Source organism: Siphateles boraxobius, unplaced genomic scaffold, assembly GCF_051911475.1.
Source record: "Siphateles boraxobius isolate OS27281-9 unplaced genomic scaffold, OSU_SipBor_1 130, whole genome shotgun sequence".
Lineage (NCBI taxonomy): Eukaryota > Metazoa > Chordata > Actinopteri > Cypriniformes > Leuciscidae > Siphateles > Siphateles boraxobius.
In genome coordinates, this window is record NW_027508734.1 from 43,334,693 (window position 1) to 43,437,157 (window position 102,465).

Below are 102,465 nucleotides of genomic sequence, written 5' to 3' on the forward strand. Positions count from 1 at the left end.
ATGGAAATCATTTCTGACATTTCCCAATAGCTTTGGCTGGAGAATCGGAATGCGTCCCATTTCTGTTAAAAAACTCTGACAAGTTAGAAAAGTGCAAAAGAGGCTTGAAGTTTGTCTCTTGAGTTCATTTCAGCAGCACAATCTGTGGACAGCTGTACAATAGAGCGCCGCAACAGAGACAGTGACTTATGAAACAGCCATCTGACTCCCTGCTATGAGTGTTTAACTCTTTCACAACAAAACCTGATGAAAACCTCCATTCCTTAAGGAGGATGAAAGCCCGCAAGCACACTTAGAATAAGATTTTCCACGCACAGCCTGATGTGGAGGATTCCGTCGATCTTGTTTAGAGGCCTGTCGGGTAACTTCGAGAATGTGGCTCTGGACTGGTCGCTCTAGCACAGTTTTTTAACATTTCCCCATTGTGGCGGACGTTGCTCACATCTAAGGCCTTGTCGTCGTTTCAGGAATCTGTGAGGAATGAGAGGAATTTTGCGCTTTTCTCAGCCTCCGCTTCTCGTCACTTCGGGTTGTCCGAATGGCCGGAGCCCTTAAGTTTTTCTTTTGTTTTTTTGAATGGCGACCAACAATAACAACATCCCATAAACAATGGAGTTGGTTGAGTTAATGGGGAGTGGGAGTGGGGGTGGGGGTGGGGGGGGGGGGGGGGTGAAGTGTTATTGCGTTTGGCAGCTGCTGCGCTGGCTGGCTCTCAAGTGAGGGTTAGCAATGTGCTCTTTGTGGTAGTGAGGAGATATTATGTCAGTTCTTGGATATGCGGCAGGTCCCGCGGGACAGAGGACTCTGCATCCTTTAGTAAACCCCCTCTGTCTCTTCTCTGTTCCTTTCTCACATGCATTCATTTTAACAGACACAATGCCATTGTGAAAAGCACCTGAAGCAACTGTTCACTCACACATGGTTAAATAGCAAACTAACAATGCAAAGGTTAAACATTTTCCTGGTGTACTTAATATTTAATTTGCAATATGTAAAGTGAATGAGCATAATATCTTCGTTGTGTTGTGTTTAGCCTGTGCAAGATCTCATTCATTGGACCCTCACACACAAAACGCTTCGGTAAAAAGGGGCAGGGCCTTGGGCCTCGTCGATACACAGGTGCTGTCCCGGTCCCGCTGCCATGACAACGGTTCTTGGTTGGCACAGGGTCCTGGCCGAGGTGTGCTGCTCTCAGGTTACAGATTTTGAAACTTTTGAGGGCCAAATGACTCTTCCAACTCTCAGTGCCAAAGTAACACAAGAAATCTACTCAAGAACAATAGCAACAGACAGAACTATTACAAAAGCACAGTTTAGTGGTGAAAATGTCTCTAGTGAAAATTAATGTACCCAAATGTATTTGAAATACATTCATTTTATGCTAAGTATACTACAAATACGTTTACATATTTATGTAATTAATATAAATACCCTGCAATTGTACTTTTGGTATCTTGTAGATCTTGAATTTAAAGACTGATTTTTTACAGAGATCATACTATCCTTACTAATAGTGATATTAAATCACATTTTAGGCTTAATAATAAAGTACTCCACATAAAGTTGAATTATAGTTTTTATTTCAGTAAGTCTCAAGCAACATGTGAGTAAATATGTTAATGGATTCGTAGTATGATAAATAAAATTTTACTAGGGATAGTAACAAAAAAGTCTCCTGTGTGCGAATAGCAATACTAACAGAAAACAAAGGTTTTGTGTCAGATTTTAGGTTTTTAATAGAGGTTTCTCACTTGTGTAATACATTTTCATACAAAGCATGATGAACTATAACCAAAGGTCTGAAAATATTTTTTCCAGAAGATGAAGTATGACCGCCATCTAGTGGTCATATTTTTGTGAAACAAATAGGCAAGTTGAAGAACAGTTCCAAGATATTTTATTCATAATAGATAGAGAACAATCTTATGTCACTCTGTACATACACCAGAATTAATTAACACAACTCATGAAAGTGATTCATGAACATAATATTTTTAAGTGCTGACTAACACAAGTCATTATAGTTTCAATCCTATTCTCACACAAAACTCTCTCTCTCTCTCACACACACACACACACACACACACACACACACACACACACACACACACACACACACACACACACACACACACACACACACACACACACCTAAAGCCTCATTTGATGCATGGTGGCAAAAAGCTATTGTAAGTGCGTCACAAATACGCAATCCTCCTCACTGAGTTACACATCAGTCCTCATGTTTATTCATTCAGTTTTCATCCACACATGTATCACTGGAATCATGATTTTGGCTTGTAGGGATCAGACCAGATCTTCACACCTAATTCAAATAGGACACATAACAGGACAATCATATAAAGAAACTATTTTCCGTTAAATAGCATTCAAATGTGCCTAATGCAAATAAACTGTAGTAAGCTATGTACTAGAATCTACATTCCTGCCACTAAATGATCCTACTTAAAGCTTCAAACTACTAATCACATGTGTGATGTCAGGTATTACATTTATGTTTACAGTCCTACTTGCTAACAGTGTAATAAATCAAACTCACAACACTTAACAGATTTCATAACGAGTGGGCCTGACTTACCAACAGGCTGCACATCTGCTTGATTGACTCCAGATCGATTCGTCTTCTGGACCTGCTCTGTAAACACATGAACAACAATTCAGACTCTAGACTAGAGAAACGCTGACGTTAAACTTTTTATTTGGTGAATCTTACAAAAACAAGACCCTTCCACTTTACGTTTGGGTTTCCTTTTTGTTTGTTTGAGCTTCCATTTTATTATTATTATTTTTTTTAAATGTTTAAAACAATTAAAATAATCTCAGTGTGATATTTTGATGTATTATTTAAACGTTAATATTTTGAATTATATTATATTTTTATAATTTGGTTTTATTTTAATTGTTTAATTGTTTTTGTCATTTTTATTCGCTTTTGTTTTTATATGTCTGTATAGTTTTTATTAAGTTTTACTTTTTAGAGTTAGTTTATTTAGTTTGTTATTTCAGTATTTCAACTTAAGCTAAAGAATGAGAAATGTTGTCTTGGCAGCTTGCAGAAATAAAATACGTTTTAGTACATGTTTATTTTATTTCAAGTAATCAATTTAATCTGTCCATTTAGTTCAGCGTAGATTCTTTACAGCAACACATTCTACAGTCAGTGACGTGTACATTCTTCACAAATAGTCTATTATTTACATTAATGCTTTCACTACCTAAACTGAAACTGATATAATGATTATAAGACTACTGGGTCAGAAAATGAAATATAATAGAACGTGATGTTATTTTATATTAAGTTACATAAATTTACAAACATCAACAACACATGTGCAGTGTCATAATGACTAACGTAAGTGAAAAAGACTTACTGTAGTCTTCAGAGTGAGTGAGAGGGTGGAAAAATATAGGATAAAAAGCCACAGCAACAGCTGCAATAAAGCCTCCAAATATAAGCGTTATCCTCTTATTTGTGGACATTTTGACAGATTCACCTCATCCGAGGGCAAAAATCGACTCAATCTAGCTTTTCCGGGTTGAAGTTCACAAATGAAAAACAAGTTTAAAGTCTTCTATTAATCGACAGTTGTTCTATATTAAAAGTCTATATTCAAAATATTATCATTTTAAATATTATTTACATTCATTTGATATTATACTCGTAAAATGATACATTTATGTGCTAAAAGTATAGCAGCATAATAATTTATTAGCAGGACTTTTATTCTGTCGAATGTTCTCCCGTCATGCAGTGTGTGTAGTGTTGCTGTGTCAGTGCGTGCAGTGATCGCTGTCTTTCATCAGTAATAATGTCCGGTAGTAACTCATACAGACTGCGGTGCTCTCTGCCCGCGCACGAGATGGATGTCAGGGGTCTCGCCGCTGCTGCCTTTCCGGACGGAGCCTTTGTTTCCGTGTCCAGAGACCGAACCGGTCGGCTCTGGGTACCGAACCCCAGGTACATCACCAACAGCTTCCTCCGCTGCTGCTGTGTATAATATCGTTACCCGGTTTACTTTTGTTTCCGTTGGTTACTAAGCTAAGTGGTTTACAGTTTGTAGAGGTAGCTGCTAATGTATTGAGATGGGCTGCCAAATCAAGTGAAATTTGCCAACTCATGAGCATCATATCTGAAACGAAACTGACCGGTGTTGCTTTCCTGACATACAACACTCCACTAATTGTAACGTTAACGTTAAAGGAATAGTTCACCCGAAATGGATAAGAAATTGTTTAACTTTACTCGCCGTCTCATTGTTCCAAACCCGTATGGATTTTCTTTCTTCCTGCATATTTTTTTTCATATAATGGCCGTAAAGGGCGGCTGAGGGTGTCATTTTGCCTTTTGTGATCCACCGAAGAAAGTCATAGGCTACACATTGTTGACAGAATTGTCATTTTTGGGTGAACTATCCCTTTAAACCTCTAAGCGTTCTCTGGATTCGATTCATATGCAATTAGACAAAAATAAAAAACAAGTAAAACAAATAAATAAAATCATATTTATACAATACAGCTCAGAATTTTAGTGTCAGTAGGCCTAATTATTTTATTTTTTTATTTCATAAAAAGAAGAAAATAATAGTTTTATTCTGCAAGGATCCATTAAATTGATCAAAAGTGACCGGAAAAAACTTTTACCTGGTTACTTCAAATAAATGCTGTTCTTTTAAACTTTTTATTCACTTAATAATTCAAAGAAAATATTTCACACACTAAGCAGCACATTAAGCAGAATATCTGTTTTCAATATTACTCACAATTTTTTGAACAGCAAATTAGCATATAAGAAAGTTTTATGAAGGATCATTTGACACTGAAGAATGGATTAATGATGCTGAAATTTCAGATTTGCCATCACAGGAATGATTTCTGTTTTAAATGATATTAATGGTTGTTTTGTAATTCACAATATTACTGCATTTACTCTATATTTGATCAAATAAATGCAGCCTTGCTGAGTAAGATACTTCTTTAAAGAAATCTTACCGACCACAGACTTTTGAATAGTAGTGTATAAAGGATCAATTTTAAATGCATAATAAAACCAGTCCTATTAAAAATGACATAAACACTGTTAACATAGCTAACTCTTCTGTATTTTGTTGCAGTGAAAACCAGTCCTTTACTGAGATGCTCTGCATGAACGGCCACTCAAACTTTGTGTCTTGTGTGTGTATCATTGCTCCCAATGAAACCTATCCCCGAGGGCTCATCGCCACTGGAGGACACGACAACAACATTTGTGTGTTTTCACTAGACCGACCAGACCCTCTGTTCACCCTCAAGGGTCACAAAAACACAGGTACTGTCCACTGCTAATTATGTATCACAGATGTTTAACTGCATGCAGATGTTCTTGAAATGCCCTGGAATGATTTCTGTACCCATTCCTGGGGTTTTTGTGTGTGTTTACAGTCTGTACACTCTCAGCTGGCAAATTTGGCACAATATTGAGTGGCTCATGGGACACTACAGCCAAAGTCTGGCTCGGAGAGAAGTGCATGATGACTTTACAGGTAAAATGCCAGGGTTCTTGTTCTTGGTATCACCACAGTAGGGCTGCACTATTAATCAAAATAAAACCATAATCACAATTTGGTTTAGTGTGATAATCAGGTCGCAATGGATGCGATTTAATTAAATAAATAAATGGCACTGTGTTCTTTTACACGTGAGCAGCTCATGATCTGATGTTTTCAGTGTTTTGGAGCAGCTCAGTTCACAGTAAATGCTGCTTTACATTAACTCATCTATGCATGTTTTGGTCACTTATAATATCCATTTGGGAGCACAACATGTGCCGACTTCCCAAATTGTTTTCACGAGTTCACACTTACTGTACATGCAGTCATATAGGGTTAAAGGGATAGTTGACCCCAAAATGAAAATTATGTCATCAATTTCTCACCTGATGTCATTCCAAACCCATAACGGCCGTTTCACACCGCAAGCATGAGCGGCCCGTGAGCAGCACGTCAGCGCAACTACATCGTCACTGCAGCTGCAGACGCGCGCGAGTATTCACACTGGAAGCGTTTGTACAGCGTCACAACAGCGGCTCCCAGGCTAAATATAAGGCTACATATAAGTAAGCATTTCTTTACAAAGACTTTTGAAAAATTTGTTTTTTGAAGTTGGTGGTTAAAAACATTTGAAGTTTGTTCAAAGCACAAACTGAATAATTAAAAACAAGTTTAATGGGTAGCCTACATTTTCTATAAAATTTTATTTTCTTTATGTTAGTCTTCATTGCAATTCTTGTTAAAACACACTAGACATGCAAATTCTATGCGTTTTGGGCACTTTTTGTGTGAAATCATATTAATTTTGTCCATCAAAAGTGTGGTTTCACTTTAATTGAGCGTGAGCAGCGCAGCAAAAATATACTCGAAGCCGAAAACCCCGCTTCACTGCTGCTCACGCGACGCTCCTGCTTGACGCTCACGCGCTGCTCCTGCTCGCGGTGTGAACGCACTCATTGATTAACATGCACGCCGAAAAAAATACGCGCTGCTCACGCGCCGCTGTCGCTTGCGGTGTGAAACGGCCGTAAGACTTTCCTTCATCTTTGGAACACAAATGAAGATCTTTTTGATGAACTATGAGAGATTTTAGTCCCTCCATTTGCAGCTATGCAACTACCACTTTGATGCTTCAAAATGTTCATAAAGAGATCGTAAAACTAATCCAATTTTACGAAGAGACACAATTGCTTTATATGATGAACAGATTGAATTTAGGCTTTTATTCACATATAAACATTCATCAACTCACAAATCAGTTGTGGTAAATGGAAGCTCAAGCATGTTGTCTTGACATGTGAGAACCACAAGAACCAATTAGGTTCATTCCCGTGTCACGCAGAACATTTTAGCTTCTGCAAGAACCAATGAGGTTCATTCTCGTGTTACACAGCACGTTTGAACTTTAGCAAGAACCAATGAGGTTCATTCTCATGTTAAGCAGCACGTTTAGCTTCAGCAAGAACCAATGAGGTTCATTCTCATGTTACGCAACGCGTTTGAACTTCAGCAAGAACCAATGAGGTTCATTCTCATGTTAAGCAGCACGTTTAGCTTCAGCAAGAACCAATGAGGTTCATTCTCATGTTACGCAACGCGTTTGAACTTCAGCAAGAACCAATGAGGTTCATTCTCGTGTTAAGCAGCACGTTTAGCTTCTGCAAGAACCAATGAGGTTCATTCTCGTTTTACGCAGCACCTTTCAGCTTCCGCAAGAACCAATGAGGTTCATTCTCATGTTACGCAGTGCATTTGACCTTCAGCAAGAACCAATGAGGTTCATTCTCGTGCTACGCAGCACGTTTGACCTTCAGCAAGAACCAATGAGGTTCATTCTCGTGCTACGCAGCACGTTTGACCTTCAGCAAGAACCAATGAGGTTCATTCTCATGTTACGCAGTGCGTTTGACCTTCAGCAAGAACCAATGAGGTTCATTCTCATGTTACGCAGTGCGTTTGACCTTCAGCAATAACCAATGAGGTTCATTCTCATGTTACGCGGTGCGTTTGACCTTCAGCAATAACCAATGAGGTTCATTCTCATGTTACGCAGTGCGTTTGACCTTCAGCAATAACCAATGAGGTTCATTCTTCGTGTTACGCAGTGCGTTTCAGCTTCAGCAAGAACCAATGAGGTTCATTCTTTGTGTTACGCAGTGCGTTTCAGCTTCAGCAATAACCAATGAGGTTCATTCTCGTGTTACGCAGCACGTTTGACCTTCAGCAAGAACCAATGAGGTTCATTCTCGTGCTATGCAACACGTTTGACCTTCAGCAAGAACCAATGAGGTTCATTCTCATGTTACGCAGTGCGTTTGACCTTCAGCAATAACCAATGAGGTTCATTCTTCATGTTACACAGCACGTTTTTGACCTTCAGCAAGAACCAATGAGGTTCATTCTCGTGTTACGCAGCACGTTTGACCTTCAGCAAGAACCAATGAGGTTCATTCTCGTGCTATGCAGCACGTTTGACCTTCAGCAAGAACCAATGAGGTTCATTCTCATGTTACGCAGTGCGTTTGACCTTCAGCAATAACCAATGAGGTTCATTCTTCGTGTTACGCAGTGCGTTTCAGCTTCAGCAAGAACCAATGAGGTTCATTCTCGTGTTACGCAGCACGTTTGACCTTCAGCAAGAACCAATGAGGTTCATTCTCGTGCTATGCAGCACGTTTGACCTTCAGCAAGAACCAATGAGGTTCATTCTCATGTTACGCAGTGCGTTTGACCTTCAGCAATAACCAATGAGGTTCATTCTTCGTGTTACGCAGTGCGTTTCAGCTTCAGCAAGAACCAATGAGGTTCATTCTCATGTTACGCAGCACGTTTGACCTTCAGCAAGAACCAATGAGGTTCATTCTCGTGTTACGCGGCGCGTTTGAGCTTCAGCAAGAGGTTTGTTCTCGCGCATCAAGTAGACTTGTTTGAGCTTCTGTTTATGTTCGGTGATATGAACATGCTCTTTATGAACATTTTGAAGTGTCAAAGTGGTAGTTGCTTACCTTTCAATGGAGGGACAGAAAGCTCTCGGATATCATCAAAAAGATCTTCATCTGTGTTCCGAAGATGAATGAAAGTCTTACTGGTTTGGAACGACACGAGGGTGAGAAATTAATGACAGAATTTTCATTTTTGGGTCAACTATACCTTTACGTATGCATATTTAGTGTGCTGTCCAAAGCGAGTGCTCCGAGTTTGGAATTTGCCCTGAACCCAAAGTACCCCCCCATCCTTGACTAGGATAGGAACAACCTTAAAAGTTAGGCGTGGAAGTGGTGGAGGGATGCTGCAATTCTGTCACTGGACAGAGGTGAGAGATGCCTATAAATACAGGTCTCTTCTTACACTGATTGGTTGGATTACCTGAACGTACTCCTCCATAACTTTGTTAAATAAACTTCAATACATAAACCTCATTATGAGAAATAAAAATTAAATTTTTATTTTGCCAAAATAAAAGCAATATGGTTTAAAATTAGTGCTGTCAAACGATTAAAATATTTAATCACGATTAATCGCATTAATGTCATAGTTAACTCGCGATTAATCGCATTTAATCGCACATTTTTATCTATTCTAAATGTCTCTTGATTTTTTTTTTATCCCATTATTTTTTCTCATTTTAATGCTCTTATCAACATGGAAAAGTGGATCGGCTTGCTTTGTGCAAATGTTTTTTATTGAAAACAACATTGGCATATATTGTGTTCAATTTCACACTAAAACATTCTTACTTGGAGCAAATAATCTCTCACACAATGTAACACTGTCCATCAATAAAAGGGTGAAAGAAATACTGACGAGGTCCTGATATTGACGAGGGGGCGGAGAATTCGCATCAGCTGTGTGTGTGTGTGTGTTTGGCCATCATCAAGTGGTATTTCAGACTGGACGTGCTGCGATGATGATAGCTCAGTTCACAACGACAAAACACACAGATCACTTTGGTCTCTTCAATGGAACCATTTGGCAACTTTTTAAAAGTAAACGTTCCATTCAGAATCTTATTGGCATCCATTTCGGTGTCTCGCGCTCGTCATCCACTCAAAACTGGACGTTTTGAACGTTCCTATAACATTCAGAAATAACGTTTTTATAACTTAATGGGAACGTTATGAAAACGTTCTTATAACCTAAAATTGTTAGCTGGGGAAGAGGAGAGATTCGCGATTGCACTGAACACGTTTTAAGTGCAGGCACATATTGTCTGAGCGAGCCCAGAGAAAATTCTAACAAGAGCAGCGTGTATCTGAGAGCGCGCGACTCGAGCAGAGAGATTCGTGCTCGGCACATTATATTCCACGCGCGAGCAGAGAGATTCGCGCTCGCGCATCCGGCTCGCAAGCCCAAACAAGTGTGTGCGGCGTGCCTGTTGTTTTGTTTCCGGTCTAGCTAGATCCGCTTGCGCTTTCAAAACGTCCATGCCGCGTCCTATTGCAAAAGCATGTGAAAAAAAACTACAAAGTTTGCTAGGCCAAAAAGACCGTTAATCGCGCGATAAAAAAATTAACGCCGTTAAAATGGGTTTGCGTTAACGCCGTTAATAACGCGTTTAACTGACAGCCCTATTTAAAATAAAGAAATTAAGAAAATATAAATAATATATTAGTATATACATTTTAGTTTTTTTATTAATTTTAATATATTAATAAATGTATTAAGCCCTATATTTTACACTATTATTTAACAGTAAAATAAAAATATTACAATTTCATTTAATAATAATAATTATAGTCATATTGACATATAATAACAAAAAAATGTTTTATCCAAATTGGACCAGGAGGGTTTTTTTTATCGCATTTGCAATCACAATTTGTATCAGTAAATTGCAATAAATAAACAAAATTCTCATCATGCAGCCTTACACCACAGCTTTTCTTAAATATGTCCCCCTCCCCACCCTGTCTCTTTGAGAGGGTGATTAGATACGCTCATATTGCTTGCAATCGATTTCAGTACAGTGTGAATATGTGCTGACTGGTTTCTTCTGTTATTGCTACTCCTCAGGGACACACGGCTGCTGTATGGGCCGTGCTCATTTTACCGGATCAGGGCTTAATGCTGTCTGGATCAGCTGACAAGACCATCAAGTTATGGAAAGCTGGTCGCTGTGAGAACACCTACACTGGTACATTGGCGCAACTGATAGCTCTAATGCTTTTTACAAAACAACATTGATGCTGTATATAGAAACTGTGGAGCTTGTGTAGTGTTTACAGCTCTCCAGAAGCGGTCACCATGTGTAAAGATTGTGGCACGGGTGAAATGCAATGTTTGACTGTGATATTTGAAATATGTGTCCTGCAGGTCATGAGGACTGTGTGCGAGGGCTCGCGGTGATAAACGACGTGGAGTTTTTCTCCTGCAGTAATGACGCCAGTATAAGACGGTGGATGGTGACGGGTGAATGCGTGCAGATTTACTACGGACACACTAACTATATCTACAGCCTTGCTGTCTTTCCTAACGGACAAGGTGATTACCTTTAGTTTTGTCGTATGTGTGCTACATTTTTGTGCATAAAATCTCCCATATTGTCCTCTCTTTTTTTCCTGTCATAGACTTCATAAGCACAGGAGAGGACAGGACACTGAGGGTGTGGAGGAAGGGGGAATGTTCCCAGACTATCCGTCTTCCTGCCCAGTCAGTGTGGTGCTGCTGTATTCTGCCTAATGGAGACATTGCTGTGGGAGCCAGGTATACATACTATTTCTGTTATATAATAATTCACTTTATTAGCCTGCATGAGGCTGAGCGTTTCACATTTCTCTGAAGCGATGGCATTATCCGTGTGTTCACTGAGAGCGAAGAGCGTGTAGCAAGTGCTCAGGACGTACAGGCTTTTGAGGATGAGCTCTCCAAAGCCATCATCGATCCCAAGACTGGAGACTTGGGCGACATCAAGATCGAGGACTTACCTGGGAGAGAACACCTCAATGAACCAGGTAAGGCTTGTACACATGCAGTGTTTCCAAGAACATTAAGCAGATGTGTTTGCCTATAATGGATCTTTAGTGTGAATGAATAATAGACTACCATTCAAGATTATGGAGTTTTGAAAGAAATTAATACTTTTATTCATCAAGGCTGCATTGATTATAAGTGACAGTAGAAATGTATTTAAAAAATATTGTTTTATTCAAATAAATGCTGTTATTTTGAACTTTAACCACAGAATCCTGAAAAAAAATCCATTTCCACAAAAATATTAAGCAGCACAACTGTTTTTAAAATTGATAATAATAAGTGTTTCTTGAGCAGTAAATTCTTGAGCATATTAAAAGAATTTCTAAAGACGCGTGACATTGAAGACTGGAGTAATGATGCTGAAAATTCAGCTTTACCATTTGCAGGAATAAACTACACTGTAAATATGTAATTATTTAAATATGTAATAATATTTCACAATATTACTGTTTTTCATTGGTGGTGGTTGAGGAGATTCCCCCTTCTATGTAAAGTGATTTTAATGGCCGCTATATAAATGTAATGAATTATTATTATTATTATTATTTTTACTGTGTACTTATTTAAATAAATGCAGCCTTGAGCATAAGACTTTTTTCAAAACATAAAAAAAAATTCTTACCAACCCCAAACTTTTGAAAGGTAACAGTAAGTTTTATATTACGTTATATTCAATTATAATTAATACGTTTATATAAAATCTAAATGTTTGCTCCCTGTATTATGGTATATTTTTAGGGAATCGTGATGGACAGACGCGGCTCATAAAGGAGGATTCTAATGTTGAAGCATATCAGTGGAGCATGAGTGACGAACGCTGGGTGAAGATTGGAGATGTAGTGGGCGGGTCTTCTCAGCAAAGTTCAAAGCGAGTGATGTATGAAGGCAAGGTGAGACTCTAGTAGATTTTGCTCATGTTGTGGTTTGTATGGTGTGTCAGTGGTTTGAAATAAATCTTTGTTTAATGTCCAACGTTGATACTGTACAGAGGTTAAACCATTGCTAATCAAGTTGGAATCATGTTGTAACCTCTGTGCTTTCTCTGCCTAAAGGAGTACGACTTTGTCTTCTCCATCGATGTGAATGAGGGCGGTCCACCCATGAAGCTGCCTTATAATGTGACTGATGACCCCTGGCTAGTAGCTCACAACTTCTTGGAGAAGAATGACCTGAGCCCCATGTTCTTGGATCAGGTGGCTAATTTCATCATCGAAAACACTAAAGGCCAGACTCTTGGGGCAGCCCCCGCTTCGGTCGCAGACCCTTTCACAGGTAACCGGATCACTAATAAATAGCTGGTGTGGTATATATTCACATACACACTAGGGATGAGTCACGATTTTCGAATATTCAACTAGTTGATTTAATTATAGAATATCGAATAGGTTGTGCGATTATTGTAAAAAAACAAAAAAAAAATCCCCATGTGTTAGGTGCTGATGTAGTGACACGTTCATGTAACCAGAGGGTTACGCTGCCAATAACACACCTAAAAGCTGTCACAAAGAACCGGCAAAAGTAATGATTATGAATGTGTCAAATATAGCAAGGAGACATGTTAATTGTTTATTAATAAACTAGTGTTTTCTGTGTCAGTGTCGGCTGCAAAGATGAAGTTGACGATGCTGACTCGCCATCTTCGCAGTAGTGAACGTGCCTATAGAGAGATTATTACATGTTAGGCCTACATAAGCAGAGAGTAGTATGTTTCTTTTCGTTTTGAATTTTTTTGTTTAAAAGATAGACATTTCAAGCTTTCTATAGATATATTTATCATGTCTGTGAGGCAGGCAAGTAGCTCATACTCTGAGTTTAGGTTCCTTTATGAGACGAGTTCCAGTTCACGTGCAGTGCAAGTGATCGCACCGGCGCCTCCATTTCCTGAATATATTGTCTGCTATATTTGCTTCTTATTTATTAAATCCAGGCAATTGGTTGATGAAACATTGATTAAAATTAAGATACAATTTATACTAAATGAAATTCACTTTAAAGAAAGTCTTTCTACAAAACAAAGCTTAATGAAGTGGTCAAAATCATGCCTGACCCACTCCATGTCTCCCGATATATAGCGCATCTTATGATCCTATCTTACTCATGCAGTTAACTTTTCATATAATCAACATAGATGAAATCAAAAAATACCATTATGTTATTTAAACATAAATATGAAACTAAATGCGTTTTCTTTAATGACTACAACATGGTTATAAGCTCCAGTAGAGAAATTTAATGTTGGAGGTGGAGCGGTATTTGAGCAAATGTCGTTTTACCAGTGAGCAGGTGGGGGACGGAGGGGTGCGATTTTCGAATAATAATTGAATAATTCCCAGCAGTCATCGAATATTATTTTTCCTTGAAATGCCCATCCCTAATACACACACCTTGTTCAGTTGAAGGTAAAGACTGAAGTGTGATTTATGTTCCTCCTGTGTTTTCAGGTGCAGGGCGATACATCCCAGGTTCAGGAGAAGGCAGCCAAGGATTTGGTGTTGATCCTTTCACAGGTATGCTTTTTTGAATAGCACTTGTTATTTTCTAATATGAAACCAAAGGTTTTCTGTAGATTATGAGAGATGTTTGTATTCGTTTGTGCAGGAGCTGGTCGGTATATTCCCGGGTCAGAATCCACAGGCACAAGGCCTTCAGGCGGAGCTGATCCTTTTACTGGTAAAATACATAGATATGCGCAAATACACAGTGCCACACTCACATATGGATCATGTGCACTAATGTACCTCTCAATGCTCTCCAGGTGGCAGTGCCTATTCCTCTTCCTCTCGCCAGAAAGCTACAACTAACATCTTTTTCCCCAATACCGATGGAGTTATGTTTGAACAGGCGAATATCACTCAGATTCTTGGTAAGTGACACTTTTACATCAGAATTTGTCTTAATCAGAGTCTTGGCTTCAGCTTGATGTAAGGTGGGCCACAGGCCTTTCAGGTTGGGCTTTTTAGACACGATACCATGATAATACAGTGTTAATAACATGATATTCTGTTAAGCAGTGTTATATTAGTATTATTGATACCATTAAAGTTTTTTAATTTAGATTTTGTTTTTTAATTTTAAAGTCCCCCTGTAGTCAATCATTTTATCCCTTAAAACTCATCTTTGATCACCAAAATGACATATTTAAAAGTTTTTTTTCTTTCAAAAATAGTTTCTTCATGCCTTAAAATAGCTTGATTGTAACTCTCCACTCACTCGCACCAGCTCAGAGATCCACTCATTGACGTGATTGGTTAAAAGAAGATAGTTTGTGACGTCAGAAACAACAGCGATTTCAAACCACGTTTTTGAGACTGTCTTTGGTTCACTGTAGTTTTAAAGGACAAGTTCGGAAGGTTTCTGTATTAGCCCCCCCCACAGGGTTACATAGGGGCACTGATAGAATCATTCATAAAACGCATTACACTATAGTTTACAAAGACGTGAAACTCACCGAGTGGTCTGGGGTGTTCACTGATATGCTCACACAAAAATCGCTGCAAAAGATGCTTTCCAACAGGTTTTATCGTAGTTTTTGTCCAACTCCATTGACTTGTATTGGATGTTCTGTGAGGTACGGTATTACTCCGCCGCCGGAGATGGAAATGGGGTTGTTTGTATTCTTTCTGTAGTTATGCAGTTGCGGTATCGTAGGCTACACTATCCAAACATTGGCAAAAGTGCATTATCGCCACCAACTGGGCTGGAGTGTCTATTATTCAAGCTCTCAATGGAAGAATGTACTGTTGTGAGGCGTTTGGAAAAATAGGTCCACAGTTTTACAACGAATGGTTAAACACCTGTTGGAAAGCATCTTTTGCAGCGATTTTTGTGAATTTTCAAAATCACCAATGGTGTTGACTTATTATTTTGTACATGGTTTGTCTTAAAGCATATTAAAAACACCACATAGACATATGACAACATTAAAAGCTTGATTTTCACCACAGGGGCACTTTTTTCCTAAATATGTCTATTTATTTTAGTTATTATTTTAGCACTTCAGACTCAACCTAAACAAAAATTACTTTTCCAGGTCATTTTTATTTTATTTCAAGAAATTATTTTCTGGTTTAATTTTTTGTTAAATTAACTATAGAAATCCTGCTATATATGTAGGTGTGTATGCATTTAAAGTGTTTTTGACTTCATCTCCGTGGGCCCCTCGTGATTGGGCGGTCCAGGCCCCTCTGGAGAGCCAGGCTCCTCAATCAATAATGTCATATTTGCTGATAATAATTTCTCCTGTATTCCTACATAACATTTCCCCAATATTACGCATAGGTAAGCTTCGGGAGCTGAACAACGATGCTCCTGCGGACCATAAGCTGAGTGACACAGCATTGGACTGTCTGGAGAAGTTGTTAATGCTAGTTTCAGACCCGAAGAACCAGGAACAGCCCACAGCAGACCAGATCAGTGTTCTCTGGAGGACTAGCCACTGGCCAGAAGGCAAGACATTGAGATTACTTTATTAAAAAAAACAAAAACTATTCACTATACTACCAATGTTTAGCAAAGCATCACTGAGGGCAAGGGTGTTTAATCCTGCTCCTGGAGGGCCAAGGCCCAGCAGAGTTTAGCTACCTTCAACCCTCATGAAACCAATTATCAAGGTCTTCAGAATTACAAACTACTAGTCATGTGTGTTAACTCTGCAGGTAGATGGTCTACCAAAAGCAGGATTGGACACCCCTGACATTTGATTCGGAACCTGGGGCCAGTTGTATATCTAGTTGTATATCGACTTTTTATGTGACTTTGTGACCAGTCTTAAAGAAAAAATTAGATACTAACTAAGGCTAGATAGTAACCAATTACTACATTAATCTGGATACATTTGAAAATGCCGTTTTCGTTTAAAAGCGCTCTCCGTCCACACTAACGTTATCAGGCGTTCTTCAAAAGTTTTTCATCCACACTGAAACCTCATAAAACGCTAAATTCACCTTACTCCGCATGCGTAAAAGCTCACTGAGATGATACAGACAGAAAAATAAATAATAAAGTTATCGCGCACTACTTCTGGTAGGATATTTTATTTGGCAAAATATCTCACCATTCACTGATCGATCCAGGTCGCACTCACTCACCCACCCACCATATGTTTGGTCTTAAACGCAACGGCTCTCATGTTTTGCCGCAGGACAGTAAATGCAAAAAAAATGTCTGTCATCTTTGCAGGACTTTGATATGAAGAGTGTGCAAAGTAACATATTTTAACAACTGTGTGAATGTGAATAGCACATAACAGACACAATACCGGTATAAACATGAATATAGTGTTGGTACAATATGCGTCACATGACTAAAGCTAAAATTCCTTGTGCGCAAACAAATTTTTTTTTTTTTTCAATAATCCATTACACTCTGATCTACGTCTTAATACAGAAGAAAATATCTGTTGTTACTTCTGTTTCATCGTGACTTTAATCCAAAATTGTTTCTCTGTAAATCAAAATAGCCCATTAAACAGATTGTAGTAAGTACTATAATAAAGCTCAATCAATTTAATCAGTCATCATCTCCCTCCTCAGACATTGTCTTCCCTGTGTTGGACATCCTGCGCTTGGCTGTGCGCCATCCTGAAGTCAATGCCCAGCTTTGTGGCGGGACAGAGGGTGCCAGTCTCTGCAACCATCTCCTGGGTCTCATGACCCCCGAAGGAAGGCCTGCAAATCAAATGCTGGCGCTCCGCACTCTCTGCAACTGTTTCTCTGGATCCCATGGCCGCGCTCTACTCTTGGGGCACCGTGACACAGTCCTGTCCCGGGCCGGAGACCTCCGTGCCGTCTGCAACAAGAACATCCACGTGGCATTGGCTACCCTGCTGCTCAACTACGCTGGAAGATTGTACGGTCAACCCGCTGAGATCGAGGCCAAGGCACAGTGCTTGTCAGTGGCTAGCACTGCCTTAGAGGTCGTACAGGACAAAGAGGCCGTCTTCAGGATTCTGGTGGCCCTGGGGACCACAGTGGCCGGGGACAACACTGCAAAGGACCTTGCACGATCTTTGGGTGTCAACTCTCAGATTTCTAAATACGCCAGGGTCTCTGAGCCGGCCAAAGTGGGCGAGTGCTGCCGACTAGTGCTCGATGAACTGCAGTGATGTCGGGAAGGTGTCAAACTGGATGCAACCGTCGTCTCCTTCTATTACTACACCTCCATGATAAAACCACCATCTTTCAGATCTCTTAAACCTCAATCTCTATTTCATTAGTTTGTATTTAAATTTTCACATTTTGATGCTGAATGGATTTGAATGAATGCATGATGTGAATAAACACTGGTGATTAATCTAAATTCTTAAAGCAAGACTCATGTTATTGATGTAGATCGGTGGTTCTCAACCTTTTTGAGTCGAAGGCCCCCTTATTGTCCAACACAATATTTTTAGGCTAAAACCACGTCTACACCAGACTACACGCATGACGTGACAAAGTTAAAGAGAACCCATTATAATCAGTGATACTGTCTATCACTGGATGTGGCGCCATGTTACGACATCGCACAGTAAACTGATGCCCTGTTCCATTTCTGATGTACTCCATTCCATGCATTTGCACTACTTCCAACAACAGGACAAATGGATTTAGAACTTTCTCTTTTGACATGTATAGTAAGGACCCGCTGTAGACAAACTGTAAGATATTTCTGGTGTTTCTGCTTTAATTGACAAAGCTGCTTGTTTTCAAACTTTTTTTATTAACAGAAACTAGGAGTATTGATGTATTAAATCAATGAACCACGATTCATTTTGTGATTCCAGACGTTTCTATAACTGTACAGTATGTTCTTGAATAAAGGCCAATAACTATAAAATAGTTATTGGAGGGAAAAAATAAGAAATGTCAGTTTACATATGATTTTATTTCAATTTAAATTATTTTAATATATTCATATTCATCCTGTGGCTTTAATATTAATTAATAATATTAATAATCATTCCCTGGTTGAGAACCACTTACTGATATCTATCATATCGTTACTTACAGTACTTAACATAAAGTCAAAAATAAACTTAACTGCATTAAGATTTTATTTTCATAATGTGGCATATTTCTGAGTAAGTGGGCCTTTATTTGGACTGTGAAAAGTGATCTCCGTTTATCAGGACGTCACAATAAGAGTATTTGGTGGTGTCGGCTATGGGTGTGCGATATACCGATTTTGGATCGTGACCGATTAGCGGCGAAGAGAGTTCGTAGTATCGTGTATTCTACCAGCTGAAGTTCTGACGCAGCGCCCTCGTCCCAATTACAATGCCTTACATCACGTTTAGCAACACAGTGTGACGTTGCACTTCTGCATCATCACTTCTAGGTAATAAGTGTATTATTTGCAAGCCTTGCCTGTTAAACTTTTTATTCACACTATGTCCCGAGATACGCTTTTCTGAGCGCGTACACTCGACTCGGAGCTAGCGAACACTAAAAGCCTGTGCCTGTCACACAGCGAGTGAGTAACGTTACTGAACTAGGTTCTCTTCCGCGTCTTATTGTGTTTAAACTGTTGAATACAAGGTAAACATAAACAGTCGTTTATTATCTTAAGTAAGTTCGGATGCGTGTCAGTATATAGAATGTATTCGTGTCATCTGTGTCATTCATGTTAATCAAAGAACAAAAGACAACGAGGAAATCACTCACTGCTCTTGACTGAATAACTTTAGCAGCTTTAATAAGAATCATTTAATTCATACAGTGAAGTCTGTAAAAGTAGGCCTACTGTTTATTTCATTTGTATGTCCTGTTATTTGTTGCATATTTATTCTTATTTTTAATAATTAAACAAAAAATAAAATAAAGTTAAATCATATTTTGGCCGTATCGCCCACCCCTTATGGCCTAAATTGTCTGTGATTTTGTTACCTTGTAAGGCTATTTTAAATAGGGAAATTAGTTTGGCTGTACTGTTCAGTAACTTGCAGAACCATCTTAAAACCAACATGAAAAAGAATCGTGATAAGATCGCCATAACAAAAATATATTTATAAATAAATGTATATATATATATATATATATATATATATATATATATATATATATATATATATATATATATATATACACACACACACACACACACACACACACACACATGTATTTTTTGCCATATCGCCCACCCCAAGCTATTTAATTTTGATGAAAGATTGCAAAGATATTTTTTATTTATTCACAATAAGACCAAAAAGGTATATTAATAAAGAAAATTGGTTCAATTTTGATTTCATGTTGACTTTTAAGGTAAAGAAAATCTATTAAATTTAAATATAGGGCTACAACCAGTGATTTTTCCACTTTTAACTGTTAAAGTTAAAAGTGGAAAACACAGTAAAACATAGTTAAAACACAGGTGAAATTCTACATGCCAACAATGGTTTAGCTTTCAAGTCTAACTCATATTCAGGTAATAAAACTATGCCATTACTATTAAAGTACCTTAAATACATTGGATGGTCACATTGCAGCAAACCCCAAACATTCCATGCCTTCACAATACTATTAGTAAGACACAATTAAAATAAAAGCTAAATAAATAATGCTAAAACCAGAGCACAAACACATACGTCTAGGGTGGACGGCTTGTGCCGTTCCTCTTGCATTTTACACTATTATAGACTCCAAAAATCTTCTTCATGTAAACAGTTTTGGAAATGACACTATCAGCCTTGTGCAAGTTTGAGCACTGTGCATTGTTAGTCTCTTTTGGACCATAAAGTAGTAATCTGCAAGCTTTGTAACATGCTATACTTAAAAGCATGAAGCATGCCTCCACATAGCACATCATCTGGACAGTCAAAGTTACATAATGTATTCACACAGTTTTCAAATACATTATGAAAAATGATTGATCGCATCAGGATTGGGTACAGCTGTAGTGATCATGATTTAACTTTAGGTCCCATAGAATATGAAAGCGAATTCACTGACGATGGATCTCCACAGCTATTTTGTGTTAAAGGCAATAGCCTATGGAGTGCATTACCTACTCTCTCACCAGAGTTAACACTGCTAGCGAAGAGCATGAAAAGGTGCTGCTAGCCTGCTAGTTTAACACTCGAGTTGCTATAAATTGCAATACTTCTGTCTAAAAGTTTAACCTTTCAACTCAACTTTGCTTGCGCAGATCTGCGTCCAAGTCACATTTGGAAAAATAAACCTTTAATCTATAGCATACTAATGAACAACCATACAAGAACCTTTCAAGAACACTCTAAAGTTTGACCAGGGTTTCTACGATGCGTTGGTCATTTCATCAGTGAGTTCAGCCATAATGTCATGCAGCCAAATGTCCCGTTCTTCTTGTGAAGTGTCCACCAAGAAGATCACCACCTTACGGTCCCAGGGCTGTGACGCCTCCTGCACCGATTCCAGCTGAGCTACCAGGGGCTTCTTCTCAACGTGGTTCCTGAACACAATAGAGGCTTCCTCGGACCACTGCCTGGGTTTCACACCTGGAAAGATCAGACACACTTTTAGATCTACTGCACTTTGGTTTTGTTACATAACAGAATGCAAAAAGTCATAGTTGAAATAGATGCATGAAAACAAGGAGCAGTTCTGATGTGAGCTCTTTCAAGATTCCTATCATGCATGCAGCTCATATGAGTCAGGGACTTTGACAAGCCTCTTTGGAAACAGGAGTGATAGTCCAAACAGCACACAGTCTGTTAAGTACTTTGGTAAGTGACCTGAATTAGGAAAACACAAACTTATACTCAGTCAACTATCTAGCAATTCCCTTTCTCCTTCTAGTGTTCTCCTTTGGCTCCTTTTATCCTGCCAGGTATCGTATTTCACTCATTCAGTTTAAAAGAAACTAGCTTTATTACACTTTTGAAAACTAACTTTTTATTATTATTTATATACTCTAGTTGAATACTGTAGTTTGGGGTCAGTATGATCTTTTAATGTTTTTGAAGAAGTCTCACCAAGACTGCATTTCTTTTAACTAGAATACTATAAAAATTGATGATGTGATCAATGTGATGTTATCAATGTGATGTGATCGAAAACACATGATTCCTTAGAAAACATAATAATATGCTATGCTGATTTGGTGATTTATTTCAGTTCAAACGACAGCATTTTTTTAAAGATAGAAATGTGCTGTAACATAAATGTCTTTACTGACACTAATGATCAATTTAATGTGTCTTTGCGGAAAAAAAAAAAAAAAATATATATATATATATATATATATATATATATATATATATTAGTGATGCACCGATACTACTTTTCCAGAACGAGTCCGATACAATACTTTCATTTCTGGTACTTGCCAATAACGATACCTGTATTTTCACTGCATTTGCAATTTTTAAATATATTATTGGGTAAAGATGAATAATTTTAGTTGGCTTAACTTGCTTAGTAAATATATATTTCCTTCAGTTGTTTTCATGCTTAATTAAGCCTGCTAAAATGTATTGTATGAGCTTCTGTTACTTTCACTGTTTATCTAACGATCAGCGACCAAGAGCATTAAACAGAAGTGCCCTACCTCCCTCTCTCTCTCTCTCTCTCTCTCTCTCTCTCCCTCTCTCTCTCTCTCTCTCTCTCACTCTCTCTCTCTCTCCCTCTCTCTCTCCCTCTCTCTCTCTCTCTCTCTCTCTCTCTCTCCCTCTCTCTCTCTCTCTCTCTCTCTCTCTCTCTCTCTCTCTCTCCCTCTCTCTCTCTCTCACTCTCTCTCTCTCTCCCTCTCTCTCTCCCTCTCTCTCTCTCTCTCTCTCTCTCTCTCTCCCTCTCTCTCTCTCTCACTCTCTATCTCTCTCTCTCTCTCCCTCTCTCTCTCTCTCTCTCTCTCTCTCTCTCACTCTCTCTCTCTCTCTCTCTCTCTCTCTCTCGTCAATTAACATTAGTAATACATGCATCGTTTGACTTTCTTTGCCATTTACAAATCCAACCGAACTACAAACTTTCCACTGATGTCTGTGAAAAAGGAATTCACTCAACGTCTGTGCCGCTGCACATTCAATCCACCGCAAGTTTTTCGCTTAGCAGCTCCACAGCTATATAGGCGTTACTATATTTTGTTTAATAATTAATATACCACTAATTAGATACATTTACTTCATAGACAGTCTTCTCTTTTATCCCCATTACACTCTGTTGTCTGAGTTTCTTTGTCTGGACACAAACACTATATACACATGCTGCATGGTATCGGTTGTTGTTATTGAAGCATTTTAACGAGTGCGAGTATATAGACACACACACACATAGCCTTTTCTCATCATTAGAGCTTATTGAATATTGTTGAAGGAACACTTAGAAGAACTGCATGGGATAATAGAAAAAAAGTCTCTTCTGAATGGATGATGGGTTTTGAGAGCTGATGAATTAGAAGTCTAAAACAGCCTTTTCAGTAAATGAAAGAGAAATGAAGTGACAGGAAATGAAGTGTACCAGCCAGCTGAGCAGTGATGGCCTGGAAGGGGAGCTGGCAGAACTCCTGGGTGAGGGGCCGGAGCTGGGTGCCGTTCACCAGCTCGTGTTTGCCATAGTCCAGCTGAAACACTGAGACCAGACCATTGGTCAGAACTCCTTTCACCAATACACGGTACCAGCTGCAAAATGAAACAGAGGATGAGTGGTCACATGACCTCACAAAACACTTGAAATACCTTGTGTCTCTCTGCGCAGGGTTTACATCAGACTTTATGCTGGTAGTTAGGGCTGGGCGATATGGAGCAAAAAATATATCTCGATATATTTTGCTATATCTCGATATACGATATATATCTCGATATCTTTACAGGAAAAATAACCCAACAAAAACTAATGCAAAAACAAATATGCCAAATAACACAGTCTTTTTTTTTATTGGAGTGCAAAGAGGTAGGCAGTTCATGTAGTCCAAAGTGCTTCTGCGACATTTAAAAAAAAAATCCCTGTATACAAAAATAATAATTGTATACAAATTAATTGCTGTATACAAAAATAATTGCCACCTGTCCCGTTTTACCGGGATTGTCATCCTTTTTAATAACATGTGCCGGGAAATGTATCGTTTTCGAAAGGCTGTGTGAATGTTCAAACCATGGTTCAAACCGTGTAGCGTGCGCACGGCAGATAGGGAGAGAGCACCGTGTAGCGCGCGCAAGCCAGAGATGGACAGAGAGCGAGAGACCTTGCGTGTGTTTGCTAGTGTGCGTGTGTGCCTTAAGAAGTGCATGTAAGACAGCATTTAAGACGATCTTTTTAGACGAGTTCTGTAGCCTCCGGGCTAGTTGCGGGCGCCGCCATGTTGAATGAGACAACACGCGAGGGGAGGGGGAACAAAAGCAAGGAGGCGGGGGCGAGCACAGCGCAGAGAAGACAAAGCGGCGAAATCAGAATTAAATAAACAATATATCGATATATACGATATGTCAAAATCCATATCGTGTTTAAAAAATATCTCGATATATTTTAAATATCGAGATATCGCCCACCCCTACTGGTAGTCTACCTCAACCAGGGGTTTCCACCCTAGGGCAGTTTAGCTCTAACCCAAATTAAAATCACCATGAAATCAAAACTGACAGTTTTTATGTAATATTGCAGAATTTATTATAAATGATTTATCCATGCACATCTTTCTTTTCTTTTTTATTCATGTGCCCTAGTAATCGTTTAACAAGTTAACTTCGACTCCCTCTTCCTACGATTTCTCTACCCTGATGATGTGTTTTACTACTGCCGTGAGGGCGAAACAAACTGTAACTCACATGACATCACAGCAATAGCAGACCACAATGGTCCAACAATCCAAACAATTCCTGTCAAATCAAATCAAGTTTCGAGAAGCCGTTTAACGCGATAAAAGACTATTGTAGGTTCCGTTTCATGCCAATTTAAATACACTCAAACCAGGATCACTAGAAACTTTCAGGCATATATGTAGGAACTCTGCAGGAAAGTTGCCCTTCAGGAGCAGGACCGGACACCCCTGGCCTAGACGCACACAGAAATGCAGACACTTACTTGTTTTCCACCTTGGCAGCGCAAACCTGGTTCTTCTCCACTTTAAACGGTTTCTCCTCCATCTTATTATAACACAGAATCATCTCCCCCATCAAAACCACCAGTTTGAACATATCCTGCCATGGCTGTAGCACAAAGTGGCCAGGATGGCACGCCACTGAAACAAACACATCCATATTCTGCCCAATCTCAGGCAACTCCAGCAGTGGTGGAAGAGCCAGCTGTTTAGGCGGAGAGCCTGGAGGTGTGCCCTGGCTCCCCAGTGGTGATGAAATCTTCTTGGGTGTGTGTGAGGCTTTATCAGTGCTGAGGCTGGAGGTTTGGATGGCGGCATGGATTGTCAGGGCGTTAAGGGCTTTTGAAGGCCCTCGGCTGCTTAAGAAAACATCCTTCTGGTGGTTCCACAGATCAGAGTCGGCCAACTGTTGGTTTAAACTGCAGCTTGTGTCAATGAAGTTCTTGCTTGTGAAAAGATAAACATGAGCGAGACGTTTGTTCTCATCCACTTTTGTGATCTAGAAAAAAAAGCATGAAGTGTTTTTAGTGCTTCTTTTCTGCTGTTTTTTTGGGTGTCATAGCGTCCGGATATATTATACAGCCTTAAACACAACAAACCATCATCTTCAAATTGCTAATCCTAAATTTAGTCAAGGTTCCTGGTTCATGAGCTGCTTGTCTCCGCCACTGAATAAAAAATAAAAAAGGTAATTGCGACTGTTATTCTCACAAATATCTTTTTTTTTCTCGCAATTGCGAGTCATAAAGTCAGATTAGCAAGATATTTGTGAGATATTCTTCGATTCTTCTCGCAATTTTGACTTTATAAATCCCAAAAAGTTGCAATTATCTTTTCATTTTTTTAATTCTGTGGCGGAAGCTTCCATACGTCATGAATGCAGTAACACACTTACATATCTCTTCATGTCAGTGTTGTTATTGTTAACTAAAACCATTACAAATATTTTTTATGTAATTAGAATAAAGCTGAAATAGAAACAAAATAGAAATATTAGATACTTAAAGTCCCCCTGTAGTCTATAATTGTATCATTTAAAACTAATCTTTGATCATCAATATGACATATTTAAACAAAAATTATTGATGCCTTAAAATAGCTTGAATATACTATACACCCTTGCCTCATTTAGTATACACGGTTCTATGAATATGCAAATTAGCCCCGCCTCTCACACCAGCTCAGAGATCCACTCGTTGACGATCACACGTTGACGTGATTGGTTAAAAGAAGATAGTTTGTGGCGTCAGAAACAACAGCGATTTCAAACCGCGTTTTTGAGAATGTCTTTGGTTCACCGAAGTTTTAAGGAGAAAATACTCAGCAATGGTGCTGACTTATTATTTTGCACATGGTTTGTCTTAAAGCATTTTAAAAACACCTCATAGACATTTAAACAACATTTAAAAGCTGGATTTAGACCACAGGGACATTTTAAAACTTAAAAAATTCAACAAAAATTTGAAATGTTGCCATGGGAACTAACTGAAATAAATATGTTTAAGTTCAAGTACTAAAATGAAATAAAACTAAAATAAATAAAAATATTAAAGCTATATATATATATATATATATAACAAATGAAAAATGAATAAAAATGATAGATAAAATAAATTAGATCAGGGAGATTTTAGAACTTAAAAATTTAAACAAATTAAAACTGAAAATATGAAAAAAGACATTCAAATTAAATGCTATAATAGTATGTATATATATATATATATATATATATATATGTTTTTTCTATAATTTCTATACATCTTGTTTCTTTTGTTTTCTGGGAAAGTACTTTGTAAAAGTAGCTTGAAACCTTTTCCACTTTTTATTTAACACATTTTTTCTTTACTGGAATTTGCCTCAGTTTTATGCTTGTATCTTAAGTGCAAATAAAGTGAGATGAAATGCAAATGTGAAAACAGAGCAGCGTTAGCATTTAACTGGCCTTCAAACTACAGTCACTGCAGTGGAGAACCGTGTCTTTCAGCCACTGCACAGCATCAGGAGTCCATGAGCCTCCACCCACAGGCAGATCTGCCAAACAACACTTCAGTGCCTGAAGAGGGACACACATAGGGAAAGAGGCAGACAAACAAGTTTACATAATAATTCAACTAGAAGTTCACTCAAAATTACAATTCGTATTTATGTAAGATTCTACTTGTGGCTTGCAAAAAAACTATAACTAGGAACTGGCTTAAAGATACTACTTTGATGTGTAAACAATGGTTTTGGAAATTACTGAAGAAATCCTGGTTATGGAAGAACTTACATATATTCTAAAGATGAAAAAGAGTGCTTTTAAAATGGACTGGGAAAAGTGGTTGATATATAAAGAACGTAAAGACATCCTCAACTAAGTAAACAGTAATTGTTATAGGAATGGTACACCTCACCTGTTTGGCTTTGTTGTTCTGTTGTTGTTTTTTCTTGTTTGTATTTATGCATATGTTCACTGATATTTAAGAATATGCGCTGATCTGTATTTACAAGTATACAGCTATATACGCGATGTAGCATATATTTGATATGTATTTTATCTTAAAAAAAAAAAAATCTAAAAAATTACTATTCTGTCATCTTTTACTCACCCTCATTTTGCTCCAAACCAGTTTGGCTTCTTTGTTCTCGTTATATATTTATAGAAAAATGTCTATGCTGCTATTTTTTCATACAATGAAAGTGAATGCTGTTCATGGACAGCCGTGGATAATATGAGAAAAAAGCAGTCTGGACATTCTGTCGAACATAAAGTCATATTTCGGAACGACACGAGTAAATGAGTGTGTAAATGATGAAATTTGAAGGTCAAATATCCTTTTAAAATACAAAATTACTGTTGTATTACAAACAAGCTACTCTCCTTCAGGCACTTAATTCAAATGAAACTAAAAATGACCCAAAACTGCTGGCACAAACCACTACACTTGTTAACTTCTCTTTGACGTCATTAGCTGTTGTCTGACCTGGCTCGGGGTGGATATGAGGTCACGCAGTACAGAAGGGGGGATCTCTCTCAACTCAATGACCTCTACAGACGCTTGGACGCCTACATCCACAAACAAGATGTCCAGCACCCGGCTGCCATGCAGGTTAGTTATCTGGGACAAAACCACAGTGGACACAGTTATAGTATGGACACATCAGGAATGATATTTGTGAGAAGTTTAAAGAGATCAGCTCAGATTATTTCAACAATAATTATAATTTTCAATAAAGGAACCAGACAATGATTTAGTGAATTTAAATTTAAGCTGATCTCACAATCACAATATGTTGGAATTACTATAGTCAGGAGATCACTGACTTTGTCTTTGTCAAACTCATAATTACAGGTAGGAAACTCATAATTTAATGAACTTCTCTCGCTTGACCATTACGCCATCAAGCAACAACTAACAAAATTATTGTGGCTTCAATAATTAAAAGATTAGTAGTTTGCTATTTTTATGTTTGATATGTCATTTTTATTGTGTATAATATATACAGAACTGCCCAAAAGTTTAGGGTCAGTAAGATTTTTTAATGTTTTTAAAAGTCTCCTATGGTCCTCAAGGCTGCATTTATTTGATAAAAACTACAGTAAATAAGTTAACATTGTGAAATCTTATTTCAAATAACTGCTTTCCATTTGAACAGTTTTGTGAAATATGTTTTACAATAAAAAAAACTGTTTTCTATTTTCTTTTCTTTTAAAATGAAATGTATTCCTGTGATCAAAGCTGTATTTTCAGCATCATTACTCCAGTCTTCAGCGTCACATGATCCTTCAGAAATCATTATAATATGCTGATTTGGTGCATGAATAAATTGAGAAACATTTCTTATTATTATCAATGTTGTTTATTATCAATATTTTAGGGATAACCATGATACATACTGTCAGGATTCTTTGATAATAGGAACCATTATTATTGATAATAATTAGTTGAATTATGTATAATTTTCTTTAAAAAAATCTTACTGACCCCAAATATTTGAAAGGTAGTACAAGAGATTAATTCATGCACTAATGCAGCATTTTGATGTCATTACCAACAAAGCCACACACAGAACCATTTTGGCATTATGAGTGGCAACATAAAAATTAAAAGAAATTCTGAGTCAGCTAAATCTCTGAATTGTCATCTCACAATGTCAGTAATTCCGACACAATGTGAAAGCAGCATTCCTGATTCATGAGGGAACAATTCCATTTACAGTGAAATTTACTTACAGAATTGCAGTAGCCATTAACTATTTTAAGTCAATGTTTTATACTCTGGTCCTGTTAAAAGAAAATGTCTTAACTCTTGAATTGACAGACTCACCTCCACCCGGGACCATTTGCCTTTATATTGAGCCAAACAGTTTTTGCCACAGAAAGGCCGTGAAACCAGTGACTCTGATGTGACCTTACAAAGGGAAAAAGATACGCGAGTATGTCTGCCATACAACAGGAGGATACATATCATAAAAATGAACAATTACTATTTAAAACAATTTGATATATACATTGTTAGGCGTTCTATCAAACAATCTGTGCCAGCAGGAAACTATTTACTAGGGATTAGGTACTTGACGCCTGCTAATCCCATAATCCCAATCTGTCTATTTTGGCCTCCTCTGAAGAAGTCCCTAGGAACATATTTGAAGCTACACATATTGAGATTATGCTTTTTGCAATTGTGTTACCTGGGAATGGAAGTAGTTTTCAGTCTTCTCCAGAATTTCGTTGAGTTTAGTCAGGCCTCTGGAGGGCACCTGACAGTAGATCGTCCCATCTGAACAAACGCTGGTCACACTCACATTCATATAGGCACTGTTCACCTACGACAGAATATGAATACCGGTATATGTTATTTATGTCAAAAGCCCAAAAATATAAATTGACTTGGGTACGATTATGAAAGAAACTAATACTAATTAATATAAATGAATACTTAATAATTTATTCAGCAAAGTTGCATTAAATTGCTAAAAAGTGACAGTATAGACATTTGTAATGTTACAAAAGTAGAATGTAAAAGAAAAAAAAATGATCACGGTTTTCATAAAAATATTAAGCAGCACAATGTTTTCAACATAGATAAATAATAAGATGTTTCTTGAGCACCACATCAGAATGTTAGAATGATTTCTGAAGGATCATGTGACAGTGAAGACTGGAGTAAGGATGCTGAAAAGGACACACACACACACACACACACACACACACACACACACACACACACACACACACACACACACACACACACACACACACACACACACACACACACACACACACACACAATTTCCCTTTTCTGCATTCTCTAGTTTCCTTCCCAATCTAGTTGTCTAATAAACCGGACATTGTGTATGTGTAAGGCATTGTGTCTATTATTGTTGGCTTTTTAATGAATTGCTTTGAAATATTTGGAATTTGCTTTGGATAAATTTGTCCGCTAAATGCATAAATGTAAATGTATCATAGGAATACATTTTATTTTAAATGTATAAAATTGTAATAATATTTCAAAATATTACTGTTTTGATCAAATAAATGCAGCCTCGGTGAGCATAAGAGACTTCTTTCAAAAACATCAAAAATCGTACTAATGTCTTTCCAAAAGTGCTGATATAATTGGTATAAGTACTATACAAGTATAAGCACTGTATGACGATATTTTCAAGCTTTTTGCACATGCTACCTTCGCACTACCATGGTACTCTTGAGGTACCTTGACATCTGTCCCATGGTGCCAGGACAGTATATTTTGGATAAGAGGGTTTCATTGATTGTAATATCAAACACTTCTATTTTTGGTTACCTTTAAGGGACTCTCTAAGGATCTGTCTTGCAGAGCTCTCATACAGGCAGCATTGATGTTGATATCATCATCTTGTGATGTGTCATACAACACCACCAGAGGCACTTCCTCGCGCTCTAATATCTCAGCCAATAAGATCTTGCCAGTGGCCATGGACTCAAACCTCTTCAGTACTGCCTGCTCATGACTGAATGACTCCAGGCCTGAAACATTAATATAACGGCAACATTTGACATCAAATGTGAAACTATTTTGTCACAGGGATTTCTGAATGCAAATCTTACCTGCCAGTTTACATTTGGTGGCTTGGAAAGGCAATCTATAAAACTTTTTATGTAACTCAAATAGTTTGCTCTTGCTGATGACTTCGGAAAAGCCATAATCCACGTAGTACACCTGTTTATACATCAACATACAAGTGCAGTAATAATTATTAACAGAGCATTACCTTATTTATGACAAAGATATTACACAAATTTCTCACAGATCAAAACAGCCTCAGTTCTTAACCAGAAAACCATAACAATTCACTGTAAATGGCAGCATTGGTTCTCAACCAGGGGACCGGGGCCCACTAGGGGGGCTCAGCAAACTTTCAAGGGGGCCACTAGATAGCTAAAAATTATTTTTAATAAGACAAAAACAAGATTTTAATAAAAGGTAAAACAAAATCAAGACGAAATACCTCAACAACTGTCTCTCAGAATTTTAAAAGTATGACTTTTAGACCTGGAAGTCATGGAAATTATTTGAAAACAAGCAGCTTTGTCATTACCGCAGAAATACCAATAATGTCTTATGTGGGGGTCCTCTGAATATTGTCTTGGACAGTAGGAAGCCGTGGAGTTAAAAAGGTTGAGAACCACTACACTATACTCCAATACTCATGTATGATCTTCAATAACCCACCTTGACCTTGTCGGCTATGGCCTCACACACTTGTGCCCGGATGATCTCCTCCTCTTCCTCAGCACGTGCAGCAGTCAGCTGACCTGGTAATGGTGAGGTCAGAACCATTTTGGTGTTGTCCTGCCCATAGAACTCTCTCATTTCATCTTCTAACTTCTCTTGCGCTTTGGAGTAACCTTCACCTATGTACCTACATACAAACACACCCACACCCACACACACACACTTTACAACAGCAAGTACAACAGTGGCCGCCAACTTTTACAGTTCTCTAACATATTTTTGTCTCCCAGGTTTTCCAAAAATTCTAAGCTCTGATCCAATCCAACCTCTTCTGAGATTAATCGAAACTTTATTACCAATTTGATTTGAAGCAGAGAAATTTATTTTTTTTTTTTTTTGAGGTACCAAACTGTGGCACTCTGTTTACTGGCAAAATGCAAAATTTGTAACAATGGCATCTCTTTTCTAGTTCTATATAAGGTTTATCAAGGCATGACAAGGGTCACAGCTCTCATTAGCTGCTTGAGGATTGTGACCTTAAAACGCACCTAAGAATGACGCTGTTTGTGTCACTTGCTTCAACCACCAGGACAGAAGGGTTCTCCTCTCTAGGGATGACAAGAGGGGGAACAGTCTGGCTGCTCATACAGAGCTCTGTTGTCTCTTTCGTCTCTGAGCCAGACAATCCCGACTGGTTACGGTTCTCATCCTCCAATACTTTTGCATACAGAATTGCCCTTTTGGGGTTGTCTGGCATGGGGTAGTCAATCGTGCATATGTCTGAAAGCAGAGTGAGGTGGTCCAGCACAAACTCTGGTAGCTTACATTTATATGTGTCCTGATATAGTTTAGGCAGAGCGTGGGCCCACAGACCACTGCTGTATTTCAAGATCAGCTCTCCAAGCTTCTGCTTGAGGTCCGCGGATAGAGCCTTGGGGGACGCCGGAGAGCTTGATTTGGAGGTGGAAGATGGTCTTTGAATCTGAGGTTTTTTGTGATGGGATGGGGATTTGTCATGTGTGGAGGGTGTAGCAGCACTATGTGGGGTAATCTGGCCAGTTTCTTTAGCAGGGTACAGAAGCAACTCTTGAGGTTTGCTGCTGCATGGTTTCTCAACCTATAAACCAAACAAAAAGACAGCATCATTATTCCGAGGACTAACTAAGCGGAGCTAATTTATTATAATTAATGTATCCTTTATTTTGTGTTAGTTTTTCTTATAATGTTAGTTGAGCTTTTTGAGCCGAAATAGTCAATTTATTTTTCCTGACCTTTTTCCATTCTCTCTCCGACCCAAAATGTGTAGAGCTGTAAGTGCTAAACACAGCCAGCAGGGCTCCAGACTGCGACCAAATGGTCGCATTTTGCCACCAAAATTTGAGAGTGTGCGACTGAACTTTACATCCAGACGCACATGTGCGACCAGTAAATTTGCCCCCCCCCCCCTTTTTTTTTTTACACGTTAAACTCGGAAGGGGCACGTCAATGAATCCAGAATGTGTGGCAGGCCAATGAGTGTGAGAAGAATAGGGAAAGGCCACTGTAAGAGGATAATGTGTGGAGGGGGAGGGTCCTTCAGATAATCGAGCGCGCGTAAATGTCTGTGGGAAGGAGACGGAGAAAAATATCACAACCATCTATGTGCCTCTGATCAATGAGCAAGCGAACTATTGACTCGTTCTTCCGACCTGCGGCTAGTGTGCCAGTGCCAGAGTCTACAGTGTCACAGTCGGATGGTGATTCAGACGTTTGTGTGGCGAAAAAGGCCCAAACTCACCATTTTAGGGAAGACTGGCTGCGAGAATTCAGCTTGTTGAGGTAACGTTACTGTAAGGAGACGAACTCCATGAACTGCAAATGTTGCAGTCGCTACCCCAAAACTGCGGGGAACACGAAGTTTGCTGACAGTGCAGGCAGTATTGTTTGTAACTATGAAATGACCGAAAGGTTACTAAGTACTTTGTTACTTAGCACTTTTTTTATTCTGAATGTATGGTATATTTTTTTCCTATTTGTACCGACATGACAGCGATGGTGCTGTCGGTTTACCTTGTTGTTGCATCTTCGAAAGTGCACAATAAAATGTGACACTGAATTTGAAACAGCACATTGTAATTTCTGCATCTATTATCAAAGATTTTTATTAGTAATACAGTGGAAATTAGTAGAAATGTGAATATTTGGACAGCATGTTGATTTACGGTGTGTGCCCCTAAAATTTTCAGTTGCGGGCAACTGTGCTACTAATGAAAAAAGTTAGTCTGGAGCCCTGGCCGGGATCAACAACAGAACAAAGAAACGCTGGGTTTGGATGTGTTTGAGTCTCAGGACGTTTTCAGACCTGTAGATAGTTTGCTGTGCACTGTCTCCTTTATTCGGTTTACATGTTATGTTTAAAGCAACATTTCAGAGTGTCTCAAAATGTGTTTATGCATGTCACATGTAAGCAAAACTATTCTAGACTGTCCAAGATGGACTGACATATTAGCTCAGACTAGCTGTCATTACATATTCACATATACAGTATAAATGTAAATAAGCCTTGATTCCCACACTAATATTCATATCATATATAATTTATCAGTTAAAGCAGAAATTAGGGCTTTGTCAGGACAACATTCTTGCATTCTTCACCCGTATTGGACATTTTAAGATGAAGCAGTAATGTGCTCAGTAATGAGCTCACCCACAGAATTAGACACTGCCGTTTTTATTACATAATGCATAAAGCTTGTTTGGTTAGTCTGTTGAGTTGGATTGCTTTGTCACTACAAGAGAACTGCACCAAACTTGTTTTAAATCAGAACGAGACTATCTTGTTCGGGTGATCTTTAACTGATTATTTTAGTGTGGATCGAAGTGTGATTGCCGCGTTAAATATTCCTAAACAAACGAAGGGAAGGGCGAAAACATGCCAAGTTCTGAAACGAGCACTCCAAACAACTCAGGAGTGAAAACGCCTTTAGTTAATACATAGTGTTTTTGAACTGGCGAAGACATTTTACGCTTTGAAAGTTACAATTTTTTACAATTTCATAAACAGATTCTCATGACTTGATCCCTTTAATTCCACAATTAATACATAATGCTAACTAATGTGCCCTAAAGGCATCAGACAGACTTGGGCTAATCAGGATATATCTATAAACTTACAGTACAAATGTGAGTCCAATTTTCCAGATCTTTAAGGGCTTCGCTGGGTAGATCTTGTTTATAATGTTCTCGATAAAGCTGAGGCAGCTTGGATACCCAGAGGCCATTGCTGTGCTTGTTAAGAACCTCTTTAAGACGGGACTGCACCAACTTGGGACTGTAAGGCGCAGAATGAGGCAGTCTGGGTTTTGCTGGAGTTGTGTTTTCATTCAGGTTAGAAGGAGCTAGAAATATCAATAACATAAATGTTGCAGCTTAGTAACAATTCTGAATTGACAAACTATAAACTAAAACTATAATCAGATGCTTTACATTTTTATTGCTGAATGAATGTGCAGTGAATTCCCCCCAATAAAGTCTATTTATCAAGTCGTATTCCTGCACATAAAATGGTATTTTTTCTGGGTGAACCATCGCTTTAAGATATAACTAAGAGCAACTTCAGATTTCAGAACTGAATGTATGTTGACCTGCGATGTCCCTCTGTGTAACAGCAGCCACTTTTTCATGCTTGAGACAGAAAATGACTGTTTTCTTTTCATCCTTAATGAACATCACATGCCTGGAATGTTTTCTGGGAGAGGAAGTTGCTATGGACTCCAGTATAATTGTAACCTTTAAAGGAGCTTCTTGTAGATAAGAATGTTTAGGTGGTCTGCGTATTTAACACTTTTCCACCCAACGTATACTCACCATTGCTCTGCTGTGGATTTCGGGAGAGATGGGAATGGACTTCTTTCTGAAATCTGGAAGGAAGGGTCATCCTTTTGTCTGATCTAGAAAAAAAACCAAGAGATTATAGAACAGTAATATATGTAAAATATACATTTGTTGATAAAAGATGCCCTTTTGGAATGATTATATACGATAACGGTTATATACTTGTATACTGCAAGATTATAACTTAAGGCCCGTTCACACCAATGACGATAACTATAACGATAAAGATATAGTTCTAAAAATCTTTCAAAATATAAAAGAATAGCAGAGTCCACACCACAATATAACGGCAGAGAGGAACGATATCACTGGCATTACCATGATATCAAAATCGTTTTCGATTTTTTCCAGTTGATGAACAATAAAAATATTGACAGCCAATGTAATGCCAATGATAAATGCCAATGTAATGTAATGCCAATGATATCGTCAATAAAAATATTGACAGCCAATCAAAATCCATCATGCTTTAAAGAGCTAAACTGCAGACCACGCTTAGAATAAACATAAGGATAGCGTCCTCTGGTGTGGACACTTATATAGTTATCCTTATCGTTCTTTGTGTAAGCGGTCTTTTAGTATCTTACCCCCAAGATTTCATTTGTTGAGGGAGTGTATCCAATATTATAAAACAGCCAAGAACCCGATTCAGACCCAATTACGTGGACAAAAATAACCCAGCTCTCCCTCTCTCTCTCACTCTCTCTCTATCTATACAATTTTTCAAATGTCAACACAATCTTTTTCTGTCTAAGTTTAGCGTATAAATTCTATGTAGATACTTCAAATGTCACAAAAAACTAGTTTGTAAACACTTTTTTTGTTGAAAAAAAGGGCTTTAACGCAAATAAATATGGTGTCACATGACATAATTAGCCTATACAGCGTCTGTGTTCCTGGCGTTGCTCCCGTTGAAGCACCGTAAGGTGCATTAAATCTATTATATTCATATAATTAAATTGTATATTAAATTATTTAATTACTATTGGTAAGATTAAGACATGTTACCTCTCAAACATCATTCTTCCTTTTTTTGTAATTTTGTCTGTTTTTATAATCTAAAAAAAGTTAATCAGAAAAATAATAGCTAACTACATCCGTTTCTGAATATTGCTTGATCAAGTATTGATATAAATAGTCGTTATAACAAAGTATGAAAACATGACAATTGTTAATAAAAATAATTGTATGTATAAAATTGAATAATATATAATAAAGTTTTGTTTCAAAATGGATGAGGAAAATATAGTGCCTTGTAAATCTGCATCACGATTTCATGGGCAAGATCTGGCTACTTGACAAATGAAAATCACAAACATAACACTTGTTAATAAAATAATTGTATTTATTAATTTCATTTAATAATATGTAATATAATTTTAGCATTTTAATTTTATCTCAAATAAATGTAAAGAAAAATAAAGTAGGTTGAATCCAAAAAGCTCTAAATAATTTTTAGAATTGTTAAGACGGCAGCTCTAGGCTATACCATTTAAAAAAGTTAAATATAATGTAGGCCTACACAAATAAAAAGTTAGGTTACAGCTGCATCTGTCTCTGACGGAAAAAAAAATTGATGTTTTTGATCGATTTGATGTTATTATAGTCTGAAACCAGAACGAATAACTTTTTTTGGCTTGAATGATTTGAATACATGCGTTTTCAGACACGTGAAAATGTGACTGGCTTGACTGCATGTTCAAGGCTTACGTTCAATCTTCGGTAAACTGGCGAATTTCAATTGTCTCATCACTCTTTGCATTTTGCAAAATATTTGCGGTGCGAAAGACACAATATAATGCGATATACGCTTAATTATGTATGATAATGACTCAAGGGCAGATTTTTTTTCGCGATACAAACAAAACTTATGCAACAATTCTATTTCTTTAGGGATGACTTCATTGTGCACACCATTTTATTGGTAAAGGGCCAATTGGATGGAAACAGGCTGAAGACAGCAGATTTAACAAAAATATTTTTTAACTTTGGCGATAACAAAACAGTGGATGCAAAAGTGGATGGAAATTGGCTATTGTGAATGACTCATCCTTTGTGTGTTTAATTTAAAAAAAAATAATTACCTCTTAATGTTAAATGGAAATATCTTAACTCAATCTTCCTATTAAATGACAGATTTCTCTCTGGTGATGTATACAAGACTTTATATCTTAAAGATATATCAAGAATATCTTAAATGCCACCCCTCAATACATATATTACATACAACTTTAGTCGCTAAGCTTTGGAATGACATGAACATTTTTTTGTTGTTTTTTTGTGAACTATCCCTTTAAAAGCTATGAGAGGAAAATAATGCAAAATATATTTATGTTACAGAAATAATACTATTATAGCAAATATTACTTAGTGAATACAAAATTTGCTTCTTAATACTTCATTATTGCTTGGTTATCCTCCTAATAGTTAATTAATTGGTCGGCCGAATACAGTACAATAGCCTAGAACAGTTTTCATAAACTCAACGGACAGCAGCAAATACAATGGTGAAAAGCAGACATTTTGGCAAAGTGCTGCAGCGTGATAAAGCAGGAGTGTGGAGGTCTTATTGCATATGATTCTAGGTGTCAGATGAACCAAAATACCCCTCACTCTGTACCAAAAGGAAAGTGCTGATTCATTGTGGACTGGTTTAGAATGGCTAATCTGTGAGAGAATGGAGGGAGGATTAACAAACTCCAGTACACACGCTTAACTCTGCCACCCTCGTCTGTACCCTCACAGCCATTGTGTGTGTGCCACAGTAAGCGATACAGAACACAATTCTAAAGAGTGAGGTCAGTTGTTTGCTCTCAATGATTTTTGGCTGAAGTGATCTCACACACACACACACACAGACACACACAACACCCTCCATTCGATTGCTGAACAAGCACTGGGTTCAGACAACATTGAAATGCTGAAATGCTCTGTTATTGCCAATTAAATCAGACAGCATCAACGGCTAGAGACATCCAGTTGCTTAACTGGAAATATTAAGAGTCTGTGAAGAAATAAAGAGCTTGGCATTTCTGTTTACTCATTAGGACTTGATTTGTATTCTCAGCTTCCTGCTCAGCAAAATGCTGCTCATGTTTTGGGGGGGGGGGTTTGTAAGAAAGTATCAGCTGTACATGAATCTTTCAATATATGAATTTTCATTTTTATTTCTAATTCCTTACACATGAATGTATCTCTTAATCTTGCTAAAATATACCCAAGTTTCACCTATCAACACCAATTGACAGGCTTTTTTTTCTTTTGAGTTTTTTACCTTTCTGAAGGAAGGGAGGGTTTTCTTGTGGGTGTGTTTGGGGGTGTATTGTGGGGTCTGCCGCCTTTCCCATCAGGCTGGGCGTCCCTCATGCTTCCTGTGCGAGTGTCTCCATGACCCCCTCCATGACTTCCACCTCGTCCCCCACGTCCTCGATGATCGGGCTGTCTCAGAGATGTCCTTGGCTTTGCTATGAAAGAGATGAAACAATATATATCTAAATCAAAAAAGTATTATACAAAATATAATCATAGCTCAAATGAATACACATAGTTTTGGGTCTATTAGGCAGCATCCACAATACAGAATTATGAAAAAATTTGAGTGTCCTGTGACCCATTTACAGTGTATGATAGAAACTGTCTCCTTAGTGTCTTTTCCTGCTTGTAATAACAATTTCTGTCAACATACTGAACCACCATTAAAGCATCCTTTCTCACGTGGACAGTATTATTACAGGATATCATCACACTGTTTACATTGGATGCAAAATCTTCTCCTCCAATGGGTGATAGAAGTGTAACCTGAAACTATCAGTCCAATTCATGCTGGTTTAGTGAACCAGTTCAATGGATTCACTGAAAAAAATCCAAAGAACTAAAAAGAAAAAACTGTTCACGAATCAGATATTACTGCTTCTCTCATAAAGGAGAGATATGTCAGGTGAATGTCAAGATTTTCAGTGAATTATGGCTTAGATATCTGTCTGTTTGTTACAAAAACTGTAATATAGCTTCAAAAGACTTGGAACATTGTGCATGAATTATATGAACCACTTTTATGGTGCTTTTGCTCCTTTTGTGCTCCATTTCTCATTTGTGTTTCGTGGAAGAAAATCATACATTACATATTGGGAACAATATGAGATTAAACTATAACAGATTTTTCAATTTTGGGGTGAAATATCCCTTTAAAAATCATTAGCCTACGCCAACTATAAAAACATCAGCTATGTCACTTGAGCTTAAATCTAACTGATACCTTTAAATCAAACAGCATTTTAAGCAAGAGCAAACATATGTCAGTGTGCTTTACAAACAATCAGTGCACTTTATCAGATAATCTAAGGTATTACTCTGCACATTCTACAACAAAAGAACCATGAAGTTTCTGGAAACTAGAAATTAGGACATGAAACAAAAATATTACTCTCCTCTATATACATTCTTGAAAACAAAGCATATGGAATGCAACAACAGTACATTTACATAATATCAGTCAACCGGAGACTATGACTTAAAACCCATATTGTCTCATATACACATTCAGCATGACATCATACCACTAACCTGACTGTAACAGAATGACATCATACCTTCCAGCTGACTGCTTTCTAAAAGTGCGAGACGTCCAACTGGCCTAGCATGGAGAGGTGGCAGCAATTTAACACCTTTATCACTGTCTACAGCCCTCCTGAGATTCCACAGGCTGATAGTTTCTACAAGACAGCGGACAATGAGCTAAGAAGAGAGAACCAGGCAGAGCATCACCACAGCAGTGGCAGTTGAGTCATTAAATAACAGATCAAAAAAACAAAAAAGAAACCGTTTCAGGCAATCCTCCCCTGAACAGCCACGCAGGCTCTGTTGTACCTCTCCACAACACCGCAGTCTCCAGACCTCCCTCTATCTCTCTCCTTCTCTCTAGGTCAATACAGATGCCGGCTTTCTGCTGTATCATGGCAAGCAACTGATCAAGGGACAGCGTGAGTTTGAAAATGCCAGAGCTGACTGTGAGTTTGCAGTTCCCAGAACAGTTGCAAACTGTTAGATCTGAATGATCTAATGCAGCGCTTTATTCTTAGTACACCCAGAACCGTGCTCACATCCTCAGAGGAGTTTAAATAGGCCATATGCACAACCAAAAAAGACACAAGATGCACAGGACATTAGATGATGTCCTCTATATGTCTTCTGGTTAACACATTAAAAGAAGTGATGCGTCTACAGCCGCAATTGTGCAACAAACTGTAAACTCAAATATAAACAAAAAAAAACTTAATATACTTTATGTCATGTATTTTAAATACATTTGTAATCACACATTTGTAATGATTGAGTTGCAATTTAGTACATTTAAAATATGTTAACTTAATTGAATAACACACTACAGTTATAATCAAGTACTTTAGTATGACAGTCAAAATAAGTGTACTGAAATATAAATGTATAAATATAAATGTACCGTAAATAAGCATGACAAAAGATTATTCTAACGTAATGATTTATAATGTACTTTAAAGTAAAACAAATACAAGAAGTGTTGCGTCGGTCCACCGTTGGAATAAACTAAACTGATGCGAGTCTCACCGTTCAGTACAAGAGGAGCTGCAAGTTTGACTCTCATCTGACAGTTCACCATCTGAGGTCGGCCGGTCTTCTTTGCCGTGCGCTGGCGGGCCGCAAACTTAGTACTGTGGGTCATCTCCTTCCCAGTGGTAGCATGGCACACCACCTATGGGTTTTTAACCATTTAACATTTTAGTATTCACAATTACCTGCTGAATTAGTGAATTTGAAAAGGTAAGTGAGAGTCTTACCTCTCCAGACTGCCCTTTATCCAGTTTCACGACCAAAGGCATGCTGTGCAGGAGGGCATCCAGTGTGGGATATCCCATCTGTTTATATGGTATGAGCTCACCCGTCAGGTCTTTATACTCAACCTGCAGGTCGGACAGTGACACCCCACTCTTACTGGACTGGAGCACCGCCCGTACCATCTTCTTCACCAGTTCTTCATCCGCCATCTTAAAAACAATAAAAAGTCAGTGTTGGATTTGGTCTTGATAGACCTCCATTCAAAGATTTGGGGTCTGTAAGACTTCCTAATGTTTTTTTTTTGTTTTGTTTTTTAAAGAAGCCTCTTTTGCTCACCAATGCTGCATTTATTTGATAAATAAAATATAGTAAAAACAGCAATATTGTGAAATTGTTAGGGTTTTATTTTGCTCTGTGGACTGTTTATTTGCTGTTCTCCTTCCATTTACTTCCTGTGATTCCTTTCTGTTTCCTAAGTTACTGATTATGCCTTAGTTTGAGTTACTAGCTGTACCCTCGTTCACTATTCCCTACATTTCCCGAATAATATAGTCCACTTGAAGGAGTGAATGAAAACGAGTGAATGAATTCAGACACTGAGTGAGTCCGAAGGGCTGCGGCTTTTTGACTTCACGTGTTTTCCTGAGTTTTGTGTAGTCTAATAAATATTGTTGTTTACATCCTCTTCGTTTTCTTCGTGCAGTGCTACCATCACACACATGTCATACATATTATGCCAATTTAAAACTGTTTTCTATTTTACTATATTTTAAAATGTAATTTATTCCTGTAATGGCAAAGCTGAATTTTCAGCTTCATTTCTCCAGTCTTCAGTCACATGATCCTGCAGGAATCATTCTAGTACGCTGATTTGCTGCTCAAGCAACATTTCTTATTACATCAATCTTGCAAACAGTTGTGCTGCTTATTTTCATGGAAACCGTAATCATTTTTTTTTCAAGATTCTTTGATGAATAGGATGCTCAAAAGAACAGCATTTATACACAATAGAAATTGTTTGTACCAATAGAAAATTATTTGCAGTCACTTTTGATCAATGTAATGCATCCTTTCTTAATTAAAGTATTAAATTATTTCAAAAAAATATATTGTACTGAAATGACCCCAAACTTTTGAATGGTTGTGTACTGCACATTTACATTTGATACCAATAAAACAATCACACCAACAGATCATTGAAAAGCCACATTAGAAGAACATACGAGGCTAGCCGGTCAGAGGTCATACTTGACTGTTAATGGATTTATGAGTTTTAGGAGCTTTAAGTCCTGCATTGATCTCCTCTATGCTGAAGAGTGTTATTGACTCCAACACATAGAAAGCTACTAGACAACAATGACATTATCTGATCGCTGACAAACAGATAAACTCTTTTGAGTAAACCGCATCAAGTCTTTTTTGTCCAAACTAACCAATGGCTATTGACTATTACGATCATGCAATTGCCATTCTATTGTAATTTCATGTCATTTTATTCTTACATGGATATGGAGGTATTGCTGATGTGACTAATGAATTGAGCATTGCACATTGTATTCAGGACAAGCCGGCCACAACCAGACAGTTACTCAGCATGAATGGATCATCACATTCACATTGTTTATTCTCTCGTTCAAGAAAGCAAGAGTCAGAGCCGACCCCGGCAGTTTAAATCAGCAAGTATACATAGAGACCAGATTTAAACCCTTGTGAAAAAAATAATAATTTACCATACTTCCAAAAGGAGTACTTTTTACATAAATAATACACTTTAAAAGAATATACTTAAGTGTGATCTGAATATGACGTTTTCAGACACTTAATAGCATATTGCAATTAATTGAAAATGTATTATATTTTACACATATTAAATGTAACTAGTTGAACAAATTGTGTTTTTTTAACCACTTAAGTAGAACTTAGATATTTATATGTAATTTCATAATTACTTATATGGTCTGTGAAATATGGTTTAAAGTGTACAGTTGAATGTTCTGACAAGCATTTATGTAAACTAAAACATACTTTAACGTAATTTCTATTGAGACTTGTATGTAACGTATTTGAATATATTTGTAATTACACATTTGTAATGATTAAGTTGCAGTTTAGTGCATTTATATATTATAAAATACATATATTATAAACATATGAATTATAAATAACACACTACAGTTATAGATGATCATGTCTGTAATAAATGCCATACTCTACTACAACATACTAAACCATGAAGCTCCAGGTAATTGACATGACAGTGATAGCAATGTCATGTTGTATGATAATTAGCCTAATATAATTTTTCTAAAGAGCATTTAACAACTAGACAGTAAAACTTAATTAGCTATTTTGTTGTGACCGATCCTTTCCTTTACATATCCATTTTAATCTAAATCTAAGTGTTATATCCGTGTTAAAAATGTCCGTATTATTTGCCAACACACCTGTAGCACAACGAGATAATCAATCGCATAAACTGAAAGTAAAAGTAAAGAGAGAGTCGACAGGTCAGAGCTCGTGTGAACGACACGTTAGGAGAACGTTAACGTACGGCTGTTTTCAGGACAGATAGATAGACACACCCTTTATCGTTGACAGCAGTCGCCGTCAAATATTATTTTATATATTCTATTTTACACCGATCTTTTATACTTAGATAGCTTGATTTATTTAACGTTCTATGTAAGTTAGTGTATTTACAGCAGGATAGCAGACATAAAGTGAATGCATGATCTGTACAGTGAACGTGTTAAAGAATTTGGCAAACTATTGTCGCGAGGGTTGTCCGCTCCCTAAGGACAATAAAAAACCGAATATCTCTCTATAAACTTGTTTTAAATGAGTTTCAGTTTTATTCCACTGATTTGAAACGGGTTATTATTCGCAGACTAGCTCACTGTCAATCAAAATTACAATAGTAGAAATAAACTGACACTCGCACGCGCCTATTTCTTCCACCAAAGCTGGTTAAATATAAAGCGGCGACTCCAGAAATTCCCACAATGTCTTGAGTCTTACCGCTCTAAATGTATGTGGCTCGGTCGTCCGGTTAAGATGACAGCGACTGGCTCTTTGACACTGATCGTGACCGGTGTCCTCCTCGCGGTCTGTCCCGCAGGCAGTCCCGCTGTCTGAAAGCTACTCACAGTCACACCACATCCCATCTGTAATCACACACAGCGCGCATGCGCACTACACACAGCAGGAGCAGGTACAAAACTGCCAGCTTTACATGTACTTTCGCATCACTTTTATTTTTTTCTGCCGTACTGTACACTACTGTTGTTGTACGGTTCCTTTACTGTGGTAAAAAAAAAAAAACAGCATTCAAATGTTTTGGATATCTTTGTTATCGTTTTTATCGCGTTTTTATCTTTGTTATCGTTGTTATCGCGCTTGAACTTCTGTTGCTCGAAAAAAACGATTTTGTTTACGAAAATAACGTTTGCCTGCAATTAACTGCGATTAATGTAGAAAAATAGCGAATCGATGTGGCGTTTTCAGTATTTGAAAGCGTTTTTGGAAGCATATTCTAATAATCATAATTCAACGTTCAATAGTTGGCATATCAAAAAACAGCAAGCAGGATGTAAATGTTGCGATTAACCAATGATACGCAGCTTCCACCAGAGGGCGCATCAGAAACGCAAATACCCCATTCAAACCTCAGGAATCGAGACTGTTAAATATTTTAATTACAAAGAAAGGCTTCTGGTAAACTATAGTAAAATTTGATATCTTTATAAACTAATTTAAGTCTCTTAAACGAATGCAATTGGGTCTATACGACCAGCGCAGAGAAAAGTAACAACACCACTTATAGTTGATAACGTTTGTTTTTTCTTTGTCAATAGAATAGACCTATACTCTCCTCGTTTAAAGGCAGATGCACATACCAAAAACATTTTTACAGTTATTTGGCAGACTCTTTAGAAACTGACACTGCACTGAAGGTGTACATTTTATCAGTTCATGCATGTTCAGTTCTGCATCAAACCCATCTTGGACTTTGTTAGCACCATTCTTCTGTTTGAGCTTGGAAAACACAGAAAAAGTGCTTTTCCACACTTCTTCTGTTTAAAGTGCTTGTTAATGTTTAAATACCTTGCAACAGCCCTAATTTTTACAGCTAAATTCAACATGAAACAGAAGTTGCCATAATATTTTCTTCTGTATTGTGACACTAATATTGTGTATTCTGTATTGTGACACTCATATTGTGCATATGACCACTAAAGTTACATCTGATTAACTGCTGGTTAACACAAGTATCTAATCACCCAATCACATGGCAGCAACTGAATACTTTTAGATATGTAGACATGATTAAGACGACCTGCTGAAGTTCAAACTGAGCATCAGAACGGGGAGGAAAGGTGATTTATGTGACTTTGAACGTGGCATGGTTGTTGGTGTCAGACGGGTGTGAGTATTTCAGAAACTGCTGATCTGGGATTTTCATGCACAGCAATCTGGGCTTACAGAGAATAGTATGAATAAGAGAAAATATCCAGTGAGCAGCAGTTCTGTGATGACCATGTGATGAAAATACCTTGTTGATGCCAGACGTCAGAGGAGAATGGCCAGACTGGTTTGAGCGGATTCAAAGGCACAATAACTCAAAAATCCGCTTGTTACAACTGAGGTATACAGAAGAGCATCTCTGAACTCACAACACGTCACACTTTGAAGCAGAAGGGCTACAGCAGCAGAAGAACACACCGGGTGCCACTCCTGTCACCTAAGAACAAGAAATTGAGGCTACAATTCACATGGCTCACCAAAATTGGACATTAGAAGATTGGAAAAACATTGCCTGGTCTGATGAATCTCGATCTCTGCTGCAACATTCTGATGGTATAGGGTTAGAATTTGGCATAAACAACATGAAAGCATGGACAAAACCAACACAGAGAAGAGAACCAGGGAGCAGAATGAGTCCACCAAACATAACATCCATGTAGGACAAGACGCGACAAGGAACACAATGAACACTGGGGTTTAAGTACACAAGGGGTAATTGGCAAACAAGACACTTGGGAACAATCAAAGAACTAATCAACAAGTAAAACTATAGGACTACAAAACATGGCACAAAACAGGACATAACATAAAAGTCCACAAAGACCAGGGGAGGACAGGCTGGGATCATGACAATGCCCCTGCCCCCCTTTAAGAAGCGGATTAGAGACGTTCCACAACGGAGACACAAGAGTCCAGGAGGAAGGAGGAGCGGAGGTGGAACGGGGAAGGGACGGAGGGCCAGGTCCATGGAATAGAGGAAGGACTGGAGACAGAGGTAGTGTAGGGCGGAGCAGGCAGTGCAAGTGGTCAGGGTGGCACTGATGGGACTTAAGATCCTCACAGCAGAGCAGAAGACCACCACACCAGAGTAGACAGGGCTGAAGTTCCCCATTGTGGAGCAGAAGACCACCACAGCACAGCTGAGGACCACCACGGTGGAGCAGGCATCACTGGTGACCACTTGAGAGTGTGTGGCCCAAACACACAAAATGGCCATCGCCGTAAAAGGGAGTGCAACTGACAGTAGGACCTCTGAGACCCCCAGACTTGGTACCACCGCAGAGATGTCAGCTGCTCGTACCAATGTAGCGGTATGTCCTCCAAACTGGAAGCCAATCTCAAAAGCCTAGGAATCGCCTCAAAAGCTTCCGATGCGATGTTCATGATGACCGGAAACATTGATGTGGTGTTCCACTTCTGCGACTCTAACAATAAAAGCAGTGCTGCTCAGCTGTAATGCTAAGTTGATATAAAACTCTAATGTCCAACTAGGATCGTGCAACGGCATAATTGAACTGAGTGACTTGGCGTGAACATAAATATACGAAATGTTGTGAACGTATTCCACCCTCCACTGAGACATAGGCCTATGTCATGAAGACAGCAGTTGTCGTTTGGATGGGGAGGGTAGGTTAATGCTTTTGATTAAAGATGAGCATGTGCACAAGAATTAAAAAAATTATGTGCATTGATAAATCATTTATAATTGACACTGCAACAGCGTGTAAAAACATATATTCAATAAGAATTGTCCATTTTGATTGTGACTAAAGTCGGCATGAAATGGAAGTTGCGATTGTCTTTTCTTCTCTATTGTGACGTATCCGAGTGAAACGGTTCTCGAAGAAGAAAAAACGTATGACTTAATTGTATCCATTGGGAATTGATTGGATCATTGTCGGTTGCTACTGATCTCATATGAGTGCCAGGTTTCCCGCCCTCAGGCCAGTAAACGCATCATCAGAGAAGAGATGTTGCAGCAAGATGAAGGGGAGGTTATTTTGATTGTAGATTGTGAGCACTTTTTTTATGTGGATATAAATGCACGGATAAAGCATTTACAGTAAACACTTCAATATTCCGTGAACAATATATTGAACAAGTATACTTGTCCATTTTGATTTATTGGTGTTTTTAATGAAATGTAAAAAAAACAAAAAACATTTCTTAAATACGGTGTGTGTGTGTGTGTGTGTGTGTGTGTGTGTGTGTGTGTGTGTGTGTGTGTGTGTGTGTGTGTGTGTGTGTGTTGTAACGGCCACCTAGTGTTAAATAGTGTTCATGATATTAATGTTTATATGCCTTTAAGATGACTTCTTCTATGGCGTACGTTATTGTATGCGTGCTGTTCTTATGTGAGCGCGCACGCAGAGTGAGAAGGTGAATGCGCGCGCAAAGATGAAGATGACCGCTCTATCGCTGACTGCTGTTTTATTATAATCTGTTTACTTCCACTTTGATTTGTAGCGTTTTACGGAGTGTTTTCTTTTCCCTGTTAACATCCGCTCTTTCGGCATGTATGTGAAGAGTGTGCTTAACTGAAAGAAAGCAACTATAAAAGGCCCGTGGAACTACCAGTTCGTTTGCACTGTCTTTCCTATTTTTCATCTGGGCAGACATCAAACTCTGACAGACGTTAAGGTGTGTGTGTGTGTGTTCATTTTAGGTTTGTCAAGGTTTGCTCTTTTTTCATCTCAGGATTTTTGGAGAATTGTATATCCATTTAGGGTTAGGGCTTGACCTCACCATAAAAAAGTACAATAAAGGTGTTTTAAAACTCTCCTTTCCCTCAGTCTAGGCAACCAGAGAGGAAAGGGAAATGCTGACACTCTTCCTCTGAAGTCTTGAGTTCATCCACATACACACAGAGACACATCTACAAGTTTACACTCAGGACCCCAGTCCCCACTCCCAGCGATACTTTGCTTCTTTGAACGTATTGTTTACTCAGTTTGTGATTATTAACTTTTGCTAAAACGTTTGCGTGTCAAGGTCACATTTATTTAAAAAAAACGTACTAATGCCAAAATCACTTAGGCTAACACCTCCGACAGGCGTGAGATGGACCGGTTGCCTCTGTTTTCAAGACGTTTTCCGGGACGTTCACTGTCTCTACACCTTCATCGTTAAGAAGGACAACAGGAGTCACTCACAGCAGTCTTGTAATGATGTAACACGCTCTTAAAATCAGTTCTGTCACCTGTGCGCTTTTATTAGGTGTCAGTGTGTTAAGCGCGTGACCGAGAGCAGAGCGCGCAGTCATTCGGAACTCTGGCGGGATGTCAGCCGCTGCTCGTAGAAACTCGTCCAAAACCGGGAACGACGTGGGGTCCGATCCGGACAGAATTCGGACGATACGTAGAGAGCTGTCGAATGAGTACACAGACAATGAACGGGATAGTATTATGGAGTCTACATTTAAAGGTAGGGCTTGAGCACGACCACCATAGAAGTAAACGAGAAAAAAAATTCTTAACAAATATTACATTCTTATATTGTATCATACATCCCCTGGACCTGGTTACGGCCTTGCTTGTATGTGTTCATTCTGAAAACATATGAACTTAATCCTGATAATAAACTTGGTCGCACTGAGACTGATAATAAAATATTAATTCTAAATATGGAAATCTAGGCCAATTTAATTTTCTTTTAGGACGATTTCTTGAACATATATATATATATATATATATATATATATATATATATATATATATATATATATATGTGTGTGTGTTATATACACACATATATATGTATAGATTTCTTGAACTATATATATATATATATATATATATATATATATATTTTTTTTTTTTTTTTTTTTTTACTGTTTCTGCTTTAGTTTGGTTTAAAGAAGATGTTGCTTGGAAAGTGCTAAATGACTTCTGGAAAACTAAGATGTTTCTTGACTTTCAGGAAGTGACATCAACATTTTTGGTGGAAAAGCCACCACACAAAATTACCAAATTACTTTATAGATTCTGTGATGTTTTGTGGTAATAAAACATCAAATATCATAATTAGTTGTCATGCATGTTACCTCCTTATTCCTAAATAAGCTATGGCTAACATTATAAAAAAAATCCTTAAGACGCTTATAGTGAATAAGGAACAGAAATGATCCACATCATTGTAAGGGTCAAGATTAAGGGAGTGTGAAAATTCCTTTTCAGATTATAAGACCTCAAGAGGAAGTGTCAAAGGAACTTCAGGAGCTTCTGATGATAATATACCAACAGGTAAGTCCAGCTCTCCATTTACAACATTGGGGTTCCTTTTTAAAACTCATTTAATACACTATGGCTGATGGGAATAAACCCTGTTTATTGTGTAAATGATCTCCATTTACCTTATATTATAATAACAACACAATAATATCATTTAAGATACTAGTTTAGTTTATTTTATTTGTGTAGCACATTTAAAAACAACGTGAGTTGGCCAAAGTGCTTTCCATTAAAACAATATTCCAACAGCATACATAGCCAAAAATACAAAAAACATTAAACACCACACCAAACCAAATACAATTAAAATGCAAGACAACAGGAAAACAAGATACACTCAACTACTAGCTCAACCATAAGCCTGGGCAAGTAAATGCACCCTCGACCGTGATTTAAAAACACTTTAGTACAACATCTAATATTCGAAGGCAGGTTATTCCAGAGGCGGTGTGCAGTAAAGGCACGATCCCATTTGAACTTTAGACGAGATTTAGGGATCTTTAAAAATCTTTACTATGTGGATAAACTGCAGAGTTAGCAGTAATCTGTCAGTGTACTCTGATACACGTTACATTTACTCACCCTCATGTCGTCCCAAACCTGTATGACTTACTGGAATACAAAGGAAGATATTATTCGGAAGAATTGGTAACCAAACCATTATGCTGACCTTTGACCTCCATTGTACAGACATTGAGGCTGCGTGCGAAATCGCATACTCCCCAAATAGGTGGTATACTTTTGAATAGTGGGAGACTGGGGAGTGTTGTAACACTGTCAGTTTGTCATGTCAGAAAAGAGCTATGGTGATATCATTACATTGAACTACATTGTACATTTTATGACCAAAAAATGATTTGCAGGAAGAAAGTGTTTCAAGGAAGAATTTATATCAAGATAAAAGATATCAAGATTTTCGCCTGCTATAGGGAAATTTGCGATTTCGCATGCAGCCTGAGACATTCCTCAAAATGACTTTGTTTATGTTTCACAGAAGAAACGTAATTGATGACAGAATTTGAATTGTTTGGTGATCCATCCATTTAATTGAACTCTGACCTGCTCTGGTGTCACTCCAAAAAAAAAGTAACTTTTAGAGATCATTGGACTTTACGAAGCCCATTGACTGTCACTTATTAACCCTCTCTGTTAAACACAGCAGTGAAACATCACATGACTACGGTAAAATTCAAAATCTAAACTGTGGATTGAACCATGAATATTGCTCTAGAAATGAATGTTTTTTTTTTTTATTATAACTGACTATAGTAGAACTACACCTGGAATTTACAGCAGTATAAAGGCCAGATTGGTTTATGTCACCTTATATTACCAGACTATTCTCCTTACATCACCAGCTAAAATCATTTTTCCATACACATTTACTAGAGCTGACTGAAATGTTTTCCACGTGGAGGCTGATCTGTTAGTGTTGGATGCAGTGTTAGATATAATGTTGCATGTTTCCTGTTGCAGTGTTGGCTATGCAGCTGGCTTTGGTGGAGGGGCCAGATGGACTTCCTGCCGATGAGGGCACACAGGAAGTGCTCTGCAGGAAACTTTGTGTGCTGGAAGCTGACCTCTCAGGGGTCATGACCTTAATCTCTGTATGGGCATCCCTATTTTGAATTCATTAAATATTCAAAACCTTAAATACACACATTTAACATACCGGTTTCCCTGTCTTGTAGGAACTGTCCGCTCACTTTGTATCCATCAACAGTGGGGAAAGGACTATATTTATAACTTTTAAAACCCTTGAAGAAATATGGAAGTTCAGCACATACCACAGAATGGGTCTGTTCTTGTTTCAGTGTCTCAAATATGTTGTATCATACTTTTTTTTATTAATAATGGCAGTTATTGGTTTTTTGTAAATAGCTGAGTCCGGCACACTATATCAGGCCAAAGTTTGGAATTGAGATTTTTTAATGTTCTTGAAAAATCTTGTTTACCCAAGGCTGAATTTATTTGATCAAAAATACATTGAAAACGTAATATTTTGAAATATTATTTCAAAATCTATTTTAAAAGGTAATTTATTCCTGTGATACTCCATTACTCCAGTCTTCAGTGTTACGCGATACTTCCGAAATCATTTCAAAAACATCTTGGTGATTCTGAACTTTTGACCAGTAGTGTATATTAAAGCTAAATATCTCATATGACGTACCAAATTTGTAATTTCCACAAGGTTTCTTGGGTCAGTGCATGGAAAATCTTCTCATGGACCAGGAGTTCTGGTTAATCTCCCTTGATCAGCATTCAGGAATTGAGATCTCAATTAAAGAGGAGACACTAAATCTGATGTATAAAGGCTTTCTAATGCAAGAAGGTAATACATATTGCTTATGAACACCATACACTTAATATGAATGAGATTAAAGCTATCTTAGCATTTGATTACAGAAATGGATTGCCACATGGATGTATGAGTGAATTTCACTGTTATTCATAGTACAAATGTATTGTTTACTTTTGAGGGTCCTTCTTTGGATGCTGCACAGCAAATCAGATGTTTGATAGCTCGACGTCAGGTAGCGACCTTTATTTGGAGAAGGGGGATATCGCCCTGTTTGAGCCTCCATTCCTAGGCTCAGGCTGGACAGTGCTTTCACTAGCAGATGGGTCTAGAGGAACCAAGCCAAAACCAGCTCTGGAGCCAGTCATACCCTTTCATGAGTACGCGTCACCTTCTGAATTTCATTTGAACTTATCGTCATAAAATCAACAGAGCACCCAGAACTAAGAACAATGAATTTTCTTTACTTCCCAAGGTGGTTTCTAAAGTCCTGCCCAGAGACTGTATTAGTGGGTGGTGGAAAGGACACTAGTGACCTTCCATTACAGATTGGTGAGAAAACGTTTAAATAATTGTACTTTATTTCGTTTATACATTACCGTTCAAAATATTGGGGTCGGTATGCTTTTGAAAGAAGTCTTTTATGTGCTATCAAAGCTGCATTTATTTGATAAAAAAAAAAAAAAACGGCAAAAACACTTATATTGTGAAATAATGCAATGTGGACTGTTATTTATTTCAGTGACGGCAACGCTGAATTTTCAGCATCATTACTCCAGTCTTCAATGTCACATGATCCTTCAGAAATCATTCTGATAAAATGATTTGGTGCTTAAGAAACATTATCTATTGTTGAAAACAGTTGTACTGCATAATATTTTTGTGGAAACTATGATATGTTTTTCAAGATTCTTTAATGAAGTTAAAAAGAACAGCGTTCATTTTGAGACATGCTTTTAACAATGTAAAAGTCTTTACTGTCACTTCTGATCAATTTAACGCATCTTTCAGGATAATAGTATGAATTTCAACAACCATCACAGAACACTAAAGATAACTAAAAACTAAATTGCATATGATGTACAAAATTGGCAAATGAACGTATTGAGTATTGAAATTATAAAAAAATCCAACCTTATTTCTTACACATATGCACGTTACATTTGTCACTTGCAATCCTTGATGATTACGGATAGCATAATTGTGTAAGAATAGAAAAGTAGAGCAAAAAGCTTTAAAACTAGTAAAAATAATAACGATTCGAAAATGATAGAGGATTAAAAAATCTTAAGGTTCTTCTCAGAGATTTATGTATGTAGAAGGTCGAGATTTTACAGTATACAACTCAATGGGATTTCTTGAGACTTAAAGCTGTAGATATTTTCTTTTAGTAATTATATTTTTGCATAACAGTGCAGCATTGTCATCTTCCCAGTCCACTTATCTAACTCTACCCCAACTGTAACAATATCTCTCACAGCAGTAGGGGTCTGTGAGACCACAGAGGAGTACGAAGCGGACGGGCCAGATGAACTGAGTTTCCAGGCTGGTGAACGCATCATCATCCTGGGCCTGCTGGTGGCCTGTTTTGAATGGTTTATGGGAAAATCTGAGAAAACTGGGGATATTGGACTTGTCAAAACCAACCTGGTCAAAGCAACCAGTTCATTTTGTGAGTAAGTGCTTTTGTGATTTTATGAATATTTTAAGAAGTTTGTTTTCTGTCTGACTTCACAATTTGGTAACACTTTATTTTGCAGCTACAATGTCAACTAACTCTCATTATAGCTGCATTATATATGCTAACACTGTTGATGCTCACCAACAGACATTCTTCTAAGTTACTTTGCAACTAGGTCAACTTATTCTACTAACCTGAACCCTAACAGTCTAATAATACTCTAATGGGAGTTAGTTGACATGAAGTTGCAGTTACTTATAGTAGAATATCTAAAATGTAAGTTTAACTCATGATAACGTCATCTTGTGCTTACATCATAGATCATCTGACATATTCTTGAAAGACGAGGACAGACAAATTATTACCTTGGATCAGGACAAAATTACAGAGGAGACTATTTCTTTATTGAAGAAAATATGCCAGTGTGATGTTGGCACAAACTACAAACTTGGTGAGGCTCATAGGTTTTTGAATCTTAACATTTTTAGCACTAATAAATTAAGTTTTATTTGCTTTTACCACAGTATATTGCTCAATGATAAGCATTTGTCAAGGAAAAAAAGGATGGAATTCCTAAGAGACCATAGAGGTAGAATTACAGGCACAAAGCAACTATGACAACACAAAACACGTCAACTAAAGCCTTGTAAATATCCTGGTCGTAAGCTTTTCTTTTGTGTGGTGTAAACAGAACCTGAACCACCTCTATTGTTCCACCTTTGGGAAACTCAACTAAAGGTTAGGAAACTAATTTATCACTCCAAGAACTAGTGACCTATACAATAAAATGCCAAAACAAGCAACCAACACTATCAGTATTCATTGTAAATGAAAAATAGTAGTCTTGACATGGTGGATGTATTAAAAAGCTCAAAAATCAGTACAGCTGCTCGCCCATGGAAGAATTCGTGGCGCCCTGAGACCAGTAGTTGCATTTCTGGAAATGCAGTTGTTCTCCCTAATATAAAAAGAAATGAGCAGTTCATGATTGTGTTGTTTTGCAGTAATATTCAACCAATCTGATCAAAATGATGGTCTATTACCAACTACATTAACCAGAAGTCTAAATGCTATAGTATATTACAGTGGTTCCAACCCTGGTCCTGCAGTAACCCCAACACTTTACAATTGTAATGTCTCTCTTATCTGACAAACTCTTTTATTTGACCAGGGTTGGGAACCACTGGCATATGATTCAAGCTGCTCACTGGAGGTTGCATTTGTCGGCCACATATGTCTTTGAGGCTGACTCATTTCAGGAAAGAAACCATTACATACAAAGTCATTAAGAAATTAGAACTATTTATGCTTCACAAGGAACAACGGTCCTACGACAAATGCGACTGCCGGAGGTCGCAGCCTTCAAAAGGAGACACATCCTCAGTAACGTTGTTAGCTCTACATCAGGGGTTCTCATCTCTGGACCTCGAGTTCCACTTTCCTGCAGAGTTTTGCTCCAACCCTCCAAACACACCTGAAAAAGCTAATCAAGAGCCTTGTCCAAAATCGCCCCCATTCCCTTAAATAGGGCACTATTTGAGGGGACAGCCATTTGTAGTGATGTCAGAAACCATAGTGGACGTTATCAAGCGCACTCATTCAATCCCACAATGCACCAAAATAACGAGTGTACAACCGATGTATGCTCAACGGCTAGAGAATACCAATAATGCACTGTGACGGTCACGTCAAATGAATTCTCATGTCTCGCCAGAAGATGGTGCTCGCATCTGAATCATCCATCCATCCATCCATCCATTTTCCAAACCGCTGGTCTAATGTGGCTATAGCGAATATTATACAGGTATAAAATCCTTTTTAATTGATTGTTAAATTGTTTAATTAAGGTTTATACATGCAAGTTTCCATGACAGATCTTACTACTGGAGCTGCCAGTTTGCTAAGTTTGAAATAATCATTAAACAGCAAGCACAAACTATGCAAAAGTAGGCATGTGACGGTATAAAATGTTCATGTTGCGATAATTGCTGAAGCTTCTATCATGGTATAGGGCATTATCACAATATTGAAAAGTGTTGTCATACTTTAACAAGGTTTAATAACTTTTTTTTCTTAGAACAAAAAGAACTCTGAACATTTAAATACAATAAAGCAATACACAAAAATAATAAAGCAAATGTTTTTAACAGATTTAAGTTAGTTGCTGCTTTAACTAACATTAACAATGAGAAATAGCTAAATTTGTTACAGAAGCTATTATTCTTTGTTAACGTTAGTTAATAAAAAATAAAAACATTGTTAGTTCAGACATGTTACAGTAGCTCATATCCGTTAAAAAAAGTTACTTTGATTTTAATAATGTGTTATTAAATGTTGAAATTAAGATTAATAAATGCTTTAGAAGGATTTTTCATTGTCAGTTTATGTTAACTAATTAATTAACTGATGTTAACAAATGGAGCCTTATTGTAAAGTGTTACCGAAGAATAATAAAGAATCAGAACATTTTCGATCAATATCTAGAGCATATTGTAGTAGCCTAATCCAGATTAAAATGTAAAAATGTTTAAGTTTAAAAATAAATGGCCTATTAAGTATTTGGTGCTGCGATGAACACCATTGCGAATACAAAGATCTGAATGGCTGTTTGAAACATTGCTTCTCATCCATGTTGGGCTTTTTTGCACACATGCCTCTTCGATGGAGCATGTGGTGCATTTTACCCAGTTGATAAGAAAAGTATTCTTAAAATGCAGTAATTAGTAATAAATAAGTATTCACGGTATTTTGAAGAGCCCACAATTACATTATTGTACATGTTCATTATAGTGATATGCGTCTTTGCAAAAGCAGCAGCCCTTCTGGCACACACAGCGTCCGAATTTGCTGAATTTTCATTCACTCCCTCAAGTGAACTACATTAGTGGATCAAGGTTGGAGCTAAACTCTGCAGGAAAGCGGATCGCGAGAGCCAGATAATGATTTGAGAACCCCTGCTCTACACTGACCTGTCCTGAGGAAGTGATTTGGACACATCCCTGACAAAAGATGACGCTGCGGTTGCATGCTTGTCCACTTCTGTAAAACGCAGACATGATCAGATGTTAAAGTTTTTACACCATACAAACAAATCTTTGCACATTTTGTACTATCAAAGAGCTTGGATCGTTGTGGTTTGTTATTGCTGTGATGTAATGTGAGAGACAGATTGTCCTGCCATCCTGCCCGAAAAACACGTCAATAGAGATGTTGTTGCAAGAGGGAGGCGATGTTGTTTTGATTAAAGATTATGAGGGCATGTGAAGAAAAAAAAAAAAAGGATGTGCACTGATAAATCAATTCTAATAAATACTGCAATATTACATTAAAAAATAAGTAGTGTAAATTTGGATTTCATGGTGACTTTAACTCAGGGTATGGGTCAGAGACTTACCTTCATCCCAGTCCTCATCACACACGGGTGCAGTCCAGGTGCTCACTGGGATTTGAAACTTGCTATCAGTCTTCACACTGGCCACTTTTAACATTGCAAAGGAGACTGAGATCAGTTCAATGTACAACTGAATGTCAGATTCATTATGCATGGGGTGTGTCTGCAGTAGTCCAATATTATGAAGGTGAAATGGTAAAACAGATCTTACTGTAGGTCTCCCTAACAGAGCATCGGTCCACACAGGTTAGGATGTGATCGGACAGCTCATCTTTTCTCATCAAGTGGCGTGCATTGAATGGACATGTCCACAATTCACTGATTAATTCAGGGTGATTCTACAAATAAAATTTTGATCACAGACATCTACTGTATCAGCACTCAATCATGATGAAACCGAGGAAGTGACAGATCTTTTTCTTCCATATTGTGATGTGCATTTGACTAAAACAGATTATCGAAAAAGAAATATAGGACAGAAAATTGGTTCTTTCCATCAGTTATTGATTAGATGTAGGCAGATCTGAATGCAAGCTTGGAGTCGATTGTAAAAAGTCTGTGTTCACTGGAAGCTTAAGTTTTGAGATTTTGATTTTACTTTTTTTCTTTTATGAAACATTAGAAGAGGTTAATTGTTCACAAGACTGATAATTGAATTTATAAAATAGATTTCATGCCAAATTTAAACATAATCAGTTATTGATTTCACGTCAGCAACTAGATTAATACAGTTAAATACATCAATATTAAAACTCAGAACTTTTTTGGTTCTAATCTATCATCTGTCTAATGTCATTGAGTGCAACAGATTCTCTAATTACCTTTCATACAAGCAGACCATTTACATTTTGTGGGCCTACATCTTCTGAACTATTAGCGTTTTTTTTTTTTTAGCACTTTAAGTTAAAAAATAAACTTTAAATTTAAAGGGATAGTTCACCCAAAAATTTAAATGACCCCATTTACTCACCCTCAAGCCATCCTAGGTGTATGACATTCTTCTTTCAGACGAATACAATTGGAGGAGTTATATTAAAAAAATGTCCTGGTTCTTCCAAGCTTTATAATGGCAGTGAATGGCCCTTTCTGTTTTAAAGTCCATCTAAAGTGCATCTGTCCATGATAAAAGTGCACAGCTCTGGCAGGTTAATAAAGGCCTTCTGAAGCGAATCAATGAGTTAGTGTAAGAAAAATATCCATATTTAAAACTTTATTGACTAAAATAACTAGGTTCCGGCAGATGGCCGTACGCATCGATTTACGGCGAAAGAATAAACCTTGACCTGACACATGATGCAATGATGAACGCGGAAGCGCAGAGGATAGAGCAAAGGAAAACACCGGTCACGAATTAGAAGTCTAAAATGACAATTTTTAAAGAGAAATGTCGGAGGATCTTGGGTTTGTTGCCCAGCCCTGTTTGAACCGCGAGAGGCATCAAAGCTTATGCTACTCCTACATCATACATCGTCATGTGATACTCTTTTGGCGTAGGTCACTTGCATGGTCCGTCTGCCGGAAGCTAGTTATTTTAGTCGATAAAATTTTAAATATGGATATTTTTCTTACACAAACTTCGCTTCAGAAGGCCTTTATTAACCCCCCAGAGCTGTGCACTTTTATCATGAACAGATGCACTTTCTTTGATGGACTTCAAAATAGAAACGGCCATTCACTGCCATTATAAAGCTTGGAAGAGACAGGACATTTTTTTAATATAACTCCAATTGTATTTGTCTGAAAGAAGAATGTCATATACAACCAGGATGGCTTGAGAGTGAGTCAATCATGGGCTATCCCTTTAAAGTCATCTTGTGATCCCCTTGGGAAGTTTGCTAGTTGAGTTAGCGAGTTAAACAGATGGAATAAACCATAACAGGTTAGTTTATTAGGCTACATTGACATCATGTTGTTAGATTTTAAATAGTTTTTTATTAATTTATTAAATTAACTTAATTTGCCTTAAATTGTTAAAAAAATAAAATTAAAATTACAAAAATACACAGCAAACCTACGCCTAAACGGTCTAATAATATCTTATTCTTATTGCAGAACATTGTGGAGATGCATAAATAAGAGTTTGGCTGTACTGTAATGATTGCGAAGGTTTCTGCACACAAGTTACCTTCCTGCATTTGATGAGGTGGTAAGGGAACCGGCAGGCCCGGATAAGATGATGTGGGTCATAGGGGCACAACAGCAGTTTGTCAGGGTTACAGAAATCTATGAAACAGGTAAAAATGAAGGCGAATTGTAAACGAATGCAAACAGATGTGCCATTGTGTGTTCGTGCGCATGTTATCGGCGCTACATCTGCCGCGTGTCGTGTCTGCTTTGCGGTTTAGCAGCTACCTTGAGGTTCTTCCCATCGTGGAGCTGACACAATCATCCCAGACTGGCTGCCTGCCTTCTTGTGTGCCTTCGACATCTCTGCCACACTGTCCAGCAGTTGTCAATGCTAAAACACAACGTCATTATCACCAAAAGCAGACGCATAAGTTACATGATGTCGCGTCCCACGGGGCTCATTGAAAAAAAACTTCTGTGCCCGTAGTGAGAACATAATACTTTAGATTTTTTTCTTTTAAATCTTGTTGGTGGTTCATATTCACATATAAATTACACACAGAATCCATACAGCCAGGTTCACAACAGATTTGAACTTACAAAGATGTGTCGTTTTCTGTAGCCGTGCAATCAGTTCTAGAAACAAAGTACCTGAAGTAACATAAATTCAGCCACTTGAGGCGCTGAAGAGTAACGAAATGAAGTACTGTGACAGGAACAATGAATTGACTTTAAATACCATTTAAATGTCCATTTCTCTCTTCTTAATCTGTTCCTTTTAACAGATGTTTGTTTTACATACCACAGATCTGGCGAAAGAAATTCCAGGCCCAGTTCAAAGTAAGTATTTTTAATTAAAGGGATAGTTCATCATTTTTTTTACTATTTACTCACCCTCATGTTGTTCCAAATCTGTAAGAGTTTCTTTCTTCTGTTGAATACAAAAGACGATATTTTGAAAAATGTTGTTAACCAGAGGTAACTTCCATAGAATGTTTTCCCTACTATGGAAGTCAATGGGTGCCGTCAACTCTCGGTTACCAAAATTCTTTAAAATATCTTAATTTGTGTTTAACAGAAGAAAGAATCTCATACCGGTTTAGAACAACTTGAGGGTGAGTAAATGACAACATTTTCATTTTTGTGTGAACTATCCCTCAAATATGGGCTAAATAAGATAATGATCTGTTTGTTTAATTTGAATTAAAACATATATTTATTGTTTTATTATTTGTCTTCAGACAAGACTCAAGAAGTGAACAATCTAAAACAGAAAGTCAAACATATTTTGAGTGAGGTCAATGAGACTCAAAGAAAGGACGATTCATCAGTCAGCATCAAGCACCAGATAGAGATAGAAACTAATGATACAGAGGAATCCCAGGAAACCCCCCGTTTTTCTGTCTGTGAGCAGGACAGCACCAGTCCAGATGGACATCATGCTCTCCTCTCATTCTTAAGCAGTCGTGACCATCAGCCTGAGTTCATGCTCCTGTACAGCGCTTACCCAGAATTCCTCATCTCACATTTCGAGGGTCACTCTGACGAGGAGGATATAGTGGCGTATTTAGGCGCAGCCCGAGAATTGGCACGAAAGAAGCACGTCTCGTGGGCGCAGAGCCGAATCTGTTTTCTTCTTGGACAGCTTTGTGCAGGGAGGTCAAAGTTCTCTCAAGCTCGGGTTTATTATGAGGAAGCCTTGAACGTACCCAGGGATAGTTTCACGGACATGTTTCTGCTTTCTGCCATTTACTCCAACCTGGCACTCATCTACCTAACACAGAAGAACCATGACAAATTTTTCACTTTGTCAGAGCGCTTGTCTGCTTTGTTGATGGCTGTCCCTGATTGTTTGTTTGGATGTGAGGACCCTGAGGTATTGAAGTATGTACTAAAAAAGGCCATCCTGGCCAAGAATCAGCCTGCCGAGGCCCGAGCCTGCTTCATCCTGGCAAAGCTCCACCTGAAGCTTAAAGACAGCCTGAGTGCAATCCCGTTCATCGAAAGGCTTTTGATCCTTGCTGATGAGGTTCCTGAAGCATGTGATGAGACAGTGAGCCATGTTTTCCTAGTGTTAGCACGACTCTACAGTGAACAGAGTCTGCCACGTTTGGCTGAAAGCTGCGCACGGCGAGCATCACTTCAGGTCAGTGCTACTTGATAGTGTTTTCAGAGAGAACTCTAAATATATATTATTGAATGTGTGTGTGTGTGTGTATATATATATTTAAATTAATTAAATGAAATGTTATATATATATAAATATAAAACATTTGATTTGAAAAAAAAAATATATATATATAATTGAATTTAATTAAATTAAATCCAAAGCTAATTAATACAATTAAATAAAAGTTTATTCAATTGAAAAATGAATTTAAATGAAAAAAGTAAATAAATCTAATTAAAGTAAATACATTAATTTGTGCATGTATCCTATAACAGGTAGGAGACATCGTGTCACAGAGAAAATTTTATTTAAATTTAAAAATGAATAAAAATATATTTTAATAAAAAAAGAACAAATTATTACATTTGATTTAATTAAATTAAATAACTAAACATATGTTGATCAATACAATTATTAAAGTTTATTTAATAAATTAACATTTAATTTGAAAATGAATAATTTTTAAAAAGTAAATAATAAATTATTAATAAAATTCATTGATTTGTGCATTAATCCATTCTCTCTCACAGGTAGAAGGCACTTTCACGGTGTAAATTAAAATTGAATAAAATATAATTTAATATAACTAAAAAAACAATGTAATACATTTTATTAAACTGAATTAAATCTAATTAAATTAAATAGTTAATTAATTAATACAAAAAGTGCATTAAAATAAATGAACTAAAATTGAATGAATAAAAAAATTTAATCAATTAATCAAATTAAGTAAATTGATTTGTGCATTTATCCATTCTCTTTCACAGGTAGGAGCCACCGCTTCACACTGTCTTTGTGGTGTCTCTCTGTTGATGGAAAACACATCAGAGCTGTATGGAGTGGACATCCCAACACAAGTGGCTCCATACCTGACCCGTGCCGCTGCTTTAGTGTCCCCCGGCGAGGAGCCTGCGCTGGGTCATGTCCACGCTCTGTGTTTGTCCTGGCTCTTCCACAGACACAGCATGCCCGAGAGAGCTGTTCGCTACATGCTAACCGTCCTGGACCACAGCAGCATGTCCAGCGTTGGCCAGTCAGACACTACTGCTGCTCTCATTTGGATGGCGTGGCTGTACATCTGCAACCAGCAACCCGGCACCGCTCTGGAAGTGCTGGATGCTGTCCTTTCATCACTCCCAGAGCACTGTACAACACAATTGGAAGGTGTGGTTTACAACATGCGGGCCATTTCATACAGACATTCAGCCGACATCCGACAGGCAGCTGAGAGTTACCGGGCGGCAATCGAGATATGCGAGGAGTTTGAGGACAGACATAACTGGGCCATAGCGTTGGCCAACTGTGGATTTATGTGTTTGCAAATCAAGGCAAAAAGATTGGCAGGAGAATACCTCACTCAGTCAGTGGAGCTGTTCTCTGAGCTTGAGGATGAAGGGCATGAACTCAGTTTTATTTCAGTGCTTCTTGAGTTAGGGAGACACTTTATTTCTCTGGGAAAACATGAGAATGGGAAGATCTACTACGAATGGGCCCTACTGACATCCATGTACATCGATCACATGGATAGTAAGTGTTTATTATTGCTGTATTAGTGGAAGTGAAATCTAAGGACATCTAGATCAACGTGACGCAAGAATTTCTCTATAGTGAGATATTAGACTTGGATTTTTGTTTCTGATTGTATTTAAAGTCAACATGAAGTCACAACCTACTCTATTTACTTTCTTAAAGCAATAGGCTAGATCACCCTGAAAATTCTATAATCATTCACACACCCTCATTTCATTCCAAACCAATCAAACGTTCATTAATCTGCAAAGCACAAATGAAGATGTTTTTAATGAAATCTAAAAGACTTGAGAGAGAAAGTCCATTCCATCTAAACTTTGATGCTTCAAAAAGTTCATAAATATTTTGTAAATGTAATCCATGTGATTCAAATGTATTAATCCAAGTCTTCTGAAAAGACACAATGAGTTCATGATGAACAGATGTAATATAAACATTGATCAACACACATACATAGAGCACATCAAATATGGTCAACAGAAGCTCAATTGTACTTGCTTGATATGCGAGAATAAACCTTATTGGTTCTTACCGTAGTTCCAAAATGCTTGCGTCTCACACCTCATTGGTTCTTGCACGTCAAGCAAGCACGTTTGAGATGCTGTTTGCCATATATGATGTGATTAATGTAGTATGTCCGGTGATCAGTAGTTATACAGTATGTGAGTAAAAACCTAAATTAAATCTGTTAATCATATAAAGTCATTGTGTCTCTTGGATTAAAGTCTTGGATTGATTCATATGGATTATATTTTTCATACATTTATTTTACCAACTTTTTGAAGAGTCAGAGTTTTGATGTTATGGACTCACAATGGAAGGACATAAATCTCTCAGGTTTAATTAAAAGTATCTTCATTTGTTTTTTTTAAAGTGACATGTGCAGGCTGAGTATGCTAACCAATATTTGTAATTTGTCCTCTGCGTTTAATCCACCCAAGTTATTGCACACACATTAGTGCTGCATCCCAATTCGCCTACTTATACTACGCCCTAAAAGTATGTACTCTTTTTGTGAAGAAAAAGTACATACTTTTGAGTGTGTAGCAAAAGAGTAGGCAAGCTTTGGGACATACTACTTCGTCATCTTTAAGGGACAGCTCTGTCACGTGTGCATCACCGTAAACTGCCCTGTCAATCATCTCGTCACAGTTAAAATCCATTCAATCTAATATAATTTCTTACCATTTCGGAGAGAAATGTAGTAGCTCGTTCATCTGCCAGTCGTGGGTCTTTCATGCAGAGACTCTCACTCTCCTCATGTGTTTGCAATTTGAATGTAATGATGCATTTAAAATTTAATGGCTAAACGTATCTTTACAAAAGTTCACAATGCTGCTGCAGATGCAATATAACGTAGCCAACATTGAATAAATAAATTTTCGTCAGGTTAGACACTGAATATTAATCACTTAAACCCCTTTATCTAAACCTCTCTACAGAACCACCGGACTCGCGCGTCCTCCATTTCTGTAGTTTTTTAACACTTTTCACTTGTGTTTGTAGTTCCGAATCCTCGTCCAACGCGCGATGGGTTGTGGGCAATATCAGCCGTTAGAGTGCGCATCGATCTGCACTTCGGATTCTGTCTGGATATAGTAGACCATCCGGGTCTCTTTGGAAAACTCATTTCAACACACTACGATTTGGGACGTACTAGTTCTATTTTCGAGGACGGATAGTATGCGAATTGGGACTTAGCATTGGAGTAGTGAGAGGTACACACACACACCTGAACCAATGGGTGGCCATTTTGCTGTGGTGCCCAGGGAGCGATTGGGGATTAGGCGCCTTGCTCAAGGGCACCTCAGTCATTTCCTGCCGTTATTGAGAATAACGCAACCTTCGGGTTACTAGTCTGACTCTCTAACCATTAGGCCACAACGTGGCCCGATTAAGCCAAGAATGCCCCCATTAGGCCAAGAATGCCGATCAATGAAAGTCTTAAACTATGGTCACACTAGACATTGAGCATGAAAAATTTCTTATTATATTATAATATTCTTATTTGCTTGACAACAGGCCAGCTGCAAGCCACACGTCACCTGTGTCAGCTATACGAAGAGGTGTGTCCAGACGAAGCCCAGTGCATCATCTACAACAAGCACCAGCTGGACCTTCTCCGGCGGATAGGAGACAAGAGCTCAGAGGGAGAGATACTGGAGAAGATCAGCCAGCTGTACCTGAACCTGGCCACCGAGAAGTGAGGCCTGCCCATGACAACATTTAAGAAAGATTGACAGTAATTGCAATACGAGAAAGGGATAGTTCATGTAAAATTGAAAATTCAATCTTAATTTATTTAACTTCATTCCATTTATTTCAATCCATTGGCTTTCTTTCTTCTGTGGAACATAAATTTTTTTTCAATGACATCACAATGAAAGTCAATGGTCACCAAATTTCTTTTGTGTTCTGCAGAAGAAGAAAAAAGGTTTGGAATGACATGAGGGTGTGTAAATGATGAAATTATTTTCATTTTTGGGTAAACTCTCATTTTAATGTTTAAAAATTTCCAAAAATAATAAAGTGGTGGTTTAGCCCTAATTTCTTTCAGTAATAATGAGTTGCCTGCAGTAAGACATCACATATTATTAAAAAGACTGCAGACAGGCTTGCTACAATCCTTGGTCATGTTGTCTCACAGATCCAACAGAGCTGCTTTAGATTACACCAAGCAGAGCCTGGGCATCTTCATTGACTTGGGCAGGAAACGTAAGGAGGCTCATGCCTGGCTACAGTCAGGGAAAATTTACCACATCCTTCAACAGACGGAGCTAGTGGACCTCTACGTGCAGGTGACTGACAAGTGCCTTCATTCAGCACTCCTTCCCTGCATTCTTTGGAGTTACTGTGATCAGAACTACTGTATATGTGGGGGCGAACGCATATTGAACATAAACTCAAATTCAGAATCTAAATCAATTTAAATAGGATTAAGTGTATATATCATTGTATACATCTAATTTGTCTGTATGCATTGACTGACAGTCTTACAAAAAGGTTAAGAGATATAATGGTGACGGCACAACTTACTACCAAGCGCCCAGAATATACATCAGAGTGTGCAGACACAACAGTGTCATTTTAATATTATTTATGATTGTGGTATTATTCATATTTTGAACTTTCATTTTTTTATTTTTTCAGATTTAATTTGTTTTTTGTTTCCATTTTGTCAAATTAGTTTTTGTTGGATATTTCTATTCTATATATATTCTATATTCTAACAACATTTATATTTTATTTACTTTTATGTTAAGTTAGCAGTAACAACACTTGTGCAGAGCTGTGGCTACTTGAAGAAGCTAAAATATTTTGATTTGTTTAGCATTTTTGGTCTCTGCATAATTTCCATTAAATGTGGAAATTAGTAATAATATGGTGTGTGTGTGTGTGTGTGTGTGTGGTGTGTGTGGTGTGTGTGTGTGTGTGTGTGTGTGTGTGTGTGTGTGTGTGTGTGTGTGTGTGTGTGTGTGTGTGTGTGTGTGTGTGTGTGTGTGTGTGTGTGTGTGTGTGTGTGTGTGTGTGTGTGTGTGCGTGTGCGTGTTTGTGAGCAATAGGGACGGAAGCAATTTGACTGCATGCCATCTTAAAGTTCCATTTCCTATGATAATGGTAACTGGAAAATAGCTTACACTTCCTCAATGTAACAGGTAGCCCAGGACATGGCCTTGAGCACAGGAGACACACTCTTCGCCCTGGAGATGTTGGAGGCAGCAGGGGATGTTTTCTTCAACAGTTCACAGGACAGAGAGAAAGCCATCTGTTTTTACAGGGTAGGTCACACATTGTTGAGGAAGAGGGAGGTCTCTTGCACTGTGTTGTTATTGCACTCTGTGAATGTCGGGTCTCTGTAATTTCCTTTTTCTTTATTGCATTTTTTTTTTTTTTGAAAACATTCATCACCATCCTAATTGTGCACAAACCATCCTGTGTTTGTGCTAAGAATGTGTGTATCTGTTTTTAAGGACCGAGCCCTTCCCATCGCAGTGAAGACGAGCAGTGTGCGCTCTCAGCTTCGGCTGTGTAACAAGCTCTCAGAACTTCTTCTGCAGCTGGGACAGTGTTCAGAGGCCATTGAGTTCACTCAAACCGCATTAGACATTAGCGTGAGTCTGGGTAGGTGAACACGTCTGCACAACTTTTTTTTTTTAAATAATCAATACTTTTATTCAGAATGATTGTGGCTTCCTGCCTGTCTGTTTTTGAGAATACAGTATACACATGGTAACCCAGCAACAGCAACATAGTGTCGGCCCAGATCCGGCCCAGATCTGAGCCGTGTGGAATCCATGTGTACCAGATGTGGCCCGGATCTGGGCCGACTTATGTTGCTGTCTAGCCGAAAATCTTTAGGAGAGACAAATAACTATTTTCGTTCATCTGTGTATTTTCTTACAGCTGACCATTTAAATGAACGGGTGGCATTCCATCGCCTCGCCACGTTGTTCCATTGTGTGGGTCAGTTTGAAATGGCAGAGCACCACTTTCTGAAAGCCCTGTCCCTGTGTCCCTCACCCCTGCAGTATGACGAGGAAGCCCTGTACTATGTCAGGGTTTACCAAACACTTGGTGACATCATCTTCTATGATGTAAAGGTAAGCTATGGACATCTGCCATTGGTTTGATAAACAGCTGGCCTGTTGTCCAAAACTCGTGACATTTCCTGAAGAACGACACAACTCGCTACCTGACTGCAATCGTACGATGAATCGTTGGAGAAGCTAACTAGCTAGTCACGACTGTTTCCTAAAAGCGTGGGAACTTTGTCGCACAGCCGTCGTTTGAGCCACTTTGGTTAGAAGTGTTTTTAGTCATGTCACGCAGGTGGTGAATGCTGACTACGGCTGATTCATCAGTACAAGATCAAATTAATGTCAGATTGTTTCTGTAAATAATGAGTGCAGTATATGAGGAATACTTTTTCTGTTGTTTTGCTTTATTTACAGATGTTGAATTGTTCCCTCTTATGTCATACTATGAAGTACTATGATGTCCCCAGCATACGGCACTTATTTTTTGCACAAATTAAAAGGAGTATAGTGAAATTTGCTTCTAAACTATGCTATGCTTCTAACCACAGGTCCAGAGCTGTAGTTCCAACCACTCAAGTTTGCAATGTTCGTTGGAACTATGGTTTCAGGAAACACCGAATTGTTGAACTATGTTTGTAACAACCAAACTCGCGATCATAGTTGGTTAATAATGCTTTTGGGAAAAACACACCCCTGCTTCAAACAAGCAGTGAAATATTTTGAAACCACAATAGAGTAACAGTATTTACACTTTTCTGGGAAATCAGTGTAGCCTACTTAGTTACTTATTTAGTAGCTTACTTAGATGTCTCTACATATTAAGCTGGAACAAGGGATAGTATTTTAAAAAATACACCTTACTTTTAATTGCAGATTTGCAGTAAATCCGATATAAACCAGAAGATGGCAGTCTAAGTACATACTGAATAAATATATTTTTATTCCTACCTTATTCACATCCACTCAAAGTAGAAAATACAGTATAAGTGTCTTCATAATCAGAATGCAAATATATTTTTTAAATATATAAAGCACATCGTATATCCAGGCATTTTATCAGCTGAGGACAAAAAAGAAGGGAACCCTGTTTTTTCTCATTCAGTATGACAATAATCATAAAAACAATCAATAATAATAATAATAATAGTAATAATAATAATTAGTAGTATTATTATATTGATTATTTTTATTCAAAATAATGTTTTTTATTCTATTATTTCAATTAAAATAAATAAATATATTACCCTTGCATTAATACGATATGTACTGTAAAATAAAAAATAAAATAATGAACAGTATATTTACAGAACAACAGTTCAATTAAAAACTACTTAAATACTAATATTTATTTGCTTTCAAATGTTTAACAATTTTGGTGGAAAGCCTTTTGACATTCGCTTTAGTTGACAACAGATTTATAAATAATTCTCATTACAAAGTAGGTGAGATGGTTGTCGTAATTTGCGTTTTCAAATGCACATTATAAGCACTCAAAAAAACATTTACTGCAGACTGAGCTGCTCTGAGACACTGAAAACACCAGATCATGAGCTGCTCACAAATGAACACGGTGCTGCACTTCAATCCGAACTGTTCTATATATACTCGCCAACGCTTCTGGCACTTTGTAAGTTTTCATTTTGACACAGCTGCTAGATGCTGAGATGCATGAAATCTAAATGTTTTTGAACATTCAAAAAATATGGAAATCTGAATAAAACACAAAATCAGATATCTGTATATCAAACTGTAGAACCTTCTCTCCCTCTGAATCACAGGACCCGTTTGACGCCGCTGGCTACTATCACTTGGCCTTGGCTGCTGCTATGGATCTGGGCAACAAGAGATCTCAGCTAGAGCTGTGCACTCGATTGGCCACTATCTACCACAACTTTCTCATGGACCGTGAACTCTCGCTGTTCTTCTACCAGCGAGCCCGAGCTTTCGCTAATGACCTCCACATTCGCCGTATCAACCTGGCCCCAGACTACAGTTTCAGGACCACAGCCCAGTACAAAAACACAATAACTGGGGCAACAAGATAGAACTGGCTTCTGACGGGATCTGACACTTCACTGCATGTTTTGATTTGACTTGTGTGTGAATTTTCTCTGTTTATTTTTATTCCCCGGATGTTATGTGTATTAGTTGATATATTTACGGTATGTCTGACTCATATAACATGTTGATTTGTCCAGCAAGTGTTTACTGGAGTGTAAGCAATGCAACCTTCAGGCACTGTTTGCTTTGCATTGATTCTTAAATGTTTTGGGACTAAAAAGACTTTTACGTTGTCTACTTGGCACAAAATCCCATGATGGATACACTTTTTTTTCTTCTTCTCTAAAATGTATAATGATGATAATCTGAAGATTTTATTGTGCCTGATTTTCCACTCTTTAAAAATGGTATTACGTTTGGTGGACATGATGTCAGTGAACACATTTTTACCTCAACAAGAGCTGTTCTGTTAGTACTAAGTGCAGAAAAGAACAGGCGTTGTAGTTTTAAATAAACATGTTCATGCCTGGTGAAATACATGAGTTGGTTCAAACCCTCCCAGTTTAGTGAAAACAAACACGCTGGCACTATAGGGTCTAGTGCCATGGCGGCATTCAAATGTATGTGCCAAAAAGAGACCATGTTGGCAATTGGATTTAATACTGAATTTAATTGCTTAAAAATATTAAGTTACAAGTTTTCTTTGAATGGCCGAAACAAACCATGAGTACAAGTGAGCCCTTTTGTTTTTTTATCCTAAAAATATATCTGTTGTTCGTATCCAAGCAGTTTATAGCTACCCATTCCAGATCAATTAAGATTGACAATCAGGGGACTACATTGACAGATTTGGCAAGAGTAAGCTGAGATGATGATGTTTTTAATTCATGATCTTACAGATGTCGGATCTTTACAGTCCTTTGTGGGAAAATAATTACACTTTACTTTTACAAAGAGCTACTTAGGAAACATACACTCACCAAAAGGATTATTAGGAACACCTGTTCAATTTCTCATTAATGCAATTATCTAATCAACCAATCACATGGCAGTTGCTTCAATGCATTTAGGGGTGTGGTCCTGGTCAAGACAATCTCCTGAACTCCAAACTGAATGTCAGAATGGGAAAAAAAGGTTATTTAAGCAATTTTGAGCGTGGCATGGTTGTTCGTGCCAGAAGGTCGGTCTGAGTATTTCACAATCTGCTCAGTTACTGGGATTTTCACGCACAACCATTTCTAGGGTTTACAAAGAATGGTGTGAAAAGGGAAAAACATCCAGTATGCGGCAGGCCTGTGGGCGAAAATGCCTTGTTGATGCTAGAGGTCAGAGGAGAATGGGCCGAATGATTTAAGCTGATAGAAGAGCATCTTTGACTGAAATAACCACTCGTTACAACCGAGGTATGCAGCAAAGCATTTGTGAAGCCACAACACGCACAACCTTGAGGTGGATGGGCTACAACAGAAGAAGACCCCACCGGGTACCACTCATCTCCACTACAAATAGGAAAAGGAGGCTACAATTTGCAAGAGCTCTCCAAAATTGGACAGTTGAAGACTGGAAAAATGTTGCCTGGTCTGATGAGTCTCGATTTCTGTTGAGACATTGAGATGGTAGAGTCAGAATTTGGCGTAAACAGAATGAGAACATGGATCCATCATGCCTTGTTACCACTGTGTAGGCTGGTGGTGGTGGTGTAATGGTGTAGGGGATGTTTTCTTGGCACACTTTAGGCCCCTTAGTGCGAATTGGGCCTCGTTTAAATGCCACGGCCTACCTGAGCATTGTTTCTGACCATGTCCATCCCTTTATGGCCACCATGTACCCATCCTACTTCCAGCAGGATAATGCACCATGTCACAAAGCTTGAATCACTTCAAATTGGTTTCTTGAACATGACAATGAGTTCACTGTACTAAAATGGCCCCCACAGTCACCAGATCTCAACCCAATAGAGCATCTTTGGGATGTGGTGGAACGGGAGCTTCATGCCCTGGATGTGCATTCCACAAATCTCCATCAACTGCAAGATGCTATACTATCAATATGGGCCAACATTTATAAAGAATGCTTTCAGCACCTTGTTGAATCAATGCCACGTTGAATTAAGGCAGTTCTGAAGGCGAAAGGGGGTCAAACACAGTATTAGTATGCGTTTCTAATAATCCTTTAGGTGAGTGTATATTTTAAAAGATGTACTAAGTGTGAACTGAATGTAATGTTTTCAGACACCGAATGAATAATAAATGAATTGTTAATGAATGAATAAAAAAAAAAATGTATTATAACTTATATGTTAAATGCACTTAGAATGCACTTAGTGGGACTTAAGTACATTTTTCTTTGTAATTGCATAATTACTAACAATGTTATGTTTAAATTGCACTGCCGAATGTTCTGACAAGTATTTATGGTAAACTAAAATATGCTTTAATGTCAATTCTATTTGTAATTGCACATTTGTAATTATTCGTTGCAATTTAGTAGGCTACATTAAAAATACATTAACGTTAAAAACCTGCAAGTACATTTTTTTATTTACTTTAAAATCTTTAACAAGTGTAGGCTACATTCAATACATTGAAGTGTAGCCTACATTAAGTTATTTTTCACAGGGGATGATTCGGACAATTCACTGTCTGATAGAACCGAGATAGCAGAAATTAAACGTAGCTGGAAATATGTTTACGATCGTATGACACTTTTTTCACATAAACACGTTTAACTTTAAATTAGTAATAGCATTAAATAAGCATAACCCTTTTCAGTCGAGAGTAAATTCATTTTAGTAGGCTACCGTTTATTGTTTGCTTTGTTTTTGAGCTGCAAAAAGAATAGATGAATCGGTTCTCTGAAACGAAATATTCGAAAGGAAATGAGTCGGACTTCCTACATGTGATTTGGGGTAAACGAAATTCCCCGCCTCCTCTAGGGAGAAGAGAAAAGCAGACTCCAGTCGAGTATGTTGAGATGGTCGGCAGATGCAGAAGTAACAGCACCACACATCAAGAGGCTTCACACACTGTTTTAATCATTTGCACGGGGAATATCAGATACAGGAACCACCAAGAGATCAGATTGGGCTTGGATAAGAAATATTCATCTTTCTGGGACAACCTTTTCACACTGGTCTTTCAGCTGAGCCTACAGATACGCACACATCTCATCGGAAATTCGCTTTTTCCTTTGGAAATCGGATGCGTAATGGTGATCTCCAGAGGGCTGTCTGAGAATTAATACGTTTTCATTTAAAATGCAGGTCATTCTGTTCGTTTCGGTAGTTTTTCTTTACATTTTAAATGCTGTTGCTGATACTAAACTCAAGTGTCCGGAGCGCTGTGATGTGAGTAAGTGTCCGAGTCCGAGCTGTCCGAGCGGGTACGTGCCGGACCGCTGTAACTGCTGTCTGGTTTGCGCGCCCGGAGAGGGCGAGCCGTGCGGCCGCAAGGACGATCTGCCCTGCGGGGACGGTCTGGAGTGCAAGCACCCGTCTGGAAAGAGACTGTCCAAAGGGGTATGTCAGTGTAGGTACAGCAGTAAAGTGTGTGGCAGTGACGGGAACACGTACGGTAACATCTGCCGGCTGAAGGCCGTGAGCAGGAAAGCGCTGCAGCAGAGTCTGCCCGCGGTCACCAATGCGCACAAAGGACCCTGCGAAAACAATCAAGGTAAGTGATTTGTGTATAGCAAGATATTTAACATCAAAACATGTATTTATGCTGAAAATGTAATCATTAATTAAATAGGATTTAACCCCAAAAGTACCACAATGAAATATTCCTAAGTTTTTTTCTATAAAATATTAATAAAGGAATACGGGCCTTCTTTAAACTATGTAAGAATATTTTTTATGATTTATGTTTTTGTTTATTTATTTAATGATAGTGGTAGCAAACGTTATCACATGTACAGTAATTGTAAAAATGGTACTGTGGTACATTTTTGGTGAGAGAAATATGGGATGACATTATGTTAAAACCTCTTCGTCAGCTTCTAGAATGCCACACTTACATCATGTAGCAAATACAACCCTATACCACAACCACACACAGACACAGACACAGACACACAGACACAGACACAGACACAGACACACAGACACACACACACACACAGTTCAGTTCAATGTGTCAATGTTGCAAAGTTAATCAATTCTGAAATGACTTCATAGCAGCTCTACATAGTTTAATTATTCAGATCAATTTAGCTCAAATTTTATTCTCATCCAAAAATATCAGTGTAGTTTGCCTCAATTCTGGGGACAATTTGGTTAACACACACACACTTTAAGGATTTCACAGAAGAGCAGCTACTATCTCCTTCATCAACACCATGACTGAGTCCACTGTGTTTTGGAGTCTCATAATTCCAGCATTCAGAAGATACTCCATTGAGCTCCTCTAGCGACCATCACATAGCATAACTTGACGTGCAAATGGCAGAGTACAAATAGAACTGCTTTGTGTTCTGTAGACCAGGCATTATTTCCTCTGCGCTTCTCAGTGGTGGTTTGCCCTTTTGCTCTGATTTTGGATAAAACCTTAATAAAACACCCTTTACTTTATCATTAAAAGGAAATATTAAACTGCTTCCAGATCAGCAGTAAAACGTTATCTCTATCCTGACAGGAAGAGGAGGCACCTATTGGAAATGGTATCACCTCTCTGGAGACACATTGAATTAAAAGGCTACTGATGGAGTGAAATTATGTGTACGAAGACAGATGACCTGGTCAGCTTTTTAGGTCTGTTAACTCCATAAACACAACAATAATTGAGCAAAACCAGGTTTAAAGGAGCGAAGCTGGTAACAATTATTCACCCATTAGTTACTGTTGGCCCCTGCAATGCCACTAGCCAGTTTATATATTTGGGGCAAGCGACAAAACTGTAAGCAAAAGAGCCCGCAGAAATGCCTATTTGAAGAGAAGCAAATAATTACAGCATTAAAAGTCACATAAATTATAGTCTATCATTCTATACAATTTAGGCTACTAAGTCTAAAACCTCAGAATAAAACTATTCCCCTTGCAATCATTGCATTAAGAAACCCAGTTGCTCAGAAACAGATGCTGCCCAGATTGTGTGATCAGCTGCTCTTCTGATGTCTCGTCTCTTCACCATTTCAGACTGGAAAAAATGAATGAGGAAACCATTGAGACATTCATCATTGGTTTATGCCTGGCTGACTTTGGGTTGAGTGGCATTTTTCAATATTATATGTAATCGTCTAAATGAATTTGCACACTTGCCAGTGGAGGTTGACTTACTTGGCAGTTGTGAAATCTTAGAGGTCACGGCTCCGTGATGCAGCCATACTGGAATGTGCTTTTGGATCTTGCATTTGATTAATGATAAGCAGTTGAGTGTAATTTTATTGAATGCTTCTTTTGGTTTATCACTGCTTCAAAATGATAAAGCTTAAATACTTTCATCCAGAAAACCAGGAATAAAGCTTTAATATATATATATGTTACAAAATAATTAAATAGTAAGTAGTACAACCTTTTTCTGAGGAAGCTTAGAAACAAGCAAGAAACAACAGCAAGGAAAACTTGCTAAGGAATAAAAAACAATTAAAAGATAAATATGACTCTTTATATCACAATTCTGACTTTCTTTCCTCACAATTACGAATTTACATCAATTCAGATTTTTATTCTAGCAATAGCAAGTTGACCTTTTTCTCAGAATTAAGACTCTATATCTCGGAATTTTGACTTTTTTCTCAGAATTGTGAGATATTGTTACAAATATTCAGTTGTGTTTGTTCTTAGTTTCGTTTTCATGGACTTTTAGTTTATATTCATTAGTTTCCTGTGTCCCTTTGTTCTTTTCCCACTTTTCTTGTGTTGTCATGGTTACTATGTCATTAGTTCGTTTAGTTCAGCGCCCACAGATACACACACACACACAACAGCACACGAGACTAGAGAGAGACAGTGAATTCATGCACCGTGACAGTACCCCCTCCCCTAGGCGTTCCCCGACGAACTTACCTGTCGATTGTAATCATCAATAAGGGAGTGATCCAGAATGTCTCTAGCAGGAACCCAACTTCTCTCCTCCGGACCGTAACCTTCCCAGTCTACCAGGTACTGAAATCCGTGTCCCCTCCCACTCGAGTCCAGAATACGGTTAACCGAATACGTTGGCTCCCCATCTACGAGACGCGGCGGGGGAGGAACCGGGACTGGTGGATTAATGCATGCATGAAACACAGGTTTAATCTTTGACACATGGAAGGCGGGATTAATTCTCCTGTACGCAGGAGGAAGTTTGAGTCGGACTGCCACCAGACTAATGATCTTGGTGACAGGAAACGGGCCGATAAATTTGGGAGCAAGTTTATTAGATACGGACCGGAGAGGAATGTTCTTAGTAGAAAGCAACACTTTTTGACCAACGACGTATACGGGAGGCTTCGCCCGGAGGCGATCGGCCTTAGCCTTGGTGCGTGCTCCCACTTGGAGAAGAGTCTCACGGGCTCTAATCCAAGTGTGGCGGCACCTCTGGACGAAGGCGTGAGCGGAGGGGACCGCAACCTCGGATTCCGTACTGGCAAAAACTGGTGGCTGGTAACCTAAACTACATTCAAACGGAGTGAGGCCCGTGGATGACACTGGTAACGAATTGTGGGCGTACTCCACTATAGACAGTTGTTGACACCAGGAGGAAGGATTCTTAGAAACCAAACATCGCAACACTCTCTCCAAATCCTGATTGGCTCTCTCGGTTTGACCATTGCTTTGAGGATGGAACCCCGAAGAAAGACTGACAGTCGCCCCCAGTAATTTAAAAAATTCTTGCCAAAATTTGGACACAAATTGGGGACCCCTGTCAGAAACTAGGGATGCACCGATACCACTTTTTTCAGAATCGCTCCGATCCGATACCAAAAATTTTGGGTATCGACCGATACCGATGCCGATCCGATACCAACACAGTTTTTTTTTTAAGTAGAATTTATATAACTCTCTGTATGTTGAACTGATAATCACTCTTTTGTGTGTTAAACACAATCTACTTAATACAGACAACTTCATTATAAAGAAAAACAAATCCAAAAAATATATGATCATAATCTATGACAAAAATGCTTTTATAAACTAGATTAGTGGATAATTCAGCAGTAAAATTTAGTCTAGAAAAATCCTTAGTCCACAATAATTGTATAAAATCTGAACATCTAGTGAAAAAACAAAGAGACAATAAGTGTAACACTAAATTTGGGAAAAGGTTACACGTTGCTCTTCGTATTGTAAAATAAATTCATGAAAAACAAGTTAACAAAAATCTAAAAGATAGATTATTTTATATATAGCTATAGGCTACTATACAATTGAGACATATTTTAAATGTATAGCACACCTGTTTAATGAGGCTGCAACAAATGATAAATAGGCCATTAATAATATTTCATTGCGTCAGTATTATGAAATGAAAGGATGCAATACAGTGCGGCTCAAAACGCTTAAAAGCGTTTACAGAATGATGTGCTTGAAGCAATATGGAGTCACAGCGCGCAGAGTCCGCATTGAAAAGTTCAAAGCACAAACGAAAGACATTGATGCGTAATGTATTATACAGTATCTAACTATGCAATAGTTTATTGAGCCTTTTCTTGAACATGATTAAGTTACAGCAATAAAGTCCAGCAAGATAAAGTTGTTTTATGCGAAACCATAGAGCTTTATCTACAGATCAAGTATAATAATAGTAACATAGAATCATCTTGGAGAGAGTTTCATCGTGTTGACTGTCGTAACCGAACGTGACGCTGAATACTGAATGAAGAATGATTGACAGCCGCAGCGGAGGGAAAAGTTTATGTGATTTTGAATTAATGACTTAAATGTTAATTTCTGTCTCACATTATACTATAATGGCTTCAGAACACTTGTAATATAGTGCACGAAAACTTTATGGTGCTTTATAATGTTTTTGGTGCTTTTGTGGGGCTTAACAACAACACAGAATAGTATACGCACAATATCGGATTTGGATCGGCCTCGTCTAATCGATACCCGATCCGGCAAAAATGGCTGTATCGGAGCCGTTACAGATGCTGAGTATCGGATCGGTGCATCCCTATCAGAAACCATGTCCATCGGGAGGCCATCTAAGCGAAAGACGTGATCTACAACAGTTACCGCTGTCTCCTTGGCGGAGGGTAATTTAGGCAAGGGAATAAAATGAGCCGGCTTCGAGAACCGGTCCACGACAGTCAAAACGACCGTCTTGCCCACGGAGTGCGGGAGGGCGGTGATAAAATCTAGTGCGATGTGGGACCAGGGTCTCAGAGGGACAGACAGCGGTTGGAGTAACCCATCTGGGGGTCGATTGGAGGATTTACCAGTGGCACAAACCGAGCAAGCCAAGACAAAACTGCGGATGTCACGAGCCATAAGTGGCCACCAGAATCGTTGCCTGACCAAATAACTGGTGCGATTAACTCCTGGACGACAAGCCACGCTGGAACAAAGCCCCCACTGAATAACGTCGGACCGATACTCTTCTGGAACAAACAACCGATTCGGTGGGCAATCGGGCGGAGGCGTTACCTCTTCTAAGGCCTTCATGACCTTTGATCCGACCTCCCATCGGAGAGTGGAGACAACTAACGTCTCAGGTAAAATACACTCGGGAGTAGACGGGCGTTCGGATTGGTCAAAAATTCGAGATAAAGAATCGGGTTTGATGTTTTTGGAACCCGGGCGGTACGAAAGAGAAAAGTCAAAACGTCCGAAAAAAAGTGCCCACCGAGCCTGCCTAGAGTTGAGTCTTTTGGCGGTTCTAATATACTCTAGATTCTTGTGATCGGTCCATACGATAAAAGGTACCCCTGAGCCTTCTAACCAGTGACGCCATTCTTCCAGCGCTAACTTGACTGCCAACAACTCTCTGTTACCAATGTCATAATTAGGCTCGGCAGGTGATAAACGATGGGACAAAAACGCGCAAGGATGCATCCTGTCATCTGTGGAAGAACGTTGGGAAAGAACTGCTCCTACCCCCACCTCTGACGCCTCGACTTCCACCACGAACTGACGTGATGGATCAGGGGTAACGAGGATGGGAGCCGAAACAAAGCATTTTTTAAGTTTGGCGAACACAGCCTCGTCTGTGTCGGACCACCTGAACGTCATTCTGGGGGAGGTCAAGGCAGTCAGAGGCGCGGCTAGTTGGCTGAAGTTGCGAATAAAACGCCGATAGAAATTGGCAAACCCCAGAAACCTCTGTAGGGCCTTAAGGGAATCTGGACTTGGCCAATCAATCACAGCCTTAACCTTGTCTGGATCCATACGCATTCCCTCAGACGAGACGATGAATCCTAGGAAAGGAACAGACTGTGCATGAAAAACCCATTTCTCCGCCTTGGCAAATAGCCCATTCTCTAGCAACCTCTGAAGCACTCGTCTGACGTGCTGAATGTGTTCCTGGAGAGAAGATGAAAAAATCAATATGTCATCCAGGTAAACATATATGAATTGGCCAACCATATCTCTCAGCACGTCATTGATGAGTGCTTGGAAGACCGCTGGGGAGTTGGACAGCCCGAACGGCATGACCAAGTATTCAAAGTGCCCCCTGGGGGTATTGAACGCGGTCTTCCATTTTATCACCCTTCCTTATTCGGACCAAATGATAAGCATTACGTAAATCCAATTTTGTGAAGACGGATGCTCCCTGTAGTCGGCTGAAGGCTGAAGACATCAACGGCAAAGGATAAGTATTCTTTACCGTTATGTTGTTCAACCCCCGGTAATCAATACACGGTCGCAGAGACCCATCCTTCTTCCCCACAAAAAAGAACCCCGCCCCCGCTGGAGATGAGAAAGGGCGAATGAACTTGGATGCTAGAGAATCAGAAATATATTTATCCATAGCCTCCCTCTCTGGAACAGAAAGTGAATATAACTTGCCCTTAGGCGGAGACTTACCTGGCACTAAGTCTATAGCACAGTCATAGGGACGATGAGGAGGGAGAGAAGCAGAACACTTCTCTCAGGTCCTGGTACTCCTCGGGCACGTTAGACAAATTCACTGCCTCCTCCTGAAACACAGAAAAAGGTACAGACGAACACGCAGAAACAAGACAAGACTGATGACACTTATTACTCCAAGTAGACATTGAATTGTGGCCCCAATCGACTCTGGGATTGTGTAAAGTGATCCAGGGATGACCAAGTACAACTGGTGTGAGTGGTGAGTCCATGAGGAGGAATTCTATAGTCTCAATGTGATTGCCGGATGTGATGAGAGTGATGGATTCAGTCGTGTGAGAGATGTTGGGGAGAAGTTGGCCATTTAGAGCATTAACGAAGATCTGGTGCTTGAGGGGTGAAATGGGAATAGATAGTTTCTTAGCCAGTCCAAAGTCCATAAAATGTCCTTCTGTCCCAGAATCCAGTAATGCCTTGGTGTCGTGAGTGCAGGTTGCCCACCTTAGTCATACCGGGAGGAGGGTAGATGATGATGGTGATGAGGTCTTCTCGGCGGAGATCCCACCCGTTAGTAGCCTCATAATTACTACCGGGCTTGATCTTTTACTGGACAGGCATGAATGAAGTGGCCTGCCTTCCCACAGAACAGACATAGTCGAAAATGCTCTGCAAAACTCGGGTTCACCTGAGTATCCGTCAGGGGTGGGTAGGCGTGGCTCGCGTTGATGGCGCGGCTCTGGTGGTACGGGTTGAACGGGCGGTGTGGGTGGCGCAGTGGGAACTCTCAGATGTTGTGGTTGTTGGGTGAGCTCGGACACCTGCGTCACAAGCGCTTGGACCGCCCGACCTGTGTTGGCGATGCTCTCTTCTTGTTGGTCCATGCGCGTGATGCTTCTCGAAGCGAACTCATCCCAACCTCTTGCGCCTGCTGCAGACTGGAGAAGGATGCAATAGCAAAACGCTTTACTAGAGTAGGTAAGTGTTTGAACAACACGGTCAGGCACACAACACAGGGGAAACAACACAGCTGGTAAGATGGTTGGTCGGACGGACACCAGCGCAGATGGTGGGTGACGCAGGGACCTCGGTGGACAACCAGTGATGAATCTCCAGTGAGGTGCTCCCAGTCCAGTGATGAATCTCCAGTGAGGTGCTCGGTGAATCCGTGGAAGTGCGAGGGAACTCGATGAAAACACGACGACGAAACAAGGGTAATCCACAGGATGACGAACAGCTCAGGAACAGGAACACACCGGGAAGAACAAATGATCTGACAACATGAGACACCAGTTACTGAACATATAAAGGGACAAACGGATTGAAACCACCTGGCGCTGCTGATCACCAATGATCAGTGACCACGCCCACAGATACACACACACACACAACAGCACGCAAGACTAGAGAGAGACAGTGAATTCATGCACCGTGACACGACCTGTTTGGAATTGGAATTACCGTCATTGATCCCATCAGGCTTACCTCTGTCATGCCCCATACCAAAGCTCAGCCAGTCCTCCAGCCCCACCTCAGCTGGATACCTGCAGCCCTTTGCCTTCCTGAAAAAATACTGACTTTGTGGGTAAAAAATTAACCTCAGAATTGTGAGATAAAGTCACAATTCTGAGAAATAAAGTTAGAATTGCAAGATATAAACTCACAATTCTGACTTTTTTTCAGAATTATGAGATATAAATTCACAATGCGAGGGAAAAAAATAATTGTCTGATAAAAAGATGCAATTACCTTTTTTTCATTTTGTATTCAGTGGCAGAAACAAGCTTCCATAGATTTCAACAGAATATTAAAGTCCCCTGTAGTCATTTCCCCCCTTAAAAATCACTTTTGATTACCACAATTTTAAAAAATGTATTACTGTTTTTTACTGTATTTTTGATCAAATAAATGCAGCCTTGGAGCATTTTGGGTAATTTTCCGTTATTGTTTATGTATTAAACACATTTCCGGGGCTTGCACAACTCTTACTTACAGCCTAAACAAAACTTTAAGTAACAAAACATTAACTATTAATTAACAGAGACAGTGCTCAAAGCTAAGTACAATTTAAGCGATAGCCATTAGGTGTAGTATTTAAAGTACTGAAGTACTAAACAAGGTTTTAAATAGTCTTGAGTCATTAATGACTTCAAATTTTAGGTTAGTAGGACAATAAGGGTGTGCACGCAAAGGAATGATGGTGGTGCCAACAAGGCCAAGAGGAAACAGCAGTCAAGCGAAAAACCACCCTGATGTTTGCAGAAAATAACATGCTCTAATTACTATATCTTTATACACTGAACACACTTCACTGCACACCCAACACAACTCAAGCATGCATGAGGATAAAACCCACCTAGTGATTTTAGACCCAATTATAGAGGAACATTTCCTGTGTTTGAAAAGACTTTCTCTAACTATCATCACAGTACAACTATCATCAGCATACCATCTGAATCTACAGGAAAGAATTTAAACACTCACGCCTGATAATCATGCCCTCTTGAGCCAGAACAGGCTATTTGGGACTATAAAAAGACAGTAGCTGCATTTTAAAAGAAAACATGGTGCTGCTTTTTGACCATTGTGGGATTATTAACATGAGTAATTCTTTCTGCTAGTATAGGTCCCACACACCCCAACAGCCCGAGGTACAAATTCAACTTCATTGCTGACGTGGTGGAGAAGATCGCCCCTGCTGTGGTGCACATTGAGCTGTTCCTAAAGTAAGCCCGAACACTTGCAAACACTTTCATGGTGTGGCAGCCATCTGTATGTGCTTTAAAACTGCGGGGAAGTGAGGAAGGTTTTTGGCAAACACAGCTGTGTGAGAGTCATTGCTGTCTGTAGTTAAGCTCAACATATGCACTACTGCTTCTGCCAAGGTTATTCTTTTTTGAATGACGACAAAGAGTGTGGCGTAGAGAAATTGGATAAACAAATGTTTTATATAGACCCATATTTTTCTATTATCTTACCCATTCATTTGTAGAAAATGTTGTGGGGATTAATGTTTTAAAATGCAATAATCCCTTGTGGAAAAGAAGTGTGCCCTTGTGGATGTGCACCTGTAGTGTACTTCAAAGATTAAAAGCATATTTTTTTCAAAATTTTTACTTTCAGATAAAATATTAACTCTTTCCCTGCCATTGACAGAAATTTCTGCCATTTCATGACATGCTTGATGCTTCCATGGCATTGATCCATGGCTTTCACTGTTATACGGTAGATACTGCAGATAAAAGCATTACGTTAAATAACACGATCATCAACATTAAACAGCATATAAATCAAAACTGCCTTATGTTATTGAATGAAATGTCGACCGAGGAAGAGGTATAGGACTGTGCAAGCTTTGTGTTGATGGACGCGATCTACTGCATATGTGTTTTGATCTTCGTTCTGAATTTCATCCTGACTTGACAAAAGCACAATTTTCTCAGCTTTTTGTTCAGAATGCTTAATGAAACTTATCCACATTCAAGTGTTGAAAAAAAAAGCATGAAGACAGAATAAAATGTAAAAAAAAAAAGAGAAAAAAAAGGTGTTTTTCTTTTATTTTGATTTATTGCATGTTCATCTATACAAAATATTCTAGGTGCTATGAAAGTTTTGTGAAAATGGTTTAAAATGCTGGCGGTTGCTGCCAACTTTTTTTTTTTTTTTTTACGGTGGCGGAGAAAGATTTTATGAAATAAAAGTCCACTTAAGTATACTTCACTTCCATGACAATGTTTCACACTTAAAGCAATAAGTACAAGTTTAAAAAGAGCACTTTGTAACAATGTAATAGTTCTAAAAGTACATTTTAAAGCATAATGTTTTAATCTTTTGTAATGTTTTGAACAATTACACTAATTTCAACATGTAAAGTACTCGATTACCAATGTGATGTACATGATGTAGTGTGTATTTCAATATTACATTTAAAGTTAATATATTTTAAATGTTATAAATTACAACTTCATCATTACAATTGTAATTACAAATACATGTAAAAATATGTCACAAGTTACAATAGAAATGACATTAAAGTATATTTTAGTAGATGTTTGTCAGTAAAGTACATTTTGCAGTACACTTTAACCATATTTCAAAAAGTAATTATGAAATTACATATAAAGATGTACTTAAGTCATACTTACAGTAAGTGGGTTGAAAAAGCACTCTTAAGTTCAGCTAACTGCATTTATTATAAATTGAATTTATAATAAATTTTCATATAACTGCCATTAACATGCAAATACGTTTCTAAAAATGAATATTTATAAATTATTTCTGTAATGAGTAGTACTCTTTTTTTCTAGAAATATGCGAAAGTGTAATTCTTTTTTACAAAGGAACAAATCAAAACCAAATTTAATACCAAAGACCAAAAAAACTTAATTGGAGTTTTGCATATGTTTTTGAATCACTCTGAATGTTCAATGCAAGTGTTTGGAACTGTGAATTTTGTCCGATGCCTTTATATGTTCACTTTTGCTCCCTAGCCACCCCCTCTTTGGTCGGACGGTTCCTCTATCCAGTGGTTCAGGTTTTGTAATGTCAGAGACTGGGCTGATTGTGACTAATGCTCATGTGGTGTCCAGCACCACAGCTGTTTCGGGTCATCAGCGACTCAAAGTACAGATGCGTGGTGGAGATGTGCATGAGGCCACTATCAAGGACATCGACAAGAAGTCTGACATTGCCACTATCAAAATCCACACACAGGTAAGATACAACTACAAACTGTTTTTATTGCACTCAAAGAGCCATCAAACAGAAGTCAAAGTGTGTTTAATCACCTCTTCCTACAACCCCTTTGGCAGAAAAAGTTGCCTGTTTTATTGCTGGGTCACTCTGCAGACCTGCGCCCGGGTGAGTTTGTGGTTGCTATCGGCAGCCCATTTGCCCTGCAGAACACAGTGACCACAGGAATTGTCAGCACCGCACAGAGAGATGGGAAAGAACTGGGTCTCCATGACTCAGACATGGACTACATCCAGACTGATGCCATCATCAACGTAAGACACAGAATAACCAGAATAATGCATGTCAAGAGTCTTACTGGGTGTTGCATAAGAAGTCTAGACAACTTCTGAAATTCATTTCTGAAATCAATTGGTCCATATTATGGAAATGGAAATATTTTGAACATAACTTCAAGTATTGAACAAAAATATAAATTGTGAAAAAAACCTTTAAAACAGAAAAATATTATTCTATATCTTCTATCTATTAAAGTCACTTTTTAATGGTCATACTGCTTCCTTTTTGATAATCAGCATTTTATGATTAAATTACCAGAGTGTTCATAATTGCTGTCTGTTTTATTCGTCTTTAGTTTTTACTTGCAGTTCTAGCAGTTGAAAGGAATAGTTCACTTCAAAATGAAAATTCTGTCATCATTTACTCACGCTCAAGTTGTTTTAAACCTGTATGCATTTCTTTCTTCTGCTGAACACAAAGGAAGGTATTTTGAAGAATGTTGGCAACCAAACGGTTCCATTAACTTTCATAGTCAAAAAAAAAATACTAATGAAGTCAATGGGGTCCATCAACTGTCTGGTTTTTTGGATTTACGTTTTGGATTTTATTTTTGTCCAATGCTTGAGTATTTATATATTCAGTACTTTTGGCATATATCTAACACCATAGATAAGGTATGTAAAATAGTTTGAGCACCAATAATTAACATAAATTATTATTTCATTTGAACTTCTGAAAGTAGGTTCTTATCGAATTTCGGAGTGATTTTAAAGTAGAAGTCAGATTTTTACTTTATTTTATGTTTTGGATATATATTTTTGTTCAATACCTGAACATTTATGATCAGTAATTTTGGCACAAACCTAATCCCAAATAGATACGGTATGTGTAAAACACTTTTTCTTTTTTCTGTTTTCAGTATGGGAACTCAGGTGGACCACTCGTTAATTTGGTAATTATTTCATACTGTGATATTCTGTCAATGTTTAATCTCCCCCATGTTTTATTTTCTCTTATCTTGTGGAGCACAAAAGATGATTTTTAAAAAAAGAATATCCACTCTTTTCAATATAATTTGAATATTTCAGTCTGTACCTCAATAATTCACATTTTGTGTTCCACAGAAGCAAAGACATGGCATGGAGTTTGAGGAAATTATGACATGTAGCATTTTCATTTTTAGGTCTCCTTTTAATACTCAAACACACTGATCTAGTATTTCATTTTTCTTCTTGATTTGTCTTCTCTAAGGATGGAGAGGTGATAGGAATCAACACCCTCAAGGTAGCTGCAGGAATCTCATTTGCGATTCCCTCAGACAGGATTACACGATTCTTAAATGATTCATTGGGAAAGCAGAACAAAGGTACATGGCAGCTTTTGAACAATGGGATTGGAAGGGGAGGTCAGAGTATGATCTGATATTAAACATGTTTTATTTTTGAGAACAATTCTTGCTGGACTAAATGTGTTAAAACCTTTACATACTGTTTCAGAGACAAGATCAGTGAAGAAGCGTTTCATTGGAATCCGAATGCTCACCATCACAGAAGCGTGAGTGAACGCATGTATATGAACACAGCTTTGCTGTTTAGTCGTGTGTTTGTTTGTGTGTGTGTGTGTGTGTGTGTGTGAGGCATTCTGTCTGTCTCCTCCAGTCTCGTGGAAGAGCTGAGGCAGCAGAATCCAGATTTCCCTGATGTCAGCAGTGGGATCTACGTCCATGAGGTGGTTCCTCACTCCCCTGCTCAGAAGTAAGCATCAGCCAAACCAGATGATCTGTGGTCTTTCAGTTGTGGTTGTGCTTCGGAACTCCCAGCCAAGAAGTCGGTGCTCGGTGGATGACAACATTTTGACGACTAAAATCAAAAAGAAATGTCAGATTTGTATTATACGTGTTTATGCAATAAATCTGCAGAAGCGATTATCGTTAGCATTTCTATACATATTCTAAAATTATGATAAGCTTTGAAGAAGACATAAGATTGTTGAATAAATTCCTCCAAACATGACACTTTTATTCAATCTATTACACGACCCTCTGAGATATTTCGACACTCGATATGGCGACACTGTAGCCTATTTCAGAAATCTGGGGCTACATAAATGGAGTATTTTTTTTTCTGTATCACAATGCATACTTCCTCGCTCTCCTTTCATAAAAAAGCATCTGGCTCCATCTTGCATCTCAGTTAAAGATTGTAGTCAAAATGATTTAAAGCTGCCAACAAATGACAGACTGGAAGTCATTCATTACTAAAGGAGAGTTGTAAGGGAGCTTTGAGTAGTTTCAACCATTTGTGTATGCAGGATTTTTTTGGTGCTTTGAAATATTTAAACTTTGGTGGCAATACTGTATGCAGTGGCCCGACCCGATGTGATGTATTCAGACCCAGTTTATATTTAGTGTATTTAACTGCTATGTAATCACATTTAAATTAATAATTGATACAAGGCACTTATTGAGTATATATATGTTTTTATTTTGTTGCTTATATTTGAAAAGATGGTTACACTTTATTTGAAGGTGTCTGTGCTACAGTGTAATTATACATTTAAGTACAGAGTAATGTTAATTGACAACATGTAATTACTATGGGTTAGAGTTACGATAAGGGTTTGAACCTAATGGGCCCTATACACCCGGCGCAATGTGGCACCAGGCGCGACGCAAGTGTTTTTTTTTTACTAGTTTCAGCCCGACAAAGTTTTTATTTTCACGTCCTGCCTGTTTCATGTTGTCTATATAGCAAATGCATTTGCACGCCCATGTGCGTGCTGGTCTGAAAACAAGGTGTATTCAGGCGCATTGTTGGCGTGTATTTTGAGACAACTGAAATAGACTGCGCCATTGGCCAACTGAAACCTGGTCTAAGGTCAATGGCGCAATATTTTTTATTTGTCCCGCTTGCCCCAGCTTGTCCCGTAGATGGTTTGCCTGCGCCATTTAAACTTGTGCAAGAACAGATCCATTTTCTCTCTGGAGAAGCGTTCAGTCTTTCCGCTTGCAGATTCCGCCATTGTAAATAGCGAATCCGCCATGGCTCGAACGCAACTGGCTTTTAAAAGGAATGGGAGTTAGAGACTCTGATTGGTTTATTGCATGTTATGCCCAAAACACACCCATTAGGCCATTACTCATTCAGAGAATAGGGACAAGTTAAACCCTTTTAAACCATGCGCCGGGCGCGCAGATAATTTTTCCCGTCTTTAAAGCAAAAATGGATTAGGACACGTTATTAGTTATTAGCACATTTGCACCGTGTGCTTTAAACCATGCGCATAGATTGTTAAATAGGGTCCAATAAGTACATAGTACTTTACAAAAAAAATTTTTTGAACGTAAGTGCATAGTAGTTAATGACACCTTAAATAAAATGTGACCTCTATTTTGTAAAATGCCTGAATTAATTATTTTAAAATTATTACATAATTAGTTACTTTGATTAGCCCTATAAAACACACTATGCATTTTTTTAAATATTTTGAGCAGGCATTTGTGTTGCTTGTGTATATACATTCATTATTTGTTTGATTTTCTAACATATAAATAAGCTGCTTTACAACCAATCTAAAAGTTATATGTGAATGCCAATTGATAGAGGAAACTTTGGCCAGTTGTTTTGTACATTATACAATTCAAGACTTGGGTTGAACATCCAAAACTGTATTGGGACAATCCAGAATCGTAATCCATATAACAAGCAAAGGGTCAAAATCAAGGCAAACAATCCACATAAGCAACGTGGCAGAAAACACAGGCAAAAAGGGTAATCCAGAATACAGGCAGAGAATCAAAAAACCAAGACAAAGGAAACCAGGATAATGCTCATAAATGCGGTGTAACAACACACATGACTTCACAAAGAATGAGTAAAAACATAGTGCTTAAATAGGCGGGCTTTAACAAGATAATAACTTGAGACACAGGTAGAAGTAAACAAACATAATGAGTCCAGGCAATGGGTTATGTGAATTGAAGTTCATGATGGGAAAGCAAGGGAGTCAGGAGGATGTAACAGTGTGTAACAGTGGATGTAACAGTAATGGACTTTTTAAAACTCGGAATCTAAGATAAAATACAGGTCAATATATTAAAGTACCCCTGTAGTCAACAATTGTATCCCTTAAAACGTACTCGGTTACTAACGTAACCTCGGTTCTCTCTAGAGAGGGAACGAGTACTGCGTAATATCTTACGCTATGGGGAAAACCTCTTTTCCACGAGATATTGAAGCCAAAAATTATCCTTAATTTTGAATTAATGTAAAACGCTGTGCGGGAGCGTGCAGACATAGGCAAGATGGCTCGCGCGCCTATTGGCTGCCCTGCGGCAACAGCAGCAGCCTATCGAAGGAGGCCCTGCGCAACGTGATACCCAATGGGGGCGCTTCGCGCCCATTTCGTCACGTCCCGCCAGAATAGGCGTGGCCTTGGCCTATAAATACGCGTGACGGGCAGATACAAACTGGTTTTCATCGCTGAAGCGAACCAGCGCTGTTGTATGCACGGCAAGATACGCAGTACTCGTTCCCTCTCTAGAGAGAACCGAGGTTACGGTAGTAACCGAGTACATTCTCTTACAAGAGTATCTCTCGTATGGGGAACACAATGCAACACGCCGTGCGTACTGGGATCCGACACCAAAGTCCCAAGGGCAGTAGCCCGGGGCTCATATAGTGCATAATCACCGTAGACTCACAGAGAGTCGGAGAAGAGAGGCTACAAGCATCATTCTCCATGAAATAGCATCCCACAGGAGCTAGTTATGTTAACAGCGTTTCACGCAGACGGGGTGAACGTGTTCAGCCTGAACTGGGTATAAGTACAGGTTATTCAACAACCATGGAGCTGTTCTATCGATCAGTGAGCTATGCACATGCAAAACTCAGCATTCTGCGCCGGCGCAGCAGGGCAGATAGTACTGAATTCTAGACCGACAGCAGCTTGGCCTGTAAGGCGGAAACCTCTAGGTTATAAAACCTTATAAATGTAGACGGCGAGGCCCAGCCTGCCGCCATACAGATATCCTGCAAGGAAATCCCGCTAGACCACGCCCACGACGAGGCCGCTTCTCTCGAGGAGTGCGCTCTGACACCCAAAGGACACTGCAGGCCCTTAGAAGTGTAAGCCAGCGCTATGGCATCGACTATCCATCTGGATAGGCTCTGTTTTGATGCGGCCAGTCCCTTGGAGCGTCTGCCGAACAAAACAAAGAGCTGCTCGGTCTGTCTGAAGACAGATGAGCGGGATACATAAGCTCTCAGTGCCCTGACAGGGCAAAGGAGACTCGCATCCTCCTCCTCATCATGAACCAGGAGGGCGCACAGGGAAATAACCTGGGCCCTGAATGGTATGTTGAGGGATTTGGGCACGTACCCGTGCCTTGGTTTGAGTATGACTTTTGAGTCATTAGGCCCAAACTACATACATGACGTGCTTACTGAGAGCGCTTGTAAGTCCCCTATGCGCTTCACTGACGCGAGAGCCATAAGAAACACTGTTTTGAAAGACAGATGTTTCATGTCTGACAAATGGATTGGCTCGAATGGAGCACCTTTCATGGCTTCCAAAACCGTAGAAAGGTCCCACACAGGGACTGAGGGGGGTCTGGGAGGATTCAGCCTCCGAGCTCCCCTGAGGAATCGCACGACCAGGTCGTTTTTCCCCAGTGACTGGCCAGACGTCGCTTTTGCAAACGCCGCTATGGCCGCCACGTATACTTTGAGCGTGGATGGGGTTCTACCCTTATCCAGCAGCTCCTGAAGGAAGGAGAGCACTTCCGTAACCCCGCAGTCTACGGATGAAAAGCCCTGAGCTTGACACCAGGCAGAGAACACTGACCATTTCGAGGAATAGAGCCGCCTAATAGACGGGGCTCTAGCCTGTGTGATCGTGTTTAGCACTCCCTCCGGGAGATTAGCGGGTACCCATTGATGGCCCATGCATGTAGGGACCACAGATCCAGGCGAGGATGCCAAATCGAGCCCTTTGCCTGAGAGAGGAGGTCTCTCCTCACCGGTATAGGCCACGGGGCAGTGCTGGTCAGCCGCATCAGGACTGGGAACCAAGTCTGGTTTGTCCAAAGCGGAGCCACAAGCAGCACTGGACATCCGTTTTCCCTGATCCGTTCCAGCACTTGCGGCAGGAGCGAGACGTGGGGAAAATCATAGAGGGGGTCATACGTGGGCCAGCGCATCGCTGCTCTTGGAGAAAAAGTTCGGATAGTGAGCGTTTTCTTGGGACGCGAACGGGTCCACCTGCGCTCTGCCAAATGTCTCCCAGAGCAGTTGGATCGTCTGCGGGTGCAGCGACCATTCTCCTGCTGGGACATTGTTTCTGGACAGTCTGTCTGGTCCCAGATTCAGGTGACCAGGCACATGCGCTGCCATCAGTGAAAGCAGGTTGTGCAGAGCCCAGACCAGGAGGCATTCCGTCAGCCTGTAAAGGTTTCGGGACCTGATGCTGCCCTGGTGATTTATGTATGCCACCACTGACATGTTGTCCGACCGGACCAAAACATGGTGGCCTTTTATCTGGGGACAAAAGCGTCGTAGCGCGTTGTCGACTGCCAGCATTTCTAGACATTTTATGTGTAGAAGCCTTTCCCGTTCTGACCACTGGCCAAAGAACGGTCTGCCCTCGAGCAGCGCTCCCCATCCCGAGGTGGAGGCATCCGTGGACACCACCTTCACACTCGAGGGAGTCACCAGACTCACGGCTGACTGATACCAGTCGGCATTTTTCCAACGTTCCAGAGCCGAAACGCATTCCATGTTGACCTTGAGGCGAAACAGACCAGAGGTCCATGCCCGGGGCGGGACTCGCGCTTTCAGCCACAACTGCAGTGGGCGCATGCGAAGCAGGCCCAGCTGAAGTACTGAAGATGCTGATGCCATCAGGCCCAGCATTTTCTGAAACCTTTTGAGCGGGACTATAGAGCCGCGGCGGAAGGATTTCGCGGCGCGCTGAATGTCCAGTCCGCGCTCCGGCGACAGACGTGCTGTCATAGACAGTGAGTCCAGCACTGTTCCCAGAAAAGAAATTTTCTGGCTGGGAAACAGCGAACTCTTCGCCCAATTGACTGTGAGACCCAGATTCTCGAGATGCTCGAGTAATGTGGTTCTGTGTTCTATGAGCTCTGAGTGGGATCGAGCTAGAATCAGCCAATCGTCCAAATAGTTTAAAACTCGCATTCCCTGAAGTTTCAGGGTTGCGAGAGCCGCGTCCATGCACTTCGTAAATATACGGGGCACTAGGGACAGGCCGAATGGTAGGACTGTGTATTGATATGCCTGGCCCTCGAAGGCGAATCTCAAAAATCGCCTGTGACGTGACGCTATTTGTATTTGGAAGTATCTGTCTTTCAGATCTATTGACATAAACCAGTCTCCCTGGCGAACTTGCGCAAGGATTTTCCTGGTGGTCAGCATCCTGAACTGGCGCTTCACAAGCACTCTGTTCAGCTGTCGCAGATCTAGAATGGGCCTGAGACCCCGTCTTTTTTCGGTACCAGAAAATATCTGCTGTATAGCCCCCCTTCGCTCTGAACCTGAGATAAAGGTTCTATGGCCCAGTAGTTTCGCAATTTTGGCTCGAAGTAAATGAGATACTTCGTTGTTTACCGTGGTTTCGACACGCGCCGTGTAACGGCGGGGACGTCGAGCGAACTGTAGCGAATAGCCTCTTTTTATTGTGTTCAACACCCATTCTGATACCCCGGGAAGCTTTGCCCACACATCTGCGTGAATAGCTAGAGGTAGAATGAAATCTGGGCTCTGGCCGCGGCATAGCGGCGGCCGCAGAGTTTCTGTGTGCTGAGACATAAACACTGTGTTTACAGCGTGCGAGGCGGGGGGGGGGCGCGCCGATCACGGCGGGCAGCCTGGTCGCGCCCGGTTTCTCTCTCTCTATTGTGGAGAGAGAGCGAGCGGGACAAACCCCGTAGGGTTGAGCGTGTTTGTGAGGGAATGTGGGCGCGGGACAGCGGGCACACTCACTGCACTGAGAACACTGTCGGCTTGTGCTGACTGAATGTGTGCTGGTTTCATTTTTACAGAAACCGTGGGACACGCATCGTGTAGTGTTTGTGGGCACTGTGACGTGGGCACATTTACTACATTTTTCGCACAATCGACATGAGTCGATTTTATTCGTGCTAGCCCTGAACTGAGGCGGGCTGTGTCTGTATGTGGGAATGGGCACTGAGACGTGGGCATTCTCACAACACTCATAACACCATCGGCCGTGTCCGGAACACCAGAAAATACACTCTTTATTGGATTTATCTGGGTAGCCGTAAAAACGGCTTTTGTGTGCAGGCAAGCGGGCAAACGAACCGGCTTCTTGACTGCTAAATACACTGAAACAGTCACATTGCATGGAACTGGACGAGTGAATCGTTTCGGTGAAAATCCGGCCGCAGCGGGATCTGAACACTGTCGCTTTCCTAGGATGGCTATGAAGGCTTTGGGACCTCGGGCTTGATCTCAATCCTCGGCCGGGGCCTGCGCTGAGGGGGGCGGCGTACGGCAGAGCAAGAGCGCGGTCTCTGTTCTCGGGCCTGCCGGCGCTGTGAAGCGGCGGCGGCTGCGGGTGGTGTAGGCTGCGGCTGGGAGCTCTGTGCAGACGGCTGTTTCGAACGACCTGCTGCGGAACTAGAGCGCTTCGGGAGGAAGTGCTTCATCGCCTGTGATGTCTTTTGAACCTCTTGGTATCTGTCCGCGAAATCTTTGACGGCAGATCTGATGAAATTGGCGCGTCGAGAAACACAGCGCGCTCTGAATCCGTCATCACAGACAGCGTCAACCAAAGGTGTCTCTCAGCCACGGTGAGAGAGGCCATCTTCCGCCCCATCGCCTGTGCGTCGGCCTGGAAGATTTGCAATATGGCCATTGTGTGCAGCGCTGACACAGCTTGTCCGGCGGCGGTGTAAGCGCGACCGTGCATGGCTGACGTCACTCAGCAGGCTTTGGATGGCAGCACTGTCTGCGAGATGTGATGCTACCGCTCCTTCCGCTGGAGGAAGAGAAAGGTACCCTCTATCTTTCACAGCGTCCACAGTGGAGAATGCAGCAGAGTCAGAGGTACGTATCCTGGCCGAGAAGGGGGCGTTCCAAGACCTCGCGACTTCTTCGTGAAATTCAGGAAGAAAAGGCGCGGGTCTAGAGTGTGACGCCGTGTGGTCCTTTTTGAGGAAGCATCCGTCCAGACGGTTGCGTGCTGGCTGCGCAGGCGCCTCCCGGTCGAGACCGAGGTTATCGACGGCTTGAGAGAGCAGACGCATCAGCTCTGATTCAATGCCATACCGTTTTCCAGCAGGCTCGCGGGCATAGGGGTGGGGAGGTCCACGGAGCTCGCCCAATCCTCACTGTCTGATGCCATGATAGAACATGCCTCGGCTGTTTCGTCGATTTCAATGGCGGAAGTGGCATCAGACGGCGGCCGTTGTCCGTCGGTGAGCGACTCGAGCGATGCCGACGAAACTGGCGGGCGAACCGGCGAGCTTTGGCGGGCAGGAGAAGGCTCGGGACCGCGCTGAGCACGGCGCTTTTTTACTTCAGCGTCGCTACAGCGGGCTCAAGTGCAGGCTCTGAGAATGATGCCAGGCGAGTCCTCAGAGTCACCATAGGCAATAGCTCACAATGAGGGCATCCGCCCTCGATGAGAGCAAGAGCCGCATGATCCTCACCCAGGCAGGAAACGCAGATGATGTGACGGTCCCCGTCGTTGAGTGTGGCTCGGCACGGGCCGCAGGATCATTGCATCTTTAAAAAGACGCAGCTCTTTTAGGAGAGAGAGATAAACAGAGAGAGTGTGAGTCGCAGCGGCGAACACACACTCTAGCAATAAAGGATATAGACGCCGGAAAGCGTAGCAGGTACGGCGGCTGAAGGCGGTGAGTTGAAGGCCAGCGGCTTCAGGCTCGAAGGCTCGTCCCGCAGAAGGCTTTCTGTCAACGGCGCGGCTTCTCACTCCGGATCCAGCGATGCAGTTGTGCTTCGCTGAAGAGATGAAAATCAGATTGTATCACCCTGTCGAGCGTATTTATAGGCCAAGGGCTATTCTGGCGGGACATGACGAAATGGGCGCGAAGCACCTCCCTTGGGTATCACGTCGCGCAGAGCTTCCCTCGATAGGCTGCTGCTGTTGCCGCAGGGCAGCCAATAGGCGCGCGAGCCGTCTTGCCTATGTCTGCACGCTGCCGCACAGCGTTTTACATTAATTCAAAATTAAGGATAAATTTTGGCTTCAATATCTCGTGGAAAAGAGGTTTTCCCCATAGCGTAAGATATTACGCAGTACTAGAGATACTCTCGTAAGAGAACTCATCTTTTATCACCAAAATGACATATTTAAAAAAAAAATCCTTGATTTTTTTTCTGCATGCCTTAAAGATTTTGAGACTGATTTATGAATTTGCACATGTCTTAAAGCATATTAAAAACCCCACATAGACATATAAACAACATTAAAAGCTTTATTTTCACAACAGGGGGACTTTAAATAATTGTAACTAAAATCAAAATTTAATATTTATGTATATTTTCATATTGCCCTGATTTTGTGATAATGACCGACTGCTGTATGATATTTCCCTTTACAAAGTTAAGGATACAACTGACAATTGTATAATTTCTCCAAATGTATTTCAGAGGGGGCATTAGAGACGGTGACATCATCGTTAAGTTAAATGGAGAGCCACTGATGAACACCAGCGAACTGAAGGAAGCGCTCAATAAAGACACGACTCTATTGCTGGAGGTGCGCAGAGGCAACGATGACCTTCTCTTCAACATTGAGCCTGACATCATCATGCAGTGATGTCATCAGTTCTCAGAATGTGAAGCATCAAACTTTCATCATGTCAGTCATGCGCTGTCATGGCCAGAGGAATGTCTAAACATCCTTCTACGAAACACCAAGGACCTCTTTTACAAGCTGAGAGGTATCTAACTTTGAGCTTTCGCAATCTCAGTCAAGTCTGCCAAGAGATTTTATATGAAAAGTATTTCATAACAGCACGCTCTCTTTGAAGCAGGTTTGAAGTGGAGAATGATTTATTTCATGGCAAATTTGAAAACTTGCAGTACTGTATTTTGTAGAAGAAGACAAAGCTGGTGATATTTTTGAAGTTTTGTACCAGAAACAGCCAAAAGCCAAATATTAAATATTACAATATTTAATAAACAATATAAATGTACATAACCACATAATCATACATAATAATAAATAAATGATACTAATGAATAAATAAACAAAAATAAATAAATAAATAAATAAATGACATTAATATTTTCTTATAAATATTAGTATTATTATTATTTTTAAATCTTATAGATGTGGATTATCTCAATAATACTTGTAATTAATTGCTGAAACTTCATTGTAGCACCAGTGGCCAGAATCAATTGCTGTGCAAGGTTGTTGTTGTTTTTTCGGGGTTTTTTCTTATATGTCTGTCATGAAGAATGACATTTTTGTATGAGAGATCATAGTGAGATTTGTTCATGTAATCTGTTTATCAGTCTGTATATGCTCTATTCATGTCCCATGTTTGTCTAAAATGTCTACAGCATGTCATATGACTTGATTACCATGCTTTTAAATATGCTTTTATTTTTGGTTCTCTTCAGCTGGATTTATGAACGTTGGACCTATGAAATAAAACTTTCTCAGAAAATACAGTAATTACTTGGCAAATTGGTGGATGATAAAGTAGGCTATGTGCTGGATTTTGAAAGAGCAGTCAGTTGAAACTAATGTAAAGAAGAGCCTAAATCATATTATTTGAGATAGATAATATAAAAAAGGGAAAGTCTCTCAGGTTGACTGATTCCTGATGTTTGGGTTGGAAATTCATGGATCCAGAATACCCTTCAGAACTTTCCAGTACACAAAGCTTTTACTCCAGTTCTCAGAGTCAGGACAGGACCTGCGGAACACAAAATCCAGACATGACACACGACTGCATATTTCAAGCTGTGTATGATGATTTTACAGCTTTACCTTATTCATTAACCTAGGCCTGTTTCTTTGAAGAACACAGTTACGATCTGCACATTCAACAACATATTATGCTATTAGGTGCATCCCAATTCATGTACTTCTGCATTATTATTATGCCGTTTGTGTGTTCACAACAAGAAAAAGTGCACTTCAAATACCCTGATGTTGCAATTATTTAACTGAAAAAAACAAAGTGTGGAGTGTTGGACATTTCATGCAATCCACATTCGCTGCTTTCCTTAAGTAAGCAGTGATGCAACTATAGACTTGTGAGCTGAATATTATTGTTGACTATAGGCTACTAAAGAGAGTTTGAAGAAAAAGTTATCCGTACAGTAATTCATCAGCAGTGGTTGTGTAGAAACCCAAAAGCCAGAAGCATATTTGCATTAACAGTGTATTTAGAAAAAAGCTAATTTTAGCTAAGATGCAAAATGGCTGCCACCACTGTCTGCTGTAATTTTTCAAGAAAAACCTACTATTTTGTGTTTTCTGAGATGGTGATTGTCAAGCTTGTCATGTTGCAGATGTACAGTCTTTCTAAAAAAAATTGCATATGACTGCCTCTAGAACAAGACATCAACGAATCATTGTATAGCCTCACACCATTGGCCACGCCCACTGACACTCAAGTCATACAGCTGACACCTGTCTACACCAGTCACCAGCGTCACAGTATACAGAATTTCTGACAGATACTCCATGTGCTTGAGCTGCTCATGACAACAGGACAGGTGGAGTTTGCATCTCTGTACAGCCTTCAGAAGGACACCACTGTCAGGAACAAGTGGTTTTTTTTTATGGTGTTTTGAATGGGTTCAGAGCATTTGACTGCAGATTGTTTTGTAAAACAGGCACAGTGTAATGGAGAGTTTACAAAGAAAGTTTTGCTAAATGATTAGGCAGCCAACTGCATTGGATCTTACATCACCTACATTGCAAAGTGCAAGTAAACAGGTTCATAATGCTTTGTAAATGAGGGTTTTATAGATAATAATTTCAAAGCACTTACTCACATGCAAATAGAGGTGGACTATTGTTTGGACTACTTCATATGCAATGATGTTAGCCAATCATAACAGTGGCCATTTACCGACAAGCCTGCAGGGAGCGGGCCCTTGAATTCCCCCTTTAGTCAATCATTTTTATCCCTTAAAACTCACATATTACTCACACTAACATATTTCTTTTTAAAAATCCTTGGAAAAAAAAGAACTGTCATGCCTTAAAGGGGAAATTGGCAACTCTTTCAACTTAATTAAACCGTTTAGAAATCATTTGGATGGTTTAATAACCTGTTCCGGTGAAAATGGTGACTTTCCACGATCCCCCCAACGTACCCAGGCGGAAAACCAACCTTGCAACACGGGGACTAACCAAGGGGGTAATCCATCAGCCGGAAACTGAAGCCTCGCGGGGGCCGCCATTGTAGCAGAACTTCACCTGCTGTTAGCATTCCATTGACTCCCATTCAAAGGCTCCATTACTTTGTCACAATAGAGATATCACAATAGAGATATTACCGTATAGACAGGAGGAGAAGCTCGCAGGTAATCTTTTACTGTCTATGAGGCAATCGGGGGGACATAGAGGCATAAAGTCAAGGTAGAAGCCCATCGATAGTGAGTCCATAAAAGCAACAGGACAAAATATTTCAACAACGTTTCTGAGGAATTAGGTGATTCAGATTTGTCTTGGCACAGCTACTAGAAGATTTATAACTGTCAGACTGTCGTCAAGCTCAATTTGATCCTGTGCAGTCGCTCAGCCATCAGGAAGTGAGTGCTATAAACGGGCTTCAGTTTTCTCCGTTGAAATCAAGGGGGTCTCTGTGTCCATTTCTTTTACTGTCTATGGGAGTAACGTCCTGGTAAGTTGGAAATAGGAAGTCTCGTGAGAAGCGAGAACGAGCTAGAAACACAAACTGCTTTATGGCAATTCGACATAAACACATACGCCGCCCTCAATGTGTATGATGTATTACCCACCTCGGTAGATATAGCTCCACACGATAAAGTTGGCTGGCTCCGATAATAACAAATGCACATGAGCAGCGGTAGAAAGGGGGAGGAGGGGCCGCAAGTGAGATTTTTTACGACAGTGTTGTGAAATATATGCCCCACAGCTGTAGGGGGAGCTCGTTGAGAAAACATGCGACAACAAAAGTGAAAATCAGCGAAGAAATGGCTAGAGTTGACAAGTTCTTCTTTAAAATAGCTTGAATGTAACTCATTTATTATATATGGTTCTATGAATATGCAAATTAGCACCGCCTCCACTCACTCACACCAGCTCTGAGATCCATTTGTTGATGATCACACATTGACATGATTGTTTACAAAGTAGTTTGTGACGTCAGAAACACCAGCGATTTGGTCTTTGGTTCGTTGCAGTTTTAAGGAGAAAATAATCAGCAATGGTGTTGACTTATGAATTTGCACATGGTTTGTCTTAAAGCATATAAAAAACTCCACATAGACATATAGCCTAAACAACATTAAAAGCTTGATTTTCACCACAGAAGAACTTTAAAACTGATCATTTTAGACAGAGGGCCAAAATGAGGGTTGAAAATTATTTTTGCAAATATATGACAGCAAAAAAAATAAAAAACGAATAAAATTATGTTTATCTCAAATAACATTTTTAAATATTTAAAAAATACATTTCATGATCCCTTTAACATTGTTTTCCTCAGAAATGTAACATCATCTTATCAGATTTCTATCTGCTTAGTTGTCACACATGCTGATTTAAAATTGTCATTTGCACTGAAGTCATATTGTGCTGAAGCACAGCGTTTAGGCCAAACCACATGTGATCATGGAGGAAATCAGAACTGAGTCTTTCAAGAGTTAGGATAAATAGAAACTTGACATTGGGTCTACAGATGACTAGCTCTGTTTGGATTTAGCATATTAGCATGGTGTTGTGCCTAAAGTGTTATGCCAACACACCCAAGTGGTTCAACTCGGAACGGATCTTACTGTCTACATGCTGGGTAAATAAAGACATGGCACGAAAAAATAAATGAAACAAAGATGTGTTACACAGGGTGTATGTCCTGTAGTAATAATATGCAGCAAATTGCTAATTATAGTTCTTAAAGTGAATGCCAGCCATTGATTTCCACATAAGAATCACGTCTTAACATGTTGGTCTGAGACCAAAACTAATTATATCTTTCAGAATTTCTATTTATAAGGGAGATTGCCTTTCAGCCATTAGGACTACTCAAAGTACTGTGGTGTTACAGTAATGTATCATAAGGTAATTTACATGTATATATCCCACAGTACTGAATTATCATATCCATAACTTCAGAGAACAGCATGGTATTACCATGGTCTCTGTGGAATAACATAATAATTTTTAGTAAGTGAAACAGCTGATATATACTGTATATAGCAGAATATAAAACAAATAAACTCATCATTGTTTGACATCAATACACATTACATATGGTTTCATTCAAGTTCATCTACTGTGAATTAGTGTCACAATGTCTTGCAGGCTTTGGTCTCTAAAACAGACCATATCAATAAAAACAAAAGTGAAGCTACCCAAAGAAGCCACAGGCTATAGATTTGTATGTGTGTGTAAGAATGTTAACTCAATGAGAAACGCGCTTGCATAAACACAAACCAAGACTTGACACTGAAGTGCACGCTTGTCCAGGGCCATCGCCAGAGACCTCACATTACTGTGTGGAACGCAGACATTTCTCCCAGTCACACACATAGTGTAGATAGGGACACAAAAAGTGCACAAAGGAAGACAACAGAGCAACAAGTTCTAAGAACACTAGAAAAATAGGACAAATACACAATAAGATATTCTGCTAAATAATTCTCGGCATAGAAAGGCAGAAATGTTCGGCAATGTAGGAATTGCACAATAGTTTGGAATTGTTGTCTTTGGCTTTAAACCTGGTTCTGTATGTAAATAAGGTAAACCATTAGATTCCCTAGATCAGTTTATGTTTAAATACCTTCGCAAATAGCAATATTGTAAGTTTAGAAGTGGCATATTCCAAAATCACATTAAACCTAATCATGAAATCTTTTAAAATAGCATTTAAGGTTACACTTTTACATGAGATGAACAGCATTTATTTGGTAAGAATGGAGTTTAGGTGATTGGTGGCCAGGCTATCTGCTAGGCTGCTGCTGCTGGCATAAGTCGAGGTTTACTGCTAAAACATGCTCAGAATTACAGGGATTAGGATACATGCTGTTGCTGCAATGTAAAATAGAGAAAACCTCTCAACAAGTGGTGCTGGAGAGGAGGAGAAAAATACTGTTTAGGCCCATGGTTGGGAATAAATAAGATTGTATATATATATATATATATATATATACAGGTCCTTCTCAAAAACTTAGCATATTGTGATAAAGTTCATTATTTTCCATAATGTAATGATAAAAATTAAACTTTCATATATTTTAGATTCATTGCACACCAACTGAAATATTTCAGGTCTTTTATTGTTTTAATACTGATGATTTTGGCATACAGCTCATGAAACCCCAAAATTCCTATCTCAAAAAATTAGCATATTTCATCCGACCAATAAAATAAGTGTTTTTAATGAAATAATTATGTTCAGTTATGCACTCAATACTTGGTCGGGAATCCTTTTACAGAAATGACTGCTTCAATGCGGTGTGGCACGGAGGCAATCAGCCTTTGGCACTGCTGAGGTGTTATGGAGGCCCAGGATGCTTCGATAGCATTAACCTTAAGCTCATCCAGAGTGTTGGGTCTTGCGTCTGTCAACTTTCTCTTCACAATATCCCACAGATTCTCTATGGGGTTCAGGTCAGGAGAGTTGACAGGCCAATTGAGCACAGTAATACCATGGTCAGTAAACCATTTACCAGTGGTTTTGGCACTGTGAGCAGGTGCCAGGTCGTGCTGAAAAATGAAATCTTCATCTCCATAAAGCTTTTCAGCAGATGGAAGCATGAAGTGCTCCAAAATCTCCTGATAGTTAGCTACATTGACCCTGCCCTTGATAAAACACAGTGGACCAACACCAGCAGCTGAAATGGCACCCCAGACCATCACTGACTGTGGGTACTTGACACTGGACTTCAGGCATTTTGGCATTTCCTTCTCCCCAGTCTTCCCTCAGACTCTGGCACCTTGATTTCCGAATGACATGCAAAATTTGCTTTCATCCGAAAAAAGTACTTTGGACCACTGAGCAACAGTCCAGTGGTGCTTCTCTGTAGCCCAGGTCAGGCGCTTCTGCCGCTGTTTCTGGTTCAAAAGTGGCTTGACCTGGGGAATGTGGCACCTGTTTTGTGTGTGTATATATATATATATATATACACACACAAAAGAGAGATTGATTGGCTCCGATCTGAGTAGCTCAACCAATCAGCTACTCAGAAGTGAACATGACATTTACACAACACTGGGAGTCCTTTTTCCCCAGACAAACTGAGGTTTGTACACTCTTGGAAGGTTACTTTTATTGCCATTGATGGTTCCATGAAGAACTCTTAAGTCAAATTACCTTAATTTATATACTCGCTTTAAACAATACAGATTTTTTCAAAGCAACTTCACAGTAATAAATAGGAAAATAACAGAACCAGTGAAGAAAACTTCAGTTATGAGATCAATTCTAATTCTGCTGTAAGGCATCTCTACAGAAGACAAATGTGTCACTACTCAGTTCAAGTCAGCTCATTGTTGGTTCAGTTCAGTTTAATAACTGTAAAGTTAATCAACAATGAAACAACTTCAATTTATCTAACGAGCAAAAGACAGAAATTTCACCTGGGTGGTGATGGCGCAGTCGATAAGACACATGCCTTTGGTGTGAGAGACCCGGGTTCGAATCCACTGTGAGACACCAATGTGTCCCTGAGCAAGACACTTAACCCCTAGTTGCTCCAGAGGCGTGCGACCTCTGAAATATAGCAATTGTAAGTCGCTTTCGATAAAAGCGTCAGCTAAATGTAAAGTAAATGTCAATATTTAGCTTGAGTCAGTTCAATGCTGATTCAATCCAGTTCAGTGTCGATCAAATTCGATTCAGCGGTAAAGCAGCTTTACAGTGTCACCATCCAGATCAATTCAGTTCAAGTTTTCGGTTTGACGGCAGCCACAGTACAACGGCGGCAGTGCGCTCACCAGCTACAGGTGGAGAGGAGAGAGAGTGATAGAGCCAATTCAGTGGATGGGGATTATTAGGAGGCCATGATTGGCAAGGGCCAATGGGTTACACACCTACTCCTTTACGAAAAGTGCCATGATTTTTAATGACCACAGAGAGTCAAGACCTCGAATTAACATCTCATCTGAATGACGGTGTGATGGTCACATCGTTTGTGACGGTGCTCTTTGATAGTAGTGTCCCCGTCACTATACTGGCACGTCAGGACCCACACAGACCACAGGTTGAGCACCCCCTGCTGGCCTCA

At 39.2% G+C, this 102,465-nt stretch overlaps 6 protein-coding genes across 10 annotated transcripts; 3 read left to right on the forward strand and 3 right to left on the reverse strand.

Annotated features, from left to right (window-relative positions):
- Nucleotides 1–1,880: 1,880 nt before the first annotated feature.
- smim20 (small integral membrane protein 20) lies at nucleotides 1,881–3,568 on the reverse strand. The gene is made up of 3 exons (XM_077227320.1): nucleotides 3,393–3,568; nucleotides 2,600–2,656; nucleotides 1,881–2,326 (listed from the first exon to the last, which is right to left on the reverse strand). The coding sequence occupies exons 1-3, from the start codon at nucleotides 3,499–3,501 to the stop codon at nucleotides 2,286–2,288; spliced, it is 207 nt and encodes a 68-aa protein (XP_077083435.1). The 5' UTR covers nucleotides 3,502–3,568; the 3' UTR covers nucleotides 1,881–2,285.
- Nucleotides 3,569–3,735: 167 nt separating this feature from the next.
- plaa (phospholipase A2-activating protein) lies at nucleotides 3,736–18,554 on the forward strand. The gene is made up of 14 exons (XM_077229538.1): nucleotides 3,736–3,979; nucleotides 5,133–5,326; nucleotides 5,440–5,540; nucleotides 10,560–10,680; nucleotides 10,860–11,027; nucleotides 11,114–11,249; nucleotides 11,328–11,497; nucleotides 12,258–12,409; nucleotides 12,572–12,791; nucleotides 13,961–14,026; nucleotides 14,118–14,189; nucleotides 14,275–14,382; nucleotides 15,798–15,965; nucleotides 17,051–18,554. The coding sequence occupies exons 1-14, from the start codon at nucleotides 3,831–3,833 to the stop codon at nucleotides 17,620–17,622; spliced, it is 2,397 nt and encodes a 798-aa protein (XP_077085653.1). The 5' UTR covers nucleotides 3,736–3,830; the 3' UTR covers nucleotides 17,623–18,554.
- Nucleotides 18,555–19,665: 1,111 nt separating this feature from the next.
- tdrd7b (tudor domain containing 7 b) lies at nucleotides 19,666–44,506 on the reverse strand. Of its 2 annotated transcripts, XM_077229539.1 has the most exons (18): nucleotides 43,907–44,056; nucleotides 40,891–41,097; nucleotides 40,661–40,805; nucleotides 39,667–39,789; nucleotides 38,352–38,541; nucleotides 35,051–35,133; nucleotides 34,358–34,581; nucleotides 31,753–32,321; nucleotides 31,202–31,391; nucleotides 30,577–30,688; nucleotides 30,293–30,495; nucleotides 29,175–29,309; nucleotides 28,811–28,894; nucleotides 27,467–27,601; nucleotides 26,446–26,556; nucleotides 24,488–25,002; nucleotides 22,928–23,088; nucleotides 19,666–20,970 (listed from the first exon to the last, which is right to left on the reverse strand). In XM_077229539.1, exons 2-18 carry the CDS (start codon nucleotides 41,095–41,097, stop codon nucleotides 20,750–20,752), a joined length of 3,408 nt encoding a protein of 1,135 aa, XP_077085654.1. In that variant the 5' UTR covers nucleotides 43,907–44,056; the 3' UTR covers nucleotides 19,666–20,749. The 2 variants fall into 2 exon arrangements, with proteins under 2 accessions (XP_077085654.1, XP_077085655.1); XM_077229540.1 differs by lacking the exon at nucleotides 39,667–39,789 and having other exon boundaries at nucleotides 43,907–44,506.
- A 3,055-nt stretch (nucleotides 44,507–47,561) lies between these two features.
- On the forward strand, nucleotides 47,562–69,637 carry sh3tc1 (SH3 domain and tetratricopeptide repeats 1). 2 transcript variants are annotated; one of them, XM_077229547.1, is made up of 18 exons: nucleotides 47,562–47,833; nucleotides 49,369–49,434; nucleotides 50,899–51,029; nucleotides 51,114–51,219; nucleotides 51,617–51,757; nucleotides 51,906–52,104; nucleotides 52,200–52,276; nucleotides 53,205–53,400; nucleotides 53,726–53,856; nucleotides 59,671–59,703; nucleotides 60,105–61,009; nucleotides 61,801–62,560; nucleotides 64,586–64,766; nucleotides 65,211–65,361; nucleotides 66,220–66,342; nucleotides 66,535–66,685; nucleotides 66,968–67,164; nucleotides 68,880–69,637. In XM_077229547.1, the coding sequence occupies exons 3-18, from the start codon at nucleotides 50,907–50,909 to the stop codon at nucleotides 69,144–69,146; spliced, it is 3,741 nt and encodes a 1,246-aa protein (XP_077085662.1). In that variant the 5' UTR covers nucleotides 47,562–47,833; nucleotides 49,369–49,434; nucleotides 50,899–50,906; the 3' UTR covers nucleotides 69,147–69,637. The 2 variants fall into 2 exon arrangements, with proteins under 2 accessions (XP_077085662.1, XP_077085661.1); XM_077229546.1 differs by lacking the exon at nucleotides 47,562–47,833 and adding an exon at nucleotides 47,991–48,616.
- LOC143737731 (gametocyte-specific factor 1) lies at nucleotides 53,788–59,276 on the reverse strand. 3 transcript variants are annotated; one of them, XM_077229556.1, is made up of 6 exons: nucleotides 59,149–59,276; nucleotides 58,922–59,019; nucleotides 57,008–57,134; nucleotides 56,800–56,883; nucleotides 56,375–56,444; nucleotides 53,788–54,363 (listed from the first exon to the last, which is right to left on the reverse strand). In XM_077229556.1, exons 1-6 carry the CDS (start codon nucleotides 59,222–59,224, stop codon nucleotides 54,276–54,278), a joined length of 543 nt encoding a protein of 180 aa, XP_077085671.1. In that variant the 5' UTR covers nucleotides 59,225–59,276; the 3' UTR covers nucleotides 53,788–54,275. The 3 variants fall into 3 exon arrangements, with proteins under 3 accessions (XP_077085671.1, XP_077085670.1, XP_077085672.1); XM_077229555.1 differs by having other exon boundaries at nucleotides 54,081–54,363; nucleotides 56,375–56,587; XM_077229557.1 differs by lacking the exon at nucleotides 56,375–56,444 and having other exon boundaries at nucleotides 54,081–54,363.
- Nucleotides 69,638–72,038: 2,401 nt separating the features above from the next.
- On the forward strand, nucleotides 72,039–95,177 carry htra3b (HtrA serine peptidase 3b). Its single transcript, XM_077229554.1, has 9 exons — nucleotides 72,039–72,773; nucleotides 81,675–81,774; nucleotides 83,539–83,761; nucleotides 83,860–84,054; nucleotides 84,939–84,971; nucleotides 85,271–85,385; nucleotides 85,516–85,573; nucleotides 85,678–85,773; nucleotides 94,675–95,177. Exons 1-9 carry the CDS (start codon nucleotides 72,359–72,361, stop codon nucleotides 94,841–94,843), a joined length of 1,404 nt encoding a protein of 467 aa, XP_077085669.1. The 5' UTR covers nucleotides 72,039–72,358; the 3' UTR covers nucleotides 94,844–95,177.
- Nucleotides 95,178–102,465: the final 7,288 nt, after the last annotated feature.

Coding starts and splice junctions, on each gene's coding strand:
- smim20 (XM_077227320.1), bottom strand. CDS start 3,501: ATGTCCACAAATAAGAGGATAACGCTTATATTTGGAGGCTTTATTGCA. Junction 2,657..3,392: donor CACTCACTCTGAAGACTACA/GTAAGTCTTTTT, acceptor ATGTGTTTACAG/AGCAGGTCCAGAAGACGAAT. Junction 2,327..2,599: donor AGCAGATGTGCAGCCTGTTG/GTAAGTCAGGCC, acceptor TATTTGAATTAG/GTGTGAAGATCTGGTCTGAT.
- plaa (XM_077229538.1), top strand. CDS start 3,831: ATGTCCGGTAGTAACTCATACAGACTGCGGTGCTCTCTGCCCGCGCAC. Junction 5,327..5,439: donor CAAGGGTCACAAAAACACAG/GTACTGTCCACT, acceptor GTGTGTTTACAG/TCTGTACACTCTCAGCTGGC. Junction 14,190..14,274: donor CGGAGCTGATCCTTTTACTG/GTAAAATACATA, acceptor AATGCTCTCCAG/GTGGCAGTGCCTATTCCTCT.
- tdrd7b (XM_077229539.1), bottom strand. CDS start 41,097: ATGGCGGATGAAGAACTGGTGAAGAAGATGGTACGGGCGGTGCTCCAG. Junction 27,602..28,810: donor GCAAATGGTCCCGGGTGGAG/GTGAGTCTGTCA, acceptor GTTTTGTCCCAG/ATAACTAACCTGCATGGCAG. Junction 25,003..26,445: donor GCAGTGACTGTAGTTTGAAG/GCCAGTTAAATG, acceptor TTTTTTTTCTAG/ATCACAAAAGTGGATGAGAA.
- sh3tc1 (XM_077229546.1), top strand. CDS start 48,472: ATGTCAGCCGCTGCTCGTAGAAACTCGTCCAAAACCGGGAACGACGTG. Junction 49,435..50,898: donor TGATGATAATATACCAACAG/GTAAGTCCAGCT, acceptor TTCCTGTTGCAG/TGTTGGCTATGCAGCTGGCT. Junction 53,857..59,670: donor TGGCACAAACTACAAACTTG/GTGAGGCTCATA, acceptor TACATACCACAG/ATCTGGCGAAAGAAATTCCA.
- LOC143737731 (XM_077229555.1), bottom strand. CDS start 59,224: ATGTCGAAGGCACACAAGAAGGCAGGCAGCCAGTCTGGGATGATTGTG. Junction 59,020..59,148: donor ACGATGGGAAGAACCTCAAG/GTAGCTGCTAAA, acceptor CCTGTTTCATAG/ATTTCTGTAACCCTGACAAA. Junction 57,135..58,921: donor ACCTCATCAAATGCAGGAAG/GTAACTTGTGTG, acceptor TTTTATTTGTAG/AATCACCCTGAATTAATCAG.
- htra3b (XM_077229554.1), top strand. CDS start 72,359: ATGCAGGTCATTCTGTTCGTTTCGGTAGTTTTTCTTTACATTTTAAAT. Junction 83,762..83,859: donor CTATCAAAATCCACACACAG/GTAAGATACAAC, acceptor CCCCTTTGGCAG/AAAAAGTTGCCTGTTTTATT. Junction 84,972..85,270: donor GTGGACCACTCGTTAATTTG/GTAATTATTTCA, acceptor GTCTTCTCTAAG/GATGGAGAGGTGATAGGAAT.